The sequence below is a fragment of the Paralichthys olivaceus genome, chromosome 20, assembly GCF_024713975.1.
Source record: "Paralichthys olivaceus isolate ysfri-2021 chromosome 20, ASM2471397v2, whole genome shotgun sequence".
Classification (NCBI taxonomy): domain Eukaryota; kingdom Metazoa; phylum Chordata; class Actinopteri; order Pleuronectiformes; family Paralichthyidae; genus Paralichthys; species Paralichthys olivaceus.
In genome coordinates this window covers 14,327,470-14,468,890 of record NC_091112.1, presented here as the reverse complement: position 1 = coordinate 14,468,890, position 141,421 = coordinate 14,327,470, and the positions used below count along the sequence as shown (strand labels likewise).

The 141,421-nt window shown below is 42.1% G+C and overlaps 11 protein-coding genes across 16 annotated transcripts in view; 5 read left to right on the top strand and 6 right to left on the bottom strand.

Annotated features, from left to right (window-relative positions):
* trit1 (tRNA isopentenyltransferase 1) overlaps nt 1–5,083 on the bottom strand; it is a 33,927-nt gene extending 28,844 nt beyond the window's left edge. The window contains exon 1 of one of the 2 annotated variants that reach the window (XM_069515877.1): nt 4,862–5,083. In XM_069515877.1, the coding sequence (XP_069371978.1) occupies nt 4,862–5,020 (159 nt within the window). In that variant the 5' untranslated portion in view covers nt 5,021–5,083. The remainder of the gene's footprint in view (nt 1–4,861) is intronic. The other variant, XM_020090343.2, reaches the window with a different exon arrangement.
* A 629-nt stretch (nt 5,084–5,712) lies between these two features.
* myclb (MYCL proto-oncogene, bHLH transcription factor b) lies at nt 5,713–12,052 on the bottom strand. Its single transcript, XM_020090846.2, has 3 exons — nt 11,724–12,052; nt 10,437–11,144; nt 5,713–8,885 (listed from the first exon to the last, which is right to left on the bottom strand). The coding sequence occupies exons 2-3, from the start codon at nt 11,077–11,079 to the stop codon at nt 8,092–8,094; spliced, it is 1,437 nt and encodes a 478-aa protein (XP_019946405.1). The 5' UTR covers nt 11,080–11,144; nt 11,724–12,052; the 3' UTR covers nt 5,713–8,091.
* A 21,698-nt stretch (nt 12,053–33,750) lies between these two features.
* mfsd2ab (MFSD2 lysolipid transporter A, lysophospholipid b) lies at nt 33,751–49,900 on the top strand. Its single transcript, XM_020090895.2, has 14 exons — nt 33,751–33,971; nt 37,046–37,171; nt 37,642–37,766; nt 42,040–42,163; nt 43,052–43,130; nt 43,220–43,395; nt 43,501–43,591; nt 44,105–44,223; nt 44,467–44,550; nt 46,591–46,674; nt 46,871–46,983; nt 47,234–47,377; nt 47,747–47,923; nt 48,013–49,900. The coding sequence occupies exons 1-14, from the start codon at nt 33,882–33,884 to the stop codon at nt 48,074–48,076; spliced, it is 1,596 nt and encodes a 531-aa protein (XP_019946454.1). The 5' UTR covers nt 33,751–33,881; the 3' UTR covers nt 48,077–49,900.
* A 29-nt stretch (nt 49,901–49,929) lies between these two features.
* On the top strand, nt 49,930–51,473 carry LOC109631642 (SOSS complex subunit C-like). The gene has a single exon (XM_020090511.2). The coding sequence runs from the start codon at nt 50,991–50,993 to the stop codon at nt 51,300–51,302; it is 312 nt and encodes a 103-aa protein (XP_019946070.1). The 5' UTR covers nt 49,930–50,990; the 3' UTR covers nt 51,303–51,473.
* A 1,117-nt stretch (nt 51,474–52,590) lies between these two features.
* yars1 (tyrosyl-tRNA synthetase 1) lies at nt 52,591–57,681 on the top strand. The gene is made up of 14 exons (XM_020090732.2): nt 52,591–52,759; nt 53,132–53,205; nt 53,401–53,547; nt 53,653–53,828; nt 53,954–54,083; nt 54,278–54,358; nt 54,759–54,851; nt 54,970–55,105; nt 55,190–55,275; nt 55,357–55,492; nt 55,584–55,690; nt 55,799–55,992; nt 56,088–56,229; nt 56,971–57,681. The coding sequence occupies exons 2-14, from the start codon at nt 53,149–53,151 to the stop codon at nt 57,079–57,081; spliced, it is 1,596 nt and encodes a 531-aa protein (XP_019946291.2). The 5' UTR covers nt 52,591–52,759; nt 53,132–53,148; the 3' UTR covers nt 57,082–57,681.
* Nucleotides 57,682–57,789: 108 nt separating this feature from the next.
* On the bottom strand, nt 57,790–91,551 carry nhsl3 (NHS like 3). 4 transcript variants are annotated; one of them, XM_020090726.2, is made up of 9 exons: nt 91,165–91,551; nt 65,597–65,755; nt 65,357–65,400; nt 65,100–65,238; nt 64,204–64,311; nt 63,948–64,114; nt 63,637–63,831; nt 60,032–63,512; nt 57,790–58,980 (listed from the first exon to the last, which is right to left on the bottom strand). In XM_020090726.2, the coding sequence occupies exons 1-9, from the start codon at nt 91,394–91,396 to the stop codon at nt 58,940–58,942; spliced, it is 4,566 nt and encodes a 1,521-aa protein (XP_019946285.2). In that variant the 5' UTR covers nt 91,397–91,551; the 3' UTR covers nt 57,790–58,939. The 4 variants fall into 4 exon arrangements, with proteins under 4 accessions (XP_019946285.2, XP_019946287.2, XP_019946290.2 ...); XM_020090728.2 differs by lacking the exon at nt 91,165–91,551 and adding an exon at nt 82,438–82,718; XM_020090731.2 differs by lacking the exon at nt 91,165–91,551 and adding an exon at nt 67,344–67,505.
* Nucleotides 91,552–104,328: 12,777 nt separating this feature from the next.
* On the top strand, nt 104,329–109,125 carry sync (syncoilin, intermediate filament protein). The gene is made up of 6 exons (XM_020090783.2): nt 104,329–104,481; nt 105,490–107,098; nt 107,187–107,401; nt 108,069–108,276; nt 108,404–108,528; nt 108,835–109,125. The coding sequence occupies exons 2-6, from the start codon at nt 105,551–105,553 to the stop codon at nt 108,881–108,883; spliced, it is 2,145 nt and encodes a 714-aa protein (XP_019946342.2). The 5' UTR covers nt 104,329–104,481; nt 105,490–105,550; the 3' UTR covers nt 108,884–109,125.
* A 275-nt stretch (nt 109,126–109,400) lies between these two features.
* rbbp4 (retinoblastoma binding protein 4) lies at nt 109,401–114,462 on the bottom strand. Its single transcript, XM_020090784.2, has 12 exons — nt 114,239–114,462; nt 113,566–113,716; nt 113,314–113,459; nt 112,777–112,950; nt 111,973–112,088; nt 111,657–111,817; nt 111,427–111,553; nt 111,142–111,219; nt 110,888–110,964; nt 110,498–110,555; nt 110,283–110,393; nt 109,401–110,121 (listed from the first exon to the last, which is right to left on the bottom strand). Exons 1-12 carry the CDS (start codon nt 114,252–114,254, stop codon nt 110,059–110,061), a joined length of 1,278 nt encoding a protein of 425 aa, XP_019946343.1. The 5' UTR covers nt 114,255–114,462; the 3' UTR covers nt 109,401–110,058.
* A 1,552-nt stretch (nt 114,463–116,014) lies between these two features.
* Nucleotides 116,015–125,928, top strand: tert (telomerase reverse transcriptase). 2 transcript variants are annotated; one of them, XM_069516370.1, is made up of 17 exons: nt 116,015–116,348; nt 117,174–118,488; nt 118,573–118,762; nt 118,846–118,999; nt 119,099–119,266; nt 120,138–120,299; nt 120,376–120,477; nt 120,556–120,641; nt 120,730–120,846; nt 120,941–121,012; nt 121,483–121,671; nt 122,389–122,515; nt 123,187–123,248; nt 123,562–123,686; nt 123,793–123,930; nt 125,003–125,165; nt 125,295–125,928. In XM_069516370.1, the coding sequence occupies exons 1-16, from the start codon at nt 116,133–116,135 to the stop codon at nt 125,104–125,106; spliced, it is 3,327 nt and encodes a 1,108-aa protein (XP_069372471.1). In that variant the 5' UTR covers nt 116,015–116,132; the 3' UTR covers nt 125,107–125,165; nt 125,295–125,928. The 2 variants fall into 2 exon arrangements, with proteins under 2 accessions (XP_069372471.1, XP_069372472.1); XM_069516371.1 differs by lacking the exon at nt 120,376–120,477.
* On the bottom strand, nt 124,195–131,894 carry LOC109631776 (sodium-dependent neutral amino acid transporter B(0)AT3-like). Its single transcript, XM_020090737.2, has 12 exons — nt 131,529–131,894; nt 130,659–130,799; nt 130,150–130,287; nt 129,211–129,392; nt 129,019–129,129; nt 128,821–128,933; nt 128,596–128,724; nt 128,361–128,517; nt 127,954–128,158; nt 127,721–127,880; nt 127,462–127,624; nt 124,195–126,303 (listed from the first exon to the last, which is right to left on the bottom strand). The coding sequence occupies exons 1-12, from the start codon at nt 131,668–131,670 to the stop codon at nt 126,085–126,087; spliced, it is 1,860 nt and encodes a 619-aa protein (XP_019946296.1). The 5' UTR covers nt 131,671–131,894; the 3' UTR covers nt 124,195–126,084.
* Nucleotides 131,895–134,032: 2,138 nt separating this feature from the next.
* LOC109647965 (sodium-dependent neutral amino acid transporter B(0)AT1-like) lies at nt 134,033–139,383 on the bottom strand. Its single transcript, XM_069516648.1, has 12 exons — nt 139,054–139,383; nt 137,095–137,235; nt 136,873–137,010; nt 136,605–136,786; nt 136,400–136,510; nt 136,200–136,312; nt 135,982–136,110; nt 135,512–135,668; nt 135,234–135,438; nt 134,960–135,119; nt 134,500–134,662; nt 134,033–134,405 (listed from the first exon to the last, which is right to left on the bottom strand). Exons 1-12 carry the CDS (start codon nt 139,250–139,252, stop codon nt 134,256–134,258), a joined length of 1,848 nt encoding a protein of 615 aa, XP_069372749.1. The 5' UTR covers nt 139,253–139,383; the 3' UTR covers nt 134,033–134,255.
* Nucleotides 139,384–141,421: the final 2,038 nt, after the last annotated feature.

The following is a 141,421-nucleotide window of genomic DNA, read 5'->3' as shown; positions in this document are numbered from 1 at the left end:
TCATAAATCGTATGTGGGAGGCGGCAGCATCACCTCAGTTACAATACAAACAGATACGTCAAAGCCCAGACAGGTCATAGCCACACCAGACAGATAGAGAGACAGAGGGAGGAGGAGACAGAGAGAGAGAGAGAGAGACGAAGAGATATGCACAGAAAGAGAGAGAGGAGGAGGGATGACTGAGAGCGTATTAGAGGGATATAACACATAGCTGCACAGTTTTTGAATGTGGGATGTGTTTAATACGTAGATTGCAGTTGATGCAAGTGTGTGTGTGTGTGTGTGTGTGTGTGTGTGTGTGTGTGTGTGTGTGTGTGTGTGTGTGTGTGTGTGTGTGTGTGTGTGTGTGCGTGTGTGTGTGTGTGTGTGTGTGTGTGGCTGATAATAAGCACAACCTTTAAGCGTCAGAACAGTTAAAGCATGACCATCAAATTTACAACTTAAAAATGAGCTCTTTCCTCCTTGATTCTAATTTAATGGCGCTACAAGGACCAGTGTGACAGCTTCCATACTGTCAGTGCACGTTTCTCACATTCACCAGTAAATGAATAAGCCTTACAAATGTTCTGCCTTCTCAGAACTTGCTGTGCTCATGCTCCCTTTACGACAGCTTCTTCTTTCATACACGCATGAAGCAGAGGTCACTGGCCACCAATACTTCCAATAGTTCCACAAACTAATGCACCCTAATGGTCTATGCTTGTGCATGACCTGTTAAATTGCCCTTTAGGGCCTCTGATGGCCCCTTTAGTAAATTACTCCAAAGACCTGCCAACACACAGGCCCACCCCCTTTTTACACCCTGTACTAAAACAATTTTATTTTGTTAAAAGTTAGCACATTACAAATCTGCTCATGCACAAAAACCATAATCGGCACAACCTTTGCTTAAAGAGTGGAAAATGTTGGGTGATTCAAATCTTTTAGTATTAAATAAATTGCTCTGGTGATTTTGTGTGATTTAGCCGATTAACTCACAATTGAATACTCACTCTGCATTACTGATGAAAGGTCTTGTAATGATCCATACAACGTTATACAAAAGTTTCAGTTTTTCTTTAAAACTCTTACCAATGCGATTCAGAACACCAGAGAGAGCTAAATATCTGATATTTGACTTCTACTTTGTTCATAAATGCAACTGAATCTATATTAAAACAAACATTACAGAATCTTAATACTTACTTAATCCGCACTGTAAGAAACGCATCGTACTGTACCATAAAGTAGCTGCTGTGTATCGTCCTTAGCTAAAGCACACAGAATCACCTGTATGGGCAGTGAGACAGGGAGCTGAACATTTCACTACAGTGATGTACACAAGGCAGCGTATATGAACGATGAACACGGCTTTGAGCACACTGATCTAATGTTTCAGTCTGAGCATGAATCACCACTGAAGTGCACTCACTCTATCCTTACTGTCACAGCTTGTGTCAACCGCCTCTCATTACCAATAATGCCTTGCAAGCGTTGTCGGTGAGCAGCAGCTTAATAAATCACCCTCTCCTGAGGTCACACTTTAACAAATGATATCAGCCCATCAAAAGCTCAGATTCAAATAATCAGTGCAGCAGTAACCTGTGACCTTAATGTGGTACCAAAAAACATATCTCAAGTTGTTACCCTTGACTGTAGGCTTTTAATATTGAATTAATAAATTATATAAATCCTTATACCACTTGGTTTGAAGCCAGAGGAGTTACAGTTATTGCTTATATAGTAAAAACATAAAATTTGCCCCACTGTTTCCATGTCAGCGAATATATATGCAGATACCGATGTGTTTGTAAATCTCATATAAAAACTGTACAAGAAAAAGATCATGAGGAAATGAAATGTAAAAGGGCAGTGAGTGCAGTTAAATTTAGTAAAGGATGTGATGTACTGTACTACTAACCCAGTTCTGGATTCATCTCTTCATCTCATATGGTGCACAGAAACCACCGATTCTGTGTGTAAGACTTTCAATAATTATTCATGTTAGACTTGTGGATACCAAGTGAGATCATTTTACTGTGGGTGACAAATTTAAATTGGACAAAGATGCTCACTTTTTCCCATAATTCAAACTTCTCTGGAGTGAAAGACCCGTGACAGTTTAGCTGGAAGCCTCTGACGGACCCCCTGTTGTTCCTCAGACCCCAGTTTGGAAGCCATGGGGGTTTACACTACTTTGGCAGAGCCTCATTCAATGACAGTACAGCACAGCACTGTGTGTGTGTGTGCCATAGATAGCATGTTCTTTTAATGAGTGAATAATATCCCCTTGCATGTCCAATGAACTGTGGGTTGGGGGCATGGGCCAGGGGCAGGAGGAGAGAGGGGGATCGATGATAACACAATAGGAGTGTTAGGGAGTGTGGGAACCAATTCTCCGCGGGACAATGGACACTTCCCAGTGGCCACAGCGTGCCCATTCACCATCAGCTGCTGGGCTGGCGTAGCGCGGAGCTGAATATGCACCAGCTCAGCACAATGCTGCTTTCTCCCAAACAAGACCAGACTGTTTCCTATCCCAAAGACAACACAGGCCAGCTCTAGCCTATACACAGCCTCGTTCTCACATAAGCAGTCTCTTTCTCACTCACTCTGTGTCTACACGTCTCTGTCGCCATCACACGCACCAACAAGAGGGTAGCAACAGGTCTGCGGGGACAGGCTGGAGCTGCTGTGCTGCAACTAGGCCACTGTTTCTCTCCACCAGAGCTGCTGCTGGTTGAGATATTCTGGGCTGACATGTTATTAGCGTAACCCAGTTTACCCAGTACCAGGTGACTGCTGGAAGAATTGCTCCCCACAGGGACACACACTCTCAAGGACAATTCACACTAAGTGGCAGGAAGGTGGTGCTGAGGCAGGAGAAATAAACCTGCAGTCGGTGAAACCAAACCACTACCGGACACAGATTTGGATCAACTGAAGGGTGTGTTTGTCTATGTGTGTGTGTGTGAGTGCATGTGACATTATGCGGCTCTAAGGTGACCCAGACTCAAACCAGTATCCAACCTTGTCTTTGTGTACGCGCCCTCTGGTTGCTGTGGCAACAGAGCCTGAGAACCACAAGGGAAAGCAGAGCTGAGCAAGAGAAGAGTGAGGTGATGCAAGCATGACAGTTTTAACACACACACACACAGACACAGACACAGACACAGACACACACACACACACACACACACACACACACACACACACACACACACACACACAAACACACACACACTTGCATCAACTGCAATCTACGTATTAAACACATCCCAAAAAGTCATGCTGAGGCCCATTTTATAAAAGTTGTATTTAACATTTGTCAGTATCTACAGGGTTTTTTTCTTAAATAACACTAATGATCATTCAAATCTCTCTGTGCAACATCTGCAGTTCATGTTACACACTTTTATCAAAGTATCACTACACAACTACCACCTGATGCCATTCTGCAGAAACATTTTTTTAATTGCATTTTTGATTGCAAATTAGTCATCTAGTCATCTATAACCATAAATGTTTTAGTGTTATCTTATTTATTTTTCATGCTGTATATTGTATCAGAAATGCTTAGTGTTCTGTTTATAATGTATAAAATCCACACATTTGTCTGAGTAGTATCAACTGTTTTGAACACATTTTTCATGTAAGATTGACAATTAAACGTTGTTTTCAAACAAGAAAAATCGCACCTTAAAGGTTCAGTGTGTAGAATTTAGTGTCATCTAGTGGTGAAGTTGCATGTTGCAGCTGAACACCCCTCACCTCACCCTCCCCTTCCAAACATGAAAGGGAACCTGTGGTAGCCTTCAGTTGACATAAAATCTAAAAAGGTGTTTAGTTTGTCCTTTTCGGGCGACTGTAAAGAACATGGCGTGCTCCGTTGAGAGGACCCACTCCTGATATAAAAATAAAGGATTGAAATACAAAGGACCCATTCCAGGGTAGAGGAAACAACAATTTGTACAATTAAGATGAAAATCACAAGTGAAAACATCACCAGGATTATTTTATGTTACATTTCTATCAATAGAACCCTTTCACCTAAATCTTACACACTGAACCTTTAAGCTTCATATTAATCATACTTATACCTATACACAGATCAGTCACTTTACTGCCAATATATGCTCTTTACACTCTCGCTAGCTTGACTTGTGTTAACTTACATTTGATCAAATACCTCTTCTGCTTGTATTAATATTTTTTTACATAGTTGCTTATTTATTTTTTATATATTTTCCTTTGCAAATCTTTACAACAGACACAATTTGATTAGAGGATGAAACTTTGAATCTAAACTTCTTATGGGATTCATGTTGACAATACAAATCACAGCCTTAAAGCTGATCCATATCATAAGAGATGTGAGTATCAGAGCAGCTGGGACATTTACAAAGACACATGCGAGGGACACTCAGTGGAGGACTCATTAATAGTTGATCTGACTTGTTTAATGTGCACAGACTTCTCTTATGTGTGTATTCTGAGATAAGTCACTGTACTGTTACCTCATGTGACTGCATTGCATCTGAGCTGATCTCAGAAAGTCTGTTGCGTGTAGTTGTTTGGATCATGTGTGCGGTTGATGTTCAGCTGTCACGTCCCTGCAGCCTCCTGTAGGCCGTTTGGACTCATGCCCCATGAGATCAGTGGTGTTAGGTGCTGGATACGACTCGTGCAGTCTGTGTGTGTGATGAACATTTACTCTGGTGTGTTAGTGACGCAGTGATATTTAGACTTCCTGTAATCTGCATTACTGCGACTACAAATCACACGTTGAACTCGCTTTATATCAACCATCGGAGTCATCCAGAGCACGGTGGCTGCCATGTCAAGGTCTCCCTGCGCCTTTCCCTCGTGTCACGGCTCCTACCTGCATGGAGTCGGCGCTGATTATTTCCCCCCGGAGCCGCTTTCCAATCTCCATCGCCAGCTTGGATTTGCCGGTGCCGGTGGCTCCCAAAATCACCACCAAAGCCGGGGCCGTCGCTCTCCGAACAGCGGCCTGCACGCTGCGAGTGGACGCCGCCATGATGCCGCTGCCTTGTGACGTCGCCGCGCATGCGCAGCCGGAGCAGAATCAAGAGGTGGGCTCTGTTACCAGGCAACAGGCAGCCGTTACTGAGGCAACTTGTGGAGGAAGCAAAGGGGCGGGTCATTCGTTTTCAGACGAGATAGATTGTTTTTATCTTCATGATGCACATCACGCTCTGATTGGCTCCTGCTGCTTCACCTTCAGTTTGACTAGATTAAAACCAGTAGAGTTAAAAAAAAATAGAAAATCGGCCAATAAGATGTCAGAACACTTTCCTTGTTGCTGCATTTGTGACCACTTCAGATGGTGGATAACATTTACAATGTGTGCTAACAGGAAAGACTGCAGAGTGAGGAGTTGGTATGGTTTCTATGGAAACTGTCTGAGCTCTGCAGCTGCCAGCAAAGATGCTTGTTGCCATGGCAAAGATGCCAGGATGTGTTACATTGGAGGCTGCTCAGAACAAATGGCGGAGGGGGGAGATGTGCACTCACTCATACAGGTGGATTTTTATGGGAAGCAAATGAGAACAAAACAACGAGACTGGCACTCTGATGTTGGGATTTGAATGTTCTAAATGTATTTAGGAAATAACACATGGATGTGTACCATCTCATTTGATGTAGCGAGATAAGGATTATTATTCTTGTGCGTGTGTGTGAAAAGGGACAAACAGAGACGACAAAGCATTTTAATTTATGATGTCAAACCATGAAATTTATTAATTTTCTGACTTACTCTTCATACATAGAGGCTTATGAGGTACAGAAAAAACAAAGTGCTGAGACAAGGCTCCAAAAATCACCATAACTCCCAAAGTATAGCAAACAATGTCCACTGCTACCAAACGAATAAGATTAAAAAAAAAAAAATACAGGGCAGACCACTGCTGAAGGGTGCACCCTATTGTAAAAAAAATTAATAAATCAGGGCTACTGGTGGTTTGTGCTGAATTAAGTAGCGGTGTTTTTGAAAGAAGAGGAAAGAGTGAAATTTTAATGATGATATCACGAACCAAGTACATGGATCCTTTGAACAAATCTTCTCATCTCTAAGGGTGGTTTCTGAGGTTATGCTATATACACACGCACACATTTAAAGTTTGATTCTCCTCAAGAACAGTCTAGGGGCTTTTCGCAAGAGCTACAGATGACAGGGTTTCCTGAGTACTGACAAGAGCAGGGGAGTACGATGCTACTCGCTGTGATAGAGTCATTTACAGTACTAGCTCCAGAGCTACAGTGTTCTGTTGCATGGCTTATGGGACAATAGGAAGCACCAGGCTTTCAAAAAAGAGCAGAGAAAGCAGTAACATTAAGGTCACTAAAGGCTACATAGAGACAGAAGTTTAATCGGTAGATCCTCTTAAGCAGCCCACCACGCCAGATTTACGAGAGCACTACGGTTACAGTGAGTCCAGGAGCTTTCAGGTGCTCTCCAATCCAGACGGAGAGCCAGAGAAAGCACCTTACTCACCAATTTTCAGCACATAATCCACCAGTAGAGCCCCTGCCAGCTACATAACAAAAAATAGTAATTAGCACACACTGAAACACAACTCGGTAGGAAAATATAGTATAAAACTTTTTGTCAACTCTCGACTTATACAAATAAAGACACCCAGAAGGACAGAAAAAGTATTGAAAACAAGTAGGCATTTTAAAAAAAAGAAAATTGTGTGACAAAGTGGCTAGTGTGATCAATGTTCAGTGAGTGTTTTATTTTGACTCTTTTTTTTTTTCTCATAATCATTTTTTTTAACAAAAATAGAAGCTTTGAGTTATCTTTGAAAAGCCAGCAAGCCTGGCCCTGGTGTCAGTTACACAAGGCCCAAACAAAAACTAGGATGAATAGTAGACAGCTCTGGTTTTGGTTTGGAAGGGACTGTACAGTAAGGGTACTATATACATAACATCCAACAGTATAGTCTAAATACATTGAAAGGCTTCTAAAGGCATCACATCAAATGCAGAAAACAAAAAAGGAAATGTACTGTTGGAACTCAGTGGGCTTCATCTCAAAGCAAAAGTTGGCATCTCTGACATACAGATTAAATTTAAGCTGCTCTCTAAGAGTTTCTTTTGGTTAATTAACTCAAGCGGACATTCACCCTTTGGCTGGTCTCCATCACGCAACAATACGAGTGTGAAATCTACATTTTCACACATTTTTTTGCAGATTGTTGCTTGAAAAATATGATGAATCTCAAAACAATGCCTGCATGGCAACATGTTGTTTTCATTTTCTCCAAATACTGCTACACAACAGGCGGTTACTGTGGGCAAAAGTGCTGCTGGCAAAAAAAAAAACTCAACAAGTGGGGTCAGTGGCAGGCACAGACATCAGGACTTAACCTGAGCTATTTCAGGAGGTGTTGGGCATACCGTGTCCATCCAGTTGTAATGTTACTGTTGCATGGGTCAGTACAGTCCCACTAAAGCCCCCTACATCTCCATTATCAGCAGGAATAAAGATAGAAACGACCTGCCAATGGGGGGGCAGAGGAAAGAAAAAGTATCAGCAGGGAAGAGGTTAGATGCTACAGAGAATGAGGGGAAATTGATGGTAAATGGAAAACAAGATAACAAAGCACACGTTTGAAGGAGAAAGAACATCTAGGGGGCTCTTCAGATTGAGAGAAAGAGGAGACGTGGCAACAACTATCACAGGGAGATGTCAGACCAGACCATGCAGCAGTTAAACAGCACAGATGCAGCAACTAGAAGCTGTTGGGTTCACAGCAGACCTTCCAGTAGCAAGCAAAAGAACATTATCATTAAGGGGGAAAATACCACTTTGACAAATCTACACTGAAATTATTCATCTGCCCATAAGATTCCTCATTAGATCGATCCCTAGCTTGCTGTCCACACCGGCTTGTGGCCTTGTCAATCACTCAGTAGCTAATGTGCAAACCACAAAAATAGAAAACAGAAGACAAAACAAAAACAAATATCCACCCGCACTATTCCAAAAGTGACAAACTCAAAGTGAACATTAGTGTCTTTTCTCCTTCATGTAGTCCCATTGAGTTCTGTGAGTGTAGGTGTGTGGTGACGGCCTGGCACTCAGGAGCGTTTGAGCTGCGCCAGCCTCTGCAGCAGCTGCAGTTGCCTGGCTTTCAGATGCTTCCTCTCCTGAGTCTTCTGTCGCTCGCTGGCGTGCAGCTGCTGCAGGTACTCCGTGGCTCGCGTCAGGATCGCTACCTTGGGCGTCTTGGGGCAGTCCGCCAAGCCTGGGATCTCGTCCCGCAGTGACAGGAAACGCGAGCGCAGGTCGTTCCGTCGCTTGCGCTCGAGGAAGTTGTGCGCTTTGCGCTTGTCTGTGTCCTCGCAGTCGGAGGACTGGGGGCTGGAGAGGTGGGAGAAGAAGTGGGGCTTTGAGGGGGAGCTTTGGGGATGGGAGGAAGAAGAGGAGGGAGAGGAGGAGGGAGGGGATGAAGGCGACATGGAGGAGGTAGGAGAGGAGGCGCAGAAGTTTGGCGACTCGGACCTCAACCCGGCCGAGGTTACATGAGACTTTCTGTCTAAGTTCAGAGGGGTGTGGCCGGGCCGGGGCTGGTGGTAGTGAGGGTTCTGGTGGGGCGGGGTTGCCTGGGTGGAGGCCTCCTGCCGGACCCTCTTGCGAGGAGGTTCTGCTGGCGTGGGGAGACTGTCTGGGGATGGGGCAGCGTAGTTGTGCTGCTGTTGGTGGATGGAGATGTGGAAACGCTTCATGCCAGGGTCAAGGGGGTCAGCCCGCACCGTTATGGTCACGGGTTTACGGGTATTGACCAGTCGACGAGGTTTTCGCTGCTGTTGCTTGTGCTCCACCGTCACCACGTCGATCTCCTCTTCATCCTCATCCTTGTCATCTTCATCATCTGAAAGAGCAAAAGAAAACTATTAGAGAAAATGTTTTACTAGAGGAAAAGAAAACATGTGGTTTAGATATTGGGCATTTAAAGAGCGTGTCCTGCCACTGGATAGTAGCTCTCTCTGGCCCTCTGACTCCTAAACACTTTAACTGCTTCTGTAAAAATGAAAAGCACACTACCTCATGAAACCTGCGTGATCTCACACACACCAAAATACACACTCTCACTAATGCTGTGAGGTCCTCACTGCAGTGGAAAGTCTCTCTATTCATTCATGTGGAGGACGAGTGGCAAGAGATGGAGCAGGTTAAAAAGCACCAAGGTGAAAACTAAAACAAGCTGACTAATATTCACACATTTAATAAACCATTTGCTGCTGTATTTGGTGGAGGTGGGCGTATAAAACATAAGGAAAGATCTTATCGACTTCGTTCCCGCCAGCTGACGAGAGTCTTGGGAGGATTTCAATGCTTTTGTGAAGTCACTTTTTAAAGTAACTGAACCTCCTTCGACTGCTCAGAAAGTGAAATCTCTGCATGAATAGCACAATAAAGAGGGGATAGATAAAGGGGTGTGGAGGGGGGGGTGCCTGTCTATTATTTTCAACAGCATTTATATTACAAAAGATAACATCTCACATTACCACGCATACGGAACAAGTTGCCCTACAGAGGCTCTTTACTGGGGATTAAGCAGAGGTTGATTTCTTATGATTTGCTCATTCTCCTCTTCTTCAGAGCCCACACTATATGCCTTGTTAAATACTGCCTCACGTCAAAGAATTCTGCAGGCCCAGCCGACCTCCTAAACGGCTAATCCCGCTCTATTCACAGTGCCCGGCTGGCTGGGACCAAATCCACCCACTGACACAATTGGCGATGCAGCCTGTTGAGTGGAGGAATGCAGCAACAAGTTCCCTTTGTGACATTCCGAGCACCATTATGCATGGTCCCAGCTCAACATCACATGGCAGCCTACATACTGAAACCAATCATATGGGTTCACAGAGGGGAAAATGGAAACAAGTAGGTCTGGGTGCAGGGGAAATGTAGAGTAAAAAGGGTTGCCTTTCTTTTCCTCTCCTTCCCCCTCCTGGTTACATAAAGAAAGTTCCCAATAATGTGCAACTTTCATAATTGTAATGCTGTCATCTTGGAGGCAGGGGGTGTGGAGAGAATATTGTTCTCATAAGTCAAACTGGAGGAACAGGGAGAGGTAGCAGCTGGTCTGCTGGAGCCCTGCCAGGCAGCAGATGTTTCAATGGGCGTGTCACTCTCTGGGCTGGAAGCATGTGTTGAATGCACCAAGGTAACGCAATGCAGTCATGTGCCATGCCAGCCCTCACTGCCAGAGAGGGGCCAACCACAGCAAAAATGCTGACTGCAGGAGACAGGAATGCCACCACATACCACCAGAACCCCAGTGCAAGAATGCTAAATGTAACAAATCACAGGGACACAGAGGAGGATATAAGAAGGCAGCTCACTCCATCAAACTAGAAGTCACAGAAAAGCTGGACACATGGTTCACACCATGTGTATTTAATCTGTTACTGACCTGATGAGTCGGTGTGAGACTCGGAACCGGAGGACACTTGTTTCTTGCATCCCCCGGTTAACGGGAAAGTGAGCACCGCAGCGGGGTCCACACAGTCCGCCGCCAAGCCGCTGAGGGCTGGCGTGTCGGCGGGGCCACACTGCATCCTCCCCGGGGACGCGACTGCAGACGCGGCTGCGACTTTCGCGGTGGCCGCCACTGCCGCCGCCGTCCCGGGACAGGAGGCGCAGCGCTCCGCCACAACTCTCTCCAGCTGCTGGCCGGCCGAGAAGCCGCTCCACATGCAGTCCTGGATGATGATGGAGCTCAGGTTCCCGAAGGAGTCGTTGGTCGCGGTCAGCTTGAAGGGCAGCTCCTGCTGCTGCTCGTCCTCCTGCCCCAGGACCTGTGAGAACCACTCCAGCTTGTCCCCGAGAGACGGGCACAGCATCCCGACCCGGCTCGACCCTTCGACCGCCCGCACTGGGGACATGGGCGGGGTCGGCACTAGCTCGAATTTCTTCCATATGTCCTCGCTGGGCGCCGTGGACTTGAAGAAATCCTCGTCCGGGTCGTGGTCGTCGTAGAAATAGTGCTGGTAGTGGTCGAGGTGGTCCATGTCCCAGCTTTCATAACGAGGCGCGGCGGAGCTAATGCCCGGCATGGGGTCTGCAGGCTGGCGGCTGGAGGGGGGCGTGGTGGGGGTGAATCACTCCCTGTTCCCTCGGTCTGCGGAGGATAGAGAGCCAACATGAGAACTGAGCACAGTAATCCCCAGAGTGGCACATACAAACAGCTCTGTGCGTAAATACAGCGCAGTTAAAGTTAAACTACTTTGTGTTGCAGCGGAGAAGTTCAAGTTTCGCAACAGTGTTTTATTACATAACAGTGTTTTAGTAGCTTGCTCCACTGTGACACGGGGGGGGGGGGGGGGGGGGGGGTGACTGCTCAGCACAAAGCACAGGGTGATTAAATTAGACGGAAATAGATTAATTGGATGGACAGGTATCCCCAGTCCTGTCTTGTCCGGTGCCAATGAACCTGCTCAGAAAGAAAAGAGGAGTCTGTGTAGAGTAGTGTTTGAGGCTCCTCCTCGGTTCAACTCCGTATCAAGCTCAAAGAAATCAGCTGCGACAGAGGAGGAGAGAGGAGAAAAAGCGCAGGTCGTTTAATTAACTGAAATCTGCGTAAAACCAAATCACTCCAAGCGCATGAACAGTAAAAACTCTCCTCCCGGGCTTGTGCAGTAACATCCTCGCATGGGGGAACTTTCTGCAAAATAAGAGACAATTAAAAAAATAGTTTTACCTGCTGCTGAAAGTGAGAAACCTGCCTGCGCCCTCATAGATCCGCGATTTTTACGCGTCCACAATTACGCAGCGCGCACAACGATTCTTGAAATACGCGAGTTTTTTTTCCTCCGCCTTCCTCTTCAGTGGTGGAATTGAGGTTAATGAGTCTGTTCAGTCGCAGAGGGGCTGCACACACACAGAGACAGGGCTCCTCCTGTGGTCACTTTTCTTTGCAGACTGCTGCACTATGTGATCCAGGAGAAGGAGAGTTGGCTGTTATGCATAAAAGGCGGGTCGTAGTAGTGGAGCCACACCTACTGTTTAAAGGCGCAGCTCACAAAAAAATAGGGATGAGGGAGACGCAGAGGGAGAGTTATGAGAGAGAGGGGGGAGGAGGAGGAGGGGGTTATGTGACACTGATTTCATAAGATGACACTGTTCTGCTTTTGCAATAATTATGCAGACATGATAACAACGTGCATCTCTGTGTGTGTGTGTGTGTGTGTGTGCATGTAGGTGGGGAGGGGGCTTCAACCACACTTATGCAATAGCACCAGCACCTGTGTGTATAATTATCATGCAGCATTACTGATGTGTGAGCGTGTGTGTGTGTGTGTGTGTGTGTGTGTGTGAGTGTTTCTATCTTCAGGACCTTTTCTAGCACAAGCTCTGACCTTGTCAGGACCATTACACCTCATGGCGACTGAAGCTGAATGAGCTAAGATATCATTTCTGAGATCCCGATTAAGGTTAAGATGTGAATAGTGCTTAGGTTATGGTTAGGTATGAACTGGTCATGGTTAAAGTTGGGGACATGGTTTCGGTTAGGCTGTCTGTAATGAATCAGTCTAATAACTCCATAATTCTCTGTCTGTCTGCTGATGGAAAACTTATTGTGAATTATAAGTGCCTCAAGGAAGTGCAGTATGGAATTTGGTGAGATTTGGAAGCAGGATATGTTCATGACATTACAATATGAATAAACAGGCCAACAGCGCTCTGGCACAGTGGCGGCTGAGATTCATCAATATAAGATGTCGATCAACAGCCTCTTCGCGACAATGGCAACGAGAAATACTTCAGCTTCCTCATTCACATAATGGGGACTTGTCTTACTTATAGGGACAAAAAGTAAGTCCCCATAATGTAAATCAAGTAATTCTAATGTGAAGCCATGTTTGAAAGTCAGGTTTAGGTTAAGGCTTGGTTAGGTAAGGTTGAGGTTATAGTACGGGTTAGACAAGTAGTTAAGGTTAGAGTCAATGTAATGTCGTTTGAAGTCATGGAGACATGTTTGTGTGTGTGTGTGTGTGTGTGTGCGCCACAGTCACAGTTATTTAATGTGGACATATGGCTGCAGTATCTGGTGTCTTCAATGCATCTCCCTGTAATCGATATCAAGCTCATGATGTAGAGCCTCCCCCTAAGAGAGTCGCTGGAAGCAGCACTCTGTGTCTGCCATGTGTGTGTCCTCAACAGCTGCACACACAAACATGCATACACGTTCACATGCACAGACACACACCAACAACTGCTGACACTTGTTTTTTTCCTGCCATATGAAACCATCTCTCATGAAACTGTGCGGCTCAAACTTTGCCACACACTCGCTCATGAGGAGGATGATCCCTCCCACAACTGCTCCTCTGAAGTTCCCCCCCTGCAGCTCGACGTTGAAGCAGACACCGTGAAATCCTTGTCTGTCCACTTCATCTTCCCATCAACCTCAGACTTTCCCCTCCTCCCTGTCCTCTTACCCTTAAACCCCATCTTCTGTCACTCATCCTCTATTCTTCTCCTCATTTTTTTTACTCTTGCCTCCCTTTTCTCCTAACACACCCCTTTGCCCCTCCTCTTGTATCCCCAGTCACCCCTGATCAAAAAGATATTGACCCTACATGAAACAGGGAGACTTTAGAGGGTTATAGCCTCCTTTTCCCAGGAGAGAAGCCCACAAAGACACAGAACTGACAGACTGGGGAAACAGAAGCCGCAGTTTCCCCCGTCTGTATCACTTTCTCTCTCTCAGCTCATCCTGTTCCTGATCTCTCTTTCTCTCAGTGCTTTTATCTTATTCCTCTCTCTGTCTCCTGCCTTGTTACATTCTTTGAAATGCTTAATCTGCCTCCCTGCTTTGAATTAATCATCAAAAGTGAATGGGTGCAAGGAGCGGCTCCTTAACATGTACAAAGTCAGATAGAAGATAAAATAAGTAGATTAAGTGAGTTTAAGGACTCCCCACTATTTAAATAATTTATAACGACAAAAATATGCACTTTCCTATTTAACGCCAACATTTCATTGGCATATTAATGCAAACGTGACTCTGGAAAATATTCTTCCTCAGATGCATATGTTGTGGTGAGGCGCAGAGGGAAATATCTCATTTGCAGTAATTCCCCTGTGGATTAGTGAACCTTGTTTGTGTGAAAATAGGAGGGGTAACTTGTGATGTGAGTGGAAGCTCTGTTCTGTCTCTTTCTATTTCTTCTCTCCAAAAACACCCAAGATATACATGGAATAGAGAAACCGTGTCACTCATGAGATACCAATTAAGTGATGTGTGATTCCAGAATAGGGCAGCTGATAATGTTTTAATACAAAGAAGCATAGTTGTGGTGTGCAACAATTAAAGCAACACGGTATCATGTCAGCGTTGCTTAGAGGCAGCTCAGTTTGTCAGTGAAACATTAAAAGATTGTAACAAAAATGTTACAGTAGCAGCCATTGGTGTAAGATACGTTATTGTGGGTTATTTGAATCATTAGATTCAATTAAATGAATCTGTAATGATCCCCAGCGGCCTTTGTGGCAGCAAAGGGCAGGTTTGAATCAATCATACAGAATAATGCTGATAATAAAAATGATCATAATTATTGGAAGATAGTGCAGCAATTATACAGCAGAAAGAAATTAAGACATGCAGATTTACGTGAATAAATCTGTGTGTCCATCTACCATCCGTTATCTTTACCTTTTATCCTTTTCTTGTCGCGAGGGGAGATGGAGCCAATCCCTGCTGACAGAGGATGAGCGCACCCTGGACACATTCACCACTCACACTCTCCTTTACAGCTGCGGACACTTTAGAGTCTCCAATTAATCCAACCCCAATCCTGTATGTCTTTGGACTGTGTAAGGAAGCTGGAGAACCTGGAGAAAACCGACACAGACCCGGTGAGAACTTGCAAAGTCCACACAGACCCTCGGCCAAGCTTGGATTCTAACCGGAAACCTTACTGCTGTGAGATCAGCGCACCACCATGCCACCTTCAATCTGTGTGTTAGATACATGTAGGTGTAGTCGAACATGCAAATGTGCAATGTTATCTCTTACAGTGTCATTCATGTCAATGATGTAACGTGTGTAGAAAGATTTCCCAGAGGAAGACAAAGGAAGGAAAGAAGAACAAGACATGGAGCAGCAGAGTGTGTCACCTCCACCCTCCTTTCTCTTCCTGGGTCACACTTTACATCATTCCGCTCCTGCCCCGCTCCACCCGACTCTGACCTTCGAGACTCATCAATGAATACCTAGTCTGGGACCCACCCACCAACGCGTCAGTGCTGTCTGCTACAGCCACAGGTTCACCTCAACTTAATTTGGCAGGCTGCAATGGAAAAGTGACAGCTGCTACCCACTGGATGGCGTCGACCTCCTGCCGACACACACACACACACACACACACACACACAACCACACACACAAACACGTTGAGTGAGAGGATTGCCTTTCAGTCCAGATGCTCATTACATCAGGCCACTGCACACAGAAGCTGCACACACGTATACACATTTACACACTTCGATTTTCTTTGTTCAGCTCTCCACCTAACTCCATTATAATTTTTTTCTTAAATGGTCAGTTGTAATGGTTTTACTTCCCTCTTGTGGTTTTCTGCAAAGGATATAATTTCAGTTTTCTCTGTCAGAGTTCTGAGATGTTCTTTTTATATTCTTAGATTTCCTTCACTACAGTGCACACAGGTGCTCATGTTGTTACTTTTACTCTCAGCATTGGAAAAAAAAAACGTTTAAAAAAGAACACCAGGAAAGAAAAAACCAGTATCCTTGTGTCTGAGGAACTATTTCTCCCTTCTTCTTTTTCAATACAACTTAACCAGAATTGAAAAACACCAAAAATGAATTTCATCTCTGAAGGCTCAGACAAACTCTGTCTCGACCTCGTGTCAATCAGCCTCTTGTTATAAGTGCAGGGTCGTGACATGGACACATTCATACCTCAGGGTGGTCTTATTGTCATGTCAGGTCAATGTGATTAAAGCACACCCACATGCTGAGTTAAACTCTCAAGACTAAATTTGTTTCCACTACATCTGTAACTTCAGCTGCGAGGGGTCCCTAAAAAATTACAAAAAAACCTACTTTAATGATGTCCCGAAGCAGCATGGCATCATGGGAGTTGTCGTCTTACCCATCATTGCCGATGAAAATCTATCTCAAGTCAATCATGTTCACGGATGATGTCATGTATTAAAGTTTTATTTAGGTTACCCAGCAAAATGCCATAAATAATCGTGAGCAATACAAACAGTGGAGGGATTTAAAAAAAGCTCATTGGCTAACTGGCAGTCTACTTTTTCAACATCATGCTGGAGGATGCAGTCTTTGTGAGCCAAGGCCCAACTGAAATGGAATGGTTTTCAGAGGCCTTCCGTGACCGGCACCACCAACTTGTCTCACCTTCATTGCCGTTGCCAGGCAACAGAGCTGAGGTTGGAAGCGACGTGAAAGTTTTAGTGCCCTTGGTTTTTTTTTAAACATGTAACGTAAGCGCTTCGGTTGAGTCTAAGCCTGATACTTAAGCATCAATAACGGTTGTTGTCGAAGTGCTGTGGTTCCTGGGATAGGTTGTGCCTGGGATGGTTTCCCTGGGAGAGTTCGTTTCTTGGGGAGGAAAGAATGCATTTGTCGACCACATTTGAGAGAGCCTTCGAAATGGGTCAGCCAGGTTGTGCCGCTGTGACATAATTGGACTTCAAATGCAGCCACGGAAACATTCAGCCCCTGAATTGAGATGCACCTGCCGTTTGACTCAGAGGTTATAGCAGAATGATGCAATTTAAAAGGCAAACAAAATCAAACATCTAGTTACCTTGAATAGAATTGGGTATTTTTCTAGGTTTGAACATTTTGTATAATAAGTACACAAGTTAACACAACAAGTCTAGGTATTTTGAGACATCTTAAAGAAGAATTATTTCATATAATATTAATATATATCTTTAATTGTTGCTCTTTTGTTGATATTTCAAATCATAGATACATACTTACAATGTTGGATGTCTTGTAATGTAAGTGGAGAATCAAAGTAGGAAATATAAACCATCACACCACATGGACACACACAGTTTTAACGCCCTATGAATCTATTCCAGTAAATATTTGTTTTCTGTAACCTTTCTGTCGGCGAGTGTCACATTTCCGTAACTATCGAGTGAGCATAAACAACAGCTGTGTGTAATCAAACGAGAAATTGATTTTAATCAGACGGCGGCAGAGCTAATGATCAGCAGTTATAGAAAAAGCAACAAGGGGACAGGAAATCCATTCAGCCTGACGTGAATCAGACGCAATCCCAGCAAGCCTCACATGTAACGAACACACCATCCCCATAATGCACAGGTGAGACAGGTTCCTGCATGGTATTATGTCTGCACGAGCACATGGCAGAGTCCATCCCACATTACACACACACACACACACACACACACACAAGCACTGATTCTCAAGCTGTTGTTACTCAGTTGCTCCTCTTCTCTGTTCAGTGACTTTTACTGCATTCTGGGTAGAAATCAATTCTGGAGGAACTGGCTGTCAGCACAGACTGTACCCTGGAGAGACAGGGGAAGAGGGGGGCTGGTGGTGGGGAAAAAGAGAGAGAGTTTGAGTAAGAAAAAGAGAGGGGTATATACAATGTGTGAGAAAGCGAGGGAACAGCAAGTGTCTGCGGGAGACAGAGAGAAGAAGATGAAGAGGAGGGGGAGCACAAAAGATGCGGTGCAAAATAATGAATTAAAGCAGGGGGAGAAGAATAGAGTTACTACCGGGTAAGAAAGGGAATGGGGTCTTCTACATCAAGAGTGTGAGGGGGACAGAGGGAGGGGAAGAGAAAAAAGGAAGTATGGTGGTGGAGATTTGGGGAGAAAACAGTTCACAGGAATGAACTTGTGATGCAATTACATAACTGATATTTGGCAGGGCTGCGTTATTGAGCATTCTTGAGGCATTGCACACACACACACACACAAACACACACAGGAGTACAGACAATCCTAAATATGCATACAAACAGTACAACAAATACAAGCAAATGGTCGCTGATTTCCACTGATGAATCACCTGCTGTTTGAGATTATGTTGCATAACTGCAGTCTGGGAAATTATTGGTGTGTGTGTGTGTGTGTGTGTGTGTGTGTGTGTGTGTGTGTGTGTGTGTGTGTGTGTGTGTGTGTGTGTGTGTGTGTGTGTGTGTGTGTGTTTGTCTCTATGGATCATAAACGACTGAGCTGATTGTTCTGACTGTGTCTGCAGAAAAATGCACTTCAGCTCAAGTGGTATATATTTTTACCATTGCATCGTAACATGGTCTCCAGCTGGTGATCTTCTAAATCCATGAATAATTAACAAAACATTCAGTCATGTTTTTGTGGTGGAGATGTAGTGAGTAATTAGTACAGCTCCTCTGACAGAGCAAAGTGTCCACAGAGGTAACAGCTCTTATGTCCACATGATGGTCGTTCCACAGTGTCAGAGCCACGACTTCAAACGCAGGATCACCTTTTGTTTTAAATTGTGTGAGTGACCCAGAGATGGGGTAGGGGGAGGGATTTCAAAGGTCGGGGGTGAGCACTGTTTTATGTTTTTTTCTCTTATTCTCTGCAGATATCTTGCAATATGGATGCTCAATAATATTTATATATGTAATTAAAAAAATGTGTGAGTGCTAGAGAACTAAACTAGCAGCAGATCGGAACATAGGCTGTATATAAAGATGGTTGATGCTTCCTCTCACTATTCCACATTCCACATGCTAATTTGATCTTTTGGTAACATTTTAGTTTTGATAAGAGCAGCTTTAAATTGGAGGAGTTGCCTGATTCGAATGCATAAATTAAAAGACAGGTAAAGTTAGGTTAAGGTTTAACCTTCATCACATCAAAAAGAATCACATAGGAGGATGGTGTCCTTAAACCACATGCAAGCATCTCTTGGTAAATTGCATGAATTCACGATGTCCTCTTTGCTGCAGATCAGAACGTACTGTTCAGTAGTGAGTCATCTAGTGGTGAGAACTAAAACCACACCAGACTGGCTGGAGCGCACATCACTTCTCTGAGATCAGTTTACACATTTGACCATTTGAATCACTGATCCACTTTATTCTATGTATATTGTTTATTGTTATTTCATTATATGCTCCGCTATTCATGGCATCAATTGCCCTATTGCCACACACACACACACACACACACACACACACACACACACACACACACAATCAGGGGTGGACCCTGCTTTTACAATTTCTTGGAAAAAAATCTCTTCTCTTGCAGCTTCAGTGCCAAAGTGGATGTGGGGGGGGGGGGGGGGGGGGGGGGGGGGGGGGGGGGTGTAAATGATCAATGATCTGTGCCTGGTAATCGCTGGACCTGAGCTGATCTCATAGCCTGGAGTCCGGAGAGGCAGGGGTGTGCGGTCACCTACAGATGGGTACCCTGACACAGATGGACACACACACACACAGATCACAAGAGGGAGTGTGGCTTTAGCTTGTCAATGGTGAAGACTGATGGATGGAGGCATCTGTGTTGGTTGGAGAGCAGAAGGAGTTAACAGAGAAAGTAAAGATCTTCCACATCCAGCACGAGCAAAACAACATCTGTGTGTTCTTAAAAGCTTCAAAGCACCTCCTGTGTTTTCTTTATTATGTAACAGTTAGGTATTATGGCTTGTGTAAGTTTGAATGAACTCTAATTGCCATAGCGACAGCGTTGAGACCATTAGTTATTTCAGATGAACTTATCCTGACACTGCAGATGAGATGATTTCTATCTAAATAGGCACCAAAGGTTTCTTTTGCAACAGAGGAGAACAAATGGAGATAGAAATGAGGAGGCGAGACCACCTCATTATTATTCCTGATTAAAATCAATTGTCTTTTGCAGAGTTAGGATAATTCCTAGGGTGTGATTTTATGATTCAAACCAAAACAAACAGTCATCCACACAACTGCCCCAGTGGCTAGCAGTATGTCATGGTACACTCTCCATTTTATTCATGTAATAGCTCTGAGATCGTATATTTAGCTTCCAGATACTGGAGACTTGTTTTCAGAATGATGGGTATGACGAAGAGGCCACTAACCCCCCCGTCCCATTTCAGCTGGTCCCTCAAGTGCAGCCAACTGTTCCTGAGGAATGAAGGACGCAACGAGTGGATCCTTATTGGGCCAACTTGTCCTTTAGACAAAGCTAACCAGCTAGCTATGCAAGCGACCAAGTTGCAGTAAATGCAGCAGTTCAAAGTTCAAACTAATGATGCAATGGTAAGAGTGGGACATGCTGGTGACTAAATCCTCTGCGGACTAGCCTGTCTTCATTTAGTTCAACCTTTGCTTTCCAGGGTCTTCCAAAGGACGCAGGACCTGAACTGGGACACAGCTTATATCATGGCCTTTAAAGTAGCGGTGCACCCAGAAAAAAATAGAAATGTTTTATCAGACTGGATGTGAGTGCAATTTCATGAGTTTTCAAGCATGTTTAGTCCCTCGGAAAATGTAGCGGGGGACAAAAATGAAGGGAACAATGGGGAACAATTTTGTGCTTGGGCCCTCAGTATGTAGCAGTTAATAATAACTCTTATGCAAGCAAGACCAAGGTATACAAGTGGGTTATTCTCAGGTAAAGATGACTGCCTCCAGTCAGAAATCCAATCTCTTGCACAGTGGAATAAGAGGAGAATCTAATTTCTTTTTGTGTAATGGGAGGTGATCACAGAGAGTTGTCTCCCAGACTAAATAACAATTGTGTGACTATGATAATGCTCCCAGAGTCAGAGGGAGGACGAGGTAAAAGTGTATATATAGGACAGATTTAGCCTAAAATCCCACTGACAGAGGAAGACCCATAAGAATTGTGGGGGTCCATTGTCCAGCGTTTGACGTGAGGTGTCTTCCAAATGACACATTGTGAGTGTTCCGGGCCCACACACAATCTGCTGCCGAAGACCATATATTCATTGGCTCTCTATGGGTCCTCACCCTCCACCCATGACCAACTCTTCACCTCCCCCCCCTCCACAACCAAGCATAACACCCAGCGATTGTCCCTCACCATCCCTGCTGAGAAAGACACAATGGTTAACTTTAACAATACCTCTTCAACTGTTGCCAAACTGTGGCTTCCAATTGTTTGTGTGAATGTGTGTGTGTCTTCTCCTGATTGTCTGTGAAGCATATGGCCTTCTGACACTGCAGCCAGAAGGTCACTGGCTAAAGGAATTCAAGTCATTCTGGGAATCTTTCTATCTCCCTTTTGCTTAATAGACTTAGTAATAATGCACTCATGCTTGACAATGCTCACACACACACACACACACACACACACACACACACACACACACACACACACACACACACACACACACACACACACACGCCTTACTACCCACATGTTAATTCACTAATTGTTGTTCTTTGGCTATTGCACTTTCTTTATACTGCCACAATTTGTTCATGAAGATATCCTTTTACATGCATCGGTGGACAGTGACTGAATACTTTTCCTCAAACACAAACGTCTGCATTTATTGATTCCTTGGTCACTTGGTGGCAGGAACAGCAGAGCAGGTTGTCAATTATCCGCTGGCTCATCAGTAAAACCAATGTCTTTTGTATTAGACTTAATCATTTCATTCATTTTTAATGTGTATATATTGACTATATTACAAGCCACCTGTGCTTTATAATTCTACTCCACCACATCTCAGAGAAAACAGAGATTTTTACTGCTCTACATTCATTTCTATTAGGCTACATCATACAAGTTACGTTATACAACAGTCTCATGTATTTAAATTTACTGTTTGTGAAACACGAAATATATTATTGTTATAATTATATTTAGGCTATATTATTTAATTTTAAAAACTATTAGGAAAGTCCATATGTGATAATAATACAATAATATGATCTAGTATAAAATATAATATTACTTCTGATTTCGATTGGGAAATAAATCATGGATATTGAAAAATATTTAAGAAACTGATATCTATGTGTGTAATGTGGTGCAGTGTGATGACCGTTGGGGCCTTTTCTTCCTCTGGGGTCTTTTCTTGTGACTTTCAAAATCAATAGACTGAAGTTTTTTTCTTTTGTTTTCCCCACTTTGCTATATATATGTACCAAACGTATGACCCCCTGTATTGTGTGGGATGTATTGCCCTATGAGTTTTGCATACCATTGCACCCTTCACATACACATCCACACAAACACAACCCGCTCACAGACACACAGACTAGGCAGATGTAATCAAGAGCAGATATCAATGAGGAGCATCTTGTTACTTCTTAACTGTGGGGAGGGAAAGATACACACTAACCCCATTGTGAGGCTACTTATACCTTGGGGGAAGGGAGGAGAGATGAATGGGAGGGAGGAAGACAAAAAAAAATGCAAATGGTTCAACAATCAACAGAGAGCCTAGAAGGGAATGTAAAAGATGGCAAAAAAAGATGAAGGAAAGAGCAGACGTTGGGATGAAAGTGGGGGTTAAACATGGTGCTGCTGCTGGTTTTTGGTAAGGAGATATAGGATGGGTGAGGGGGGTGAAGCGATCAGACCCCAGGGAGAGGCTCTGATGGTGGGCTGCGGTCTCTGAAGCCTCTTGCCTTGGGGGCTCTGGGTGGGCTTCCATGTGTCAACCCTGGGTAGTGACAGATGTCTTTCTCTCTGAAGCAGCAATAAGTTTTCACTAATCAGCATGAGGTGCATGATACTGTAACAGAAGAAAAGGAGGAGGAGGTGAGAGGAGTCACAGAGAAGAGAGGGAGGAGGGGGAGTGTAGGGGAAATAGACATTTTGCTGCAAAGGTGTGATGCAAAACTTTTTGCATCACACAACAGCTCTTCTTAATAAGTGTTTGCAAACGTGCTCGTACACGTGCCGCCATTAAATCCATTGCACCGCCCCCCAGCAAGATATAGTGGTCGTGATGAGAATGTTTGGCTGACGTGAATATATGGTGACAAACATAAACTCTGTGTGTGTGTGAGTGTGTGTGTACACCCGACTGTGGTGATGCAGTATCCTCCGGGGATGCTGATCCTCAGGTCGAGCCTGTCAGTCACGGTGATTGATCAGACCTCAGCCCATCCCTCCCTCATTCCAATCCGATCCCTGTCGCCCTCTCCTCCCACTCCGAGCCCCCCGGTGATTAATCACTCAGTCAGTCAGACAGGTAGCGGTGACATCATCCAATACCCTAACCCAACCCACCGAACCCTACCCGCTTAAAGAGATACACTGTGAATCAGAGCTGAGCGTATAGATCACTTGCAGTCCCTGAAGTCATCATGTTTACACTCTCCAACATTCACTGTGTGATACACAGCAGTGTGACAAAGAAGATGAGCTGGACTGGAGGTGACTCAATTGCTTGGTCATGAAAGGAGCTAGTCGCACATAAAGAGTTATATATGTTTATTATCAGTACAGTACCTTCACCAAGGAAATAATGATTTCATTGTCACAAAGCAAAAACTACTGATTTGATTTTCTTGAAACTTGGTGGAGGGGTTAGGAACAACCCAAGGAAGAACCCGGCGCAGATCTGGACAAAAGCAAAACCAAATTTTTGCTTAAAAAGGAGCAACAGGCCACAATCTACCACACACTTCAATGTGTTCACTTCACCCCGTGACTTGACTTCAGCATCAACAGCTTCAGCTCAAGGACGGTGAAGAAGAATTCACTCTTACAGTATGTGACCCTGAGAACTGAGCTGTGTACTAAGGACTATTGATGGATGCTAATATACCCACTGTGCATGAGAACCTGTCACACCGCAGCACTGCATCTATCTATCTATCTATCTAACTATCTATCTATCTATCTATCTATCTATCTATCTATCTATCTATCTATCTATCTATCTATCTATCTATCTATCTAACTATCTATCTATCTATCTGTCTGTCTGTCTGTCTGTGTGTGTGTCTATCTATCTGTCTGTGTGTCTGTCTGTGTGTGTGTCTATCTATCTGTCTATCTGTCTGTGTGTCTGTCTGTCTATCTATCTATCTATCTATCATCCACTCCATTGTCTGTACAAAGTGTTATCTTATGATTTCATATCTTTAGACACTAATTTAATTTGAATGTTATTATTACTGTATCTATCTTGTTATTACTACTGTCTAAGTGTAATGCTTCGTCTGTGTAACCACTAAACACCAGTTTTTCACTCATCTATATTATCACCTTGAATAGCACACAATCATTAACCCTTACTGCCCTCTGCTGGACATAATCTTTCCCTACACACAAGTTTTGAATCATGCACTGTTGTTAAAACTCAGTAGTGGTACTTTATACATTATATACAGTAGCATATAATAGGTTTTGAATAGCAAACAGTATTACCAGTACAAATTGACTCTGCAATTTGGAAGGTGTAAGCATGGTTTACTCTGTGTGTGTGTGTGTGTGTGTGTGTGTGTGTGTGTGTGTGTGTGTGTGTGTGTGCGTGTGTGTGTGTGTGTCTAATGTTAACTCACCTGCACCTTTGGTTCATGAAATCAGCTGCAGTGACCACTTACAATCTGTGCTTTACAATACAAGGCCAGCAAAATAAAACAGACAGATCATAAAATCAAACTCTAAAAGACATAAATAAATTTTCAAATATAAAATTCAATCAAATAGAATTCAAATTCAGGTGAAATCAGGGAAGGCTCTCTGAGAAAACTACGTGTGAGGGATTTAAAAGAGATGACTGACTCAGCTGACCTGACTTCCAGAGCTGTGGGGCCCTCACAACAAACGCGTTGTCCCCTTTAGTGTTTTATCTGGTATTTGGAACAGGCCTCTGCCTGGGGATCTCAATGTACATGGTGGCTCCTAAAATACTAAAAGGTCTGATATACTGTAAAGCTGGTAGAAAAGCCCTGGAGAGCTTTGAATGTAATTAGTAAAATCTTAAAATCAAACAGGGAGCCGGTGTAAAGACGCTAGAAGAGACCTGTGACCTGACAGTCTGCTCTACTGTGTGTTATAATCTTAGAACTTCATCAAGCTCAACTTAAGACTCTTTACATGGTTTTGTTTCACATGCTCTAATCTCCCTCTGTCTTTTAACTATTCTGAGAGAAAGCCTAACAACACATTCACCTTTCTACTTGAGTAAAAGTAAGTAAGTATTTGCTTTTAAATATACTTAAAGTATTAAAAGTACTTGCAGAGTGAACACTGCTCCGTCTTAATCTCCTCTGGATCCATTTCATCTGTTTCTTTTTCACCAGTGATGCTGCTGCTGCAGGGGGCGGGATCTAATGTTGGCTGCCCGCTCTGATTGGATCAGTGGACCAATTCTCTTATTGATAACTTTTTTAAACATTAAAAAAACAACTTTAATTGACATGTAGTGGTGTGAAAGTGCAGATTTAGGTGAAAATGATCTATTGGTTGAAATTGCATAAAAACAATCCCAGTGGTGTTTTCACTTGTTTGTAATCATCTAAAAAAAAGTAAGATAACTTCACCACTAGATGTCACTTAATTCTTCACACTGACCTTTAAGTGAAGTACACATACATGAAAAATGTACTTCAGTACAGTAGAAAAGTATATGTACTGTGTTATATCCCACCACTGCCTCTAGATGACAGCAAAGTTGCAGACATTTATGGTCAAAGAAGAAATTCAAGGGTAACTTCAACTTCTACCCTCTAACAGTAAGTATTCTCAGATATCCAGGTCATGGTATCTTCAGAAGTTGTAAAAGTGAATGAAGGCAACTAGACTTGGCTGTGTTTCTTGTAGACGTTGCACCACTTTTCCAAGAGGCTTCTTCAGTTCTTAATGACTAATGGGAGGGTGCGTTTAACTTGGATCTGTACCTGTGTTGAGAGTGTATGACTAACTATTCTTATCACTAATCGATCTCTCTCTCTTCAGAAACACAGTTTGGGTGGAGATTTAAAGAGGTCATAGGGAGAGGCAGCAGCGAGTGATAACTGGAATATCACTGGAGTGGTAATAAAGATAATGGCTAATGATTTCAGATATTGACTGTGTTCATGGTCGCATTGGAAAGTAACCAAACATAACACACTGCTTAAAACACAAAATATGTCAAGTTCTGGCCTATTTCAAAAAGAAAACATGCAATACTTGTTTTTTGTACTATTATTAATTAGGAATACTGATATGTTGTTCTACACCAAGAGAAATGGCATTAAGCTTACAGATATCTGGTAATTTGCAGAAAATACACTGCAATTAAATGGAAGTCAGATCTCCCATTGCTAGTTGGACTCAGAAGTGAACAGCTGCACACATCTGGAAAAGAAAAATGAATCATTAAGAAGTAAAAAGAAAATTTTCTATGAAATACAGCAACCTCTCGTCAATTACACTGACAAGAACATCCTATCTCACATAAGTGAATGATGCTCTGTATGGTCTCTCTACACACAATCCATTCATATATATATTTCACTAATGCTACATTTATATATCTCTTTTTTGTATTGTCAAATCTTAATTCAATTATAATAATTTATTATTAATAATTAATTTAATAGATAGATAGATAGATAGATAGATAGATATTTGCGATGCGTGTACACACACTCACACATACACACACACACTCACACATACACACACACACTCACACATACACACACACACTCACACATACACACACACACTCACACATACACACTCATGCAGACGTCACAGTTTCCATCCTCAACGTAAATAAACCTCCTGGAAGCATAACCATACACAGTCAGCTGAATGCAGTCTGTTATTGTGACACAGCAGCTGCTCCTGTCCCCACATCACATTATGTCACATGACGGTCAGATTCACTGAATCTTTTGAAAGTTACCATGAACACAGCGTCTGATTAGTAACCAGACACAAGCTATTTATCTACAGGCCGATTAATCTGTTGAACCACAGTGGCCAACACGACATTGATATTCAGAATCTGAACCCAAGAGTCTGAATGACCTTTGGTTTAATCTGAAGCCACCTGCAGGGAAATCATTTCATAGACCCACCTCAGGGACCTCCCATGTGGCACTGAGCCCAGGATCCACTGTTAAAACACGACAGGCAAAACACAACACAGAGAGTGAGGTCAGGGTAGAAAGTAAGTCAGCTACTGTTGTGGTGAATGATACTTTCAAGTCAGTGTTTAAAGATGCTGTGAATGTTTGATTTCATTGTTTATGATGATTATAGTAGCGTAGTGTATAGTGATAATGGACCCGTCTTTCTTTTTTATCATGGTGAAATTCAACATCTCACACCTTTGCAATTAGACTTTAGCTGAGAGCTATTACCTGAGTGTGTGTGGGCAGAGTAATTTGCTCATCATCAGTGTGTGTGTCTCCAAATATTATATATTTACTTACTGGTTCAAATCCTGGTCTGGTCTGGGCCTTTCTGTTTGAGGTTTTTGCATATTTTTAGTCTTTTTTGCAATTATGCATATACAGTATTAATAACTAGCATACAAAAAAGGCAGAGAAAAAATACATAATAACAAAAAAAAAATACAACTGTAGAGATTTTTTGTTTTACAGTTTTAACTTGGAATTTATGCAAGTAGAAAAGTGGTTGTTGAATTTAATCCTCAACCTGACTGAGGCTGGCACAAACCATATATGTTTACTTTTGTATTTGTGTTGCTTTTGGCATCCTTCAGCTTTTATCACTAGAGCAACCGCAGTGTTGTGTGCAGATGAGCTTGTTCTGTCTGTGCATGTCTTCTTTTCGCTCTCACAAGTCTCCTGTTGTCCTTCTTTCTCTGCAGCCGTGCCTGAAAAATCCCCAGAGCCTCTCTGATATCTACATTATCTCATCCAGATACCATCTGCAGGTGCACTGTTGACATTAAAAGTACTACCATACAGATATGGAACCAGTGTGATGTTTTTAATATGACCCTGTAGCACTTTATAACCTGATGTTCTTTTAATGATTCTTTATCTGGCTGTGCAGAGAACATGAGAGGATGTGATCTCCACTCCGATCAAGGCCCCCTGGTGGAGTGGGATAAACTCTTTCTCTGAACCTTTACTGTGTTTAGACAGGTTGCATTTAAAGCTGCAGCAGTTTATGAAATATGTGCAAATTCAAGAGTGAAAAGCCCTTTATATGCCCCTTATTAACCACTGCTATAATTCTCCAATAACTACCAAAACAGGTTATTACTGTGATTACTGTGTATCATAGGATTTCTGGGAACTGAGAAACAGAGCAGGTTGGGCCAGTCAATGTTTGAATTACCTGTTTAGAAGCTCTGTCACTCTTATCCTCCTATCACAACCTCACCTGAGACCTGTATGTGGACAGATGTGCAGACAAACCAGTCAGTCAACCTGACCACCAGTCTGGGTTTGATGTCTCAATACCAAAGAGTTCAGAACACCCTGATAACAGCCAAGTTCAATGTCCTGTCACTCTTAGCCACTCTGTCAAGAAACACAGACTTTGAAACAGTCACTGCAGTGTTTGTGTGTGCGTGTGTGTACAGGCATCATCCTAGGCTGTTGTGTCTGCAGCAGAGAGAAGGTCATGAGATGGTAGCTCTATTCTACAATTTTAAGTCAATCAACACAACAGCAAATACAGTGTGACAACACAATAGCAAGTAGGAACATACAACAAAAAAGGAAAACACAACAGCAAATAAAGAAACATTGACAAATAAAGAAACACAATGGCAATACAGAGATGAATTACATTTGAGAAGCTGTGAACTTTGATTCTGTCAATTAAACCAGGTAGGATGAACACAAAATTTTTCTAACTTTATTTTGCACCAAAGACTTTTTGTGTAGTATTGTAGAACTGTTTGAGGAGGACTCACTAATGACAAGAAATAATTATTGCGGTAGACGCATGCCAGGCAAACAGCCCATCCAGAACAGGCAGGTTTCAAACAGACAACGTACTAGTACTGAAAATGATAGTTGAGCTCAGAGATTAGATGACAGCATCATCACCTGAGCCATTTCACAGCACATTCGTTTCTCACACATGAAACACACTTAACATTGAGAGATAAAATTGTTTCATGCAATCCGAACTCTGCAGGAACGACAACATCCTGATGCGGGTTTATGATATGATGACTCTTTTAGTTCAAACCTGTCCCTGACTTCTCATTCCCCGAAGAAGAATGCAGGAGCTAGAAGTGTCAGATGAGATAACAAACACGCTAAATAAGTTAGGACAATTTGATTATGTAAAAACAGATGTTTCCATCAGTTTGTACATTAAATGTTTAGCTACCTCCATTTTAAGCAAATTAATGCATGTTTCCTTCATTTCGCCAGTAAATTACAAATGCGATCTTGGAGCAGCCTACATGAAGGTCGTACTATACTTATCATTATGATACAGAGCTCATAAAAAACTATATTTTGAGAATTCCTGCATCGGTTTGTGCACAATAAAAGTATGTGGTGGTGTTGCCTCAGCACAATTAGTGTGAATGAGTGGGTGGTGGAAAATTAAATAGAGCAGCTTTTAATGCCAGACACAACATGTTGTCTTTATCCATTTAATTTGTATATCTGCTGTCGCTCTGGAGATTACAGCCACAAGAGTTAAGTTAAGCCCGAACACCCAAGTCAAGGTGAGGCACACAGAAATCATGTGGGTCACAATTCATAGCTTGTAGGTAAATGAGGGTAGGAGTGTGGTATGCATACCTCCACCAAAGCCACTGTATCACCATATTACTTATACGTGTATTGAGATCAGATGCATATATCGGCCATATATGGAGAAAGTCTGCAAACTGCTTACATTTACACCAGTTAGTTTTAGATATTAACACTCTAAATATACCTGCTATGGTGTATTTTCAAATAAATATCTCAGTATTATTGTTGAGAAATGTCCCAAAATGGAAAGAAGAACTGTTAAGAAAAATCAATTGAGTCCGTTCCAAAAGTTGTTCCATACTGCCCCCTTCTATAAAGTTTCAGTAACATTGTTCAAGTAGTTTTCCTGTCATTCTGCTAAGAGGAAGGCAGTGGAAGCATACGCCTCCAGAGTGAGTTATGAGTTATGACCCAGAAAGTTACAAAAGGAAGCCCAGTAAAACAGTTTCCTTTAATTCATGTGAAAATACCCGACCTTCTGGATACAACCTCTTTCCCCTATAACTCCCTGGACACAGTTTTATGTATATGTGTCTTTACATATACCTGTGTGTGTGTGTGTGTGTGTGTGTGTGTGTGTGTGTGTAGGTCCTTCATCCTGACTTTCCATCCCACCTGTAGCTATGTATAACCTCTGCCTGGTTGACGCACAAAGGCTCAACCTTTCAGACAGCTTCAGCATTCATAGCATTGCATCGCTCTCTCGCTCTCTCTCTCACACACACACATGCACACAGTGTTTGGCAACAAATACACACAGTCATAAGGCTTAACTCACATCAAAATGACACACACATAGACACTGTATTCCAAATACAAACACACATACAATAAATGCAGTACATGCACTTGCACATAGTAATGTCATCACAAGCGCCAGTGTGATGTCCTCAAGTAACAACACAGGTGGCATTGAAAGGTTAAAGTGCTCTCACACTAAACACATAAACACACACACACACACACACACACACACACACACACACACACACACACACACACACACATGCCAAACGACTTAGGCCTGCATTTGTTGTGCCCATGCTTGGATCAAGCTTTTCCAGTGTGACTGTGTCCCTGCTTGGCCTCATTTTCCACTGCTGCAGACAAAGCACCACAGAGCAAATCCAAAGACATTATTTCAAAACTGTAAATATCTCTTCCAAGTTAAACACAGGGTCACAGCAGTTCCTGCAGGGAAACATATTTAACCTCTCAGGGCACTTTTCTCTTCAGCCGAGCTGCAACAAATGGGATGGGTAATGTGATCCATGGGAAAGTATCATGTTGGATCAGGGTGAGGTCTCTCAGGATACAGTGTGCAGGCTTTGTCTTGCTGGAATATGTCCCCTTTCCACTCAGAAGGCAGAACAGGTTCTAGTCCATGCTCTTGTCATATCAGGCCTAAACGATTGCACTGCAAAAAAAGTTAGGTTGCACTTAAATGTTGCACTTTGTTGTTTACTTTTTTGAAGCTAATGTACGTTCATGATTCCTGCTATTCTGGGTTTGTATCCACATGGTTAAATGCACTTATTGGAAGTCACATTGGATAAAAGCGTCATCTAAATGATATTAATGTAATGGAATAAAATGCAAAGGCAGTTTTCTTGGTTTAGATTGAAAATGGGACGAAAAATGCATCAGCCAGAAGAACCCCATGTGTATTTCTTTACAAGCAATAAGATGCTTTCTTTCCAAGAAAAGAGGACATTTGGATTTCTAGTGACCACCAAATGTTGAACAAACATCAGTATGATAAACAAATACCTAAGATGACCAAGTACATTTTATTCATTGTATTACTGACTTTTTTGTTTGGTCCCTGTCCCATTTACAAACGTTAAGGAGACAGGATTTTTGATCGAGAGGATTTGGCTTTACCTTTGGGGAGCTGGCGTGTCGTCCATCTATGAGGAGAAATGCTTCATTTAAAAGTAGCATAGTCATAGAACTGTGTGAATATGCAAAGATGTATGCAAACTTTTAGGAGCACAACATTGTCAGTGAGCTGATCAAGTTTTCAAGCAAAAATCTATCTAAGCAAACATTTGCTAACATTAGCCTTTTGCTACTGGTCATGTTGGATCTAGTGAGACTTTGACTGCTAAATGTTTATGTATTATTGACCACACTTGTTATTTTATCGCAAATGCATATAACTTTTTCCACTTGAAGACATTATTTTTTCTTTTACAATTTTAAATTAATCATTCATTCACATTCAATTCAGCTAACATTAGCTCACTTTCTCCACAATGAGCCACCCGTATAATATGACGAGCTCAAGTAAAGCTCTATCAGTTAAATGCCTGGTCTCATGTCATCTTCTTTCTGTTTATAGCTGTTGGAACCAACTTCAAGTGTTCTCTGTCAGTCTTTTAATATTTCACCATATCCTTCCTCTTGTGAAAAATTGGCGGGTCAGACCGACCATATTTTTACTGGCAGTGATATTTCAACATGAACAAAACCTTTTGCAACAAACCACTTACTCTTTGCTCTGAAGGCATTACGATTTGATTTTATTGCCACGAGCACAAAGTCGAGCTGAGCCCACACTGTCACCTGAATTACAACAACACAACTTAAATCAGCCCATGTAATTTGATCTAATCTGATCTGGCATACATTGTTTTGCACATTACTGTGCAATTTTTGAGGTCATGGTTTTCCCACAAGTTTAATAATGCACTCAGGACGATCCCTCTTAGAGGATAGTGTGTGTTTGTGTGTGTGTGTTTGGCGTATACAGACAAATAGGTGTGTAGTTCTGATACAATGTAAGTAAATGTTTGAGTAAGGGTATGTGTCAGGTGTGTGCACTCGCTCTTCTGCAACTTGTCTTGAAGTATGTGTGAAAGTGAAAAGATGGTAGTGTGTGATGAGGCTCAGACACAGGTGGGGATTCAGATAAGCAGTGCTGTGTGCATACTGCATATGTACAGTATACTGGAGGCTTCATGGTATGTGTGCTCAGCTAAAATGGGATCATATAGATGCTCAGCCTCCCGCCAGAGCAAGAGACGCTTTGCAAATACAGACCTGGGTCAGAGAATTTGAGAAACCCTCAGGTACTGAGCGGGGAAACCTCTGGTGGGCCGTGTGAGAAGAGCTGTTTGTTTGACCACACATGAGGAATCTTGTGTGTGTTTTCTTTTAGCAGCCAGGCTATATGTGAGTCCATATTAAAAGAAGTTAAAACTGTTACTTTGAAGCATCGTTATTGATGGTCAGTACAGAGGAAGGGTGTCACTTTGATACAGCAGTGTGCAGGACACTGTGGTTAAAATACAGCAGAGTCACCAGAGACACACACACACACACACACAGTGGCGACAGTGAATTAGATATAATGAAACATGACATACATAAAAACACAACATATAGATACAACTTGTAAAGTTTTTCCTGTATTCTTCACATCATGATATATTGATATCAGTTTGTTATACTTGTAAGTCAACTTAACACTATTACTCTTACTGGTGTTGAAAGTATTTTTTCACATATTTACACATATTTACACACACACACACACACACACACACACACACACACACACACACACACACACACACACACTAAAGTGAAAAAGATTTTTAAAAAACTTCTGGTTTATACACATCAGTTGAAAACTAGCAGTGAAATACACAATGAAGTACAGTAACCTTTGCAAATGTCACCCACCTCTTGCCAAATATCATTTCAATAATTTACAATTCAACTGCCCACTTTTTTTCCCAGTCAAATCATTTTATGATCCACAACTTCCGTGTACAGTGAATAACAAGACACACTGAGTCTATAACGTGCTCACAAAGTAAATATACACATTTTGACTTGTGATCAGTGAACTTGTCCTGTGTGAGCTGCCCTGATAAGACAGGGGGACACAGCAGGGGACACAGCGAGGGACACAGCGAGGGACAGTGTGTGTGTTTACCGACCCTCCTGTGCAACGTGTTACAGACCGTGAGTGTAAACTTCAGGGCAGATGTGACGACGACGACGAGGGCCCGGCTGTGAACCGCCCCCCAGGAGGGCGGGTGCTACATGGTGTGAATGGCACGTTAGAAGGGGGCGGGGCCGTTGTGAAAATTACTACATCCACCCTGAGTGAGTGTTCGCACTCACACGACGACCGCACCGGACGAGACCCCTGCCGCTGAACGCCTTTCTTCACTGCACCTCTTCTTCTTCAGACCCGATCCGATCCGATCTGATCCTTTCCGTGCCATGGCCAAAGGAGAAGGAGGAGAACAATACTCCAACACCAGTTTGTTGAATAAACCGCTCAACTCGGATGGCGTCCAGCTCGCCAAGAAGGTGGGTCCATTCATTTTAACATTCATTTCTTATTCCGGGCTTCTTTTCATTTAAATCAGAACCATCGAGGAGGAGAGGCTGCTGCTTCTTTCCCCTTTCCTCTGTTAAACAGAATAATGCTGTGGACGGAAGGAGCACACCGGTCCAGTGAGATTTTAAAGCAGTGACTCAAAGCGCGCCTTGCTCATTGTCATATTTCGACACAGGAGTGGCCAAATAAATCACCCAATTAATACAAATAAACCTCCCAAAAATAAAAATAAATCACTGTTAAATTCACTATATCAGCTTCTGTGGTCATTCACCAAGAGGCATAATTCAAAAAATCATATTAAACTATATATATATTTTCATTGTTCAGTGAAATTACTTTTCAATCCTATTTTTTTTTTATTATCTACAGACAATAATCATTTATATTTTTTCGATGAACTCATTCACCCAGACACTGAGCTAAATTTAAACCATGAACATGCCACTGCCCCCCCAATAGGTTCATATTGATCGTATGTCTTATCGCGTGCATGTCTGCGTGGCTCACCACAGTGCACAGTGCATATAATATATATGTATTTGTGTGTGTGTGTGTGTATATTTGTATATATATATATAATCACATATTGGAGTTTCTCATCGTGGTAAATCTGTGTCTCATGAAAGTAATGGCATGGAACTAAAAGCTGTGCCTCTATCACACACAGGGCAGGGTGTTGCCTCCACCACGAGATATCTAGGCTACATCCTTTATATCATTTAATGTGGAACACATAATGATGCGTTCACGGGCTTCTATAAAACCTCCCACCGCCTTAGACAAGGGACTGCACTTCTGTCATCTGTTTGCATATGTTAATTATAACAACGTATTAAAGATGAGAAGATTATATTTTATCAGAAATAACGTGACGTGTTTTTTTTACTGTCATACAAAATAAGGAGGATTTAAAAAAAAATGCATCAGCATCTTAATTCATTGATATATTAGTGGATTGTTGGGGAAAAACAGTGATCACGGGTTTTCGCGTGTTTTTATTTCACAAGAGTCAAATTGCATTTTAAACGAGTGTCAAAGGAAATCCCCTATTAATGTGACATTTCGAGTGCAGTTGTGTGAAAATCCTGCGCAGTTCCTGTATTTCCCATGGCCCCGAATGCAGCAGCAAACAGCCACCAAGGCGACGTGTCAGATAATGAGGGATCAGATCAGAGGAGCAGTTCTGAAAAATCTTAGCCATCTAACATCTGTCTTTGTGGACCACTCTCTTAACATGTTGCAGGTGGAATCCAAAATACATTTCTAATATTCTGGGGAAAAATAAAACAGACCCACCCACTCCTCGTGCCACTGACTGGCTGAAGCATGTTAACTGTTTATGGTACAAACATATTATCAGGAGGAGCTGGAGTGGTGGCATTTGAGGTGTCCTGTCAGTTTTACAAAACACTGATGACCACACTCATTGACTATATGGAATGAGAGGAATATTTATTTTTCTGAATACAACATACACATGGCTCCTTATGATCCATACTGCCAAGTGTATAGTTTCAAAGCTGTGTGAGCATGAATATGCTGTCACATTACTGTGACGGTTGCATTAAAAATGAAGCTGCACCCTCACTGCATTGTCTGTTCAAAACCAGGATGAGAAAACATGAATACTCTTGTACATACTAGTGGAACAGGTGTTGGAGAATATCAGCCTGATGTCATTTGGTCACAAGCCTTAGTCAGGCGCAGAGGGTCTTTAGTGACCACTCCTTCCCCGGCTTTACAGCTTTATTACTGAGTTTAAGAGGGAATGTGTAAAAGTCACATGGCGGGTGTAAAGTTTGATCCATGAGACACTGCACTCACCACCACAGAGACTCGACCTAAATCCCCAGATCGACCCAAGTCCTGCAAGGCCAGCAGCCATTGCGTTCCGCCACAACAGTTCCAATAATTGCTCCTGTGTGTTTGAAGATGCTGTTGGTGGCTGCTCATTTCAGCCAAGAGCGTATTTTATCACCTAAACAAATCCATGGCTGGGTGCTTCAACAAGATAAGAGGCTGTTTTATTCCGTTGCAGTCATAGGGACGTTTTGTGTTCTGGTCAGATCCGAGGCGAGACAGTGCCCATTTTCTTGTCCTGAGCTTCATTGACAACAAATACTGATTATGTTCCTGCAGTTCAAGGACATTTTGCACAAACTGAACTTGAAACAGATCTTCTGTTTTGTGTGGGGCTATTAACAGAAGCAGTCAAATTCTTTGACCACTTGAAGAGAGGGCAGACTAGGCAGCGCCAAACACAATCTTTTGATTGGTCAGGGAGGAGGGTGTGTTTTCTCTGTGGGCAACGGTGGTCAGAACACTGGTCAGGCTGGCAGACATCCATTTCAGTGCTAAGTCAGTCCAGGCCGCTGCCAAGGGGCTGTCGATCTGGCGTTTGGTGTGTGTGAGTGGCACCATGGTGTTGTCATGTCCTGGATCTAATCACCAGTAATTTGTGTGGCCATTAAGAGTTGTTTAGAGTCTTGACTGTGGAGGAAATTATTACATGTACAGTGAGGAAAAAAGAGCTCTTGTTAGGAAACCAAGGGTTTCTTGTTTCCCAGTGGCTTCCCCGGACTCCTGCCAAATATGCTGCATGATGGTTAGCTTTCTGCCTCCTGCACTTTCCTGGCTCCTTAAGACTCTTGCTGATTAAAAATTCAGGGCACATTCTTTATGAGGCACTTACAAATGTATTATTGTCTTAATTGGACTAGTGCGACATAATTGGGAGAAAAGTTTGAAGGAACTGCAGGTGGAGGATTAAGTAGTTCAGATAAAAATTGAGAAAGTTGTTTATTTCTAAGCCAGGGGAGTATGTATGGGGCATGCAGAATGAGTATAAGTGGCATAGACTTTGCCAAACCCAGCTGCAAACAACTTTGGATACTTTCTCCTAAAGTAAGCTAATGCATATGCATGGGGTGTTTGTTTGTTGGGCATTGCCTTTACAGTAAAAAGTCAGATTTCACATTTACACAAAATATCCTCATCATTGATTAACTCTGTATTTTCTGTTCTTTCTTTTTCTCCTCAGTATGAGCACAAGGACAAGTTGTCAATCTGCAACAAGTTGAGCTATGCTATCGGTGGCGCACCCTACCAGATCACTGGATGTGCCCTGGGCTTCTTTCTGCAGATTTATCTTCTGGATGTTGCTCAGGTGAGTTGCTCAAGGTTATTTGAAAACTTTCCTTAGTGTTATAATATAGTCCTAAAATAAATGCCCTGCTGTTCTTAAAAGACTTCTGTACTGTGTTTGTAAAGTTTGAAGAGGTGGAAAAGATTTCGCTCTTCTTTCCATAATTATCTCCATGATTGGGCTCTACAGTATAAAAAGGCTTAGAAGGGTTAGTTCTGAAAAATGCAGGGGAGGGGGGCGATGATGAGCGGCTCGCTTTAATAGGCTCTGACACTAATCTGATGGTTAAGGCCAAAATAATGTGTAAGTCAACAGTCTCCCGCAGTTAAGCTTTGTCTGGCCACCAAGACTGTTGATTAAGAGTATATTGGGTGACTCAGCATGGTGCAGATTGTACAGTCAGGAGTACAGCACTCATGCTGCAGGTTGAACAGCAGACAAGGTTAAGTTTACAACAGTTACACTAATCTTTGTGTCCTCCACTTTGACAGCTGGATCCCTTCTATGCCTCCATCATTTTGTTCGGTGGCCGAGCATGGGACGCAGTGACGGACCCCACAGTGGGATTCCTGGTCTCCCGGAGCCCATGGACACGTTTCGGGCGCATGTTGCCCTGGTAGGTTTCCTCAACAGATTTATACAATAACTGCATGTGCATTATTAATGTTTTTTTATTTTTATAGCACTTTCCTCCTCTAGCTGTATTATTCAGGTTTTGTTGCTAAAGCCCACTGGTGTCATTAGAGCTCCCTGAGTTACAAACATGCTTTTTTTAATGAATGTGTGGGGCTGCTCTTATCTTCACTGAGTCAGACCTCAAGTTGGAATTTTTCCAGCAATACACTGACCATGTGACAGTGCTTAGGGGCACGGCTTTGTGGCACTCTGCAGATTCATCTCTCTGGAGGGGTTAATATAGGTCATGCTATGGCAATTACTACTGTAACACTTCCTTGTTGCCCACATGTGTATACAGTATGTTCACTCATGCTCTCTCCCTCCTCTCTTCATTGTGTCACTCACACAAACTCACACACAGCTGCTGTCATACATGCTGGGATTCAAATAATCAACTGAAAAGTGACTCCAGTTAAATGGTCCAGGGAGCGTCTCTAAGGCCAGAAGTCAAAGACTTTTTCTGCGTCTTTTAACAAACAAATACAAGCAGTCCCTGCAGCAAGCGTGGCCTCTGGCATGGCTTTGACAAATATAACTGCTGCCTGCTACTGAGTGTTATTCTTGAAGGAAACAAAGAATCTTCCTGGAGGATTTCCACAGCTGTTTGACATTTTGATGGTTCCAAATGAAATCTCAAGATAGTCTTTGATTCAGACAAAAGAAAATCACGGAACTTTCTGGGAAATCTCATAATACGCAGCAGGGCCCGGACCATAATTGCCTGTGGCTTGGTGTGGCAGTCACGCTGTGGAAGCGGGCAGCCTGTGATGCCTCAGTCTTTTTTCACGAAAAGGTTACTGACCCTTTTCTTTTCAGCCACCATATCCCCTCCCCCCACGTCTCTGCATCTGAGCAACCAAGTAGAGTTCAACATCTAAATATCAGACTGTGCCTTTTTTCCTTCACTATGGTTCATTCGGCACCCAACACTGCCAACCCCCCTGGAACTCTCAGTCCAGGTTCAAGGGGTATATGTCACACGGTTACATAGGTCTGGTGTAGGGTGTCGGCCTGAGCAGCTGGTTAAAGTGGCTGCCAGTCTTGTCAGCACTGTAGATGTTGTATTGCTTCCTTCAGCAGTAGATGGGAACATGCAGTACGTCAAGAGGTGATTGAAAATAGTCACGTGGAAACAAAAGCGACACTTTCACAGGATGAATGAAAGGTTGGAGGGTCTAGGTGTGGCGCTACACCAGCTTATGTGCAATCTCATCTGCTTGATTGAAAATATCATCGTCCTTGTTGCTTAAGAAACCTTGTGTACTCAAATGAGCCATAATGATCCCTGGTGATTCACCTCAGTTTCCTGTGGTAATATTCCCTTGTGGGCGACTACAGTGAGAACACCGGCATAATTAATTTAGATCAAAAAAGAATGATCATTCTGTTTTGGTTAGCACTTCCTGTGACGTGTCGGAAATGTACTAATTTGGAAATGGAATGAAGTTATGGCAGCTATGGAAAATATATTCAAATGACTTTCTCTGATCCTGCTGGAGGATTATAAATTGATGATAAAGGCTTTTGCAACATATGAGCAATTTTGGTGTTTTCAAAATCAAAAGCAATTCTCTGCCGTATATTAACCATTGTATATCTAACTTTTAAAATATCCCTACATGTTAGCAGGAATATTCTGGATTTTTGGTGTGACTGCAAAGCTTTAATGTAATTTAAAAACTACACTATAAAAACTAAGAAAGTGCCACTGTCTTTTCTGAATGCATAATCTAATGTCTAAAATTCTAAATAAGTGTATTGAGCTTTGATGTATACAGTAAATTAAGATCGATCAAGCTCAATTAACTTGACGTCTTGATATCATGTGATGTCTTTACTTTAATTTTCACCCAGCTCTGAGACAGAGCATCTCACCCTTTTGTTGTCAAATGAGGTGTGGTGGTGATGGTGGTGGTGACGATGGTGGGATGGGTGCAGGATAAGATGGAGGAATGACTGGTATGTTGGGTCTCTCCGTAGACTTCATAGGTCTCATCACACCCACTTCGGCTTCTGAGAAGCAAGGGAATGAGTAAAAGGAGCTGGAGTAGCTGCATTTCAGAAATCTGTGTTTAGGAAGAGGGGGAGGGGAGAGCAGTCAAGCTGGCTCCTCATTGGTCCATCCCGAACACACCACAGGCCTCGGCCAATAGCGGCGGCTCAGACAGGCCTGTCAGGATTTTTTAAAGAGTGGCTGTGGAATTCAGTGGGGTTACTCCAGTTCAAGGTGTGGGAGCAGAATGAATCTCACTGTTGCTGCCGGAGCGATCACAAGTGATGAGCTGCAGCGTTCTGCCTCTCACTTTTATAGGCATCTATTGTCAGAGATTTAATGCAGAATAATCCTCATGATGTTTTCACTAGTGTGTTTCATCTAAATTGTATGAATTGTAGTTTTCTTTCCCCCAGAAAAGGCCCTTTATATTCAAATACTTTATATTTATGCCATGTTTTTTACATTAGTCCAGACTGGACAAACTAAACACCTTTTGAGTTTTTATGACAATTTCTTTTTCATGTTTGGAAGGAGAGGGTGAGGTGAGGGGTGTTCAGCTGCAACATGCAATTTTACCACTAGATTTCACAAAAGTGTCTTTCTTCAAAATTCTATTGCCACTTCCACCAATAAAGAACTGACGTCTGTGTTGGCCAACTTACATTTAAAACTGGTAAGTATGTGGGTGTGGGTGTTCCAAATTATTCAATTCATTTTCTCCGAAATGTAGGCTTTTCTCAGATTTCTTAAGTTAGCGTTGAAACCGTGACATCAAGGCATCGGAACCAAATGTTATGCAAATTTCCTCTTTCATTGCATCTGCTCACACACATGCAATCGTAATGGCTGCCGGAAGAGTGAACTCAGGTTTCACAGTCTTGTTAACTCACCCCTCCCGAGTCAGTACGGCTATTTCAGATGACATATGAATATGATTCCAGTTGCGAAGACTGGACAGAACATATATAGCCTCCTGTGTCGCTGCAGACCTGCAAGCCCCGTGCACAATCTTAGCTCAGCCTTGCAAACTGTTTTAAGAACTGCATGTACTGAGGAAGATGGGACTTGCAAGTTTATTTTAAACAGCCGTTCAGTCTTGTCGCAATCATGTTTGAGGATGCCTCTGTGAAAGTAGAGTATGCAAGCAAATGAAAGCAATTTTTTCACAGATAGATTGATTATGAGCAGGATCTAGCATGTTTAATCTGGTATATGTTCAACTCTTGAGGCACAGAGGAATTAAGCAGTGAAAGAGAGCGCAATGCAAAGTGTTGTGTTATCACCGGATAAACATATGCTTTAACTTGCATTCCACTCACAGGACACACCCAAACTCACTGCCAACTAAGTGCACAGTTAATCACATCACATGCATGATAGAGCTCATTGAACGCTGCACCTCCTCATGGCGCCTCTCTTTACAGCTCATGCTGTTCCTCTAAATTTTAAGTCCATTGAGTTGATCAGCTGCGAGTTCTGCTTCTGAGCCCTGGATGGTTGACAGGGCCGTGGCAAGAAGCTGCGTCACTGTATTTATACACGGCAATGTCACGCAATCCGTACAAGGAGCATGATTTCACATCCTGTCAGATAAGGATGAATCACCCAATGGACGTAGTTAAATTCCCCCCCCTGGAATAGATGGAAAAACCAATCGCCTCGATTGGCTTTATCATGTCCGCTCTCCCATTCTTTTTTTTCGGAAAATGACCTCATGGGGAATTTGTGTAAGGAAGCAGGGGAGGTGGAGTACACAATGGCACGGATGTGTTTAAATATGTAAAACATGTTCTTAGTCACATGAGCAGTTGAAACCCTTCTCTTACACTCCCTCAGACTCAGAGAGCATCAATCATGCAACAGAAGCAGTTTGTTTTGCAGCAATCTCCAACTTTATCCTCTCATAACCTTCATATCCAGCCACACTTCTGCTCCAGCTCCAGCCTCCTTCACTTATGTGAACACCAGGGCCGTGATATGTGAGAAAAAGTAAACTGAACGTCCACTCCCCGCTGAGGACAAATTGGCACGTACTGAATGAAGCACGCAATCAAAGGGGCCACAATTTGTTATGCAACACGTGGCCCCTCTCTTCATGTTTGTTTACAGAGTGAAAAGCATGTCACGCTGGAGTAGGATCACGTTTTCATCCACTGATGTTGTTGTTGTTGTCTCCTCTCGTCCCCCCCCATCTCTCCCCTTTGTCCATGTGCAGGATCCTCCTCTCAACCCCACTGGCTGTGCTCTCCTACTTCCTTATTTGGTACGTTCCTCCCTTTGAGAATGGCAAAGTCATCTGGTACCTTTTCTTCTACTGCCTCTTCCAGACCCTTCAAACTGTGAGTAACACAAACACACACACACACACGTACCATATGTCCAGTACAAGGTTATAGAAAATGTTTGCTTTCCTGATAGGATTTTTAATATATACACCTTCAGTGGCTCCCTAAAAAAAGTATTATTCTATTGTTATTATGTAGAACATAACCTTGAACTACCTTAAATAGTGCAGTGCCTGTTCTAAACCTGCCTGTATATAATGGGCTGTTTTCGTGGTTTTCTTTCCGAAACTTTAAAAGTGACCTGTAATTGAGTCAAGACAACAAAAGACCTGCTGTAGGATCCTAAACCCTCTCCACCACCGCTGCACAAAGAGTTGTTTGTCTGTTTTTTCAAAGTTCAGTGAAGCTAGATTCAGTGCGCAGAGCCCCAAAGATGGAGAATCAGTTGTCGTGAGCGCGCCCGTTGCTGAGATCGACAACATCTCTTACGTCGAGAGCAGAGCTTTGGTCACTTGTTTATTAATATTGAATATAACGAACGTTGATATCGTACCACATTATTGCAGATAAGATGAAAGGTTCTTAAATATGTGAGCCACAGCAGATAGATAGAGATTTCTGGAATTATTAGATGGATAGATAGATAAATATAGTGTCATGTTTTTCTCTTTTATTATCACATAATGAAGTGATCTTGCCTGAATACACACAGTTTGCCAGGAAATCCTTTCATTTCACAATAATCGAAAACAAGCATCGACTTACAGCCTGGAGGATGTTGGCTTAGCTAAAGAATGGAAAACAGAAGGGAATCTGCTTCTTATTTATGTCTCTGCACAATTTCCTGATGTGTCGCACATCTACTTCGACTTGTTTTGACCAAAAGTGAACCAAAGGGCTGCGTTCATTTGCTGAATTCTTTTCCTTTTTCTTTGCCTTCAGTGCTTCCATGTGCCATACTCTGCCCTCACCATGTTCATCAGCTCTGAGCAGAAGGAGAGAGACTCTGCCACTGCCTACAGTGAGTATCACAAGAATCTCCTCACAGAAAACATATCAAGTGGTCACCTCATCAGTGACCAAACATCTCTCGTGTTTCTTCCCAACCAGGGATGACGGTGGAGGTCCTGGGAACCGTGCTGGGCACAGCCATCCAGGGTCAGATAGTGGGAATGGCCAATGCTCCCTGCCTCCCTGGACCTGCTGAAATCGCTGCTGCACTGAACAACTCCACTAAGTCTGTTGCACTCAATGACTCGGGGCCTGTCATTTCCCTGGAGCACACGGTAAACAGGCTTATAGCAACTGTTCAAACAGTGTGGACTGAAGATGAGGGCTTTAGTAGAAGTTGTGATACAAATTGTGTTCTCCCTTTCGTTCTTCCTGTGCAGAAAGCGGCCTACATGATTGCCTCTGGTGTCATCTGCGCCATCTATGTCCTCTGCGCTATCGTTCTTTTCTTCGGTGTGAGAGAGAAAAAAGGTAGAGCATTAATCCCTCATTTAAACTGGCTTTATGCTTCAATTTAGATGCCTGTAATTGCTCATTAAAGCCTTAAATCAAAGCTAAAAATGAAGGACCACACCTTTTCTTGCCTTTTAATTTCATATACCAGGTCATTGTATTCAGTCGTGAGCCCTAATCGCATGATTTTTCACAAATAACAGTCCTGAAAGTATGGAGTGACTCAACTTTATTGATTAGATGCAGATGAAGACACTTCATGTGACAGAGCTGCTCCAATACGGATTCACAATTACATCTCATGCTTTGGGCTGACGGGCTGCGTGAAAGCACTCAGGCTCTGGTTAATTTAAAAGCCTCGTGACCAGCGAGGGGACTGATAAGACACATTTGTCCAGTACAAGCTGAGCCTGAGAGGCGGCTGCTCACGTCACATGAACTGTAAACCTGTGCTAAAGGATTGTTAAGAGCTAAATATGACAGTGAAAGCTATTTTTCATCTTTGTTAATTCTTTTTTTCCCTCCTTGCAGATTCTTGTCGTCCCAGGTCAGAGCCCATGTCTTTCTTCCAGGGAATTAGGTTGGTGATGGGGCACGGGCCGTACGCCAAGCTGGTCATGGTCTTCCTCTTCACCTCATTGGGTTTCATGGTGTGTTTAGAGACATACACATTTTTCTTATGAATTTGATATATCTTTTTCAATCATGTCTTTTCGTCTCACTTGACTCTGCATCTGTGGGATGTTTGTTTCCTTTCTATTTATTTTACTGGTTCTTCTGATTTTCAATGTTTTGAGTGTTCAGCTTGTTTACAGTTTACAGGGTGCCTGTGAGGTCAGTCCAATATGTGTGTGTTTCGACATTACATTTTGTTTGTGTGTTTATTCCTACAGCTCTTGGAAGGAAACTTCGCTCTCTTCTGCAGCTCCACCCTTGGCTTCAGAAACGACTTCCAGAATATTTTGCTGGTCATCATGGTGAGTGAACACACACACACACACACACGGTGTCTCCATAAATTCAGACGACTCCACTCTTACTTAATATGTCTTTACCTTAAAATGTAATGATTTACATTATGGGGGGCTTGATTCGCCATGAATTTACTGTGTAAGGGATTTAGGTCCCTCCATGAGTAATACCTGGACCACATACACACACACAGACGCCGGTGGCATTTCCAGACAATTGCTAGTTGCAACGTTACCATAGCGATTACTGCATTCCCCTCCTCATTCTGAAACCTAACAGCCTCCGCGTTTGTGTGGAATACATGAATCCATTAGCTCCAGAGTGCAGACAAAAGCTTTGACTCCCAGGATCATCACATAAATCGTCTTCAGTTACAAAGCCACTCTGGACTTGGGTTAGACAGCGGCGTCTCCTGGCGGCCCATTTCCATGATGTGTGTCCACTCTGCCTGAATGGCAGCCCTTTCCCACAGACAGTAGAAGAGCCACACTGGCTTCTCCTTTAATGACATGTCCTCCAAAGAGAAATTTCACACGCGAAAGCATCAGTCAGCCTTTAGTCCCTGACAGGTTTTATACCCAATTAATCTAAAGATGTGCCGACTGTAGCACGCCCAGCTTGACTGTGCAGGGTGAGAAGGTACAGGTTAGAGAGGCCGAAAAGATTACACATTTTGATCCTTTACTTTATGGAAAGGATTATGGAGCCAAGCTAGTGACCTTTTTTATTTAAGTACAGTTATTAAGTGAAATTACCTTTCAGAGGCTTCACCACGGAGCTTTCAGAGAAGCTGCACCTTTATGAAGTTACTCTTGATCAGCACTAAGAGAATCTAATCCTCACCTTCACTAATATGACAAGACTGGCGGACTAATCTGAGAAGCCGGGCTCTTATTAGTGCAAAGATAAATTCAAACTAACAGGTGTTATACAAGAGGACGGTAAAGGTCAAATCTAATGAAACATTGTGTGAGAGAGAATCAGGAGTTCATCAAATGGTGCCAAACAAAAAGAGCCTTGTGTGTTCACTTTTTGTCAGTGTGAGGCAGTGAGCATGCCACAATTCACATTGTTCCCCGGCCTCGATGCTGCACGACAAATTAGTGCATTTTCAAGAGCTGGACGGTGGTTACACCAGAGGAGAGGCAAAGTATGTCGTGCTGCAGGGTTTCATTTGGAAGGAAAACACTGAGGTTTGCTCTATGAGGCCCAATTATAAGATAAAGGCCAATTAATGGATAATGACGGCATTGATTCATGAGGGAGAGGCTGATGAAGCTCATAATGGTGACTGCACGGAAGTGGCAGACTCGGCTCAAGTGCGCAAATGCAACACAAAAATGAAAAGACAGTCTTGAACTTTCAAATAGAAAGGAAATTAAGTTTTTAATTTTTCCAGAGTTTGCCTTTTACACAGGAAAGACGTGTGGCACTGCTTTTTTATCCTGAGACTCTCACTTGGACATTTGCGTTCTCACATCCAGCCCCTGTATGTGCATGTGTGAAAGCATAAAACAGACTCGTATGACTGTGCAGTGAGACAGAAGAGATGTGTGGGAAGTTTATCTCTCAGCTAAGCATCTCACTTGTGTCCATCGGAAAAGATGGTGGAAAACACAGTTTCACACAGGCCTTGTTATCTCTCCGTTATTCAAACACTGTGGGGATCAGAGGTCATACTGATCTGACCGAGCCCTCTGCCTGCTCCCAGAGAGTCGATAGGATGACCCCTGTGAAGTGTTGCATCACATCGGGCTCAGGTTTTGTTTTTGGAAGAGCCGGAGAAGCCGTATTCTCTTCCGCTGTTGTGTTTGGCAGGTGTAGGGGGGGTCAGAGGTGCTTCAAGGTCTGAAGCTGAAGCATTTTAAGAATTCACCTAATTCCTGTTCATTTACTTGTATTTAACGTGACACACGGCATCATCCAGACTTTTTTCTCCAAAATCATGTTAGTCTCTAATAAACTGCCCAATGTGGAATTTATGTGTGTGTAAAAACAAAATAGCTGGTTAACCTGAATTTGAATGTTTTTCTTCTCCCCCACAGCTTTCCGCTACTCTGGCCATCCCCTTCTGGCAGTGGTTCCTCACTCGCTTTGGGAAAAAGACGGCGGTTTATGTTGGCTCCTTGGTAAGAGCCACAATTCCTTCCAGAAACCACTTCTAAGTCAAATTAAGTCCGTGTGATTGACAGGAATATAGTGTTATCCTAGTTTCTGTAAGAAAACTGCTCAAGAGTCTTAAGAGACTTGTTTTATGGAGTAAACCTGTGAAGGGCAGCTGATCTGCTGTGCTTTCTTGGTCTCATATATTTATCGTCTTTCCAGTCTGTGGTTCCCTTCATGATCCTGGTGGTGTGTCTGAAGAGCAACCTGATCGTCACCTACATCGTCTCCTTCGCTGCTGGGGTCGGAGTGGCCGCAGCCTTCTTGTTGCCCTGGTAAGAACATTGCTGTTGCCTCGTTTTGCTTTAAACATGCAGGACCATCGAGTTTGTATAGCGGCTCACAGACATGCAACCTCCAGACATTTTCTGGAGGGGCTGTAAGTGAGAGCGCAAATGTCTGGCCAGCCCCCTTGTAAAAACTCGATGAGAGAGCTCAGCAGGAATGTGGACACTCTCCAGAGTTCATATCTGAAAACAGCTTATGTGTGAAACCAGTGCTGACTCTTGACTCTGTATCTCTCAGGTCCATGCTGCCCGACGTTGTTGATGATTTCCAAGTGCAGAACCCGAACTCCACCGGCCACGAAGCTCTCTTTTACTCCTTCTATGTCTTCTTCACTAAGTTTGCCTCTGGCGTCTCCCTGGGCATTTCCACTCTCAGTTTAGAGTAAGTACTCACATGATCGAACACACACATAACCTATATTCTAAATGTGTTGTAGGGGCTTTATCCCATAGACAGAAAAAAAGTCAAAATGAGGCTAAGCCAAATCTCCCAGCACCCAAATCCCTCTTCAAAGTGAGGAATTCCTTTAAATGTTCTGTTAAGTACAGTAAATGTGTGTACACGTCTCACACAACTGACTTTACAGCAGTGCCACTTTTTATATCTGTGATTAGATGGGAAACTTACCTTCATTAAAGATCTATGCTCTCCTAAAAATGTATGACAATCTTTTACTATAGAACATGAACACATTGAGTTTCATTGTGATCCTTGTGTTTTCAGTTTCTTGATTCTGTTTCATCTCTTTAGTTTTGCAGGCTACATCAGCAGAGGCTGCTCTCAACCAGAGGAGGTGCACATAACCTTGAAGGTGCTGGTTTCCGCCGCGCCCGTCGCTCTCATCATTGTTGGCCTGTCCATTTTGTACTTTTATCCAATTGATGAGGAGAGAAGACAGGGCAACCGCAAACTGCTCCAGGAACAGAGGTAAGACTGGGCCTAAATCCTCTTTCTCTTTTGCGTTCATGCATCTGAGAAGCAAATGTCCAACTGAAGATGCTCTTGATTTCTTGCAGGGACAACGAGACAGATTCAGACACAGAGACGACAGAGACAACAGAGCTAACCAAAATGGCGTAGGATGACCCGTGGACCAATCGGGTGATCAACTTGGCACTTTGCACTGGACAGGACATGCGGACCTGTCGGCCTTCTCGCATCACACAGACACCACTCTATCCAATCACACTGCTGCTGTTCCACGTCTCCAGAAATGTGTGTTTTTCAAAAGAATCGCTTCGAACCACGCTGCGGACTCTAAGAACAAACACACCTGCCACATCTGGGACATTTTCCTGCCATGAAATTCATTTCCTCTTTGATTCCGGATCTCATAAAGACTTAGGTTTTGTATCACATACAATTTCTGATTACTGGACAAAAACTTAATTTTTTCTGGGATCCTTGTTTTGTCAGAGTTACCATTACTGGTGCTACTCGCTGGAACTGAACATTTACAATCCTCTTACAACCAACAAAAATGGCCTTGAGCGCTGAGCTACAAACACCTTTATAGTTCAGAGACATAACCGTCGAAGGAAACTTGAACAAAGCGAAAACGCCTTAATTTCAGATCTGTTTTGGGTTTGAACATTCAAAACGGAGACTTGTGTCGGTCACTCGCTCCTGAGTCATTAGCTTGACTTGCTGTGTCTTCTGAACGTTTTGTAATTTTGCATTCAGCCAGTTTCCATCTCATTCCCATCACACAGTTTTTTTTTAAAACCTTTTTTTACTTAAATAAGCTGTAATAATGTGATGTTGGAACCAGTGGCCAGACAGTAACAGCTGTGGTCTCATTGTAGTTCATTAAACTAAAACCACTACACAAGTAAATTTTACTTTGCAAACGTAACTGCAATTATTCTCCAGCAATTGAATTATTTACTTTTTATTTATAAGTGAGCTACTGAAGAAAGGAAAAGCTTTTCTCTAAATGCTTTCACTTCCTTAATGTTAAGCCAAACAAAAGGTGACTACAGCCGCTACTACTTTAGTGATATTATTTAAATATTTATTAGTTTGGATGTTACTGTTGATGAATGCATGTTAGCTGCAAAGTCATGCTTCCTGCAGTATTTAAATCTACTTAAAGCCTGTGAGGTTGGTTTTCCAACTGAATTTATAGAAGATGAGGAAGATGAGGAAAAAACATTCACGCCATTGCTACTGTCTTTGCTCCATATGCGTCTGAAAAAGGGAAGCGTATTATTGTGGAAAAAGGATGGGAAGGTGTGGATGTGAACTTGTTGTAGTCTACCTTTTCTTTTTCTTTGAATTTTTCTTTTTTCTTTGTAAATATTGTACATGTTTTACGCAACAACCCGGGATTTTTTGTGATCATCACAATCCCAGTAATTCAGATGAGTTCAATATTTATATTTGTTGATATGAAAATGTGTATAGGCGTTCTCATTTGTTATCCATACTCTCATATTCCACATGTTTCTGACAACTGAGTTGCCCATGTGACGTTGTTAGTCTATCAATTACAATTTTTTTTCTCACCAGTTGATCCTTATATCCTTATTGGTGGATATGGTTTGCGACAACACAGTGCCATGTTCACCCCAAAACCCCATTTAACTGTATATCATGTAAATGTCATCCTGTTTCATTTTTACCATGTTTCATGTCGTTTAAAGCTCCGCCTGTGAACTTCCCTCATGACTCTTGAGGCTGTAGCCAAATGTGTGAGCTTTAATCCTACGGGGACACACAGAAGCCTTGTGTACGTGCCTCCTGTGTATATGTAGATATTGTATGTAAACCTGTAAATATCTTTGATATATGTGGCTGCAAGTGAAATGAACGTTGTACATTGTACTGTCGTAATTTAAGGAAAAGATGTTGAGACTGGAAAAAAGGAGTTAATAAATACTAACTGATGAAGTGTACAATGAAGGAGATGCCGGCATGTCTTTGCTACAAACTGAGGGGGAGATTTTAATTCCTGCACTATTACATTACACAATGTGTCTGACAGTTTTGTACACACCCTGTGTAGGACATCCAAAAATGCCCTTCAGAAATATCTGGAACAGCTAATGTGAGCAGGAGTAAAATTAAAATCACCGGTAGGCAAAAATAACTTAAATGCAGAAAATTAAGGGAAAAAATGCAGATCTAGCACATTTATCAAACACGGTGTGATGTGAAGAAATGATAAATATTCATACGATTCACTGTCAGTAGCTTTTCAGTTGAACTATATACAGTAGTTGGTCCAGTTCGATGCTTATAATGGATGTTATTCATTGTACACTACTGACATCTAGTGATCTGTTTTTTAACTTAAAAAAAACTATTTTGACCATTTGAAAAAATAGCTTGAACATTATATATTTCTGTTATTGTTTAATAGTAATGATTGCATCTATAGAGAAAATCTGGGGGTGTAAATATAAGCACATAACCCATTATACTTAAAAAGCAGCATCAATGGTAGAGGCATAAATAATAGTAAACTATTTTTTATATGTTAAACATGTATATATATATAGTCTGTGTTAAAGACCAACAATTGATTTAACACACAAACACTAAATCATGACTTAACACTATAAGGTTATATGATATTTGTCATATCAGGTGCTGAGTTCAGTATTTGTCATAGTCTGCTAAGGTTCGTGCAACATTATTAAAAACTATTAATGCAAATCTTAAATTATTTTCCTTCATTAATACCATAGACTGTATATACAGATTCATACACGTGCTTAAAGATCCAACAAGACTTGATACAGTGAAGTCTTCTTCTGTAACGTGTGTGCTTTTATTTTGAAGGCAGGATGCTGAAGCGACGCGCCGGAAGTGTTGTGCCGTGTTAGTATCGGTTAGCATCATAGACTGTATGGTTAGCATGTAGCATCCCTTCCTGTCTGTTAGCAACGTTAGCTTCTCTTAATCTGAATAACCGTAAACAAGTGACAGCCACCAGCCTCCTTCATGGACCGGAGTCCCTGCTGACTTTCCCCGCTGCTGAGCTGCGAACATGGCGGCCAATCCTCCGGGACCAGGCTTTCCGAACAAGACCCGTGTGGCCATCCTGGCGGAGCTGGACAAGGAGAAGAAGCGCCTGCTGCAGAGCGGGTCCATGAACAGCCCCGGAGCCAACATCCCGCTGTCGTCCAGACCGAGCCTGAAGGACGCGAGGGACAGCGCCGAGCAGCAGCACATCGCCGCCCAGCAGAAGGCGGCCCTGCAGCACGCTCACGGACACTCGTCCGGCTTCTTCATCACTCAGGACTCCTCGTTCGGGAACCTCATCCTCCCGGTGCTCCCCCGCCTGGATCCCGACTCCTGAGTCTTCAGTGTCCCGACATATACTGACCTAACCCGGGCTTCGTGGACACTGTGGAAAAAAAAACTCACATGCAAATGCTCCCCCGTTGTTCTGTTACTCTTTTATACGATGTGTGTCCTGTGTGTGATTTATGCATTAAAGTAAGTGATTAAAATGAGGCATTTGAACGCATCATCAGTGTTGCTTTATTTGCAGGGGCGCACAAAGGAAATGTGGGGTCCTCAGAGTTACATTACCTGTCTATGTCCTTAACGAAGACTGTTACCGATGGACAGGGTGATCAGTCATTTACTGCTTTAAGGGTGTAATAACACGTGGTGGGTATTAAAGGAGGAGTGTTTAGTCTATTAGAAAGTGTTAATTGCTTTTAAACATGGATTTTTATTATAGTACTGACAGAAAATTATGTATATTTACTGAGTACTTTTTTAAATTGGTGTTTCAATATACATACTCCAATATGGATAGATGGATGGATAGATACTCTATTGATCCCAAAGGAAATAGGATTGATTCAGGATTTTTTCTCATCGTCACGGGAAAAACAGAAAAGATACTTCAGTGATTTTTTTATTCAGATGTATTGATAGAGTTATTGATGGTGTGTAGCAGAAGTAGAAGTTGGCTCCAGGGGATCGGGCAGACGTGGGGGAGATTTTTGCTGATGTGCAGTAATGCAGGGCTGTGACTCCCCTGCAGTGCTTCAGACCTTTGGGAGGAGGCTGCCCACTGGTTGACAATAAACCATCAACAATGATAACAATGAAAGGAAAATAAAGAAGCAATGGAGAAAAAACAAATAATATAAATGAACAATAAAATGGTACATAAAGGAAATTTATTTCAACTCAATTATCCAATTCAGTGGGAAACAATTTCAAAACATTTAAATTTTTGTTTTGGCAGTCTTCAATAATCTCAAGGATTTAAAATATAATTTAAATACATTTGAGGAAAAAAGCCAAATTGGGGGATGATTTCATAATCCTGTTCTTGTGTATGAAAGGTTCATCATTTTTGCTGTTTAAATTATACCACATGTAATATCTTTAGACATAGAAGCTAGGAATGAAAGAATCTTCTGTTGTGTCCATTTATGAATATCTGCCCAGAGTAAATGTACCACACTACATAACAAAAATATCAGTCAATTAGTTGTTAATCAGTATTAATTAAGTAATACTCATTTATAACTTAACTTGACATTACAGACGTTTTGATGGAGACCTCTCACCGGTTGGTGGCGGTAATGGGCAAATGTTTTGTTTTCCAACTGCAAATAAACACCGAAGAAGATTAGACGCTCGTCAACATAGTTCCTCACTCGATTGCTTTTTCCTGAGTCCTGCAGTGAATCGATAGCAGAGCCATACATGTCGCTGATGTAAGATTGGATCACCCGCTGGTCCACCCTGCCGGCTGCTCACACGTCTCGTAGGAAGAAACCAGGTGTTGAAGTAAGTCAGCAGTTCGAACGCTGAGTCTTTGTAGTAAACTGATGCTGCCGTCACACGAGCTGGAAGTGTTGCCTCTGAACAAGCCGCAGTTTTTAACCGCAGCTCGGTGACGTTAGCTGCACATGGTTTGATTGCTAGTTAACCGCTTAGCATTAGCTTTCGCTTTGATTCATCACCGGCGTGACGTTATCCTGAAAGTCCAGCCGACGTCAGGCTGAAGGCGGGGAGACTGCTAACGCCTGCTCGCTGTGCTGTCTTTGATTGGATGTGAAAGTGATTTGAGCTCATGTGACCCAGAGACTAATAACGAAACGAAGCCGCTTCTGTCTGTTCACATCAGTGCTTGACCTGCTGTCCTCACTGTGTTCTCAGCCAGAAGACCGTGCACCATGGCAGATCAGCTGAGTCCAGAGGAGAAGTTCGACCTCATCACAAGGAACCTTCAGGTGAGGAAGACAAGCCATCACACAGTCTCAGACCCTTTTAGACCTGGGTTTAATATCCATCCTGGGAGAGCCGATCAATAGTGATGTCTGTGTGTGTGTCTGTGTGTGTGTCTGTGTGTGTGTCTGTGTGTGTGTCTGTGTGTGTGTCTGTGTGTGTGTCTGTGTGTGTGTCTGTGTGTGTGTTGTGTACTGCAGGAGGTCCTTGGAGAGGAGAAGCTGAAGCAGGTTCTTCAGGAGAGGGAGCTGAAAATTTACTGGGGTACAGCCACCACTGGAAAACCCCATGTCGCTTACTTCGTCCCCATGTCCAAGATCGCAGACTTCCTCAAGGCGGGATGTGAGGTCGATACGCTTCACTGAGCATCTTGTCTGGCATCAAGAAAAAATGTAATCTGTGTTCACATCTTACAGCAGCTCACGCAAACACCTTTGGTTTCTTTTTCTCAGGTCACCATTCTCTTCGCAGACTTGCATGCCTTCCTCGACAACATGAAGGCACCCTGGGAGCTGCTGGAGCTCAGGGTGAAGTACTATGAACAGGTCATCAAGGCCATGTTGGAGAGCATCGGTGTGCCTCTGGATAAACTCAAGTTTGTCAAAGGAACGGACTTCCAGCTCAGCAGGTCAGTTGTGCCGACGCTACTCCCAGACAGTCCTGACATTTGTTTAAATTACATTAGTGAAATAGTCTCAGTAGCTGCAGCCTACACAGACTTATTTTGAAGCTCTTTGTTTTCATGTTTGTCAGAGAGTACACTCTGGATGTGTACCGCCTGTCCTCCATGGTGACAGAGCATGATGCTAAGAAGGCCGGAGCCGAGGTTGTAAAACAGGTTGAGCATCCTCTGCTGAGTGGACTTCTCTACCCAGGACTGCAGGTAACAACACGTTTTAAAAACCCACTGGTAAATTAAACTGCAAGTACTAATGTAATGTCAACACAGTGTTTGTTTATGTTTATGCATCTTCACATCTTGAGCTCAAGTTTTTGCATGAATATACAAACAATTAAACTAAATGTCTGTTGTCATGAGTATTTGCAGCTGTAAATGTGACATGTTTTTCTTTTCAGGCTCTGGATGAGGAGTACCTGAAGGTGGACGCCCAGTTTGGAGGAGTTGACCAGAGGAAGATTTTCACCCTGGCAGAGAAGGTGACCTCTCCCTCCACACTGGCACATTTAGTTTTCCTTCTTTACTCACACTTACTAAAGCCAGACTGACATCGAAACCGATATTGATATTAGGGAGTAAAACTAAAATGCCTGCTGATATATCATCAAATATATATACTTTATATATTTGTAATAATTCTTCAGCAAACACTTTGAAAATAGCAAGCTTCAATTACATTTCTTTTTCACGTTTGACCATAACTTTTTGATAAATAACTATAAAAAAACAAGAAAACTCAAATACAAGTAAATGCTAATCTTAATGTACACTGTAAACATGAATGTGCATCTTTTCTGTATTGTTTATTTTGTAAAATAAAAGTTTTCTTCAGTGCACATCCGAAAGCTCACATCGGATGAATATTCCTTCTGTCTCCAGTACTTGCCGTCTCTCGGTTTTGCTAAACGGGCACATCTGATGAACCCAATGGTTCCAGGACTGACAGGAGCCAAGATGAGCTCTTCAGAAGAAGTAAGACTGCAGAAACAAAATTGTATCTTCACAGGAAAAAGTGATGATCATACTCCTGTGCGCCATTTTCTTAATGCCTGTGACCAGTCATCACTTCTTTATCTCTTTGCGGCGGCAGGAGTCAAAGATTGACCTGCTGGACTCTAAAGAAGACGTGAAGAAGAAGCTGAAGAGGGCGTTCTGTGAGCCCGGCAACATCCAGAATAACGGCGTCCTCTCCTTTGTCAAACACGTCATCTTCCCTCTGCGTGGAGGTAAAAAAACCTCATCCTATAATCTGTTTTCTTAGCTTCTCTTCATCCTCTTGAGTTTATATTTGGGGTCCATGTGTCTTTTAGAGTTCCGTATCAAAAGGGACCCCAAGTGGGGTGGAGAGAAAATCTACACGGTGTTTGAAGAGGTGGAGAAGGAGTTTGCTGAGGAGGTAAATCACAGTCTTACTGGATAATTGAAGAATACTGAAAAATGCTTTGTAAATGATAACTCTGATCTCTGCTCTTCTCAGATGATTCATCCAGGAGACCTGAAGGCCTCTGTGGAAGTTGCGCTAAACCAACTGCTGGAGCCAATCAGAAAGAAGTTTGAGACGCCGGATCTCCGCAAGCTTACAAACTCTGCTTACCCCAACCAATCAAAGACAAGTCAGTGCAATGCTGCTTTCAACCCACATACAGCAGATTGCTGTGTAAGGAGACTTATTGTTATTTATGTGTGTGTGTATTGTGTAATTAGAATCAGGAGGAAAAGGTGCCAAAGGAGGAGCAGGAGGAGGAGACGATGATGAGCTGGCTCCCTCCAGACTGGACATCAGAGTGGGCAAGATCATCAGTGTGGAGAAGGTAGAACAAACAGATTGTAACTTGATGCCTGAGCAGATGATCAGTTTGTGATGAGATCATGCGTCATCATCACAGTCCTCTCACGGGTCTCTTCTCTGTCCGACCTAGCATCCAGACGCTGAATCGCTTTACCTGGAGAAGATCGACGTGGGTGAGGTAGAGCCAAGGACGGTAGTCAGCGGTCTGGTGGCCTATGTTTCACCAGAGGACCTGCAGGACAGAATGGTGCTGCTGCTGTGCAACCTGAAACCCCAGAAGATGCGAGGCATCGAGTCTCAAGCCATGCTGCTGTGTGCCTCCATGTGAGTGATTTTTCTTTATGCACAAAGACAAATTCAGCGTGTCCCTCAGCTTCATCATCCATCATCTTGGCTCTCTCTGTTTTGATGATTTCCAGTGAAGGGGAGCCCAGGAGGGTGGAGCCTCTCGACCCTCCAGAGGGTTCATCGCCAGGGGAACGTGTCTTTGTGGAGGGATATGAGACGGGCAAAGCAGATGACAAACTCAACCCGAAGAAGAAGGTGTGGGAGAAACTACAGGTACGTATAGTAAGATTTCACTTTTACTTAAAGAGGAGCCACTGTTGGGTCTGCGATAGCCAGTCAGGAGTTTTCAAGTTGTCCGTCCGTCCCATTTCTGTGTCACAACATCTCAAGTATGCCTCGAGGGAATTTCCTCGAATTTGGTACAAATATCCACTTGGACTCGGATGAACTGATTCGATTTTGGTGGACAAAGGTCACGATGCCCTCACAAAGCACATGTTTTGCTTTGCGAAGGTGATATCTCTAGACCGCCATTCACGTTTGGAACAAACATTCATTGAGTTTGGATTTCATCTCGGTAGCTTAGAGGTCAAAGGCCAAGGTGACAGTGACCTTGTGTTGCTGTGAATATATATATTAGGACTGCCTGTAGGGAATTTCACTATATCTGACACAATTCACTTGGACTCACTAATGAAATAATAAGATTTCAGTGTTTAAAGGTCAGGGTGACTAAAAAAAAAAAGCCCCTTGAAGTATTTTCTTCAACTTTTGATCCTTTGTCACTTGGACTCTAAGACAAAGTGATTATGTCAAAGGTAAAGGTCAATGTGACCTTTATATGAATCTGGAACAAAAGTATGTAGAAATATATACACAGAAGCTGCCCTGGTTGGTGGAGGCATACAACAGCAGTGTGGTAGTTCTAGTTAAATATGGATTATGTTTGTATTTAGGAACTTTTCTTACATGGAATAATTTCATATTGATTGAATTCTTCTTGTTTTTCCCCAGGTTGACCTGAAGGTGTCAGACGAGTGTGTAGCTCAGTGGAAAGACAATCAGCTGATGACCGCACTCGGGCAGATCACGTGTAAAACACTGAAAGGAGGCAACATCAGTTAAAACACATCACCCAAGCCGCTCCTTGGGTCAAACCTCATCTGGATGTTTTCTTGGAGAAATGATGAGACATTGATGCTTTGACGAAATCTGTTACCATCCTTTGACTTTATCAGAAAAGGATATTTAATTAATTTCAGCATGAGCCACTCATGACAGAAAATATAACTAATCAACCTCTGATTCATCAGTATCGCTTCATTTACTGGGTGTTGCTGGTTTTACTAATGCACTTAAATGTACAAATACAACACATGTTCTGCAAATGGGTGAAACTGGGCCTATTCAGATGGAAGGAATGATTTACTTGAAAGTTGAAGCATCAGATGTTCATCCCTGGAAGTAGCTGATGAGGGATCTCAGGTGTTTTAAAAAGGGACTTTCAGTGCTTCTCATGGGTAAAATTGCAGCGTTATTAATTTGCCTTCAGGGTAAATAAGGTTTTGTGGGTTTCTGACATACATGGGGAAAAAGCTATTTGCCTTGTCCTATAGGATGGTTGCATTGGGTGCAGTGTTACATTAAATCAAACTCTGGACATTAACTGTAAAACTCCAATAATACAACATGTCATATATGAAATAAATGTTGAAATCAGTGGTCTGCAGGATTTAACTATTTATTTTTAGTTCTGTGTGGGATCAGAGAAATGTGTGAAAGAACAGTAACCGTATGTTTGTCTAGTTAAAGAAAAAAGCAGAAAACATACAATACACTTAGATTTTTATTTATAGAAGTATTAACTGTACATAATTCTTTATAATCATCAAAATGTTTATTGTCATGATAATTCACACGTGATTTTGCTGGGGGAAAGCATTTTGTTGTGCAAATCGTAATGTGTTCCATTTTTCAACAAAAAAGGCTTGGGCCAAAGAGTTCGATAGAGAACATTTAATAATAAAAAAAAAAAAACTGACCTCACACTTGGCCTACTCCAGTGTATCAAATCATCTGGGGCCAGTCATCGAATTCATAGCCCTATAAGTAATTTATCAGATGACATAAATTCTTAAATATTTCATATTCGGTAGGAAAAGGTGTCTGACAGTGCTACTAGTGGAAACAACCACATAAATAAATATAATGCTTGTGTTACTGCTTCCAAAAAAGATTTCATAGAACGATTCAAAAGAAAGGGATTTTGTTGAAGCATCTAAGTTAAATGGTTTAAAATCTGTAGCTTCACAAAAATATTTCTGTCCTAACTGAGAAAACATCTCCCTCGTTCTTGTGAGTATGCAGCATCCCTTTTTTTATTTTTTTATTTAAGATCTGTCTACTCAGTGAAAGCCAGGAGAAAAACTGAATATGATCATTTGCTTGTTCTCAGATCTTTAAACAAAGAAGGTGAAAAATGCTAATTAGTCTTGAAGCGGATCTCATTGTCACCTTTAAATCCCATGAAAAATCTGTATTATATTACAACAGGGAAAAAACTGACACTAGTACAGAAATGCTTTCTGTTTCAAACTCTTGAGCTGCAGTGACCACTACCTAATCAAACCTCTAGGAGGCGATCTCACACAAGCCAAATATTTACAGCTCAGCCATTGTACACCATTTCATCCTGAGGGGCCTTGATAAGAGATAAACTATAGCATAGAAAAATACTCCAGAATAAAGCTATCATAAGAAATTGGGAGCAACATAGTTTTTTGCATAAATATAGGAAGGCCATTTAACAGGCTAAGGCTTTTGGAGAATACTTAACACACGACAACACTCGGACGAGTAAAGCTTAACGACTCTCAGTACTGTCAGTCAGTCGTCGCTGTGAGTTGTCCTTTTACTTTCATGAAGTTTTTTTCTTGTTCCTCTGGCATGAGTCCGGACCTCAGTTCATCACCACAGAGCTCTTTCAAAACAGTGTCTCAATTGTGTCTGCCGTCACTCTTGTAGCTGCAGAGAGAAGACAGGAGGGTTAAGACATTACACACTGCCATGACACAGTGATAGGAGCACACATCTTAAATAGTCTGACCCGATCGAGGCTGATTAAAGCACATGCTTGCACATTTTGCTGGAAAAAGATGTATGCAAGGGTAGCAGCATTTGGATTGTGTCCGTGCAGAAAAATGCAAATACAGATCCACCCCCCCGGAGGACCTGTGTTTGCATTTTTCTCTTGTTGGTATGGATGGGAAAATATGGCCTTTAAGGTGATGCTAAAGTGCTTAGCTTTCTCATGGTAATGCTAGACTTTGCATTCTGCTTTTTCCATGTCTAGAGTTGCACATTAGTTATTGATCTAAACCAGCACTGAATCAGCCTTGATGAGTTTACATACTCAGCAGCAGCACACTCAAATACTGTGAGGAAGGCAGTGGCCCTTGTAGGAATGTAAGAATAAAATGATTGGTTGGCAAACCTGTCTGTCACTATCATAATCTGATACTAAGACTGAAGCAGAGATGATAGTCAGAAGTAGAACTACGAGTTTCAGAAAAGTCGTCTTCCAGCAGTCGTTAAGCAGTGCACCTTCATGGGTTTTAAGGGGCGTAGCTTGGATGAGAGGGAGGGGGTGGGATGTATGGATTGCATCTTTTCAAAATGTAGCCTGCTCTTGCAAGTTTTTCCAGGATTATCAACCCTAGTTTTTAATGTTCAATTTGTAGAATTTAGTGACATCTAGAGGTGAAGTTGCATGTTGCAGCTGAATACCCCTCACCTCACCCTCCCCTTCCTAACATGAAAGAGAACCTGTGGAAACCTTCAGTTGTCATAAAAACAAAAAATGTTTGTCCAGATTGGGCTACTATAAAAAAAATGCTCATGATGTAAATATAAAGTATTTAAATATAAAGGTCCTATTCCAACAATTCTTGCAATTTAGATGAAACACACAAGTGGAAACATCACTATTTCCCTTTCACCTAAATCTTACACACTGGACCTTTAAGCAAAGATAATGTCAGAACATCACAGTGATAAATGATGTTATTATTCTTACTTGTTGTCTCAGGAGGTGTTATTCCACTTGTCTGTTGTTCTCCTCTGATTGCGCCATTTCCTTCGACAGTGTACTCTTTCCATCCTGAACAAACGGGATTATGCTGTGAAGGACTGATGATGCCATGCGCTGGTTTCTTTGCGACCGGTGGTGGGACTTTGTCACACTTCACCCCACCATTAGAGAAAGTGGCAGCTCTTGATTGGTCAGACACCTGCATGAGCTCAGCCGCTAAGCTTTGCTTCAGACCTGCCTGAGCTTCAGACGAGGTGGCAGCTGCAGTCTCTATGACGACCTTTTTTGTGCTCCTGGAGAAGATAAAACTGGCTGTAGAGGCTGGGGACATGTTGATGTCACTTCCTTCAGGTGGTTTGACAGACACAGTTCCTGGTTCACTCACACAGCTGTATGTAGGTGATCTCACACCCAGTCTGGATGGAAGACAATCTCTAGATGACATTGCTGCAGTTTTCATTCGTATGGCTTCCTGTAAGCGCATGGAAGGGCTGTTTAAAGTCACAGAGGTTTTTACTGTCTGAGGTGGAGATTTTAGAGACAGAGACTTGCGGATGGGCTTTTGTGGAATATGTCCTGGGATTGAGACTGGGCAACTCTCTTTAACTGGAGCTCCCTGGTTTATTAGTCTGTCCTCAGAGAAGGTGTTCACCTGATCTTCAGTCATGTTGACTGATCTAAGGCGAACCATCTGAAGCAGGGAGGGGGTGACAAGAGGTATATTTGCATCCTCTTTAGGAATGGGTGTACTCTTGTGGCGGGAAAGCAACTCTTTGCTCCTGGTGTCTCGGTTTGCTACACTGGGCTGCCTCCTGAAATTAACTCCATGGGTAATATTCTCTGCTGGTAGAGGGGGTGCTACTGGGACTGTAATTGGAGTTTGGGCACTAACGGGTGGCCCACATGAAGACTGATCCTCAATTTTAAGAGAGTTTCGCCTCTGGAAACTGCTGGAGGGAACTAAAGCAGAGACTGATACAGTGTTATCAGCTCTTTTAATTGGTGGTAAAGGAGGTGCTTCCACTGGTGGAGGTGGGGTACTGTCTGAAACAGATGAAATGTCTGGCACTGGAGGACAAGAAATCTCCTCACCACTGATAGATTTTGAAAGTTGCACGACAACCTCTGGTTTGCTGTCTTCTACTGCTGATTGTGATACAGCAACAGGCAAATCTGAACTTTCTCCCTGTACTGATGTCCCACTTTCACTTGAATCTGTGTCTGTCTTCCCAACTTCCTGTGCAGCCAAGGTAGACTCATTAAGGACATCCAGCTTTTTGACACAACTGTCCATCACATCTGGTGCTTCTGTTACAAATGGTGGTGGTGGAGGAGGAAAATCTACCTCATCTCCTCCTTCAAAGACTGAGTCCCCTTCTAAAGGAGGTGGAGGAGGCGGCCAGCAAGACTCAACAGCTTGGTTCTCCTCTTGTACCTTCTGTAATTCGCCTGGTGGCATAGATACTGATGACGGTGGGGTTTTTCTTGAGGGAGGAGGTGTGGGGGGGTATGGCGGGGGAGGGGTATGTGGTGGTGAGACCTTATTAACTTTGGGGACTTCTACAGAAAGTGTCTGCATTGATGGGACTTCATTATCACTCTTATCAACTACATCCATTACCCCATTCTGTGAGGAAGTTGCAAGTTTCTCAGTAGCCAAATGAACTTCTATCGGCGTACTACTCATTTCCTTTTGTTGTTTCTCTACCAACTGCTCGGTTGACAGTAGTTCCTCTCTTTGCAATATTGTCATGGGTTTCTTCATCACAGGAGGGGGATCTTTCTTTTGAGTTGTCTCCTGATTCTTGGAGCTCTTCACTACAGGGCTATAATTCTGCTCTTGTCTCTGAACATCTGCATTTGCTTCCACTCCCTCTATTTCAGCACCTGGACATTCCTCCTTCTCTTGCTCCTTGTGGACATCTTTGGGATCTGTTGCTAACAATACCTCAGACTTTGCTTCACTGTCTGACAGTTCTAAGACAGGTTTGACTACAGCTGTCTGTTTTTCAACTAAAACTTGCATCTCCTTTCTTGGTTTATTCTGGGTTCCTCCCTGTTTAACTGTGCTGTCTGGTATCTTTATGGGTTTGTGGGTGTCTTTGCTGACACTGGAGTAGGACCCACACAGGAGCTCAAAGGTCTGTTTGTTGTGTACCCATGTCTCTGGAGGAGGAGAGCATGGTGCTTTGACCTTGGGAGGTGGTGGGATGTTCATCAGCTCACTGAATTGTACTCTCAAATTTGATGAATTGTTATTTGGTGTGAGTTCGTTTGAAGTTGCTGTGGGTGAAGTTTCCTGTGGAGGAATATTTTGGCTACTTGCGGAAACATCCAGATGTAGTGGCTCAGATGTACCGGATGAAAGAGAGGTGAGAGAGGAAGAAGGCGAAGCTGCTGAGGATGAGGCCCGGGACATTGATCTCTCTGGTTTGATGGGTTTCTTCTGTTTTTCTGGGGAGGTTGGAGTGATACCTTTAGGGGAAAGCGTTGGAGTTCCACTCTGACTGGAGTACCCACTGGAAGGGGACATAGTACGTTCAAATTTCCCGATTTCTGAGGGAGCTTTCTGTGGGGAGGAGCTCCTGGATTCTGACTGTGGCTCTGGTGGCCCTTCAACCTCTTTGGAGGAGGCCTGTGTGGGGCTCAGAGGACTGGAGGAAAAATCTAGAGGGCTGGACCCAGTAGAGCTTGATACTGTGGTGGGGCTCTTACTGGCACCAGAGACCAATTTTATCTCATCCTTTGCTACAGTGTTTTCTGTTGCAGTTTCCACCTCTCCAGACACTGAGTCATTAAGATCTTCACTTTCCACCAGAAACCTGGAGCTGCTCTTGATCTTGTTACCATGGAGAGAGTTTGTTCTCTGTGGAGGTGCAGGGGGTTGCTTGGTTTTCATTACTGAAAGACTACGAATGAAATTACGCTTGTTCTTTGCATCCTCCCCAGCAGTAACTGATCCTGATACATCAGATTCTGATCCTTGAACTGTCACAAGACTTAAACTTTTGCTATTGGTGCTGCTAATCCCACTAACTGAGCTACACAGACTGACATGGTCTTGATCTCCACCAGAGTGCTGTCCATTACGACACACTCTTTGGCGCGTTCTCCCCTTAGAGGATATAGGGGAGGAGTTTGAAATCATGGTCTTTGAAGACTGTGACTCACTCCAGTTTGATCCTGAAGTCAACGTGAGCATCTGTGTGGAATCGTTGCAGGAATGGTCAGTCTGGAAACCATCACCATCTGATCTTCTTGATAACAAAGGGCTGACTGAAGACTCTCTTGATGCGAGGCTGCTTTTGCTTACAGTGCAAACACTACCACCATGGTGGACACTGCTGCAACGGGCCCGACTGATGCTGCGGTCTATCTCTATGACCTCAATCGAGGCTGGCAAGATCGCATTAGGAATGATTGTAGACAAATACGTGGCCTGAGGAGATATGGACATAACTGGACCCTATAGAAAAAAAAGTTTAAAGTTAAATCTTATAAATAGTCAAGACAGAATCATTCAAGACACTGAACACTGGTTTGAGAGGAATTTAAGAACATATTAACGTACAGCCAGGTTTTGTTCTTACCTGGGGTTCCTGGAGAAAGCTTAACATTGAAGGACAGAAGGAGGAGGAATTGGTCATGTGAGGTACTGCAAGGGACTTGGGTCTCAAAGCGGATGTGGGGTAGAGATGGGAGCCAACGCCCTGGTGGTTGAGGGGATGCTCATCCTGGTACATAGCCTGAAGGTGCTTCCTAAACAGCAATTCATCTCTGGATGCCTGTTAAAAGAGTGGATAATTCACATGTAATTACAAAACAAAAAAAACCAGGTACATTGCATGTTAAAACATATTGCTAAATAAATCAATTATATCTGTCGAGCCCTTTGCTGTACCTCCAACTCCGATAGGTGCACTCTCGCTCCTTCTTTATTTGCTTCCAGATTCGACCCATCAACCGTAGGAATGATAACAACACCTGATTGGCTGTCAGTGACCTGCCCATCGTGACTAGGGAGCTGTACAGAAACAAGTGGCTGGAAGGTGGAACTTCTGTGCAGTGCTGGAAAGATGGTGCGTCACTGTCAATAACATGTTTCCCACAAAGAACACATAATGACTTATTATGCAAGGTTGATGCTAAAAACATACCAAGCTCTTTCTGGACCTGGTTGGGAATACCCATGATGGTGGTCCTCCTGCTTCTCTTCCTGCTCTTATCTAATCTTTTCACTGGATTCAGGGGCTTAAAGGTAGAACCTGAAAAATTAAAAACTTTAACTGAATTTGAGGAAGGTTATTTCATTCTGAACAATAAAGTGTATTTGGCACAGGAGAACAGATTGGTTAAATAACTGGAGCCTTGCACAATAATGCATTGAAACCCAGCTTGTGGTTAACCGATTGTCTGAATGATTTTAAAAAGGATGTTTGAAATGTGATACTAATCACGCTTCTTGCATGCAGCACACAGAATGACATGCTTTGCCTCCCAGCGGAGGGAGATATGCAGAGGCAGCCGCAGTGCTTTCTTCAGATGCTTATAACTTTTGAGTTAATAAAAAAATAAATAAACCTACAGTTGTGTGTGAGCGTGTGTGTGCATATCAGGTTCCTCCTCCTTTGATTTCCCACCATAACTACAGAGGAACCAAAGCAGCTGGGAATGAGATGTGCATGCTATGTAAGTAACTGAAAGTGCTTTTACAAGTACTATGATTAACTAGTATTTGTATGGAAATGAACGAAATAAAGACGTTTCCTGTCTACACACACATATTTGTACTTCTATCTTAGTGAGGACACTCATTGGCATAATGCATAACCCTAACCATTCAAACTAAATGCCTAACCCTAACCTAAACCTATTCTATCCCTAACCCTAAAACCAAGTCCTAACCCCCAAACAGTCCATTAAAGGTGGGTCAGAAAGTGAGGACCAGCCAAAACATCTTCACTTTCCCAAAATGTCCTCACTCTGTAGGTTGTAGGCTCAAAATGGTCCTCACAAAGATAGCTTTACAAGAGCACACAGAGCTGCTGTTTACCTTGGCGGGTGAGCACAGGCCTCGTCGACACAGAAGAGGTTACTGTGGTATCAGTATTCCCGGTAGTGGCTCTTGACTCTGTAGAACTACCTCCGTCCTTGGAGCTGATATCTTGCTCTGGACGGAGGGTGTCTGCGGACTGCAGGGGATACACACACACACACACACACACACACATGCACAGCAGTATTGAGTTAGGTGGCATTCTTGTGTAGGAAGTGCAGGTAAAATGATCCATAGAGGTCTGGCTCACTTACAGAAATGCTTTCATCGTCAGCAAAGTTCCCTCCATTTTTGTGCTCTGTGTAAAACAAACGGACCAGGTGAAGACACAAAATCTGAACACACTCACACACTAACCATCATAGTTAAAAGGTTATGAAAACAAATAAACAGCCATCGCAAAATGTAATCCCTTTGACAGTAATAATTATGACACTAACATATTCCAGTCATGAATGGGAATGTTTCCTAAAGACTCGCTCAATGTGTCTGACCTTCCTGCTGTAATATCTTCAGTCCTTCCTGAGCCTCAGTGTGCAGGTCCTCCAGGTACTGTGGTCTGCTGCCCTCGATGAAAACATTCTCCTGGTGGTGCTGTGAGGTCGTGTAGTGGACAGCCAACCTCTTCTGCTCTTCATTACCTTTTGGGCCAGCTATTGGGATCAAGGAGAAAAGTTGGTTAACTTATTTTAAGGGAATAAAAAAAAGAAGCCATTTCAGTGAATAGGTTACTATCGTTTTGCCTTTTGGACCAATTCATCTGTTAAATCCAAGTCTCTCAACTTCCACTTCCCTACCCTCTTACACCTACACAAATGCAGACACATGCTCAACAAGTGTCCTTGCACCTTGCACAAACTTTCAACAGCTTTACTGTGAATCCTCTCCCACCTGTTGTGAGTGTCAGTCTGTTAATTGCTGCATGTTTGACGCAGGACACTTCAAATCTCCTCAGCTGAGCAGTTTGGAGGGCAGACGTCCCAGCCTGGCCCTCAGCAGTAAACTAGTGCCCGGCTAATCTCCTGCAGTATCGCTCTTCTTTGCTAGTCCCTGGGGGGATTAGATAATCTGGATGGTCTGCATGTAAAGATGGACCCCCTGCTGCAGGATATCCTTGGTGGGAACTAGAGTCCATTTATGCTGGCTTTACTCAATGTAAAACAGCAGCTACACTTAAAAATAAAATGTTAGTACAAGCCAGATTGCTGTTAAGTGTCAAAGCTTGCAGGTCAGACTGATGCTTGGTAAGTGCCAGCATTAGCTCAGTTAAATTAAAATACAATAATGGGTTTTAAAGAAATGCAATTATTTATCCTTTACTGGAATGTTCAAAACTCTATCTAAAGGGTGTCTATGTACTTTCAACAGTCGAGAGGCCATACTCCATACAATGCATCAAGTGTAACATGATGGGTCTCAATGTTGTGAGCACAACCTGGGGAAAACCGTTTGTGTAAAGTGGCTGTTAGCTAATCAAAGTCCAGTGTGCGGTGTCCGCTTACCCGCCTTTGTCACTTTCAACATTGGCTCTGAGGCTGACCTGGTTAGGTAATACTGTGCGAGTGTGGATGTACATACTGTAGAAGTGTGTGTGTGTGTGTGAGGTATCAGACACTCCCACCCCGATCCTCCCAGATTCACACAGGTGAGGTGTCCCAGACACAATGCCCACCCCTGTGTGTGGCTGTGGGAAATCTCAGGTCATTGTGTGTTGAAGAATTCCCCTTGAAGAACTGAAGGGAATTCTAAGGAACATTGTATATACAACCCACATACAAGGTGTACAAGGGTACTAACAGTTGGGATTAATTGGAGAAGAAGCCCTCCTTTAGGTTCCGTCAGACCCCTGCAGGAGGTTTAGGGCTTTGGGTTGATTAAGATGATCGCCAAAAATCACTTAAGCTCATTATCTCATTACAGAAGACCACCAAATTGCACTCAACACTAATTCTTGCATGTAAGTCTGTGTGTGTATACGTTTTTGTGGGACGGACACAACGACCAACACAAGAAATCTGCAAATATCATCGCCTGTTTATAGTATAATAAAAACACACAACCAATGGATCACCTCAGATAGCCTCAACGGCACAAGCCAAGTTTCTACAGTCTTGAAAAAGTCGACAAACTCTATGAACCAACCATGACAGCGAGTATTAATGTCACATTAACCAGTGCTCACTTCTGGCAGCACACTAAAGCTCCAGGCTGACAGATTCCTCCACGTGAGTCAGCACTCACCCTTCTTCTTGAAGACAGACAGCAGAGAGTGGATGCTCTTCCTCAAGTAGACCACCATGCCTACACTAGTGCCATAGCAGGTGTAAAGTATAAAGATTGTGTTCAATAAAAGCAGAATCCTACAGTCCTCCTTTATGTTTCGCAGTGAAGATCCTGATGCTCTGAACGTCCAAGGACAGAAAAAATATAAAGAAATAAAAACAGAAAGTCTGACTGAGGATGATCAGGAACGAGAAGCTCTCCTCTCCCTCCGCTCAGTGTCTGGATGACTTCGGAAGGACATGTGCACAATAAGATCTGCTTCCAGCCAAAGCAGCCTGTCCCAGCTGCCTTATCCCTGAGTCTGATACCCTCCCCCCTCTGTTGTCCCTCCCCGTCTCTCTCTCTATTTTGCTCTGTCACTCACGCTGGCTCACCCCTTTGCAATTCCCTCTTTTTTGTTAACGGAAGAAAACCCCTCACGAGCAGAACGGCTGTCAAAAGTTTGGCTTTCAGGAGGCATCCACCCCCACGTCTCTCAACATAAACAAACACGTGTGAGTGTGTGTGTGTGTGTGTGTGTGTGTGTGTGTGCTTATATTATATATATATATCTGCTTATATTTATAGGTCTAAATACATTTTAGAGCCATTTAAGATGGTAGTTTGGGAAAAATAAATTAGAGGAGTTTTCCCCATTGTATTATCCTTTTTATGGAAGTCTGAGCTATATTGATATTCTGGGAACCACTTCTTAAAGGATTAACATTCTGTTTGCTTTGGGTCAGCAGGACATCATATGAGTCAATATGGAAGACACACTGTATATCTTGGTGTAAAAAATGACCTGATAGTTACTGGAAGTGCTTATTTCATTTGGATGAAAGATTCTTTACCTCTGCCAAGGAGGTTATGTTTTCTTTGTTCGTTAGTAGTATTATGCAAAAGCTATTGGATGGATTACAACAAAACTTGGTGGAAGGATGCGATACGGGTCAGGGAAGAAGGCAAAACATTATGGTGTGGATCTGGATCAAGAGGTGAATAATGTGTGAATCTTGATGACAATGTTTTGACATATTTAGGGAACTGATATCTCTGAATGAGCTTGATTTAGTAGTTTGGCCTTTGTGAAGGTATGCGCTCCCTTGAGTGCCATTCTAGTACAAAATGCGTAGATGTAAATGTTTTTCATAACTACGTCGTCAATACGATGAAAGTCCACTTCCTGATGTATTTGAGGCTTATAAAGTTCTATTTGTCATTGTCTCTCCCCTAATTAAAGCCTTCAGCAGCGTGCATCCGTGACGCTCTGTCTCTTCATGTGAGTGCCACAGGGGCTGCGTTTGACAGCAGAGGTTGCGTCCTCACAGTGAAAAAGCTAAAACAACCAATCCAGTGCACTGTTTTTTCTCACCCTCTTCTGCATCGCATGTATCACTTTCTCCAGGGATCTTCCTCACCCCTGTGTCTCTGCCAATCTCCCCCCCTTCACATCTCTCCCTTCCTCTGCCTTTCTCTTCCTGTCTGCTCCTTAGCCTTACAGCCACATAGGTCTAGTTTGAGTTATAAATAGCTGACATAGCCTCACTTTATCATCTCTAATGGTGTATGTGTGTGTGTGTGTGTGTGTGTGTGGAAGAGTTCAATGTCCCTTCTAATGTTTCCTGACAAATTGCAGAGGGTATGAAATACAACAAGGGTGTGGAGAAAAAAAGTGAAAACGTTGAATTCTATGCCAAACATACAAACTGGTGTTGCGTCCCAGGATTATTTCCCTGGAGCCGCACCATCAGCACTTTGATCCACTTGCGCTATGAATGGGTGATTATTCCCAATAAAGTGGCAGCAGGGGGCTACAGCTGGCCCGCATACACCCGGACCAGCTGGAGGGCAGCAACACAATTACTCTTACTCACACTGCACCAACACGGGACTCCTGGCACTTGAAAACTGAAGCGGGATTAATAAACACTTCTTCAGTGAAGAAATCTCCACCCCAGTGTCCAGAGGTCAGACTGACCGGCCCAGGGTGCTGGCGGTGGTTCAGCCTCACGGTTAGCCGGCACTGAGCTCAGCTGAGGCCTTCAGAAGAGAGGCTTTAGATACTGGAGCCCTGCCAGAGGCTTAATGCTGCCAGTAGCTTAACCTGTCCATCTCTTCACCTTACACTCCCTTGCTCCTGACGTTTGTTTTCCCTCTATGAGCACTCCTCCTCTCCGTCCGCCAGTCTTACTATATTCTGAAACCATATTTTTACTTCACGGCAAAACTTAAAGTATCCTCTGGATGACGTCACTCAGGCTACTCACATCTATCATCTCCTAATCCATTTTAATTTCTGTGAGACGGTGGACCAATGTGGGACATGTGGGAGCTTATGTGCATGAGAAAAAACGTTTTGTTTCGTGGTGATGTGGCTATTAAGATCCAAACACTCCCTTTCTTCAAAACCAAATCTGTGCACACCCACTCCCCGCAAAGCAGACCTTTACTAAGTGCCAATTTTGGGGGGCTCTGGGCTGGCATCTGTACCCCCCCTGTTGTTAACCAAGACCCCTCATATCAATATTCATTAGATGGCCTAAAGAGACACCATCTGTCTTGGGGGAGAGGGCAGAGGGGAGAGAGGGGTTTCAAATGCCTTTGAGTCAGTGAGCACAACAAACCATTCCACCGCATAAGCAAAATAACACATTGCATGAGAACAGAGGAAAGTAACATAAGATAACATCATGCTAATGTAGATTCCTTAAACTCACACTGTAACCACCACAGTTTCTGTGTGACGCTAAAGATAATATCAAAATTCACCTAAAACGACAATACAACAATTGTTACCAGGTCAAACTGTTGAAGAACAGGCTGTAAAGATATACGGCTCATTAGTAAGAGCCACAGTTCAAATAAATAATAATGGTAATGATTTAATGTGCCGTTCTCTTTCACTGATTTCCTGGATTCTTTTGTGTAACCACATTTAAATTGTATGTGGTACAATAAAAGCAACAATTTGCATCTGTATTCTATTATTTTCATGCCAGATTATTAAGTCTTTTCTCTATTTTTCTCTCTTACGAGGCAGAACACAAAACTTTCCTTTCATACCACACTCCCTTAAAGTTGGCTCATAAGAGACACATTAAAAAAGAGAATAGTGAAAGTCAGTGTAGGAGAGGTGGATACAATATTATTACTTTTAGTCTAATGGGGGGGGGGTCAACTACAGTCCTCATTATGTAACTCAGTGGAATCTTATGTTAGAGCTTCTTAAGCCTCCTAGATGCCCACTTCTTTCAAACTTCACAGAGCTTCTCTTCGGCTACATGCACACTAATACATCTTCGATTTAAAATGCATCACATCTGCAAAGTTTATACCCGGTGTCAGGACCACTACAGAATTTTCCAGTCCCTAAAATGGAGAACTTTAGAAAACGATGCTGGTCTCATTTTGGGTTAAAAACTCTGAGGCTACAGTATGGACATACAGAAACAGAGGCTTTCTGAATTATGAAAACAAAGCATTGCTGACATTTACTTTCAGGAAAAACAGTCCCAGAAAAGAAACCCCGGCTTTTAAATCTTACTAGTGCTGTTCCTTGTTTTTACTATTTTCTCCAACCAAAAACAGCAGTCCGTTCATGCCCAGTGTACTTGAACAGTGATATTTTCTGATGTGGTAGTGTGGGGGTACATTATTTCAGGATGGACAGTTTTGAAGACACAAATTAAAGACATCCCAGCTCCTCTGTTAGTAGATGGAACATGGACCAAACTAGAAAGTCAGAGTACATTTCTGGTTTTAGGTAGTTTGCATCCGTTTGTTAAAGTGCCAATTTTTCTGGTACATTTAGTTTTAATTAGTTATTTGATGCTATAAAAAGAGGTAACATCATGATTGACATCAAGACTGACTCCCGATTGGCCGTATCAGCGGAACCTCGCCAACAAGGCTCCATCCCACAATCACTACTGCACAGACTCTGGCTCCGGCTTATTATCCGGTTATTTGTTCTACCTTTGGAAACCTCCTCCACAGCTACAGATGACATTATACAGCTGTTTTTCATGAGTCAAATGAGTTGTGTGTAACCCACCACACCTATTTTAAAATCTGGTCAGAAATGACTTCATATAACAGTCTGATCATTTAATAAAAGGCAAATTTATCAGTTTTACTTGAGCAGACAAAGACAGAACTCATCTCTCTGAGGAGAGTTCTCATACTGATCCAGATTAACACTGTCATTCCTCATTCACACCCATATTAACCTCTTACTCTGCCATAGTGCTGCAAATATTCTGACTGGCTCACCTACAAGTATGAGGCTGCAAAATCTGATGAGGATGTTTACTGAAGGTACATAGGTTCAGCTCGCTATGATGTCAGCCACAGAGCAGCCTAATGTAAAAGATGACTCCCAGTGGACTGACCAAGCCTCAACCCCGACTCTAATAAACACACACACACACACTTAGTGGAAAATGTAATACTGTGACCACATGATGAGTATTAGCTCATCTCATGTCCTCAACTCACCCTCTCACTTACTGTACAGGAGAGGAAAGAGGTAAACAGAGAGAGAAAGACAAAGAGAGAGAGCAGCTCTGCCTTTGTCACAACCTCACTGACGCAGAGGCCACTTGACCATGAGCAGTTACAGGATTTCCACATTTTCTGGCCGGCTGAACTTGAAAACAGTCACCATGTGTATACATTAGTGGGTGGGTGTTTCAATGGGTACATGGGGTCATTAGAAACAAACGGTGGGGGCACATGGGGAGGCAGGGACAAGCAAATGAAGCAAAGAAAAATATCAGAAAGAACTTCTAATAATTTGTAGACGACAAAGGAGCTGTGAGACTATGGCTGTGTCTAAACCAGAGTCCTGCACAGGGTTGAGTACCCTGATAAGTTGTGCTACAACTCATCCACCACAATAGGAGGATGAGGAGACCATCATCCATTTAATGTGAGTGACATGTGTATTTAATCACAGATGAGGGGTGATATCAGGAGACATACAGTGGTGTCTTTGTCTGCTGACCACTGATGATTTGCTGCAGTTTCTTTCTCTCCCAGTCGCTCTTTCCATCCCTGTAGACAAAGGTAATGAAACTGCCAGAGCACAGGAAGAGAGGGTTAAAATGTGACCAGCAATAAACCTCCAATCACAAACACGCACGCACACGCACGCACACGCACGCACACACACGCAGGTACTATTATTCAGCTCATTGCTGCTCCCCTGATTTGTATTCTATGACCGCTGTGGTGGACTTGACTTATGAGCCTCTCTACATTGGAAGGTGTAGTATTAACCAGGTGGTGCAGGATGCAGGCTAACCTCCATGTACACATCCAGTGGAATATTTCACATAACCTGTATCATGTTATGATAGTATCTCTGGCCTGCTCAGAGAGAAATATAGGAAAAAGAGAGAAGGCTCATAACTCACTGTATTTATCTGATGAGAGCTTATGGTAGTGGAAAGCGCCGAAAAACAAAACACAGAAAATGTAAAACTTGTAACACAGAATCCAACTGTTACGACCTGGCTCAGTAGGGACAGAGAGGTAACATCAAACCAGATGATTCTGGTAAATGAAGTGTGCTCGTTCAAATCAAATTAACACAGATAACAAAAAGAGGACTCTTAACATGAGCTGCACAAACCTAAACAACAGGTAATCCTCATAACAAAACAACCAGTTCAAATCAAAAGACACAAGTTCTCAAACACAATTCTTGTCAGACTCTCACACAACAGCAAACAGTATCTCTCAATAACAAACATGGTCTCAATAAAGCTAGATTGCCGAGCTGTTCACACACAATTTATAGCTGCCTCGACTGACACAGCTGGACCGAATTTATACTATTTCCAGCCTTAAGTGCTTCCTGGTGATTGGAGGTTTGGGTTTGATGCCGCTCCAATCAGCATCTGTGTCTTCACCACCAGCCAGGCAGGAGGAGGAGCATCTGCCAGGCTTCCACCATACACAGAGAGACACACAATACACACTAACATGGACAGGGGACGGCTATGGCCGTAACACCAACATTGTGGAGGAAGGTGACTGAAGAGGTGCTAAGGAAATAAGAAAATGTGGAGGGGGTGGTGTTAAATCACAGAGTGAAGTAACTGCACTACTACTAATTACAGGTTATGTGGTGCATTCGTGTAAATGAGTGCTCAGCTCGCAGGTCTGAATAAATACAGGTATCAAAGTGATGCGGAACATCAGACAACTGATCCTATTACAGAATTAGAAGTGGCACGGTTGTAAGTGCTGTTTAAAACATCAATGAATTCATCCATTCATTACGTATACCTATTAATGGAGGGGTGGAGGGGGCTGGAGCCATTCCCAGCTGATATTCAGTGAGCGGTGGGGTACACCCTGGACAGGCCTATGCATTCAGCATAATCTAAACTGGTGATGGTTCAAATTTTTTGAGATTATATGGTTCAGACGTATAACTGATTTAAGACATGCACTTAGTTGTGGACATTTTCCAGAACGTTTCCTGCCAGCCCCAGAATAAAATGTCTGGAAAATGTCCATGTGAGAGCAGGAGATTATCAGTGAGCAAGTTGGTGTGTTGATGACGTTTCTGGCCTTCAACTGATGCAAAACTGCAAGAAGACGAGATTCAAGATGTTTTGGTGATAACGTCTGACACTGGGAACTGCAGAAAATGTCCAGACCTAACCTACCTTAGTTAACCTAACCTAACCTAACCTAATTTAACCTAGCCTAACCTAATCCTGGCATCTCATTTCTTCATCAGAGATAAATCTTGCATGTGCTGTAGTTCTTGGTCCTAACCTGGAGCAGGTTATAAACCTGAGTTTACACTCTGCGATAACACACAAACACAGAGCTAAATTTAGCTGCTGCGGCACTGCGATTAAAAATAGCATCAGTCACTCTTTTTGTAATTATCCATCTCTCATGCTGTCTCTCTTCTTCTCTCTCACACCATGATAAGGGGATTGTGGGTATTTTTCCTGGAGGAAGATGAGCCATTTTTGATGCTTGTTGTTCCAATTTAAAAGCTTTTTGGGAGCCAAGCTGAGGGCTCTGTAAACACTTGCACAGATATGGATGGCTCACAGGGAAGACACAGTTGACTCCCTGTCCAGCGCATCCATATACAGACTCAAAACAAGATAATAAGATTATTTGTTGCCAACTGGTGTGTGGGAGTGAGCATACGAGTCCCCTGGGTGACCCTGGGAAATAAGAGTGTATGGGGAGATACAAGGGCTTCCAGATGAAAGAGTGTAAAGCAGACTGACAGAAAAAAAGAAACTGTCTCCTCTCATTTAGATTGTGTTTCTAATGCAGAGTCACTTGTAGTTGAACAAACACAATACATGAATTTATGCAACACACAATGGTTTGTGAAAGTGTTTTTGTGCAACAGGAAGAGTCCACATGCAGGCAACATCTGAAAATAGAAAGTTCTGCAGGTTATATGAGACCCTGTCTCCCTAATGGTGAATGGTCTCATTTAGTATGATTGATGAGTTAATGAGAGACCTGCAGTTCCTGCACAGGCTCATCTCCAAGCAAGACAGGACAGGCCTGATGCCCTCAAGTCTGATTCCTCTGTTAGACTGGTTGGGGTGGGGTGGCTGTTGCTGAGGGGTAGAGCAGTCGTCCTCCAACTAGAAGGCCGGCCGCTCAAATGCCAGCCCTTGCTGAAGTGTCCTTGGGCAAGATGCTGAACCCTGAATGGCCCCTCATAGATGCTGAATGCATTAATTGGAGGTCGCTTCAGATTAAAAAGTGTCAGCTAAATGACATGTAATGAACTGAAGCTTTTCAAACCCACAGGACACTTTCAGCAAAAGATGCATGAACTTATAATAAGTTCTTGCTGTATATGGTCTCAATTCAAGTTTTTCAGTGTGGTGTATTATATTTGTATATACTTAATTGGAATTTGGGGATATTTTCTTTGTCACCTTCACACCAAATTTGAGAAGACTAACAGCTGATCCAGCCACACTCTGGTCTGGCCACAGCCTATCAGAATGTATGTGTATTGTATATGTATATTCACTTTCCTTGTGAGCAGCATGTCATCTTATCCTCATACATAGATTGTATAGATCACCACATTGGTCTTCTCTGTGAGACAATCATCCCTTGTTCTTGTCTATACGTAGACTCATTCCACTCTAATGGATTAATCACATATGATTCAGCCACTTACTGCTGACACTGTGGACTGGATATAGAAGCTGTTAAACGGTGGAAAATATAATGGAGCGGCCAGGATGAAGTGCTCGCTCTGTCACCATGGAAATGTTGATGCTTTTCATCATCATTGTCTTCGAATATGCTGATGAGAAGGGAGGAGCAGAGTTCAGATGAAAAACAACATGTCTGCTGAGTGCTGAGCAGTGAGGTGCAAGTGAGGAGACAAAGTGACAACTGTAAGTTCGTTTGACCGTGTGTCATCCAAATCACGCCAGACACATTAGGCCTGAACAGAAGTAGTCTGTTTTTCAATACAAAGTACTCATGTAACACACGCACACACACACACACACACACACACACACACACACATACACAAGCAGTGACAGTGTTAACATTTGTGGGGATATAAGTGCTACAATGTGTGTAAGTGAGTTAAAGTGATTGAGTGTGCGTGTTTCGTGCATGTTCTTGTCCTGCCCACACAAAACAACAACTCATTTTGGCAATTGTGTGCCTTCATTAGTGTCGCACTCTTCCTCGCCTCTCTTCCTCAGTGAAATCCCATTATGCGCGGCCAGTGAACTAAACCCTAAGCCTCTCTTTGGTAAACAAGTCTAAACCATTTTGACGGAATCGGTCTGAAAACACTTGTAAATCCGCGTGAAAAGACGACAGCGTGTTTGAGTAAACTCGCAGCCAAATGTTGAAGACCAAAAAAAAGAGGCTGAGTCTGGCTCCTGCTCGGCACCATCTGCTTGGCACAGACACACGGCTCGCCAGTGTAGCCTCTTTGCCTACATGAGTCCAACGACTCCTGAAATCATTAAGATGGAAAGTTGATGAGTTTAATGATGGATGTGGCTGGCAAAAATCCCAAAAGCATTATACTGATTGATTGTACTGTATGTATATGATTCATTTGCCATGTGCTTCTACTTACTTTTCATCTATAGGTAAATGCTGGTGAAGTGATTCTACAGTATTATATAAGGGAGGTTCTGTATGGGCCCACAAAAAGAGTTTGAGTTTGCAAAATGATGACCAGAGTATTTGTAAGAAAAAGATTTAGGTCAGAAATGACTTGGATTACTATTTAACAATTTGAGTGTCAAAACAAGAGGCTGTACAGATTAAAGATGACAGAGTTATCGACCCTTACTGACCTTTCCTTGAGTCCAAAGTTTCTATTTATTTATTATTTAGGAGGTCAGGAGTTACTTCAGGGGAGATCAACATGTGTGACAGCTACACTGATACACACCTCATTCTACATCAAAAGCTACAGCTAATACACCTGAAAGAATTCCAGCTTTTATTATGGGATTCAAGTGAGGATTTTACTTCTGATTAAATGCTGCTGATGTATTAAACGTTGATAAAAGTGATATTTTTAGGGGAAAACATCTTAAATTAATAATTTAACTTAAGTAATAGTTCATAAATACATCAAGTATTTTTACTCAGGCACTGGTGAATGTTTTGTAAACACCGATTTTATGTTAAGTTCATCCAAACATTGGTTTCACTCCTGGCTCTCTAATCCGAACCAGGAACTACATCAGAAAGTGATTATAGCAGCCTATCAAACCAGATTTATTTTTATCCGTGCCAGAATAAAAGCCCTTTTGATGGAGGGATAACTCAATTTCAGTGAAGTTTAATCTGAGATTTGATATCCCTTTCTTGTCCATCAGCAGGAAGGACATGCTTAGCTGAGACTGTCACAAGCTTCAAATTACAGATTGGACACAGTGATGTGGGGAAAAGAAGGCTGGCTTGAGCAATAAAAGATGAGTTTGTCCTTATTTTGAAAATGATAACCATTAAATCCAAGCCATGTCTACAATTGAAATATTCACCTTTGAATAGCACGGTCATATAGAGGTCTCTCTCTCTCTCTCTCTCTGTATGTGCTGTTTAATGCTCTGATTTGGTGCTTTAATTCAATTTTGCTGGTGATGCAGGAAGCCACTGGACTGAGCCCCATTACAGAGCAGTCCAAACACTGAGCCCTTTTATACTGGAGAGAGACGGTGAGATCACTCCGCTACGCTAAAGCTGCAGGAGATTTGAGCAGCGACATCGCTTGTACACATGGTCACGTCCACTGTACATGAAATGATTGTTGGTCAAACACAAAGTCCAGTGACACAACTTTAACACAACAAAAGAGTAAATTACTTTCCCCTTTACATGATATAAATTCATTCCAAAATGAAAGCTTACACTTAAAGCTATACGCTGGTCTAAAACTGACATTGTAAATGATGTACAGTGGCTTTATCAGAACTTGAGAATTGAGTCATTTGATCCACTGCTTATAGAAAATTGTTTGCTAATGCAGCTTTAATTAATCTGAGGGTTATGCTGAAAAAATAATATAATGAGGTGTTAACTGGATTACTGCCTCAGGTAGTAAGTGTATAATTTAAAAAAATGAATAATGAGCTCAGCCCTGATCTTAACAACATGCTGATAAAGAGGATTTCCTTCCCAGTGGCAGCCTCAGGTAACTTTGGGTCAGGTCATAAAACTGCAAACTAACAAATACTACACTTTGTTTTTCCAAGCGTGAGACCTGCTAATGGGCTTTGGAGTGATCCTAACTTGAAAGTGTTTTAGAGATGCCAACTATGACTAAAACATTTCCGATGCTACATTTAGGACAAGAGCATGCAAACGAACCACAATTGCATGCTGCCAAAATTACCCTTTCATTTAAAGAGGAAGAAAACTAAAGTTCCCACTGCTGAAGGGCATGAGAGGACAGGACAGAGGCAGGAGGTAATGATCTTCCCTTCATCTTCAAAGAACACTTTCTGTGCGACAGTCGGTGCAACGGGCCAGAACATGATGTTATGGGTGAAAAATTGACGACAACAGTTAAAACAGGCAGGGTGCACTGCCCTTTGGGTCCTGAGAAACCTAAGGTCACAGGAAGGAGGAAAGGCGTGATGAATGATAGGACTCTTCACTGGCTTTAAACAGACCAGAGTCTCAGTACTTAGCCGCCAGCACAGAGAAAGGAGAAATTAGAAAGGGAAATGTATAAATGCAGAGGTTGGTTAAGGAAACACTCACTCATTCCTCCTTATGTTACGTGTCTTGTGGTAGGAAAGAGAGTGGAAAGGAAAGGAAAAGAATGGAGGATATATGCAGTACATGTACTGTTGAGATGTATGTTTGTGCAGGTTGTACTTGCTTCCATGAAAAGCAGAGGAGAGCACTGAGCTGCACAGAGAGCAACAGGAACAGAACATGAGATCAGGGATGGAAGACGGGGCGAGGCATAGGAGGGTTAGATAGCAGAGAGGAAAAATCATCCCCCTTTATCCAGTTGTGTGTTGCCTAAGCTCTCTGCGGGGAGTCCATGACTTTGACAGTTGCACACGCTAAATGGGATCTTCAAACGAAAGACCAAGAAGAGAGCGTCTTAGCCCCGCTTACAGAAATCAAAAGGCTTAGGCGAGCCGTACCCGGCAGCAGAATAATGAAATACGGAACATCACACCCTGCACAAGAGAGTCGTAATGAAAATGGAGGTGGAAATCCGTTGGCAGCCTTGTTCTTGAATTATACGGAGCCCCGCACAACCTGCTCGTGTCTTTTCTCTTCTCTTTCTATTGTATTCTCTCAAATAAACTCACCTTCCTCCCATCATCCCTTTCTAATTCCGTCATCAGTTTTCATTTTTCCTCACCCACAGAATCATTCACAGCCCATAAAGCCGCAATTTCTAGCCCATTTTTTTCGCAGTAGGTGTAAATCTCTCTGTGTCCCAATGCAAATGTCTTCCCTTCAGAATGCTGGAAGATAAATTACAAGCCAACGATCCAAGGTCAAAGAGATAAAGGTGGGGACACAGAGTGGAGTTCAGAGGAATGAGATGAAGGGAGGAAAGAAATGATTTCAACAATATGTGAACTAATAATTATAATTCATAGTAATATTGGTTCATTAGTGGGATCATTCTGATTTGATGGCTTCTTTCAATGCAGAGACAAACTGGGCCAGACAGTCCAGTGATGGAAGCCATGAGGCAGAGCGGACAGTTATAAGAAGGTAATATGAAACATCTGGACGCCCATCAGCTGCGATTCATGATTTTATGAAACTTCAAAAGAGCCCAGAAATGAAAGGATGTCAGCATAGGGAGAGCCTGTGTGTGTGTGTGTGTGTGTGCGTCACTGAGCACCTGTGGATGCAGTAAAGTGAGTTCATACTGAGCTAATCTCCGCTGTAGCCACTCGGTGCTCACATCACCAGATGAATAGGCGTCTTTGTGACATCCGAGCTCAGCTGGCAGCAGCTCAGCCAAACAGCATATTGTGTCTTTTAGCAGTTTCTGTGAGATGCATCCAACACTTATTGATTCTTGAGTTGTTAGTGTAATTAGGTCAGGTCAAAAAAAGGCCAAATTAAAAAATCTTAAAGCGTCAAAGTCAGATTTTAAGTAGCAAATAAAAAAATCTATCCAGAATGTCGTTCTGAGCAGCTACAGCTGGAGTGATTTCTTGATTCATCTTTGAGTCAACTGAAGGAAAATGATTTAGCAGCTATTTTTTAACTTCAATACAACATATCACACTTGGACGCTAACATCCTCTTGTAAAATAAGTCGCTCACTGACTAAGCAAAAGCCAGTGGGAGGCGTGAGACAATAAACAAAACACTCCCGTGGACGACCTTGAAAAACACAGTGATGCAGCTCATGTGTGACGTCCAGTCGTTTCTCTGTGTGTGAAGTGTTGGAGTCCTCAACATGAAGAACCCTCAGGTGTTGTGAAGGACACAAGGCAGGGGGTCTGGTTTGGTGTGGCCAAAACCACAGCGGTAACACATGGGAAGTATAGTTAAAACCTATTCACTGAGTTCATGCTTCATCCTGCTGCAGCACAGAGAGCATGTACGATGTGCTTGTTGTCTCTAATCCATTAACCTTGATTTACTAGGATATAAATAAAGCCAGAATGGAGTCAGCTTACATCAGAATGGCAACAACCTGAACATGTGTTTAAAGGTGTACAACATATTCCACTCCTCTCTAACTCCATCTGGCTTTCTTTTGGGATATTGTGACAGTCATCTTAAAAAAAAGCCTCATTGAGCCACATTTGGTGATGCTCTGGAAAGTTGTGTGTTGTGTGCAGGCGCCCATGCGTACGGAAATTGTCTGGAATGTTGGAATGCATTCACACCCCAGGTTTCTGAATAAACTCCCCAATGAATGAGTCGGTGAATACGAGAGAACAGAAGACGACGGCTGCACGCACCCACACCCACATCGACCACCCTGAGAGAGAATTGGATCAAGATGTGTTTGTATGCTCACACAATCATTATCTACTATGAGCACTGACCAGCTTTTCTCTACATAAACACACACACACACCAACACAAACAATGTCATCTAACTTCCCAGTCTTTGTTTTTTTTTACTGATAAACCGTAACACTACACTATTATACAGCCTTTAAGATTCGGTAGGGTCAGCTGTTTCCATAGTAACCAGCAGTATCAAGGACTTATTTCAGTCAAATGGAAATCTTGCATGAATTGAACTCAACCTGATTGTTATTGCTGATTAGTTCCAGCTCATGTCAGTCATATTTCATCCTGTCTACTGACTGTAAGCAGATAAATGCCTTTGGTAATATTCTAATGCACCAAATCTGACTAATGGCCATGCGGCCATCTGAAGAGGAAACACAGATGTTTGCTTCCTTCCCCTGTCCAAAGACATGCAGATTGGGTTTAATTTAACTTCTCTGTACATGCAGATGGATGTTTGTCTGTGGTGTGTACCCTGCCTCTTGCCCCAGGCCCCCCTGAAACCTTCAAAGGATAAGTATAGATAAGAGATGGGTGGATGTTAATTAGTAATCCAAGTGTCTTTGACAAAGCAGCAGTAAAAAATGTATTTGAATCATATGTAGTTTCAGTAAAAAAAAGAAATGATAAGCGCACAAAGTCGACTTGGATGAACGATAACAAAGGGAAGATCAAAGTAATCCTGGGTACGGGCGGAAAGAATTTAACAGAAAACAACAGTTCAAAAAAGAAATATCAACAGCCGCATCGAGAGACAAATCTCAGTAGCAGAGCGTTATCTGACAATCTGTCCGTGTCATTATGAGCTGGCGTTAAACCTGTTATTCAGGTGCTTTTTGCTGCTTCGGGGACTGTTAACAGAGACAATGATCAGCGTGGGAGCGCGCTCTGTTTTCCCCTGCAGGTACAGTGGTCAGGCAATAACAAGTCAGGGAATCATAAAATAATAACCGCACTCAGAGCAACAGAGACACACACACTGTATCCCTGGGGTGGAGGGAGGTTTGGGGGTGAAAACAGGCAAATTCAGAAAATGTCCTAATTTAAAATCATCCGTTTCCCTTCTCATCTGTCAGCAGGAGAAAGAAATAATTAGAACGAAAAAACGAGAGAAAAGTCTGTCTTACACACACACACACACACACACACACACACACACACACACACACACACACACACAAACACAAACACACATGCACACACACGCACACACAAACACCCTCTTCTGCACAGTTGTGCAATACACAGGAAACCTTTAAGCTGACTAAGGTAAAGTCAGCATGGGGATATTGTCTTTCTGCATCTAAAAAGCTTACTGTAGGAACTCACTCACATGCACATGAGCGGGCACACACACACACACACACGCACGCACAAGCACACAGCCGACTACATAGCTAAAATATCTCACATTTAAAACAAGTCAAGTAAAGATGTTTTACTTGTTCTTTGAACCATTTTCAATCTTGTACATACTCTCTGTCTCTCGAGTACAGGACTTTAAATGAGCATTTTTGACATGATCTATGAATCCCATGTGCACATCCTGAGCTCCTCTTACCTGTTTTCAGTTTCTCTTGATGTCCAAACAGCCAGAAGCCTTTTGCTTTTTCCTGGATGGGGTTCAGGAATGGGGGTGCAGAGAAGTTTTTCTCCGTCTCTGCCTTCTTCTTCTTCTTCTTTTGGATGCTGTTCCCCATCCTGGGGCAGTCCTAAAGCCCCTGCGGCTCTGTCATCTTGTCGTCCTTTAACATTACATCTATATTCCTTCTCTTCAGACCTGCCCACAGTCCATCGGTCTCCAGTATGAAAACTCTCCCTGAGTCAGAGTCAATAATGCGCTTCTGGATCCCTGTGGTCAAATCATTTCTGCTCATTCACTCCTGCTGACACACATAAACAACTTGGTATCGTCTCGGCGTTCTAAAGACCCACTGACACCATTACTATAAAGCAAATACACTCCAGCTTTAACACTATCACACACACACACACACACACACACACAGACAGATCCAGAACAAAAAAATGCAACACAAACTCTGTAGGCGGTCCTGTTCTCCGAGCTGACACACTTGTACATCCAGCTGCTGCAACGGCAGCATCCAGCACTGACAAGCTCACTATACCAAGTATGTGCATGCATGTATGTGTGTAACTGTGTGCCCCTCCCACTCTCTTCCTCTGTGATTATTGTGCTCCAAGGCTGAGCATTCACACAGCGCACTCACTCTTGAAGACAGGCACAATTTCTTGTGCAGACCAACACACATGAACACATGTTCATCATCACAGTTCATCACATGTTTCACACGTTTGTCTTTTATTGAGCAGTGATCAGTCGTCTTTTTTGCAAACCTTTGTAAGTACAGCTGAAAGATCCTGTCAACACAATGTGGTGATGGAGAAAACACAGATTCCCCCGTCACACACACACACACACACACACACACACACACACACACACACACACACACACACACACACACACACACACACAGTGATAGCTGCTGACGAAAGGAGAACAGTATAATCAGTGGTGTTTATGCACAGGAATGAGTAACAAGAAGCAGATATAAACACTGAGATACAGGCAAGAGTGGATTCTAAGAACAGTGAGGGGATACTCAATAATTCAGCTGAACTTCACAGGTGCAGCCCCTCTTTTGAAAGTATGAAAAAGCAGGGTATATGCCAGTCGACTGGTTAGACACAGAGCAAAGCTTGTTTTGAGATGTAAACGTTCCAGCTGCTTCATTGAAATACAGATGTTGAGCCAGAGGGTGGAGTTACAGAAACAGAAGTGATGGGGGGGGGGGGGGGGGGGGGGGGGGATTCCAGAGAGGCAACATTACTTAGATTAAAGTTAAATAGAGCCCAAATGTGGGACAATGGCAGTAAAAGAGCAAACAACCTCTGAATCGTCATCTTCCTTAAGTCCGTCTCCCTAACCTCTCTAAATGATCTAAATGATCATAATCAACAGTGATGAACCTGAACACCATGATGACCGTGCAGGATAGGTCCCACACATATCGGGACCATCACTCAGTGTCGGTGACACCACTCACAGAGCTTGTGGATCGATAGCAGCCATCCACAAGGAGGTGAGAGAGAGAGAGAGAGCGAGTGAGCAAGGGAGACATATGGAAGAGGAGAAATGATATGAACACCATCAGCATCATATCACGTGAAGCTAAGATTCCATATTGGCAGAGAATGAGAGAAGGAAGGGAGAGCGATGATGAAAAGCAGGAAAATGAAACCACACTCTCCTCTTCATGGTCCCCCAGAGCACATTTCCTCCCGCCCCTCCATCCCCTATACCCCTCTGATGTGTGGAGAAAGGCAGAAAGAAAAAAAAAGCCTCCAATAAAAAGCAGATTTACGGACTGAAGGGGTGGGCAGTGAGGAAGGGGAGAGCTCCTAGGCTGCTGGGTGAAGAATTTATAATCCCTCGTATTTTTTTTCTCAAAGAGAAATCAATTCGGTGTCTTAAGAGCAGGAGGAGTTCCCGGGACTTTCCACAGTATGACTATGAATTCTTACAGTGACAGTGTGTTTAGAAAGGTATGTTCGCGAGACAAAGATGTGAGAGCGTGATACCACTCAAGCTTCTCTCTGTAAAGAGTAAAATGATCTGCACATAAAATGCCCAGAGAGATGTTGCCTCCTAATGCAGCCTCAACAGAACCACACCCATTACATTTGCTGGAGTACTCTGAGCTCACTATCTCATCTGTCATAGAGCTGTGCACTTAGTGTGCGAGTGTCTGTGTGTGTGTCGAGTGCGCTGTACCCTGCCTTCACCTACGAGCTGCGACGCGACGTGTCAAACGTGCCCTAGATACATTTAAATATGAGTGTGATCAAAGTGTGTGTCATTGTCGAGAGAATTGAGGATTTGAGAGCTGCAGGAGTCTCACTGGAGAGTGGAAAGAGTGTGTGTATAAGTGTGCGTCAGTGCGCACATGCATACATTTGAGGACATTAGCGTGGCGGAATGCCAGCATCAGGGAATAGTAGTCAGGGAAATTGGTTGTTGGGGGTGACCATTACCAGGGTCTCAAGACATGATTAGAGAATATATCTTTCTAAATGTTTCTGTGTGTACATTTATTGGTTTGTGTGAGTGTGTGTGTGTGTGTTTGTGTGTGTTTCTAAAGAGGTCTGAGAATAGGTCTGTTATAGATTGACCTGTATGACCTTGATCAGGTCCGTTAGCCTCGGTACACGTCTTCACAGTTCACAACCACTCCCATCTTGTGGCAACATTCTGCTATCACAATAAAAAAAAAACGACCTAAGAGCACTCAGAGCCATGCCCAGTCAATAACACACTGCAGAGCCGCTGTCTTGTAAAAGCTTCGGTTTCAGCTCAGTCTAACCTGCACCATCCACAGGCAAGAAATGATGACGTTTGTTTACGGTTACTGCTGTTTTCAAAAAAAGAGTTTCCCAGCAAGGTTTCTGCTGATATTTGGAAAAGTATGAAGTTCACTCTAAATGTCACTGTCTTTCCCCATGAGTTAAAAATAAAAGGAGGAATAGACTGTGTCAGACTAAAGGCTAAAGGCTATTTTAAATTTGAATCATGTTTATTATTATTATCATTAGTAGTAGTAGTAGTATTAAAAGTAGTAGAAATATCTACCAAAGATCAGTATAGTTGTACCACATTTTAATAATTCATTATTAAATGGTTTATACAGGTATTAAACTAATTTAGACTCACTTAAAAAAACAGCACTTTAGTGGAAATAACTGCCCCTTATTACAATTATTAGTTAACTAGATCCAAAGAAATCTAATAGTCAACTATTTTTATGATCAATTCATGGTTTCAGTAATTCTTTTTAAAATGGCAGCCAGGATTTTATTTATTTTATTTGTCATATTTAATTACAAATGAAAGGTTTTTGGCTGCTGACTGTACAAAACAAGACAAATGAAGATGTTGTCTTTGACTCCAGGAGCCTGGTATAAGCATTTAAAATATATATATATATAAATTCACTGAGTGTCTGCAGTCTGCTGAATACACTATAAGTGTACACAGTTCACAGTTTGTGAGGCCACGAGAGGTTCATCCAGATGATCAGTCATAATGTAGAATTGCATCAGAACCAAACACTACATTAAGAGACATTGATCAACGTCCCAAGTTGTTTAACCGAGCTCAAGTTATCAGAGCTTATATGGCTCCAAGTGTCACTTAACTCGAGACTGACTAAATTCCGGAGTTGCTTTGTCATCGTCTGGTCTATTCTTCTCTTCAAGGGGAAAAAACGTCAGAGAAGGGGAACACACAGCTGGATCAGGTAAACAGCGTTCAACAGGTGTATCTATTACAGCACGTTACATAACAGCAGCCACACACACGTACACACACACACACACACACAGTCCTGAGGGTAAATCAGTTGTATATTGCTGTGTACACAGACTCCCACTCCCTCAGTCCCACACTGATGTCTTCCAGCTGCATCCTCGCCACATCAAACAAACCCCATGTCCGATAAAACAACCCATTATCTCTTATTCCATAAACAATACCTTTGCAAAAAATATCTGGATCTTCATCACAAGTTGTATAATTTGCATACGTTTAAAGGGTATGTGGGCATGATACTGTAAAAGAACATATTCAAATTATGTTAAAAACTCTGTGTAATAGGATATGAATAATAAACTGTTAGCTACAACAGATGACATAACATATTATCATAAAGGATGATCTCACACCCTCATGTAACAGTGATTTTCCAGTGGAATCTACCATGATAAATTGATTTATATAGCACTTTTCCAGTCTTATCAACCACTCAAAGCATTTTACAGTGCAAGTTGATTTCGCCCATGCAGGGACACATTCATACAGAGCTTCTATATGCAGCATTTTACTATCAGACACAATTAATCCATTGTCAGGGGCAGTCTGGGGTTCAGTATCTTGCCCTAGGACACTTTGGAATGGAGGTTGGGGGAGGCGGGGATCGAACCACCGTCTGTCTGGTTCGAATTAGTGGTCTACCTCTCTCTATCAAAAATGTTTTTGGCGTGTGTCTATGAGTCGTATTATCATGATGGTGAAATTAAATTATATTAACACATGGGTGGTGACTTCAGTTCTTATTACACTTTCCTGTTCTTCATGTGTTATCTCCATCTTTACTCTCTCACTCTGCTGCAGCACATCCCTGCATGCTACTCTGCTGTAAGACTATTAATGTTTCACTCCAACTTCACAGTCAGACCCCATTGTTGCCTCGCAGTGCTGCTACCACAGCAACATGCTCTTTACAATGCCGTTGTCTGGGTGACGTTTACCTCACTGGCTTGGCTTTAGGTCTGCGGTGATGGATGAGGGTTCGGAGGTATCGGCTTACCCAGGTAAAATTACCTCGCTCATCAAAGTGTGTGTGTGTGAGAGAGAGAGAGTGGTGAATGACGTTCGCAGGGGACATCGTGTGGTTGCATTAAACTTTCACACTCCACCCTCTCTGTGACATGCCTTGCTTTGCCCTCCACTCACTACCTATATTGCAGTAAAGTACCCCTTAGTTGTGGCCTGTAATAGAGCTCAGGCTTTATACAATGTTCTGTGTGTAATGAGATGTTTGCTCTTCAATTACTTTGCTTGGTCTGTAATCTGCATTACAGTTTGTGAATTCACACACCCTGACTATGTTTTGTGATGTGGCACACACACACACACACACACGCACACACACACACACAGAAAATCAAGCAAAGAATGGGATTCGTTACAAGCATTTACAAGGCCTGCATTTGTGATGAAGTTAAAAGTATTCTCTATACAAACGTACAATGACTACACACATGAAAACAATGACTACACACACAGACACACTTGTGAAATCCTGGGGATTGTGCAAAATGACCTCAGCGCTCAAACAGCCGGCCAAAGATGCACTGTGCTGGACAAAGCAGGTAGTTGCAGCAGTTCTATGCACGTTTGTGTGTGTGTGTGTGTGTGTGTGTGTGTGTGTGGAGGTGATGTAATGAGTGTTGGCGCCGCCCTAAGCCCAGCAATATGACGTTGACACACACACACAAACAGAGATACCCTCTGATACAGGGTAGCACTCGCTCACACACCCTCACACACAGCACTACAGACGTCCACTCACACACAACCATAAACACACTGATTACACGATAATAGGCTGTGAAGACAAACACACCCACACTAGTGCTGAACAGAGGATGTTAAGCAATCTGAGAAGAAAATCAAAAACAGTAATATGAGGTAATGGATAGGCAAGGATTGCAAAAACCTGAAACAGAGAAAGAAAGATCTGTGTGTGTGTGTGTGTGTGTGTGTTATGTGGGTGCACGCTCTCAAGTCTCTCTAATTAAAAAAACCATTGAGAGACTGTTCCCAAAGAGTCCTCTCAAGGCTGAATGGGGCTTTGTGATTCGTTGTAATCTCTCGTCTTCATCGCATAACTCTAGGCCCAATCTGGCATCCAGGCTGCCACGCTCGCACATGCACTGAGACCTTGACACACACACACACACACACACACTCTAATATACAGCTCACAGGAATTCAGCATATCAAAGAGTGTTATTACTGTTTTTTTACAGAAGAGGATTCTTTGTAAAATATAGCTGACTGATGGATTACAGAGGAGCTGATCTGAGCCCATCATGCAGGAACGACACTCAAGGTAAAACCACCAACAAAGACATTACAGTAAAAGTAACATGTAAGTAAACCATTTGGGGTCAACACAAAGACGTGTACTCTTGATGTCAAGTTTATTTTAAGAGTAGAAACAAAAAGGTGCAGTGGTATAAGAAGCGGCACGTGACAACAAACCATATTTTGCTTTCAAAATGAATAAATGTCAAAGTAATCATGTATTTAAACCTAAGTTGGACTATAATCAAATCACAAGCCAAAAACACAGTACACTCATGTATACCAGCAGTTAAACAAGCTGATGTATGAGGATTTGTATGAATACATATACTGTATAGGTGTCTGGAGTGTGTGTCTGTACACACACTAATCATTTGTCTTGTCAGGTTGGTAAAGTCACCCAGCGGGTTCAGGAAGAATGGACTGTAGCAGCGACACAACAATAAAGGTGCAATGTTCCAATTATTTAGTGGTGGGAAAAAACAGGCTTCCCTCACTTTCTCTACAGGAGACAAAGACAATCTGATTTGTTCCCACACAGGTGAGAGAGAAAACACCAGCTGCAGACTTTTTAAGGACCAAATCACTCAGTCATACAACGATTGCGTCTGTTGTAAGAGTAAGAGGAGACTCCTCAGGATACAGAGCTCCTGTAGACAGCAAGTTAACTTTGACATGGTCCACTCAGTGCTCAACGGCTACATTTTAGACTTTCATGAGTATGAATTGAGATAAAAGGAGAGAGGTTGTCCTGTCTACCTGCCATGGTACCTATCATTAATCCATCCATCCATCCATCCATCACTCCATCCATCCATTATCCAGCCATCCATCCCTCCAGATATGCTGAAGCTATTTAAATCTAACCAGGCAATTGTATTTCACAGGATAGTGTTTATGGTAGTCTGGAGGCCTTTTCTGTTATTTCTCTTATTCCTTGAGGGTGAAGGAGAGGCTGGAACCAATACCAGCTGACATTGTGCGAGAGCCGGGGTACACCCTGGAAATGTTGTCAGGGTATCTCAGTGTTTTCTCAATAATCAAACTCTTAACTGATATAATCCCATGTGCTGTTACATTTGGGCCCACCAATTTCCATTAATCATCAACTGACAAACTAGCATAATACACTTGCCAGATATCAAACATGAAATCTAAAATCTAAAAAACTCATACTTTTACTATGTCAAGGTCAATTTTGAAGCTCTATCACCGAGCTGAGCTGGGTTTTATATGTGACTGTGGTCCTCCTCTGTCTTAAAATGGGAAAATCATGGTTCCCACACATTCTTACCAACAGCCTTTGACCACATCTTCTTCTGGGGAATTATTAGCTCCACTACTCGTCAATCTTTGGTTTCAATTGGATTCACTGTTTGTTTCCCATCTACTGTTTATAGTTCTCCATAGACATTACAAAACCACAACGTAAGGGATAATGGAAGTGGCCTTTTGGCGAAATGGCCACGAAAACCACAAAGGAAATCAACCCAAAAAAGACTGTGAATCTGGATTGCCAAGAGTTGCTGGATAGTTACTACAGTAACACACACACACTCACACACATACAATGACAGAGGAGAAAGGGATGGCTTTAGAGGTGGAACAAAAACAGGAAATGGGGTCTGTGGGTAATCTCTGTGCTGCCGACCAAGCAAACGCATCAGTTGACAGAAAAAGGGGATTAGACCCCTGTAGCGGTCGATGTGTCTCTATCTGCATGTCACTGTTTCCAGGTTGTAAACGAACAGAGCGATGTCCTGATGATAACCAAATCTTTCTTAACTTTCCCATCTTAATCCAAAAGTCATCACATTTCTCTGGATCATCACATGATCCCGACAGACAAAACAAGACAGAATTACACATCAGAGACGCCAAACAAGCAGACTATGGCTCCAAAGCTAACTCCAGCCAACCTGATGAGTAATATCCATCCTGACAACACTGGTGTGTTGCTTATTTAAGACAGAAACAGAAACTCTCAAAGACAATGATTTTCTGTTGATTTTTTTTTCACAACAAGATGTGAACACATGCAAATATCTTTGGTTGAGCTGTTGGGCTAAATGTACAACAAATCTGCATAAGAACATCCAATAGACACATGTAAATATCTTTAGTTAAGCTGTTGTGCTAAATCTATAACAAATCTGCATTAGAACATCCAATAGACACAAGGCAACATTAGAGACTTTGCAAATTTTAGCCCATTTTCTTCTCTCTTGTGCTCAGTTTTTGTGTCCAAGGGAAATATTTGATCCTTTAGCTGCTAAATGCTTCTCTATGCCCAATGTCTGGTTCTGGATCAGCTGTATACAGTGTTTTTATTTGCCTGTTGTGGTTAAACCTCTAGATGATGATAAAAAAAAACACCAGAGAATTGAAGGTCCATTGTTGTTAATACGTGCAGTACTAATGATTAATTATGCAAAAAGATTTTGTTAGATTTGGAGTTGATTTTTTTTTGTTCATAAATACAATCAAGAACAGTAAGTCCTTTTAAATATAAACTCTAATTAATACCCTCAACTTTTAACAAACCTTAAATGGTCAAATATCCTAAAGACGATTTTGTATTATTTGTGGTTGTCAAAAAAGACGTGATGCTCTCACCTTTTGCAGGGTCTTGATTCTGAAGTCCCAGTTTGGTGTCTGTCACACCAGTACCAGTTCGACTCAGTCCATTGCTGAGACCCTTCTTCCTCCGACTCCCCTTTAACCAGCTGAAGGCCTGCCCCAGGGAGCTTCCAGGCTTCCTCTTACCACGCTGAGATCTCGCCTCCCTTGCTAAGATCTCAGTGACGTCCCTGGGCACCAGGTCGCCTGTTGACCTCCTCCGGGACATCCTGGAGGTTGGTCTTGGGAGCTAAAGCCTGGTCCCTCCACTTAAATCAATTTGAGTCTTCTTTCAGAAACAGGGTATGAATCTGGAATCTCCCCTTCCCCTTGAAGGGTTTGATCAACCCCACTTGTCCCTCTTCTGCCTCGCTCAGTGTCTCTGCTGATGCTGTCTGTCACCACCTGGGACAACAATGAGATCAGCAAGACAGTGTGAGATGAAAAAATAGAAGAAAGGGTGAAAATGAAAACCAGAAGGACAGAATGACATTAGAAAGTAAGAACAAGATGTGAAAAATTGCAGATAGATGATAATAATAATTACAATTTTTAGAGCGCTTTTTAAGGGACCCAGGGACACTTTACATGTTTAAGGATATACATGTATTTAAGGTGAGACAGGGGACAAGGACAGATTGTATCTGATCAAATCACGTCACATGCTTGAATAGGGAGAATAAGTCAAACTCACACAGGATTATCAAGAAATAACAAGGTAAAATAAATGTCAGTATAAACAGAACATTACCCAGCCTGAGTGTTAACAATGTTACAAAACCAAGAGCATTCCCACATTGTCCAACTAAAGTTTTCCCTTCACTTGTCCGCCCCCGCTCTCTGTCTTCCTATTCTCTCATTTTTGTGTTTGGAGAGGAGAAGCCCCAGGGTGGAGAGCTGGACCTCTGCAGAGTCTATGCATATGTTTGTGTGTGTGTGTGTGTGTATGTGTGTGCTTGCATGTGTGACATGTGGTTCACATCAGCAGAAAAGTGTGTACGAATGAGTTAAAGAATAGAAACAAGCCTCATTCAATAAAACTAGCGAAATGCAAAGTTTAACTTTTTTTAAAGACATAATTACAAAGAACACAGATGAACATTTCTCTACAAGTTGACCAAAGGAGCCACATGTGTGCTGTGAAATGTTCAGACATGCATACCACTTACTTAGCGAACGTGCTGTCCTCTTCTCTGCTGCTCCCCTCTTTTCTCTGAGCCTGAGAACAGCCTTGTGGAGCATGTGTGTATGTGTGTGTGTATGAGTGTTTGGCAGAGTGAATGAAGCTCCATGCTCTCTGCGCAGTCAGTCCCTCCCTCTGTATGAGAGACAGCCTTTCGTCCCACCTCTCACAGTGCTGCTAGCAGTTAGGTATTCCATTCCAGGGCTGGCTGTGCTTCTCCTTACGTTCCAAACAGCTGGGATTTAGTAGTTCCTTTTGTCTTTTCTTCTAGCCTCCTTTCCGGGGATCAGGTGTAGTCATCTCAGCCTCCCTCAGGAGGGGAACCCCTGGGTCTCGAATCATCTGAGCAGCTGGGGAAGAAAAATACACACCTTGAATCAGAGTTTCCATATTATAACACGATAAAAGACAGCAGGCCTGGCGTTATCCTTTTGCAGTTTTCAGGTGATAAGAACAAATATCCCTGAGAAACTACTGTAAAGTCCAATGTTAGTAGGTGGTCTGGCAAAGGTGAAGAGGTTCAGCTTTTTCCTGCAGACAAAAGGGAGTGGCTCTTTCCTGTCACTGTGTGGCCAGGTGGAAACTTGAAACCCCTTGTTAGTAATGACACACACACACAATCAGACTGACAGGTACGACGAGTCACATGAGGCCAGTTATCCTCAGGTCTCAGTTGCACTCACTGTCAACATAGAAGCTCTGCAAATCCGTGAAGTCGAGTTTTACAAATTTGATTGTGATGGGTGCAAGACAAGCTACCATTACTGTATATATATATATGTGTGTGTAGGTGGGTGAGGGGGGGTTAGACACATCAGAAAAGGGGGGGCTGTATATGTGTGTGCATGTGTGTCATAGGACTAGCTAATCTGGTCTAAATATGGAGGGGAGAGGAGGGGGAGGAGTTAAAGCCTTGAGGGCGCAGACTCAGACACGCCTACAATACTGAGCGTCAATTAGCAACGACCACCTACATTCGACATGTACTTTCATTCTACGCTGATGGAACAGCACAGCATTTAGTAACGTTGCAATAATGAACAAACTGTCAATAATGTGTTTATCCATTCGTATAAGAACAATGTGCTCTAGTTATAGCTTCTGTAACTACAATAAAAGCTTCAAAAAGCACCTGGTTCAACAATACTGTGAACAGTTGCCAAGGGAAACAATCCCTTCCTACACTCGTACACGTCATATTTCCAGCCAGTCCAGACTTTTACTCACATTTACTCAGCCGCATAACATTTCACATTCAAATCTGTTTCCTAAATATGCCTGATTTTTTCAAACAAAATCCATGAAGTATTCCCAGGGGGGGAAAAAAACATTCCTGGATTTCCCCCTTTGTCAAGGTCCACCCCAAAAGTTTACTGATTCTTTCTTCTTGGACCACGTCCCATCCTTCCACCAAGTTTTGTGGAAATCTGTTAAGGGTTTTCTGTTATAGCTGCAGCCACCATTTACAACCCCTAAAAATCACATGTAACGTCTTAGTTATGTATGTGATACATTATATAACTCTATAATAGCACTGTATTAACAAGGTCTGCATCACCTGCAGTCTTCTACATTTAGCTCGGGACTTGAGACAGACTCATTACCTGTCTGCTGGGATTCCTGGGATAATTCAGGCACAGGACCTCAGGATATCACTGTCAGTCAGAGGAGGAAAAAGAAACTAGGTGGTTCTCATGCTGCCACTTTAATGGCCTTCATCCTTCAGGGGCATCAAATGCTGTCAGTATCTCAACAGAAAGGAGAGTCATAAGCATCATCTCAAGAGTGAACTCACCCATGTGGAGAGAATTTACTTAATACACTAATATGTGTCGAATTAGATTCAAGTGCCAGATTGCTTTTATCACTCGAGGATTTAAATGTTAACGTGTGTGTGTATGCGGGTGTGTGTGTGAGGTGGGGGAATCCATACTGTAAGTGTGCTGGGAGGGGTTGGAATGAGTCATGGCTTGGTTCACTCATGCCGAACACATTGAAATGTTTTACGCGTTTCCATGGCGATACAATAGAAAACAGCCACCCACAGTATGTCTGAGAGGGAGCTGTAGCGTGTCTGTGTTAACGTGTGTGTTTCTGCTTCTGAATACCTTTGGGGACAAATTTCAGTCTGGAGACCAGTTAATTGTGGACGACTTGTGCGATTGGGGAAAAATATTTATCACCAATTGGTAATATATGTAGTTTATGGTCTGGTGTGTGTGTGTGCGTGTAGTAAGTTTAAAAAATCATTAACCACCAGAACCCTGTGAGCCTACTGGGGAATGTATCACCAGTCCTCCCCTGCTCCGTTTTCCTCTGTTTTTCTCTTTCTTCATCTACTGGCTATGTTTACGTGCACACCCTTAATCCTTTTCCAGGGAGAGAATTACACAGAATTTCTCTTTTTTGAAGATGGCCATGAAAAAAATGTAGTTGTAGAATAAGAAACAGTATAAGTCAAGTTGTTCCCATACTAAGTTCTATATCATTTGTGGAGTAACACAGACAATCTGGGATTATGTTTATTTATGGATCCATGATTATAGAGGTATGCAGAATCTTGCTATGCATAAATAATAAATGTTGCAGAATACATAAAAATAACCACTGTCCAAAACAAGCTCAAACAGACTGAACTCCAAAACATAACAAGCACAGTAAGTAAGACCTGCGAACAACCAAAGAATTCTCCCATGTGATTGGTTAAACTAGAAACAGAAACCAAAAGGGTTCAGGCCCAAACATCTTAACCCTCATGTCTGCATATTCACATGAAGAATCTGTTTATAGAGATTATAACAATTCAGCTTGTGGGGATCATGAATGTGTGCACCAAAATGCATTACAATCGTGTATTTTTCAAGACATGTAATTCTCAACAACTAATGTCAACCAGCTGTTGGAGCTATAAGTTTTTAACACATCAGATTTTCTAGTATCATATTATCAATTAGTAATTTACAACCTATGCATTATAATGTGATTCACACACTGTCTGATTTCCATTTTGTTGCGCCCGCACTGTTTAAGGGATTTTTGTCATATTATAATATCTGCACCATTGTTTATAGTTGGCATAAGCTGCGGACTGCAGCAGCTGCTGATAAGAACTTTGCTCAAGGACTTTGGAGGCTTTGAGACTGTCCACTCAGACAATGCATGAACACATAAAGAAACAGACAAAAAATGAATAAATGTAACAACAGCAACACAAACTTTCTGTCACTGACCTCTGTGTGCGTGTATGTGTGTGTGTGTGTGTGTGTGTGTGTGTGTGTGTGTGTTTGCGAGATGTGACTGAAAGGAGGTTGCAGGCAGGAAGTCCATACTGCCGGGTGGGATAAGCCCAGCTCTCTCGGACCAGCATTATCATTCCCGACCGGCCTTTGTCCGGCAACAGACACATTCTTTTTGCACCAACTACTTCTCTCTTACAATTTTTCAAACAGCACACAACAATGAAACGACATCAAAATGTATTCTGTTCAATCACCTATTTAACATCTGCGCATATTTACTCCCTTGAAACGTATTTCTACGAACCAAGCAGTAATCGAAAGCACTGAAACAAGTTCACAGTCCACTATTTATAACATCAACCATAAGAGAACATAGGAAGTGTGTAGCAGGAGGTGAGAGAGAAAGAGAAATGAGGCCAAAGGAAAATGCATGACATATAATAATAGTTTTGAAGAGAAGAGGGAGAGGCTCCAGGTTGATGCTCAGCTGTGAAACACACAGAAGGGAATCCTCTGCACAACAGAGACAGCTTTGTCTCAGCAGCCTATGACTAGAATAGATGTAAGAGTCACTGTGGGCTGTGAGTTCTGGTTGAAAAAGAGGGTACGGAAAGAGGAATGAAGAAAAATATGAAGAAAAAGTAGTTCAAAGCAGTGAAAAGGGTGCAAAGAGACAGAAGGAAGAGGTAGATTCAATCCTCTGACACCTATTGAACTCCAGGTTTCACTGTCCAGGCATGTTGTTGCCCTTCCTCCTGGTTGAACCACTCACAGCCCCACATCTTTCTCACCTGCCTCAAATGGCCACACAAAAAGTCTTGATTATAAAGTTGTAAGAGTGGTCAGAGGGTGTCTGTTTCATTGCGTATATGACAGAAAGGGAGGAAGTAGAAGAAATGTTGTTATGATGTCATGTCTCTGGTGAGTTGGTTCAGTTAGATGAGGAGGTGAGGAAAGCGGAGATATGCGTGCAAACTGCAGAAAATGGAACTATTGGAGTTGGTTATTGCCTGTTTATGGCGCCTCTAGGGAACAATTTTGTTTAAGAGCCAGATAACAAAGACTATGAGGCTAAAGGAAGGTCATTTTCTAAATAGCTGTGGGTTCAACCTAAAAAAAAACACTGCAGTGTTTTGGAAAGTAGCTGTCCCTCTTAAAGCAACACTATGAAATGTTTTTCTACCTTTAAATAGCAGTTTCGAAAGGAGTTTGATGGTACAAGGACTTCGAACAGGGAGAATGGTGCTGCCTTCATTCCCACTCCTCACCATTAATGCCTGTTTTTGCTCTATAGAGCTTTGGTGAACAGGTAGAATCTACTGCAAGGTCCTTAGAGGTCCAGTGTGTAAGATTTAGGTGAAAGGGATCTATTGGCAGAAATTGAATAAAAAATAATCCTAGTGGTGCTTTCACAAGTGTGTTTCATCTAAATTGTACAAATTGTTGTTTTCTTTACCCTATGGGTCCTTTATATCTAAATACTTTATATTCACAGAAGGAGCGGGTCCTCTCTACGGAGGCCGCCATGTTTTTTAACTATATGTCACTAAATTCTACACACCAAACCTTTAATTGATGCTTAACTTGGCTTGAATGGCAAGAATCAGGCCAAGCAAGTTCACAGCAAGTGTAGATCAGTTAAATAGACCTAGAAGTGATCAAAAACCAGTGATATCTCTTATATAAGTTTGGTGTATTTGTTATAGCTGCAGCTCTTCTGGTTCAGAAAGCTGGTGATCATAAGGAATATCCACCGCTCAGTTGTGTTTCAGTTCAGTCAGAGGTCCAGTCAACACATTGATGGGTTTTGTTTTTCTCTACATTATCGCACGGATATGGAGCCATATAGAATTAATCACCACATGTGGCTGAAGAGTGTGCTGCCTCCTCCGTGTTAGTGAATGGCACATGGACCATCTAAAAAGTTAAATTGCACGTCAAATAAATTTTTTTCAGTGATGGTTTCAGTCATTTTAGGTCATTCTTATCACACTGATGTATGTCCAAGAGTTCATTTTTCTGGTAAGATTGGTTTGAATAAGTTATTTGATGCTATCAAAATGAGGGAATGTCATGGATGACAGCCAATAATTCTCAAGATTGGTTGAGGAAGTGTAACAGCAGGACCTCGCCACCACTGCAAGATGGCAGTGATTCTATCATAGATATTTTGGCTTCATTTCTGGATACTGGGAGGAAGTGGAGATATGTCGTCCAGTCTATGAGGTAAAGTTACAGAGTGTTGTTTTGAAGACAGAGGTGTAATTCATTTTCTTGAAATACAGTGTTTTGTCATGTCAGGCGCACACATGACGCAACATACCCAGTATCCACACAGCATGTGGTATTCATCGTCATACTGTAAACTATGTTGACTTCATGTCCTCTTCTTGATGGTGATATGATAACTGCTACTTTGAAGTTGTTAAAAACACATCTGTATCAGCTGTGGTGCTTTGAACTTAGAAGCTGTAATAGGGAAGCTTAACCCCGCATGATCAGTGTCTCGCTGTCTGATACAATCTGAAGAGGAGAAGGAGATTGGTGGGATCCTCATGTGTGTGTAACCCTGTCACAGATCAGCTTCGTGAGCCTTAAGCTGTTTATTCAATTTTATTGGTCAATTAGTGTTTATCTTTGCCGGGACAAGTTGAGGCCGGTCTGTTGATGGTTCTTCCTTCAACCTTTCCTGAGCATTAACATAAACAGACATACATTAAAAAAAAAAGGGGGGGGGGTAAAATGTTTCAAATGGCCCATGGCCAACTACACTATTTGTGTTTTTACTGAGAGATAAATAATAAAACACAGTCAGAGCAAACACACAAAGCCCTGCGTGGCTGATGTTAAGGGTGAAAATGTCTTCACTGTGGACACTCGAGCATTTCTTAGAATCCAGGAGTGGTCAGAGCCAAAATACACTGCACGCTGCGTACAGAGCCATCTGGCTATAGCCATGCATACACAACATAGACACACACAGGAAGATACACAAGCTCACACTATTCACTCAGGCAGAAATATTTAAGCTTTGATTCGAGACATTTTTTAATAATAGAAACCTTTTTTGATTTGCATTATCTTGAACTGAAGTCTGCAATTGCTTTATTGCCTTTTTAGAATTTTAGCCTATTTTTCATTAAATATCAATAACTTAAACCAAGGTCCATACCTCTCTTTTTCTATCCCGTAAAATTCATCACATAAATCTTTTTCATGTCTTGTGTAAAATATTTGTTTCAATTGATAAACTTTGCATGTATCCTTCTCATTTCAATTTAGTCTGTAATGTATTTATTAAAACTATTATAACTATTCAATAGTACTCAGAATGACTCCACACATAATATTAGTCAACAAAAACAATGATTTCTAATGTAGTATAAAGTTGCTTTAAGTTCTATTTACATCTGCAATACTTTCTGCCCCCTCTGTGGACATTACTGAAACATCCTGTTATGCAACATGGGGGTCTTTCAGGTAAAAAAAGCACAACGATCATGTTGTGATTGGGCTGCACTGCTCCTTTAAAAACATGACATGAAATATTTTTACAGCAGGAATTCCTGAGCGGGTGTGGTTGCTGCTGGGTTGTTTGGGACTGGACAAAAACAGACCACAGCTTTCCATCTATCCAACTATTCCTCTCTTTCTTTCTCTGTCTTTCTTTGTCTCTCCCTCGCTCCATTTGCAGAGGAACTCTCTGTCTGTTTTCATCCTCTCCGGGGGGTCGTTTAAATGAGGCGCTGACGTCACAGTCGGGAGACCTGAGGTGACCTCTGTCGAATCTTTGCTAAAATACCAGGATTGGTACTCGCACATGCATCGTCTAATTAAGAGAGCTGAATACAGAGTGGTGATTCTCTCAGTCTAAACCATTTCTCAACACAACAGGGATTAGGAGCATATTTCTGCAGCCGGGTCTAAAGATTTTTGGAGTGTGCAAAAACGTGTTTGTTAACTTTTAAAAAGTCATAAAACTTGATTGATTGTAAGTGGCCTTCACAATATTTACTGTAGTTCATCAAACAGACATCAATACCTCAACATTAGCTGTCCTAAAAAAGCAGCTCCTTTAATGGATGCAGACAGACTCACATGGACTCATGTACACATGCAGAACACACACCAGCCAATGACTCAGCAGTCACAGCATTTAACTCACAATCTGAGCCTCATATGTTTGGATTTAGATACAAGCTACAAGTGAACAGTCTGTACTGAAAGTCATCCTTATGATAAAGTATGAAAAGTTAAAGGGTAACCAAGGTGATTATAGTTCATCATCAGGGAAAGACAGATCTGTGTTCATAACAATCTCAACAGTTTTCAGAATATTTCACTTCAAATAAAAGGCGTGTGCCTCATGATGGTGCTAGAGAAAGGTCACTGCAACACTACAGGCATTAGTCTTTATCTGTCAGGGCCATGAATGTCTAATAATCCATCCAATAGTCAGCCCGCAAAGTTTTCCTAAAACAAGTGAGGAATACTGAATCAATACAACTGAATCTAAACAATACTAATATGGGTCTGCATACATACCTTTCAGTAGGGAATTATGCCCATCACATGAAAGTCCCTGTTGAGAGGAATACTATAAGCCTACAGCAAATGTTACATACAAGCTTTTACACACAATTTTGCATGCATAAATAGAAACCAGTTCAAAAAATAAACGACACAATAGTCCTAAGAGCCCTATGCATTATGTTTTTGGTTACAGATTCACACATCAGTGTAAGTGTCTCTTAATAAACTGTAGATGAGACCCATGACTGCAGAATCAAACGTATGAACCTCACTAGCTGAACATGTGAGCTCTTCTCATCAACAAATCAGCTCTTCTCATCCGGAAAACCCCTTCATGGGAACTGGTCGTGACTGTGCTGCAGCATGAAGGTGATAACACTGAACGATGAAAGATTTTCAGTAGAGGTTGACACAACATGAACGAAGCAACACTTTCAAATGAGGGCGATTTTCAAAACTTGTTCCCTGTGTCTTTTTAATGGTGAGTGTGTCTGTCATCTTTAAATGGAGGAAACAGACTTAATCCAGAACAGTGAAAAAACACATTGAAGGAGGACATGGAGCCTCCGCTACTTCATTATATTAAGTGATCCCTTAAGACAGGGAAAAGCCAAGTGGTACAAACACTGGGTGGCTGATGACAGTGAGAAGATGGCGCTAGACAATTATGTGGCAGAGGCACTCTGTTTGAGTAAACACCAGGTAAGGTCACTGTCATTAAAACACACTTAGCCACAGTGAGACAATCCTGTATGATGCATGGTGTGACAGACAGAGGGGAACAACAAAGTGACAATTTGGAAAAGTGGGCTTGTTATAAGAAGGTCAGTTGAAATCCACTGACCATCAGAGAAAAATGTGTCTCGGGACACTGAATCAGAAACATTCTGCTCCATCACAATAAGTAGTTGTCAAGGTGTCCTTGTGCAAGACATTTTATCTCTTATCTCGGTAGGAGACTGGTTGTACTGGGAGGCACCAGGGTGGAAGTGAGATTATGAAGGAAGACTGTGTTTGAAAATGGCATCCATGCTCTTCTTATTTACTATAACAAAAAATATTTACTGCTGCCTTAACTGTACCCACAGTTAATCTATGATTTCAGAGCCAGTATTCTTAAGAGTGTCTGCATCATGAACTTTACATGAGAACATGTTGATGTTAAAACTGTACCTGAGAATAAACAGACATGTATAGAATTATTCTGTCAGGTAATGAATAAATACTGATAAGCTTTTCCTAACCACGGATTGTTTCCAGAACTTGTTCTACAGGATGCAGAGCACATGACTGGAATGTTTACGTTTCTTTTTGCGAAAGTGCTTCCCTAAATATTTGATTGCTTTAGTACATACATTTCCCATATACAAATCTAATGCACTTATAACAAACATTGTTTGTTCCTTTTGAGTTCAGACAAAAACAACTGCAATTATTTTTCTGTGTATATGACCGGTGGGTGATATTTCAGAGGATGATTATTTTTAACCTCAAAAACAAAACCGAAACCGTGACAACTTCTGAGCAGCCAGTGTAAATAAGGATAGCTTGTTTGGAGTTAGGTGTGTTCAATGTAATGACCTATGATTGAAATGTCTTAACCTATTTTCTTAACCATTATTTCACAATCACTATTAAATTCAAATCTTAATGTGATAAAACCAGTAAAATTGAGTCAAAACCTGAGTACAAGCAAAATGAAACCTTGCATAAAGTGCTGACAGCTATTGATCTTGAAGAACTTTAAAGTGATCTCAAATTTTTGAAAATGCATTCTGCATAGTGATCTGCATTTTTGGACTTCTTATCCTGGGAAGAGAAACAGGAGAAACAGGTGGAAGAGGAGGACACACTGACAGGATGTTCTGGGGAGTTTGGAACTGCCGGTTGGAACAGACTTTAATAGACTAGTCCAAATGAATGTCCAGCATATGGTCTATCTCAGTGGGACATTGAGTCCCGAACCACAATGCCCCCTTAAATATTTGGTTTCCCCCCCACCCACATACACTAAAGATCTCTCCATTCGCTATGAAGGAAATAACAGAAAGAAATGATGATATTTAGGCAGGGAAGTGAGGGAGTGGGATCCTGTGTGTGTGTGCATCAGCTCAACAGTGTTAAACTGTTGAGACTGTTGATCCCTGGACATGACGTCATGTAAATTATTGTCTCTCTCCTAAAGCCTAGACTTGCCAAAACACAGTCACAGTGGTCAACAACGGTGAATTAGATAAACATTACATCTTTTCTCGAGCACAAGGGACGTAATCTTTGTCATGGAAACAATGAATCATGATCTCAGAGGAATGACACACACATTACACAGGGTGTTAGCTAAAATGCTAAAAATAAAAGCATATTTGGTGCAAAAAAGGGTCATGGGAATACAGTAAAGTGGGATTTGTCGTAAATTAAACATTTACCATAGGAAGCCAACTAAACATTATTCCATTATTTCATATCTGTCTATTGCTTTGCAAATGTAAACAAATTAGTCATACAGACAAACAGAGAAAAGACTGCAGAGTTGTCCACAGCATTGCGGCTCACATACAACAATGTTTAAGTGACACACCTTAACCCCCTCGTTCACTTCCAATCTGTATGAATGAGGGGGCAAATAAAACATTTACTTCTTTTGGTGATAAAACACTCCACTTCCTCCCAGTACAATGAAAATATCCTTGATAGGAACTATCAGAGTTTGTGAGTTTGGAGCCAGAATCAATGAAATTGAATATACATCAGTTCGAAAAGAAATATCTAAAATAACTGGAAACCATCTTTGAGTTTGATTTTGAGTTTGGTCCATATTTCAACTACTAACAATGAGGAGGTGGAGTTTATGACCCGATCTGCAGCCAGCCACCAGGGAGTGACTGAGATCCTTTGGCTTCCCGTTTGGGGAGCTATAATGTCCATCTTTATGTTAAGTCTATTAGAGGAATACTACAGGCCTACAGCAAATGCATAAATACAGTTTAGAAAAACAAAACAGCCTGGTCAAAACATAATAACACAAACGATCCTATAGGTCTCAGATCCTCGCTGATCAAGTCTTTGGTGAAAGATTTACAGAGTAATGTTCTGTTTCTTCAAATGTTCACTCTGTAGATGATATCCACAACTGTGAGAAAATAACATGACGGACAAACACAGAGAAAAGACTGTAGAGTTATCCACAGCATGGTATAATGTCTAGAATCCATTTAGGAATTACATTGAGACTGTAGTGCCATCTAGTGGTGCATGTTACAAAGTATCTTATGGGTTTAGGAACATTCAAAACAAAAGTGAAAATGACAGGATCGACATAAGAAAAAAGGCAAAAAACTAATAATGAAGCAAAATGATAGTTTTAGAGTACAAATAGAAATCTCATTGAAATTTCCCTACACCCATTTCACCACTTCTATCATCTGACACATGTTTTCATGTCTCCTACAGCTCTGTCTCATCTTCTATCACCCTCGCCTCAGACTACAGAGGAGCACCACCTGTCCACTGGTTCATTGTTGGGGTCAGAAGTTTACATGAAAACCAATCCTCCCATGGGAAGTGACCAGAAAAGTGCAGGCAGCTATTTAAAGACCTCTCGATAATGAGGAGGCACGGGTGGAATCCTGGAGCCATGGTGTCTTTCATCATACACACACAAACACACACTGTGAACCCCTGACACCCCTCCACCTCTCACCAGCCATAGTTGCCACTAGGTGCAACTCCATCTGTTCATCTGGCAACACAGAAGTTGTCAGAGAGGCTGTCTGTGTGCTAAAATTTCTACTGATGCAAAAGACGGAGCTTTTCCTCAAACAAAAGACATATTCAGTGAGTGCATAATTTCATTTTTACTTTAGAATGCAAATTCATAATACAAAATAAGTGCATTATTCCACACTAGATACATGAAAAATAATATGTATATCAAAGCATTGGCTCAAGAAAAAGTTCTGACACTAAAAACACGTAATGTCTTAACAAATTACTTATACACTAAATATGGCTGCCAGGTGTTTGGCATAATTCTTAGACGTCCATTTTGGCAAATCCCATCTCTCTCTCTCTCTCTCCTCTCTCTCTCTCTCTCTCTCTCGGGTTGAAACAGCCTGCCCAGTGTTTATTAATAAACCTAAACAGATTTGAGGTAGTCATGGTCACACATAGCAGCACACTGACAGAGAGAAAAGAGGGTGGGTCAACTGTCGTTACCCCCCCCCCTCCTCTCTCAGTTCATCTGCTCACACCGCTCCCGCTCATTCTTTGCTTTGTCGTATGAACCACCAGTCCTATCCACACAAACTCATCCTGAGGATACAGAACAAGGACAGAGGAAACAGAGGCATATTCTGAAAAGTAAGTTCAGTAGTAATTGATGGTTTCATATGATGGTTTGTGCAAATGATCATTTTTGAGAGAAAAATGTAATTTCTTGACAGTAAGCAATCCTCTACCTCTAAGCAACAAATGAAAGGAAATAAAGGGAATGCTGTTGTTACATCAAATTAATGTCTTTTTGAATTTTGTTGTGACTGAAGAAGAAAAGTGTGTGTTCAGACTGGTCAGCAAATACAGGCCAGTGCTGTATTTGGATTGTAGAGGTCTAAAGGAATGTGCCTTGCACCCATGCCTGTCCTGCAGTGAGACAGCTGGTCTCTCAAGGGATTTGATCAGCTGTTCACAGCAAAGTCCAGCCCGTAGGCACTGCGGACACATGACAAAATAAATAGAGGGATTTGTGGGTGCTGTAGATTTTAGTTTTTTTGCTTTATCTGACCTACTTATTTTGGAAAAGCTTGTGACCACGAGATAGCAACTATCAAATGAAAAGTCACACATGTCATTCATGCCCTTTCTATCTTACAAATCTGTTGGATGACACTATTGGGTCAATTTGATCAATTCACTCTCTGGGAGTCTCTATTCCGTCTTGGCAAACACCTCCGAGGATGAAATTACTGCTAGATTATTCACCAGGGGAGAGTGCAGAAGCCCATCTATCAGTACAGTGACATGTTGTGATAATCTCCTCTCTAATGTAAGCTGTGTAATGCCACTTGTTGGCGCTCTAGACATGAACTGTTTGTACGTGTTTACATTAGCAGCGATGCAGTGCTCATGTGAATAGGTTTGTTTGAGGTGTGTGCCAGGCAGTAAATTGGTGACCAGGGCATCGAGTCTACGAGGACAGCAGGTGGTAGCATACTTTCTAATAAACCGTGCCCGAGCTCGCTTCTACATGCCCACATCGCTAATGACACCAGCATAGCTAACACATATCCTATGTCAACATAGCCCTAGTATCTATAACATGCAGCACGACTGCCAACAACTAGAGTTACATATTAATTTGCTTTTGTCAAGGGATGAGACCGTACTGAGGGAGACTATCTACAAAAGAGGCTGCAAGAATTAGGTTCAACCAATGGAGGATATGGACGACAGCATTTCATCCACTGGGTTCGAGCCTCTCTTCATCAAAGAAGAGGCTGGGGAGCCAGACAGAACCCTCGTAGTTCAAAGAGAGCGCAGCACGCCACAATCTGAACTCACCTTCACAGAAACACAACTGAATCAAACTGCTTTAATCAAGCCATACCTACAAGAGATGGACGACTTACTAAAGAGCTGCGAGGACCTTACAGGAATCCCTTTCGGCTCGCGCTTCTCAGAAAGTTACACAGAAACAAGCCTGAGCGAATCAACTCACAGCCAGAGCAAAGAGGAGGTTACAATGGAGAGCTACAGAGAGACAAGTGTATCTCCTCATGCCTATCTTTCCACAAGCTACATGGACACACACATGGATGGGGCTGGAGCAGATGAGCAGCCAGCGCAAGAGCAGTTGCAAGGCATGGGCACCACCATCAGCAAGCAAGAAGTGTCTCCGCAGCCAGAAATGCCTGTAACCTTAGCGGGCAGCAAACTGAGCAACGCTATGGTGCAGTATGAGGGCCACCTGCTGGGAATGTTGTCCATGCTGGAAAGCTGTATGGAGGAGGCCGGAATGGACTTTGAGCCACAAGACTGGGAGACAGATGCAAGTCAAGAATATGTGCACATCAGTAAGAATCCTAATCTTAATAGAGGGACAACACTGGTGCCCATTCAGCAGACGATGCCAGTGAAGCTGGAGACCCAGTCGACGCAGTTAGAGTCCTTGGCTGTTAAACACACAGGAGGAGATTCAATGTCCGAGGACAGTAGTAATGGAATGACAGTGGGTTCAACAACCAATGGAAGCCAGCAGAATCACTTACTTTGCTGTGACAACATGCAAAGGCTGGAAGGGTCAGGAGTAATGGATCAGGGGTTTCTTGATCCACACCTCAGTTTTTTAAGGTCATCAGACCTATCAGATTGTAACGAAAATTATCCAATGGACTGTGAAGGGACAAAGACACAATGCATGTCTCAGGAAAGCACAGAAAGACAGGTAGACATATCTGAGACTGAAATCGATGACACTGAAATGCCAGCTGAAGAGAGACAAGAGCTCAAAACGGACACTGTTTTTCTGAAAACTGGTATGTTTGAATTAGGGGAGTTGGGGTCTCATATGGAGGAGTGCATACAGGAAGTACAGCGCTTAGAGGAGAGGAGAAAGCAGCTGTTGGCGGAGGTGCTGGAGTTGAGAGGGAATAAAAACAGAGAGGAAGAGGCAGAGGGGAGAAATGATGAGGAAGAAGGGACAGAAGAGCAAATAGACAGCAAAGTGGCAGTGCTGATGGATATACTGAAGAGTGAGGAAGAGGGAAGGAGAGAGGAAAGAAAGAAAGAGATACAGAGCCTCAGGGAGGAGAGAGCAGAAGAGGAGAGGAGGATGTGGAAGGTCAACCTGGAGAGACAGGAGCTGCAGGAGGAGCTCAGGAAGCTGAAAATGCGGCTCTTCGCCATGGTCAGGGACTGTACCCACAGTCAGGCTTCTCTGAACAACCAGCGCCGTGAGGTGGAGCTGCTAAAGAGAGAGGAGGTAAGAAAGTCATTAAGAAGAGTCAAGAAGAGTCTACATGTATATTGCATTCCCTTGTATTCAAAACCTCTTATTTGCCATGCTGCAGGAGAAGCTGCAGGTGCTGGTGCTCCAGCTGACAGAGGAAAGCTGCCACCTCAGGTCGGGCCATCAACAGCAGCTCTTGCATCTCCAAACACAGATTCAAGCCCAGACCTCCAGTCAGAACTCCAACACCCAGCAGGAGCTGACCGAGTGCAGGAGGCAGTCCTGTGGGGACATCCAGCAGTATCTGCAGGGTGGACTAAGAGCCCTGGAGCACAGGTGCTGTCACCTTCTAGTACAGGATTTCATGCTTAAACACATTTAGCATTTAGAGTCTGATTATGCTAATCTTTCACAGCAGTGGTTCAAGTTCCAATTCACCAGAACAATCAGGCTGGTGGACGTTTCTCTGTGCTGTTGTCTTCCACACTATTATTCTCAACCCGATTAAATTGTAGTTTCTCACTTGAAGAGAAAATTCCCCAGACCCAGACAAGAACATGTCTGACTTGACTCTGCAACTCACTTAATAACATCCATTCCACAGCAGATATTATCGCTGGTATATATAATTGAATGTAATAACAATCACCACCATCTAAAATATGTGATTTCATTTGATTATATAATTGTTTCTCCACAACTGTCTGGCGACCCCCAGAAATAATCTCACAACACCCAGGTTGAAAATCACTGTTTTATAGCAAACGACACATTGTTGTTTTAACCATAATCACTAAATCCACTCCTGTATTCTACTCCTGTATTCTACTCCTGTATTCTACTCCTGTATTCTACTCCTGATGTGGCAAGAGTTTATGAGTACAAAACATGCAAACAGATTTTGCCTGTGTTGTTTTTCATTTGGCTTTCTGCAGTCGACTACTATGCTGCTCATAGTTTTTGGGTAGAAACTTATTGTACATTCGATGGTTGCCTTTACCAGGTATGAACCCATTTTGCTGGCATTGCTGAAGAGGAGAGAGGCCACAGCTGGAGCGCTGGTGAAGGCCAAAGAGCAGGGCCAGGAACTGAGGGCGCAGCTGAGACCCCTGAGGGATGAGATCCAAAAGTTGAAGCTCCAGAGGTCTTGTTTGGAGGAGAAACTTAAACTAATCCACATACATCGCAGAGAGGATGCAGGCCGGTACAAGGTGAGCAAAAATGGGGACGATGGAAAGAAAGAGAGACGAAAATGGGGAGCGGATAAACTTTCCCTCAAGTTCATAAAAGGCAAAAATGTTTGATTATCAAAGCACTTAAGTTTTATGACTCTTACAGGAGACAGTGTGCTGTCTGGAGGAGAGCAGCTGGGAACTGAAGACTGAGTTAAAGATTCAGAAGAAGAAAACCAAAGACATAGAGGAGTTGAGAGACAGACTCACAAAACAACTGCTGCTTTACAGGTGAGACTTGTTTCTCTACTCTGTATTATGTACTGAGTTTAAAAATCCCAAAGTGAAGTTCAGGGAACAACTCTAAAACATTCTTCTTTGCTAAACAGAGGTTTAAATAACTTGACTGTGCAATGCTGATTTTTCTATAGGCAACCACATATATATTCAGTTTATATTGTGTTTTCATTGTTGTTTCATATGTGTTTACTTATTTCTTTAACTTGGGGTCTATTCTTTCTTTCCCCTTTGCTACTGTGACACAGTCCCCACAGTGGGACTAATACTCATCTCATTTTATTTTCTCTTCTCTTCCAGGGCTGCCATTGAGGACCATAATGAGTGTGACCATGAACAGGAAACATGATTTTTAAATAAAGAGCAAACCTGTGTGCAGTTCTGTGATTTAATAACAAACAAATATTTTTTTTTATCTGCAACATAGTGATTGCAAAGTTACTGCTAATGCACTTTACACATATTGAGACATGCACTTGTTAAAAAACAAAACAACAATGAAAAAGTTTTTTAGAACAGTCTGTAAAGATGAACTAGACTGCTGCTTGTAGAAAGGTTTCTTATTATAAATAAAGGCTTCTCGTAAAGTCAGTGTGGCTGATGAATTAATGTGTCTCGGGCAGAGAGGGCTTTGTGTACTTATAAGGGCAACATGTCTGGAGAACTTAAACAGTGGGACAGTAATAGTGAGCTCAGGAGAAAAGAGAGCACCAAGACGTCACATCAAACACATTGAAAAAGGTCTGAGCAAAGTGTGACTCGACATAACCAAGAATCATTTAGGGATTGTTTGAAAATACTTCTAAGCTGAGCAAGACACTGATACTATTATGAGACATGTTGACAATACATGAAGTGAACCCAAATACTGGTGAAAGACAGTTTATTAGAGGATGCACTAACAATTTAATTGTACAACTGCAAAATCTTTTACATACAAAACAAAAATTTATTTCACAATGACAAAAATGAAAATGTATTTATTCTATGGTTACGATGAGGGGATGTGGGGAAAACAAGTAGACAATTCAAAGACAGGTTCACTTCAAAATTTGAAATTACAATTTGGTGGCGACTGAACTGAAACATTATGTCACAAAGGTGGACTGCATTTTCCATAAAATGACATTTTCTACAACACGTCCAACATGCGTGGATGGGGCTGTTTGCAACAGCAGGTTGTCAGTGTGTTGTAGAAAAGCACATTTACTTTTGAAAAAGTATTGGCTAAAACATTTCAGCATACAAGGAAAAGCCAATTTGATTACAAAAATATACCTTGTTTATGCAATGTGAAAAACATGGCTGAGATTCCTCAGGTAATAAATTACTGAGTAAAAAGAGTTCTTCACTTTGAATAATCCAAACAAGACCAGGACTGTACGTGATGCCTCTCTTTCCCATATTTACAGTGATGTAGGACACTTTAGTGTGTCACACCAGTAAGAAGTAGAGCAGGAGGGAGGAAGTAGCTGCAGGGAACGTCTGAAGTGGCAGTTTGGGATGAAGTTGAAAGCAGAAGTGTTAGGCTGTGGCTTCAGGTTCTGTTGCCCCTTCAGGATCTTCATCGTTGTAGATGTTCTCAGCCTACAGCGGGAATACAGGACAATGAGAAAAAGATGGACTGAGGGTATTGAAATGATCCTGCAAATTTAGGATTTTTTCAAATAAATGTCTAAAAAGTCGTGTTGCCTGTCTGTCTGTCTTTAGCTAACATGTTTTAGTAAAATGTAGACTCAGGTTCTTACCATTTGCCAAACTTGCATAATGTTGTCTTCAGACACAGAGCAGATGACCCAGGGCTCATTGGGGTTCCAGGAGAAGTCAGAAATCTTGGCTGTGTGGCCTCCGTGGATGAACTATCAGACAGGTGAAAAGCCACTGTTCTAGTTATTCTGTTTCAAGACAATGTGAGCAATTAAAGTGAACAATTCCAAACAGCAGCAGGCTTCAATAAACTCACCAGTAGCTCAGGTGGGCCATCTTCTGCATCTTCTGGGGACTGCTCCTCTCCGATTTTACTACACAAAAAAACAAGAGACAGATAAATTTGGTGCTAAACCATGCAGCTGTGACTGCCATGATGCCTACGTCCACTAGGAGTTTTATAGAAGTGGAAGGTAGCCCGTCTTCCATCATTTCCAATTGCTACAATGAAATTAAAACATCTCATCTTTAAACTGTATCTACATCTCTTTAGTCTGATTACTTAGCTGCGGAAAACCCATAACTGTTTTTGTTTAAAAGGCCTTTGAACACATAACAATGCTCAAATGTGAGGGGGATCATTTCCTGCAGCCACGATAGAGCCAAATGGATTAAGAAGATTAAGCATAGATCTTAAGTTCTTTACCTGAGATCCCAGACATTGAGTCGACGGTCTGTTCCACTGGATGCCAATATGGTCTCATTATGAGGTGACCACTGAACCTAGAACAGCCAGTGAACTCAAATTAGGTAAAAATGAACAACAACTCATTGTCAGGAACAAATCAAGTGTTGATGCTTTCTATTTATTAACTTACACACTAAGGATTCTTCACATCTTGAATACAAGATATGCTATTGTTCCTTCAAGAAAATGTCATAGTATGATAAACATTTTACCTGGAAGATCTCATCCTTGTGTGACTCAAAGGAATGCAGCTTCAATTTGAGGTTTCTCAGGTCCCAAAGAGCCACAGTCTGTAAGTGAAAGAAAGAGGAAGACATTACACAAACCTGCAACAGCTCCTCCATGTCTGTGATAACACTGTAGTTTCAAAACATCAACAATATTGTCATTGAATTAATTTTGTAAAACAAGTATAACATGCATATGGTATGATAGAATTCAACCCAATACTTAAAATAAACTTAAGACAGTTAAGATGAGGTGGAGTGTTGCATTACCTTGTCTGCAGAACCAGTGGCAAGGATGAACTCGCTGTAAGGGTTAAATGACAAACAGTTGACCTCTGCGATGTGGGCATCGACAGCATGGCTGGGTTTGGAGGTGTTGTTTGAACGTGTGTCCCAACTAAGACGAAAAGAGGCAGGGTGATTGGTCATTAATTTGGATTATTTGACAGACAACTGAAAGTTCCAATGAGTTAGATTTGACTTATTATCAAGCTTCTTACATCATGAGCTTCTGGTCATCTGCTACAGATCCAAAGAGGGACTCATGAAGCAAGTGCCAAGAGACATCTTCCACCACAGCTGTGTGACCGGTGAATATCGTCTTCGCATCGACTATCTTCCCCTCCTTTGGAACAGCACTGATGTCCCACATACAGATCGTCTAAAGGTTAAGGAAAGACGAGAGGTTTGAAACACATTAATATTTCAGATACCACGTTTGAACACTTAATATTCAGAATCAGTGACTCAATAAAACCTAAAGTATAGGTAGCTACTCGACGATAGTTGTCAACAATGAAACTGATGCCCTCTTACATGATCATCTGATGCACTAAGTAGACAGCCAGACAGATTTGAATTCCAGGAGAGACCATAGCCCTCTTTCTGATGACCTCTCAGACGCAGATCAGGGCGACACTCTCCAGAGGGATCTGTGGACAACAGAATAAGTGTATTAATGACTTTGATTACAAATACAACATAAACAAAAAAATATACACAGTGAGATAACAAAATATTTTTTAGTAAGTCAAAGGTTTCAAAACAGGTTCCACCCTTAAGCCTAGTTTATGCTTCTGCGTCACGTCTACGCCGTACCTACGCCATAGGTCGTTGAGCATTCAAAGTTCTGCGTCGAGGGAACGCGTTGCTCTGCAATTCACCGCCATGCCGCTAGGGGGTGTAGCGGTGTGTTTGTGTGGTTATAGCCGAATCCTCGCTTTTTCTTCCGTAAAGTAAACAACAGTTAAACAATGGCGACCGAGGTGGAGCAGCTGTATTTGTTGTTGGAGCTCATCAATATTGAAGAACAAATGCTTATATTGCAAATGTTGAAGCGCAAGCTACAAAGAAAACGTTTGCGGAGCTGGTTTTTACGACGAGGGAGAAAGACCGGAAAAGCAACCGCCGGAACTTACGTTCTGAGCGGACCAATCACAGCGCTTACGGTCCGCGTCGACGTCCGCGTAGTTAGGATTTTTTGGAGGCGCACGTCAGGCTACGGCGTAGGGGTCTGCGTCGACGCCGTAGCTACGCCGTAGCTACGCCGTAGCTACGGCGTCGACGTGACGCAGAAGCATAAACTAGGCTTTAGCAGTGTCTTGTGTATGATCTTTGTACCTGGCTTGGAGGGATGCTTGGTGTAGTCAAACACAAGCACATCTGAGGTGGGGGTCTTAGTGGCGATGATGCAGGGATTCTGTGGCATATAACGGGCACGATTCACCTCTCCTTCGTGATTGATCTTGATTTCTATCTCGATCTTGCCACTCACTGAGCCGAAACCTCCAAACTCTGTAGGGTAACAGAAAAAAATATGTAAACATGGATATGTCAAGCCAGCAAGTATTAAAAAGTACAATTTAACTACTAACACCATAATATTTGCAGTGGTTTCTCATTCTTAAAACACCAAAAGAAGTCTAATAAGAAATGTGACTGAACCCGACCTAAGTGACAGATCAAGAAATGTCTGCTCCCTGATTCACATTAAAACAACTATAACCCCCATTTTTTTCATTACATGGCTTCTAATCATTGCACAATGTAACTATAACCCTCATGGTGTATAAAACACACCTTTAATAGAAAAATAATGACAACTCAGCCTGCCTAAATGTGCATTTATTTGGCATGTGACTTGTGCAGACTTCCTACCTCCTTTTTCACTATCATACTGTGAGGCGTCGAACTGGGCATCATCGTTGGGCAGCTGGACACTGGCAATGACCAGGTGATTCTGCTCATCGGATGTGTGGGTGCCCAGCACCAGTCGGTGCACACTGTAATCCTTCCCCTCCGGCCTGAAAAGGAAGAAACAGGGTCATTAACGTCAGCACCACTTATATAAATAGCAGAATACTCATGCGCCAGTATTGATATTGGGATAGTGTGGAAACGTGTGTATACCTGGAGACATCAGGCAGCCACTGAGCAGTGAGGCTGGGCCACTCCAAAGCGTGGGTCATAACCAGGTCATAGAGGAAGGGGGTGTTCTTCTTCCAGATCTTGTACTCTTCGTTGATCACCCTCTCCTCCACTGCATCATCATATGCACCAGCTGCAGCAGACAGACAGTGACCAATCAGTGGTCGCTCCTCAACAAGTTCAGTTTGCATGGAGCTAATTAAAGGAGTTGTGTCTATAGCTGTCACTGAGCGTTAGTTTAACACAGAGGTCGTGTTTTCAGTGTATTCCAGCGACAGTCAAGACTCTCACAGTTAATGCAATGACGAAAGACACCAGCAGTTTCAAGATGAAGAACCCGAACTGGCTCGTTTTCAGTGAGCAGGCGTGTGGACGCACTGTTGTGAGCATGCTATACGGTTAGCATACCTCTTCAAACTTACAATATAATGGCGCTTCACCTCCACTATAATTAGTAGATAACGGCAACTTGTCGATTGGTTGACAAATGAGAGCAAGAATAACAAGAACAGCAAAGCTAATCCTGCGAGTGAGCAATGGTTCGCTCGGGGGCTACGGCAGCTAAATGCTACCTAAGCTAGCCGGCTAATTAGCTCAGTAAAAGTCACATAATCGGGTTATTTGTTGCGGTCAATAACAAGAACCTGTATTTTACCTTCCTTGTCCGCCATCGTAGGTATCTTAAGTGGCAGAAAAACCACAGCGACTCGAGGTTGATCGATGCGCGGAGACAAAGAGCCTTCTCTCACGTCCTCCCGTGGTGCGTCAGTCGATCCCCACTCCGCTCCGAGCGCAGACCGAGCGAGGCTAAGCTAAGCTAACGGCTAGCACAGGGCTCGGAGGGACGTGGGCTCATTCGCGCGCTCAGTACAAGCGAGAGCGGCGTCCTTCCACCAATCAGAGAGCAGCGGCCGAGGCGGCCGACAGGGGGCAGCAGAGGCCGCGCGATGGCCACAAGGCTGGACGCCAAAAACAAGATGAAAAAATGTTGTGATCAGTTTGATGTCGATAATTATCATGATACATAAACATGATCATTTCCTTCAGATTAAAACATGTTTGTCTTCTGGTTGAAGGTTGTGGTTTTAAACTCTTCTCTATGGACAGAGGGCTGCATCTTAAAGGTCCAGTGTGTAAGATTTAGGTGAAAGGGATCTATTGGCAGAAAGTTAATGTAGAATAATCCTCATGATGTTTCCACTAGTTCGTTTCATCTAAATTGTATGAATTGTAGTTTTCTACCCTCTCTACGGAGGCCACCATGTTTTTTACATTAGTCCAGACTGGACAAACTCAACACCTTTTGAGTTTTTATGACAATTAAAGGCTACCACATTTTATTTTTCATGTCTGGAAGGAGAGGGTGAGGTGAGGGGTGTTCAGCTGCAACATGCAATTTCACCACCAGATATCACAAAATTCTACACACTGTACCTTTAAAACACTTTAAAATCCTGAGGGAGATACATTACGTGTTATACCTCCTCACTGTGCTTGATAATATATAAACAATATATTGATATGTTTGACTTTTGTTATATTTCTATTCATAAAATTATATTGCACTATTTATTGATGTTGTTTTATTGACCAGTCCTAATTTTCTGTATTGTTTTTTTCATTAATGCACATATACTGTAGTCTGTGTCTTGAATCGCTGTGAAAAAACATAATAAGCATGTTATCCTTATTTTGTTATTTAAAAAAAGCAGTACTACTATAATAGTATTACTTATATATAACCTTTAAAAAATGACATCCTGTTGTTACATTTAATCTGTGACCTCTAATTTTTGCACAATACTGCTTCTGTGTGATACCGATTAAGATAAGATGAGATAAGCCAATCCTTTATTGGTCCCACAATTGGGAACATTTGAAAAAAAATAGGCTTCAGTAAGTAACATGCAATACTCAAGTGTAAGTATAATAATACTTAAGTGTAAGGAATATAACAAATATGAATGGAATAAAAACTAATATATACAGTGTAAAAACAAGAACAAATATGTTCAGTGAATGGATTGCACATGAATCATTGTATTTCGCAGACAGAATGAATACTGCACAGTTAAGAGAGTTGAACCAGAGTGCAGTCCATTATGGGTGCATGCAGTTCTATGGGAGCAGAGCTGGTTGTACAGTCTTACTGCTGCAGGGAGGAAGGACCTGATCCTTCTCCCTCAGACACTGATGATAAAACTCGATCTGGGGAAATAAATGTAAAATACAAATGTTTATTTGTCTTCACATGTCCTTCAAGAATCACATGAGTTTTTGATCATGCATGAAAACGTGTGTGCAACTACTTTTCATAGAGGGACAACAGGCCTGGACCTGTTCACCATTGGTCGTCTGTGATTTCGCTGCTGCAGTATCAAGCTCTCTGATTGGACGACTGCTTAAAAACGGCTTCCTCATTGGCTGAAACTGACGCTCGTCATTGAAAGGACACACGCCGCTCCCCGTCAACATTCCCACTACGGACAGATGATTTCACAGACCAGCCTGTCCTGAGTGGAAGGGACAGGCGGGGCGAGAAAGTCAGCATGTCGTCCACTGACATGTCCGCGGTGCTTGACATCCTGCGCTCTCTCTACCAGCACACCCGGACTCTGGAGGAGTTTGCGGACAGCCTCGTGTTCAGAGAGGGCCACATGGCGGTGCTGGTGGAGCACACTGACAATGCTCGCTTCAAGTCTTTCGTCCGGACTGTTTATGTCTGTTCTGACAAGGAGCTGAAGCAAATACCGAGCTGCAGCCAGGTACGTGTGTCCTCCTAGATGTGTTGCCGAAGGTTGCTGTCACTGATTCACATTAAAGTCCTCGGCAGAGCTTGAAAGGAGGGTGAGGGTAAGATAAAACTTTATTGAGCCACACTCCAGAGAAAATTAGTTGTTAAAGCAGCAGGCAGGTCACCATGAAATATACAAGGCAATAGAATAATAATAATAAAAATGGAATTAAGATCTGAGTATGTACATTATATTCACCTTTCACTGCAGTGATATGTATAGAAATTTTATGAGGTGAAGTGCAGTGGCACAGGAGTTTGTACGTGAGAAAAACTTTTTATATGTAAACACAAATGTGCAAACTAGTTATTCTTTATTAGAAATGGTGCAAATAGTTGAACTAGAGTGACAAGAGCTGTGCAGTACTTTATTTTTCAATATAGATGGAGAATCATTTCTTGTCACAAACATGTCCAGCTCGGAAGCTTGAGCAAAAGTCTGAATGCATCTACCTGGAGCTTTTCTGGTTTTGCATGACTTTAGCTGCACCTGCAAAATGAAATAGGCTCTAAACAAACAATTGTAACATCTTCTGTACCCATGTTAACCAGTTTACCACTGATACTGCACATCATTTTCATCATCACATAAATCGTTCCTAATGAGTAATATTTTAGCTCCCATACATCACGATGACACTCTTTAGAGTAAAATGTGATTATGATTTAATATGAACAGTCTGTAAACAACAGATCAGAGTTATAGGAGTGCTGTTTCATATTTTTTTTAATGCCAAGACTCAAATGTGAAACGCATACTTCTTGTCAATGTGGTGTATTTTTCTAATTTCCACAGATCTGCTCTCTGCCTGAACTGTTGGCCTTCGTTCTCAATAGTGTGAAAAGAAAATGGAAACGAAACGTCTTGGCACACGGCTACAATTTTCGCTCTGTTGCTCAGGAGGAGCGGGATGCAGACCACTTTAAATTTCAAGGAGATATAACTCAAAGTGCCGCTTACATCCATGGCAGTGACTTGTGGAAAAAGGTCTCAGTACGTCTCGGCACGGACATCACACGGTACCTGTTGGAGAGCTGCTCTGTGTTCGTGGCAGTCCCCCCTTCGTGTGTTTTCCAGGTGAGTGGCACTCCTGTGTATGACAGGGTCTCCATGGCTACTGCCATCCCCAGATTTTATCTCCAGCCTCGTCACAGGGCACATAACGGTACCCAGCTTGGAAAGTATCAAGGGTGGGTGACCTTGAAAAAGAGACACAAAGTTGAGAAGCAAACAGTCAGCAAGATGAGGAACAGAGCAGATGTAAAAGTGAAGAGGGGGAAAAGAAAGAGAGAGACTGATCAGAAGGATGACAAGGCGCTTATGACATGTTCAGGAAAGAGAAGACGAATAGGACAGCAAGAGCCCACACAAGACATCCATCAGGTGTGTAGTGAGACAGTGGAGGAAGAGCAGCCCATGTCTGTGGAACATACATCATCTGGGAAGCCTTTGGAAGATGGCGGTACTGGTTCTAAACAGCCTGTTGACGTTCCCACAACGATCACTCCCTTGGAGGGAGGACCCAGTTGGAGATCAGGGGTTTTTCCCCCATTACCTCCCTCGCAGTGTTTTATTCGCACGCTGGGAATCCTGTATGGGGGAAGGGGAATGCATAGCTTTCTTCTCAACAGGAAAAAGAAGAGTGGTGTCGGATCCAAGAGGCTACAGGGAAAAGATCTGGTGAGAATAGTCTTCTTTGAAGGACTCGCTTATCTAAAGGGGCTTGAGAGGAATCCAAAAAAACTCCCCCGGCGCTTTTTCAACATGGTCCCCCTGTTCAGGCAGCTGCTGTGTCAACACAGGAGATGTCCGTACAGCAGAATTCTGCAGAGGATGTGTCCACTGCTGGAGGAGAGAAAGGCAGGACAGGAAGAGCTGATCTCCCTTTTGCCTCAACGCTGTGCACCTCATAGGGTGTACTTGTTTGTCAGGGAGTGTCTCTCCGCTGTGATCCCACATGAGCTGTGGGGCTCCGACCACAACCGACTTCATTTCTTTGCAAGGGTCAGGGGCTTCCTGCGCAGCGGCAAGTTTGAGAGGCTCTCTGTGGCTGAACTGCTGTGGAAGATGAAGGTGAATGACTGTAATTGGTTGAAGATCAGTAAGACAGGTACGATTGTCACTGGAGAAATGTTGTTGTTTTGTTTTCTATTGGTACAAGTATTTTTGATGCCACGGCCAGTGTAATCTGCAGGTAGGGTCCCGCCCAGTGAGCTCTCTTTCCGGACACGGATCCTGGGTCAGTTCTTGGCTTGGGCTCTGGATGGCTTTGTTGTAAGCCTCGTCCGAGCCTCCTTCTATGTCACTGAGAGCGTGGGACAGAAGAACGCCCTCAGGTTCTATAGACAGGAAGTCTGGGCCAAACTGCAGGATCTGGCCTTCAGGTACACGCTCAAACCAACACACATCTGCAAATTGTTTATACAGTCATGGGGTACAAGCTCACAAACCTTTGTTGTGATTTTAGAGGTCACCTTTCCAAGGGCCAGATGGAAGAGTTGACGCCAACACAGATCGCCTCCCTCCCCAAAGCTACGGTCCTCTCCCGCCTTCGCTTCATCCCCAAGACTGACGGCATGAGGCCGATCACGCGAGTCATAGGAGCTGATGCCAAAACTAGGGTATATTTTTACAATGGAATATCCCCCAAAAAATATATATATATTCATGTGTTCTAAGTGTGTGTAGCATTTTTGGGACATTTTCTGTTTTTCTTGCAGCTTTACCAAAGTCGTGTCCGGGACTTGCTAGATATGCTGCGGGCCTGTGTGCGCTGCACTCCCTCTCTCCTGGGCTCCACAGTGTGGGGGATGACGGACATTCACAAGGTTTTGCACTCTCTGGCTGTGGTGCAGAAGGACAAGCCCCAACCCCTCTACTTCGTTAAGGTGAACGTGAGACCATTGCTGTGCTTCACTTGATATTTTGAGTTTGCAAGTGCATTCACGTATAGCATATAGCTCTATTATAGCTCTAATATAGCTCTAGTATAGCTCTATGAGTGCAAAACAATCAACATGGAGCATCTTAACTTCAAACAAGCAGAAATGGCAGATGAGAAAGGGGAATACAGGCTTGTTGTTGATGGTGAGGCATGAATCAGGGTGCAGACACAAGAAAAAAGGTCTTTAAGTGAACAAAGTAGCGGGCAGGTTTTTTGGCGGACATCAGTTGTGGTTCAAATATTGTTGATGATGTATTGTTAGTGATTTCTGATGAGCACACAAATGTTCCTGTTTGATTTGAGGAAACACAACCATGTCAAAATGATTATTGTTTTACTATGTCAGTGAGTATACAGGCTTGACAGTGTACCACATGTTTATACGAACTGAAGTGTCCATTTTGAGATGGAGCATGTTTAAATTTGCAAGAGCAGCCTCTACAGTCTCAGGTGTTTTTAACAGGACCATGGCACATTCAATTCTGTACGGGTCTGAGTTGCTAACCTTCGATAGCTTAAACCTCATGTACAGAAAACAGATCAGTCGCTCAGGCAACAAACACACAAGCTTCACCTCACCCGTACAAAAAAGGAATCAGATGATCTCTCATATCAAGTCTGTGTTCGACTAATGGAAAACACCTGAACCCACACCACGTGTGTGCTAAAATGCTGTCAGCAATTAGTGATCTAGTGTAGTTTGGTAATACACAGTTCTCATGGGAGATGGAACCCTTCCACCCTCTCTTTATTGTTATTTCGTCACTCTACAAAATGTCTCCTTTAATTTATTTAGTCCTTTCTCTGTGATTCAGGTGGATGTGAGTGGAGCCTATGAGAGTCTGCCTCATGAAAAACTCATTGAGGTGGTTGGCGAGGTGCTCTCACCTGACCACGATGAACTGTTCACCACCCGCCGCTACGCCAAGATCTGGGTCGATTCCCACGAAGGCCTGAAAAAGTCCTTTATTAGACAGGTAAGATTATATCCGCACACATGATCATGTATGTTTTGTATGTACACATGTAATTCGGCCACTTGTGCCAATATAGACAGACTTCCTGGAGGACAACATAGGATCCACCAACATGAAAGGGTTTGTGATGTCACTGCAGAAAAAAGGGAAAGTCCATCATGCCATTCTGGTGGAGCAGGTGAGCAGGTTTCCATAAAGGGTCTCTGACACTTTTTTTTTTTTTACTTTACTTTACTTTCTTACTTTTTCTTTCCAGCTTTTCACCTCAGATCTTCACAGCAGAGAAGTGTCACAGTTTTTCACCCAAATGTTAACTGGCAGTGTTGTTCAGTTTGGCAAAAAGTAAGCGTTATCTTAAGCCATGCGTCACTTTCATTCATTTCCAATGTGAGCAGGACAGTTATCGGATTCTTGGCGCTATGTTTTACAGAACGTACCGTCAGTGCAGAGGAATTCCTCAGGGATCGGTTGTGTCCAGTCTGCTCTGCTGTCTCTGCTACGGTCACATGGAGAATGCCCTGTTCAAAGATGTTTCTAAAAGCAAAGGGTACAACAGACCTCTCTGTATCATCCTGTGTAGATGCAGTCACACGCGTGCAGCAGCAGAGAGCAGTCTTTCTTTACACCTGCGTTTCTTGCAGGTGTCTGATGAGACTGGTGGATGACTTCCTTCTCATCACCCCAGACTTGCATGAAGCACAAACCTTCCTCAAGTATGACACATTCCAGCATTGACAGATAGATGTTACTTTCCTCATGCACTTCTTAAATATAATGAATTTTTGGGAACTTTTAGAAAATCTACTTTTTATCTCAACTTTAACCACTTTATCATAGTAATAATCTTGATTTATGCAGCACCTTTCATTCATAAAATGCAGCTCAAAGTGCTGTACAATTAAATCAAAGAAATATTTTTAATTTTGGAAAAATAACAGATTGTTTTTGTGCACAACGTTTAATGATGCTCAAAGACACTACAGGATGATAGGAAATATAAGATACACATAATATAATTAAATGGATAGCATAAACATACCGTACATAAGATATGAAAAATAGAGACTTTTCAAGTGGAACACATATCCAGGAAAATGCTTGAAAGCCGAAGCAGATTTAACAACATGATGCATACGTTTTTTATTTGAGCACTTAATAATTGCATTTGCACGTGTGTGTGTAGGATCCTGCTGGCTGGTGTACCACAGTATGGCTTAGTGGTCAACCCACAGAAGGTGGTGCTCAACTTTCAAGCATCAGGAAGCATTGATTCTTGTCCCGACATCCGTGTGCTGCCCCCTCACTGCCTCTTCCCCTGGTGTGGACTGCTGCTGGACACGCGCTCTCTGGACGTCCACAAAGATTACTCAAGGTGAAAACGTCAGTCAGAGTTATATTGCTGAATCCTTTCCTGCATTTTGCTTCTCGGATGGAAAGTTATTGGGCTCTGTCAATGTTTATGGTTTCTCGTAAGCTGCATCACTCATCCGTGCACTTTGAATCAGCTTGTAAACATTCTAATGTGGCTGACGCAGTGAGATCTGATCAGCATCATGCAGGTTTATAGCCAGCCACACACCATGCTTCATGGATCTAATACATTTTAATACATCTACTTTAATGTATGTAGACTGTGGGATCATAACACCTGCTATTTCATAAGAATAAAACGTCATCAGCCTATCTGTGCTGCATTGTGGGTAAACATTGAGACTAGAACAGTTGTATTTATGTTTGAGGAACAAAATCAAAGAGGAGGTGGAGAATGTGGACCCACTCAGGGTTGGAAAAACATGATATTTAATCAGGACATCATTTCACACTGCATTCCTATTGGAATGACATACAGTAGGTCATAGCAGCACTCACATTGTGAGATGATGATCCTAAATTTCTGACATTCTTAGAATTTTGTCATCTTTGAGCCTAACTCACAGTGCGACATAGACCCACATTTTTCGAGCAAAGTTGACATTGTAGAAACAATCACCAGTATGGTATGGATGATTCATATTCTTAAGTAACACACAGGACCTGCATCACCATGCCCAACATTTCTTGTTTACTTCTTACTCTCCATCTCTCACAGTTATGCAGGCCTTTCTTTACGCTACAGCCTGACTTTGGGCTCCTTCCACTCAGCCGGACAGCAAATGAAAAGGAAACTGACGTCCATCCTCAGACTCAAATGTCACGCCCTGTTCGTGGACCTGAAGGTCGGTAAAATAAAAACAAATTTGTTTTCATGTAGATTTAAGGTAAAAAGGATCAGATTCATATTTTATTTTTTTATTTGAAAACATGTTTTTGCAAAATTATCTAAAATTCACTGCAAAAGAAATCTAATCCAAAGACTCAGACCCTTAATTCAATACAAATTAATATATCTAAGTCGTCTCTTTTGAAGGACGTAAAGGTATAAATGTGAACCTGCACTTCCTCTTGGGCTTTATCAACATGTTATGGAAACATTATCTAAGGTTACCAGTGGGAAGTTTCCCCTCAAACAGCAACAAAGCGGTAAATAACTGCTGTAAACTTGTCAAGTTACACAATAAATGAGTTTATTCTGCCATGATTTTAATTTCAACGCATAACAAATAAAAAATTATAGTACGCATCAGAATAAATAAATGCTGTGTATGTGACAAACAGTGAAAAAGGCCAGAGAATAGAAAATATGACTGATTAATGTTGCTTAATTTATATTTCATGTGCAAATGTTAAAGACAGCTCAAGCATACCTCACAAAAAAGATTGCATTTTATTTAGCTGCATCGATAAAGTGGAAGTCGCACATATATCTCTCTCTGTCTATCCTTCTAGTTGAGTTTCTGTATGTGTACGTTTGTGCTAAATATAATGACAGGTTTGTTTTCCTTCTCAGACCAATTCTCTTGAGGCAGTCTACAAGAACATCTATAAGCTGGTGCTGCTTCATGCATGCAGGTAAAGATGCTGACCTAATTTCTGTATCTTAAAATATATTAACTCTATAACATATGGCTCCTATAATCTGATAATGTGTTTTAATTAATCAGTTTGATTAGGTGATATTGTTTTGTTTCAACTGTTCAGTGAAGCATTGAAATGTGTTCGGTTAGTAAACAGTGACATATTATCAGTCAATTCCTGCACTGAGCTGTGTCATTGCACCTCCATTTACCTCAGTATGTAAAAGCTAAATAAGAACAATCTGTCTCTATTTTCTCTTCCTTCTTTTTGTGTTTTTTTTGTGTTAATGTTTTGTTTTCCTCTTAAGGTTCCATGTCTGTTCCCGGAGTTTGCCCTTTGGCCAGACTGTTGATAAGAACCCTGTATACTTCCTGAAAATGATATGGGACATGGCTAAGTATACCAATCATCTCATCAGGCACAGCAACAAAGGCAACATTTCCTGCACTTTACTTTTTTATCTCGGAAAATAAATATAAGCAATCTGAAGTCACACATTTTAATCATTTTCTTTCCTCCTTGCTTCTCATTTATCCAGGTCTGGTTTTAGGCAGTAAGGCTCAGACGGGCGTTGTGCAGTATGAAGCAGTGGAGTTGATTTTCTGTCTTTCCTTCCTGTTGGTGCTGTCCCAGCATCGGCCTCTGTATAAGGATCTGCTCCCATGCCTGCACAAACGTATGTAACCTCAAGAAACCCACTCGTGCAGAAACAACATCAGACAGACTCTGTCATGATTAGCACTGCTAAAAAAGTGTATGCAGCATGTTTGATGTAAACAACGGTACAGCACCGTGTGCAACACAAACAAATTTATTTATATAGTACAGCACAGATCTTAGAAAAAGCGAAATTAAAAAACAGAACAGAACTAATTATTAAAAAAAAGATAATTAGATAATTAGATTAGATCAAAATATTATATAAAAATATTTTTAAAAAAAAGTTTGTTATGGGTGCATCTAATGATATTCCATCAATTATAGTTTTTTCCCTTTCATCATTTAGAGACTGAGATGAAATTCAGATTAGATATTGGCTGTAAACTTCAGACAACAAAACCCCACATTTCACTTTGTGCAAAAAAAGTTGAAGCAACAAGCAGCTTCAGTCTAATGATCAACAGATAGTAGTGGTAAGAGTTGTCGTGTCATAACTTCTGTTAACTAGAATAAAAAACATCCATTAATTTCTGTAAATGTGTTATGTAATGTGATGTTAAGTTCCTGCTGTGTAGTAGTTACCGGTGTTGAATCAACTGCACAGAAAAGATCAGACAATGTACATGTGAGAAATTCACAAACTGAACTCCAGGCGTGGTGCTTCTGCAGAATGCTTTAGGTCTCTGGACTACTCTCAGTGGTGTATGGATGTAACGTGGTGTAAAAAGTGGTCAGTAAATTGGGAGAGGTCTATGTTGTTGTAGGACTGAGCCACTATTGCACTGCCAGGCATGTTTGTTTTTTTAGACAGAACGTTTCAAAATCTTCATTTAAAAACTGCTGGTTTTGCACCTACAGGAGAAGAAAGCCCTGATTTTCCTTAAGAAGGGCCACTCCGTTTGAATGTTGACTTTGTGAGAGATGCACCAAACCCAACAAAACTAAAAATGTGATCTTACATGAACTCTAAGTCAGTTTATTGCCACCTTAACTCGATTTTACAGGAGTTGGAAAAGGTTCAAGCGAAAGAATGTCCCTGTTCTCTATTAAAGAGAAATAAAAAACACATCCGTATCTTCTGCTGGCAGGGAAGCGCAGTCTGGAGCGGCGCCTGGGGGACATGAGGTTGGCCAGAGTCCGACAGGCCACTAACCCCAGGACTCCAGTTGACTTCCTGTCCATCCAGATGTAGAGTACAAGCTCGCCCGAGTTACAGCTCCCAGAAACTAAGAAACCCTCAGCAGCTCAAAGGTATCTAGCAGCTCTGACATTTTTAATGCTGTGAGTTTTGTCTATTCTCCAAAATCCTCAGATTTTGATGTAATACAAACTTCTTCCTTTTTTTATTTTTTTCATTTACTTTGCTTGTCTCATCCTCAGGTTTCAAGAGACTGAGATGAGCTGTGTTGAAATCAGTCATTTGGATTTATCTGACCTGTCATTGTGCCAAAACAATAATGATATATCTGTGACCATGGCTGACAACAGAGAGAGAAAAAAGCTCTTAGTAATGTTATATCAAACAATTAAATGATAAAGTAAAGTAATAAACACACCCAACAAAACAATAACAAGCTCCTCAACAATAAAGATGGATAATTCATATTTCTCCAGCTACCATAGCGGTCCTTGTCTCGACTCTGAGCAGTTTCTCTCTCTGGACTTTGATTTACACTTTGCGGTAATTTTCCACGAACAACACATGATGTGACTTTGCAAACTAATTAATAAGAAAATCAAGTAAGTAAGTAAAATATTTTTTGCACAATATGATGTAGAAGCAGCTCTTTACGCTGCACTAATCTCTCAGAAACATCTCATGCAGAAGTGTTTGTGTTCAAATGTAAGATTTTGTAAATGAGGAATCAAAGGCGGTTGTGTGTGTTTCAGTTTGATGTGTTCCACTGAATGTTATTTACATCAAGTTCATTTACTGTGTAATGTGCATGATGTGAATAACAAAGTAAAGAATTTGAATGTTCAATAAATCCAGTTTTGCTTTTGAGTTAACAAATGCAAGTTGTCATATGTCAGGTTATAAAATCCTGCTAATTTAAACAGAAGTTAATAGACAAAGTTTAAAATGTCAGATTATATGCCAGGTGATTTTAGAGGCAAGATCCAGAAGTGATCATCAGGAAGTCAGTAGTTTTGTTGCTCGAAACGTGTCCTAAGCTTGCTGTTTCCTCTGTTCTTGCGTTTCCACCTCAAAGCCCTCGTTGCAGTAGGGGTTTAGTTCGGCTCGAGCGGAAGACCTCTTGTGCAGATAGCGGATCAGTTTGTAGACAAACACCACAGGAATGGACAGCACAGGGACCGTACTGAGGAGGATGATTATGGCAAAGACCCAGTCTGGGTATGGCTTCACTTCAGTTGCAGGGAACAGTTCCTAAAGACGCAGACAAACAAATATAAAACGTGATGAATGTCATCATTATTTCATTGTAGACTTAAGTTTAAAAGTCTCTTTCAAGCTACAGAGCGAGCTGAAAAGATTGATACCACAATCTGCCCTAAATACGAAGCCGTATAGCAATTATCTCAGTTTAGCTTAAAGTCCCTGTGTTTAACCTGGTTCATTTCTAGAATGAAACTTTTGTTTGTGTACAACAGTACAACAGCTGTTTCCCTGGGCTTCCACTGATGTTTTATTTTCGTTTTTCAACCGCTGCCAAGGAGGTTATGTTAATTGTTGGTTTGTTTGTCAGCAGGATGAAGCAAAAACTACTGAAAGAATTCCCACAGAACTTGGTCAAAGGATGGGATTTGGGCCAAGAAAGAATACGTAAAATTTTGACGTGGATCCAGAGAAAAGGGTCGAATCCTGGTTTTCATGCAGACGCGTGTGCCTTCCCTACTGAGTGCCATTCAGATCTTTGGGGGATAGGAAACGTAGCTTTAGCTCATCATGTTACTGTGGCAAACATGTTTGCAGCAGAGTGCACATCCACATTAGGAGGCATGTTCCTGAACTGCAGGTGAACATAATGCTGCCTTCATGTTCTCTGGATGGTCCATGCCGAGAAGTCGTTCTTCAGACTCCCGTGTGTTCACATGCTGTTACAGGTTCAGTGTGTAGAATGAAGTGATATCTACAGGTGACGTTTCATGTTGCAGCTGAATACCTTTACCTCACCCACCCCTTCCAATCATGAAAGAGAACCTGTGGTGAACTTCAGAACTGGTTGAAACACACCAGTGAAAAGATCACTAGGATTTTTTTAAATAATCAGTTTCCCTAAATCTTACACACTGAACCTTTTAAGTCATGGAAACAACATGAACACCACTAAATGAGTGGTATTTTGGTATTGATAGCTTTTTCTCATTTGTTATAACTGTTAATAAATAACTTTTCCAACCTATATGACTCACTGATTAGGCTGACCTAGTTACGTAATGGTCAAAAAAAATTTCCACTAGCAAGTCATCAATGTTCCTGTCCTGTAGCTTGTTGCTGAAGTCTACTGTGAACAAAACAAGTTAAAACACGTAACGTCATTCTGTGAGATCTGACACTAAGTGTAATATCTATATTCCTTCTTACATAATCTGGGTTCCATGCAAAATAGGTGGGATGTTTCTGTGCCTGGATGACCACATAGGCAATCAGCACACCCTTTAGCATTAAAGGACTGATCACCATCCAGCAGGCCTTCCAAAAGATGTTGGGCTTCTTCCCAGTCATGAACTGGATGTCTTCACTGAAACTATCGAGAGGACACAGGAGACAGGGGGAAACTGGGATTAGAATTGAATAAAGTTAAAGAGGTATATTGAAAAGGATGAGGAAGTAAGGGGATTACGTTTTCATTCCACGGACATAAATGACTCCAATTAACTCGAAGTATGCAATGATGAGCAGAGGTACGGAGCCCACGTAGTTGTTAAAGACCTCCACCCAGTAGTTCCCGGAGCCCAGTGTGAAGATGAGAGCCGTCAGGAAGGCTACCAAGCATGTGATGGCTGAGAGAAAAAAATAATGTCAGAATAAATTCAGAGACGTCGCAACTTGTCATTTTTGCAGATTTGCACGGACCTGTTACAAGTTCATTTGGGATCCACTTTGGCACCAGATTGAGGTCATGGATGGGCGTGAGGACTCCCTCGATGTTGCCAAACATGGAGGAGAGGCCCAAGCTGAAGAGCATGATGAAGAACAATATGGCCCATATCTGCGAGCCTGGCATCTCTACCACTGCCTCGGTGAACACAATAAAAGCCAGGCCGGTACCTGAGGCGCTCTGTGGGAGGAAGAGGAAGGAGAAAAGAATGTAATGGGGAAGCCTGAAGGGACTGTGCGTGTTTGACCAGCACATGATGTACTGTGCGCTGAGAGAACCGGGAGGCGAGAGTGGAACACAGCCAGGATTTCAGGAAGGAGGAGGATTCAAAAAATGAAACACAGACAAAAAGAATGCTTATTTATTTTGAACATTTCAATACCTCGTCAAGGAATGTTTGCAGGTCACAGTGCCTCAGTTGCAATTTGGCCAACTCATCTGGAGATGTTTGATTTAGATACTCAAACCAGTGCCCGTAGTTCTCCACTGTTATGTTCTGGTCAGAAAACTCAAAGTGGTCCGTCAGAGTCAAGATGTTTCTGCAGAGGTAAAAACATCTTCCTCATTGGTATTAGAAAGTTAAGAAGCTTTAAAATCATATTGATGTGCATACGTACTCTTGTAGACAGTTGTTAAAGCCAGTGTTGGCTTTGAATCCCAGGATGGCGAAGATGGATATAGAGGCATACAGAGATGTTGCGCTATTTATTATCCCAACGATAAGAGCATCCCTCTCGCAGTTGTTTCTAATAGACAGGGTTAGTTAGAAGTAATATTACTTTTTGAAGTCTTGCAGAATCCTTCCAATTTTATCGAGCTAATTGAGGAGAATTAGTTCTTACTTCTGTTCGTTGTAGCTGGAGAATGCTATGAGACCTCCAAAGGCCACAGAAAGGGAGAAGAAGATCTGGGTTGCAGCGTCCAGCCACACCTGGGGGTTCTTCAGGACCTCCCACTGGAGTGAGCATAAAAATGAGACATTGGGTCAGTGTGTTTTCTCTGATGGGAGAAGCAAATTTTCCATCAGTGTCCGCACTCACATCAGGAGTGAAGAGGTACACCAGTCCATCACTAGCTCCCGGCAGAGTGAGGGCACGAATCAGGAAAATGGTCAGCACCAGGTAAGGGAAGGTGGCTGTCACATACACAGCCTATTTAAACAAAAAAAAGATTACTAGATATGATACAGTGATAAAATCTGAATTTGAAATTTTCCTCACAGGTGAACTAACCTTTCCCATGGACTTGATGCCTTTGATGAAACAGATGTAGACAATGCACCAGGCGCTGGCCAGACAGATCACCATCCACCACTGCAAGGAGCCACTAGTCTCGATGTCAGGCGTGACATTCAGGGTCTCGCGGTACCAGAAGTAATTTGACGGAGTGCTCTTCTCACACTCTACATTGTAACCTAAAGGACACATGCCACAGGTAAGACAAACTAGCACTTACAGAGTCTGAAGGAGTTAAAGTTATTTGTGTTTATTTTGGTTTAAAAATGCATTCAGTCTCGTATTTAAAGATGGATGACATGCTGGCTTCCCAAATGTGAAGCCAAAGTTTCTTGTTAGTCCCCTGGTGGCTGGCTGCAGTATAGGCAACAGTGACAGCTGACACTGACATTGTTACTGTGCAGATTCTGGCATTTGACTTCATCTCTGAACAATTAGAAGAAGTGGAGATGCGTTGTCCATCTTTATTTGCATTCTGTGCTTGTGGCAAATCTAAGTTTGTATACGTAAATGTTCATTGTTCAAATTTATTTAGCATTTGAGTTATGTTTTCCCTTATGATTCAATTTAAAATGTGTAAAATATGTAAAACCCTGTCGTACAATAACTGAAAAACAAAACCATAAAGAAATTATTTTTTTACTCTTGGCAAAACTTGGCATGAAAGCAAAACAGTCACATTTTATTTCATGTTGTGGTGTCATTGGTCTGTGCCATAAAACAATCCAGTGTCCTGTTTACTTTGACCTGAAATGCCCCATTGAGCCTCACAGTTAACTATTGCTCTTTGTGGAAGTTTTCCGAAAGCTCATTAGATTTTACTCATATCAAGCTGCTTTAAGAAATTATTTTTTCTGTTACTGTCAAAGTGGAAGTGTTGACAGTAACAGATCCTGAGGGGATCTAGGGGGAATGACAGGTGGGCTTCCTCCTTACCTGTGCGATTGTCATTTAGTGGACACTGGCTCCACGGCAGCGGGTTTTGGAAGGAGTGAAAGAAATACCAGAGAACCCAGGCCAGGATAGTGTTGTAGAAAATACCCACCAGGAATGAAACCAACATAGAGGCAACACCTACATGTAGAAAATCATGTTGTCAGGAAAAACACAAAACTCTGAACAGCATTTTACATCCCCCAAGCTAAGATTTTCATACTATATTTAAATGTAAAAGTAAAAATAGACAAAAAAAATTCACAGTCAACTTTTGTTCTCACACAGGAGTTGCACCACGCCTGTGCTCAGTCCTTTCATCTCTATATATACTACTTCACCTGTTTTCCTAAAGCCTTTCTGTGAGAAGGCAGTGTTTATTAAGCACCTGACAGAGGCAGACATTTATATCAGGATATATACTATCGATAGTGATTAATTGGAACTGGTGACATTTTCTGTTAAAGAAATATGCCCTGAAATGATTGAACATACATATGAAAGGCACGTACCAAGCCCACCCAGCATTGGTGAGATAGAGTTCCAGACCCCGATACTGCCCTTGCGGAGCCTCTGTCCTATGGCCAGCTCCAGGTAGAGCAGGGGGAGGCCCACGAACACCAGAGCTATTAGGTAGGGGATGAGGAATGCACCTGAAGACATGAAGTGAACATTAACCTCAGCCGAGTCAACAAAACTCATTAAGAAATTAAAAAAGCATCAAATCATTTAAATGAACAGAGTGACACCTGCTAAATGAGGACACTGCAATAAGCTCCAGAAATGGAAGTATATTATAGAAACTGTAATCACTAGTTTCCAAGTTGCTGAAAACATGACTGGACCTGAGTCAGGCAATAATAAATACTTATAAAAAAACAAAACAAACTACCCTTCACTCTACATGCACTAAATAATCTTAAGAAGAAATGTAGGTAACTGATTGATCATTAAGATGAGGTCAAATAGTTGCTTTGCAAATTTTGAAACTCTGCCTGTGGGAGTCTCGGTATCTCAACCTGCAATGTTGATAAACTCAGGATCGGCTGTTTAAACAACCTGACCCCGACCCGGGCACTTTAGGATTCTCTGGCTTTGGGGCTCAAGATACCACTGACAGCTATGAGGAAGTAAATACTGGTATTTATTCCACTGAGTGGGAATGAGCCCTCAAACAGAGAAAAGGCTCAACATTGTGCGTGCATAGGGACAATGACTGACCTGACAAACTAATGTATTGCCTTTGCTCTTGGGACATTTTAACTGTGGTCAACATCAAAGCATCTCATGACTTGATGACATTAAGGTATAAAATCTTTAACATTTGATATAATTGATTTAATGTGAAGTGTGGAAAAGTAAATGTAAAGGTAGCATCTCACCTCCTCCATATATTTGGCATAGGTAAGGAAAACGCCAAACATTTCCAAGTCCCACTGCAAAGCCGATACATGTCAACAGGTACTGCACCTTGTTGTCCCATTTGGGTCTCTCATCTTCCTCGGAGTCCTTTGTTTTACCCATACTCAGCTGGTTGAAAGCTTTTGTTTCAACAATTAAACAGTTTTTAATTAAAACAACTCTATCAGTTTAAGGACCCACGTCCTTATCTAGGCTCACTGGGTGTCAGAACAGATCTAGAGTGGTTCAGTCTAAGTGATGTCCAGTGCTCACCTCTCGTCCTCCTCTGACTCCCTGCAGGGGGCTTTCCTCCTGCGTCCAATCAGATCGAGCTTTGAGTCACGGATACATTTCTTATTGGATTTTTATGTTGACGAAGTGGTTCATCCTCCCAGTTTGTTACAATGGATATGGGCTGAACCTAAAATTAATGGATAACTTAGTAAATTAACTGTTGGAATGAAGTCAATAAAAAAGACATCATGAAAGTGATCCATGTGATGTTTTCACTGTGAGTTTCATCTAGATTGTACAAGTTGTTTTCTCTACCCTAGAATGGCCCCTTTTATTTAAATATGCAATATTTACATCAGGAGCGGGTCCTCTCTGTGGAGGCTGCCAGGGTTTTTTTTACAGTAGTCCAAACTGGACAAACTAAACACCTTTTGGGTTTTTGTGACAACTGCAGGTTTCCACAGGTTCTTTTTCATGTTTGGAAGGGGAGGGTGAGGTGAGGGGTCCTGCGACATGCAACTTCACCACTATATGTCACTCAATTCTAAACACTGAACTTAATTTAAGGCAACATGATTACTAAATAGAAGAAAAAAATTGAGAATTTTTATTTCTTCTCACCAAAGATAAATTAGAAGTAGAATTACATTAGTGCAGCAGCATTTCAAGGGTATATCAACCTGACTCCCAACCCTCCAGCAAAAACATGATACCAAAACGATCAATCCAATCTTCAAATGATTCTTACTACTGCTATCACTTATTTTTATCATAATTATTGACAACGTGCAAAGGTGCCTACATATATTTAACAGTAGTATAAGTAGTAGTATAATTTAGAATATAGGACAAGATGCGGAATATCCCCTGTAAGTTTGAAGGTCTTCTGCACAATTTAATCACCAAACTACCAGTAGATGTTAGCAGGCGTTAGTGGCTACCAGAGGATGTTAGGGACCTAACTTCAGTTGCGCACCTTAGCGTCATCAAGTGTTTTGGCCTTGTTATCAACGATACAGGCCGAACGTGAGGGTACGCTGTAGGCTAAATCTCTGACCTCAGCATATTTTAACAAATTGCAGGTTTAGTTACATCGTTCATCTGCAGATTCGTCAGTCAATGATAAAACAACTAATAATAATAATGATATAATAATAATAATAATGATATTATGTGATAATCGAGGAGTTATGCAGAGTTGAAAAAAAATAGTTTTTTGTTGTTGTTTTTACTTTTATTCCCCTAAATAATTCCTCAAATGTAAATATCCACTGATTGTGAAAGAAGTGATAAATCTCTCTTTGTTTTTTTTCATTAACACATTAAATTAGTAATGCTCCAGATGCAGCAATATGTAAAACAATTGCATGAATCCTTATTAGTCGAATTGGCTTCCCGACGATCGCCTTGCTTTTGTCTTCCCAACAGGATTGTTAAATCTATCCACACTAAAAGTTACATAGCAATAAAAAGGTCTGCATTTGCAAATACCATTCATATTTAGAGGACCAATTTATGAGTGTTTGAAATTTGATGCCGACCCAAAATCAAGTGCATTTAAATTAGGTTGCATAAGGGAACTAGTGGGCCTTGGCAGAGATCTCTGAGTGCCCCTCTAGTGTTGGTTGTGTGTTTGCATGTGTTGCTACAGTCCAAAGACAGACAGCTTTTCTCATATGCTTATGCAAAGGGGTTGTGTTTTCTTAGACCTGTCATAGTCTCCCAGGCTGCAGCTCTTCCTGTGTGAGCAGAAGCATAAAAAGTGATTGTGCTTCCTACATGAAGAAGAATCTTTAACTTTTTACCAACTTTTACCAACTGCTGGAACATGTGGAAAACTTTACTCCTACATGGGAGTAAAGTAAACACCTGCGTTATCTGTAAATCTCTTCCTTTTGAACTGATACAGTTATGTTGCTGCCACCTGCTGGTGTGAACATGTTCCTGCAAAGCATCAATATTGTGTTTGTGTGCTTGCACGCATGTCAGTCTATATTTATGAGGGACAATTTTGGTTCAGTACCATCATTGTGAGGACATTTTGACTGATCCTCACAAATTCAAGGGGCTGTTTGTGGGTTAAGACTTTACTTTGGGGTTAGAATTAGTCAAGGGTTAGGCATTTAGTTGTGATGGTTAAGGTTATGGGTAAGAGGCTAGTAAATTTATTATGTCAATGAGTGTCACACCTATAGAGAGATGTACAAGTGTGTGGCGAGTGCGATAAGAAATATAAACATTTTTGTTTTTTAAATACATTTATTATACACAATAATCATAAACAAGCAAAAATGACTAAATGAAATAAAAAACAATATTACAACAAATTGTGTAGAAAGTTTGAGATGCTGACATATTGCACAGATGTTATTCACATATAAAGTTAACTTATGAAAGAAACAACTAATTAAATAACAATGCATTTTGTTCTATTCTAAAACATGATGTCTGCTGTAAGACAATGCTGCTCATTTTCAGGAAGCAGTGCTTTTCCTGCAGCGACTAAACACCAGCTTACATAATGCATACACGGGCACCATCAGACTGGGGACTCCTGCCAAGACAAATATGGCTGCATTGATCCATGGAGGGTAGGGCACTGATGCCAGAGTTGGAAACTCCTTCTGTAAAACACAAATAACCTGATTAGTAATATATATAGAAAGGAAAAAGAGGATGATGATAAAATCAAAAGATGTTGTGAGTTTGTGCGCGTACAGAACTTGGGTCCCAGACCAAATAGGTGAGTTCATCTTGAGCTTCGATCACCAGGTAGAAAACTAAGATCACTAGGATGATTAGAGGACTGATGAACCTCCATGACACCTGCCAGAAGATGGAGGGCTTGTATCCAATCATGAACTCCAAGTCCTCATTGAACCTGCCACACGACAGGGTTTAGATTATATTACATTAGGAAAAAAAGGAAGTCCTCACATTCCTCTAAGAGATTAACAGGGGTGACGTGGCCAAGATAACAGAACAGGTTACAAAACATTTATCACAGACTTATGGTAAAATAGATATAAACCACCCTAATAAGCAGTTGCTTCTGTCTTTCACACGTTTGTGGAACCAGTAGGTAGATATTTCATTCATTTTAAGAACGAGTGTGGCTGGTAACGTGGACATTTTGCAGTAGGCTGTGCAATATAATAAAATAGAGGATGTGACCAACCTGTCTATGCCATAGATGTGAACGACAGCGATCAACTCAATCAATCCAATAGTCAGAAGAGGAACTGATCCAGCAAAATTGTCGAAGAGCGTTACCCAGTAAAACCCAGAATTCTGTGCAAACAGGAGCGAGATGACGAATCCGACAACACATGTTGTTCCTGAAACACACACATGCATAAAGAAAGGCAAGCATGTGTTAAAACGGAGTGCAGAGAATCTGTTCATCTGCGGTTTCACGTGTAGACTGTTTTTTTAAGAAAAACTCAGAATACCAGTTACGGCTTCTTGGGGCCATTTTTGAGGAAGCATTTTCAGGTCTCTCAAGGGGACCACCACTCCTTCAATGTTGCCAAACAGGGTTGATATTCCCAGGCAGAGAAGCATAATGAAAAAGAGGACAGACCAGATTGGGGAACCAGGCATCTTGGTGATGGCCTCTGTAAACACAATGAAGGCCAGACCTGTTCCCTCCACTCCCTGGACAAACACACATCAGTCACAAAGCAAACAAGAGCAAACGACAACTGAGGAACCTGATGAGAAATGTTACCTCACTGAGAAGCTTCTGCATGTCACACGTTTTGATGTCCAGTCCAAGGACAATGTCAGGATTGGAGCTGTTGAGGTGATTGTACGCAGCCTCGTAGTTGCTTGTAGTGATGTTGTCCTCAGGAAGATTAAATGCATTTAATAGTTTCATGATGTTTCTGAAAAAAAGTACATCACTGATTTGTAACCTTGCATTCCTAGAGTCAATATGACATGTGTGATTATTAATGAGCAATGTCAATGTATTGTCTTTTTATCCTATATTATATCCCAACATATATCTTATACTGCATTATACTAATTATGTATTTTTAGGCCTCTAGGTCGAATGGTTCGGGTTATAGGTTGATCGCTTGGTCAAGGCATTATGACCTTGATCTCCTGACAAGTGGTTAGGATTAGGAATCATGGTCGAGTGGTTAGGTTGAGGGCCCCACATTTTGTGACGACTCACCGATACAATGTACTCACTCACTGATACACTTTTCATATTTCTCAGTGGCCCTGAACCCGATGATGGTGTAGGTGACCGTGGCAGCGTAGATTGAGGTGGCACCAGTTATGACTGTCAGGATCACAGCATCTTGCATGCAGTTGTTGCTTGAAGAAAGAAAATAAGCAAAAGATTCAGGACACATATTTCACACAAAGGCTGCCACCTGTTTCAACTGCTTCTAAATGTGTCTTACTGAATAGGGTTGTAGCTTGAGAAGGAGATGAGGCCTCCCCACGCTATACTGAAGGCATAAAAGACCTGGGCACCTGCATCCAGCCATGTCGTCGGGTTCATCAGCTCATCAACCTGCAGGAGGGAGGCACATGTTACCGCCTGTCTTTATCTAATGAGGTAAATAACTAGCTTTTTTTCTGAGCGTGAGTTGATGCATACGTCTGGTGTGAAGAGGAACGCTATTCCGCTCAGTGCTCCTTTGAGAGTCAGCCCTCTGATCAGGAAGATAGCCAGCACTATGTACGGCAGGATGGCAGTGACATACACTGCCTGAGGTCATGACAAGATATAAAAAAGGTAAATATAAAATAATATTAATAGTGGTGATTCATTCAATCGTAGAGTTTATCAAGGTTCAACAAACCTTGCCTGACGTGCCGATCCCCCGTATGTAGCAGATACAGATGAACGTCCAGGCGGTGAACAGGCAGACTACAATGGGCCAGTGGAGTCCTCCTGAGTCAGCTATAGAGGTTGTAGTGTTCAGAGTCACTCGGTAAAAGTAGTAATCCACAGTGGAGCTCTCTTGACACTCGGGTACAAATGCTGTGGAGGCAAGAAACAGGCCTCTGCAAATATTTGTCGAGTTTGGGGTTATTGTCGTGCTTGAGTATGTGTGTGTTCCCGAATACCTGTGCTGTTGTCATTGAGAGGACACTGGGTCCAAGGCAGTGGGCTTTGAAAGGAATTGAAGAGATACCATATGATCCAGGCTATTAAGGTGTTGTAGTACAGTCCAACCAAGAAGGACACCAGCATGGAGGCTATACCTGCAGGACAACATCATTAACTGTCATATAACATTCACCAGGAAGCCAGAGAACCACTTTAGCTCCAGAGCTTGGTTTACTTACCAATACCAGTCAGATAAGGGTTGATGGCCCTCCACACTCCCACACTGCCTTTCCTCAGACGCTGGCCAATGGCAAACTCCAGCAGCAGGAGCGGCATTCCCTCCAGCACCAGCAGAATGAGGTATGGTATCAGGAAGGCACCTGGAAAATGAATTCCATTAGTGGTGGGTGAGCTGTAGTACCTCTTTTAATCAGAGTTTGTGTTCAATTCCCAGCTCCTCCATTCTGTGTGCCGAAGTGTCGTTGATATATTATCTGTTGTTTTGGCAGAAAATGTTCAGGCTAATGTTATAAAAGTTTAAAATTTGATTTCACCTCTTTCTTACTTGACTGTGACTCCTCTCACTACCTCCTTACTTTGATAATCATGTCTGTTCTCAAGTTTTACATAATACTGTGACACTTTTGACGCACAGATGTACCTGTGCATTAGTCCAACTGACCCCGGGCAGCTGAGTTCTTTTAGGTATCATGGGAGCACAACAAAATAAACATTGCCATCTGCTGGTTCCCAAGTGGAACATATAAAGCCTTTTGTAAGAAATCTTGGCCTTTATCATGACAGTAATTTTGTTTTGTAGTCAGACGCCACGAAACTTATACAGTTATGTTTTTACCATGTTGGATATATTTCAAAAATATGTCCTATTTTAACTTTTAAAAACACTGAGCCCATCCTAAATGACTTCATCTCATTATATTTGGATTATTCCAACAGCAGTTTTACCTGCCTGAACCAAATATCTATTGAGCAACTCCAAACTGTACAAAGTTCAGCTGAGCCTTCAGCTTGGCCTTTTTACATTGGCTCCTTTTATGTTGTAGTATTGATTTTACGGATTGCACTTTCGGTTCTTCAAGGCCTCTCTCCACATTATATATCAGATCTTATAGTGCCTTATGCACCTACATACCTTGAGATCCTCAGGCAGACGTGTGCTGTCTGTCTGCCCTGTCAACTGGGTTTCTGGGACAGAGTCTTTATAGTCAGGGGGCCTTAAGGCTCTGGAACAATCTGCCTGAGAAAATCAGGTCGGCTCGGTAACTCACTAGTCCCTTCTTAAGAGATTTATCAGATTTTACATGAGTTTTATTTGTATCTATATTTATACATTTTTATATTATTATGAAGATATTTTTTATATCTTGCCTTACAACCTATATCTTATGTTAACAGTCTTAAAAAGTAGGTCTTAAATAGGCAAACAGCTTGGTTATTGATTAAAAGGTTTAGTCCTGTCTGTAAAACATTCCCACAGAATGTGAACAGCTAATAATAATAGTGACCCTTGTGATAGTCCCACCCACTCTTCCTACCTATCTTTCACCTACTCTGTTTTTGTAGTTTGTGTGCGGAGTTGGGTTGTTTGTTATCTGAGACCTCTGTGCAGAGGTGACTGTCCTACTGCCTCTGTGAGTCTCTCCCCTCTCTCTCATTGCTGGACTCCATCCTCCCCAACCTGCCTCCTTTATTTGTTTGGTTCACTGATATTCCAGAAGAATTATTTTAGAATTCCCCCTCAACAAATTTTTGCTCTCTTCTGCTGTGTGCTTATCTGTACACACTTAAGTTAAAATTGTACATATTTTTACCCCAGTGTTTTTTCATTGTATAACCCCTTTTCCTCGTGTGAATAGTTTTGGGTAGTTTTTCCTCACTCATGTTGAGGGTGAAGGTTGGAGGGTTTCATATTTCACACCTTGGTGAGCCTATGAGGCAAATTGTAATTTCTGAACATGGGCTATACAGACAAAAACTGTTTGATTGGTTGAACACATCATTGATTCGCTTCATGATATTCTGACATGGGTACTAGGAAACTAAAATTCACTCATGATTCTTTTTTTAACCACATATCAATAACGTTGTACTTGTAAATTCAGTCCCTCCAGTGAAAGACCACGCTGATACTTAGTCACATCATTTAACATCCTCTAACCACTCTCATCTTCACCTACCTCCTCCATGACTTTGACACAAGTAGGGAAATCTCCACACGTTGCCGATCCCAATGCAGAAGCCCACGCAGGTCAGGATGTACTGGGCTTTGTTGTCCCACTTTGGCCTGTCACTGATGTCTTCCTCCTCCATTCTCTCCAGATCCTTATAGTTGGGGATCCGCAGATCCAGTCCTGGGTTAGGAAGCGTCAGTCTCATGGCGACCACTGCTCAGGATGTGAGGTGTGAACACTAGCGTTCTTGGAAGTCAAAGTGACGGCTTGGAGCGTGCACTTAGCAGGCTTGAGGCATGTTTATGATCTTTAACTTTATCTGGTGCAGTTCAGATTAGTTAGTGCACAGTCAGTACTTCTATTTTATATCACCACACTTGCTGAGTTGTTGGCTCGAAGAATTTTACGAACGTGTGGGCAGGACTTTTAAATAAAGAGAGCTCACCAAACCAAATTTAACTGTACAGTGGACGGTCTCACTCGCTGAGTGGAGTTTCTCCTGGAGTTTCAGTTGAAACCTCTAGATACCTGTGAACCTGCCATGTCACTGTATTTATGAACTCATTCAAAATAAATGGGACGATGGATATTACAAAATGAGGAAAAGTGTATATACAGTTACTACTCAAAACTGACACTCAACAATGTTTCCAGTTGTCCTTTGCTAATAATTGATATGTGAATAATAATCTAATAACAGTTTTCACTTTTACATCTGTTAACATAGAGATGTACACACTTTGTTGTTTGATGGTATCGATTTTAGTAATAGGCTGTACTATGTAAATGATGATGATGTAATTAACAAGGCCGCATCACGAAGCAGGCAAATGCCCAGAGCCCCAGATATCCAGGCTTCCCCAAGAAGTTCCAGGCTTTTTGGGTCACGGTCGCACGGGAGTTAATGCAGGTCTACCTCAGGTCAAAGTTCAACAAAGTCGAAGCCCATGCTGCTGACTCAACTCGCCACAGGAAGCGAATGTTTTATTCGCCTCACTCACTCACACAGATTCAAAAAGCGGACACAAAGGTTCACCACTGCTATGTTTGCATATATTTGTAACCGTCCCCTCACTGTGCAAAATTAGGTTGTGCTTATTTATTTTATTTGGGATTCAGGGCTTAAACACAATATCAGCGGGTCTAAGGCCCTAAGGTGGGTCCTGTTTTTATGGGCCCTCTACGAAAATCTGGTTTTAGGTCTTGTTTCAGGCTTCATGCTTGTATGTTGAATAGTCTCACTTTGATGGATCCAATGCTTAGTCATTCAGTTCAAACCGTGACTGTAACTCCAGTATTTTTCCATCCTGTTGTAAACATAGACCAACCCATCTTGTAGCTACTTTTATGGCAGAGGTTCACATCTCCTCCTTGGACTGAGCTGAAGCTCGTCCCAGGGACGAGACCCTGTACTCAGTAATAATTCAATCGGTAACTTATAAGATGCTTATGGGGCACTTTATTTCAAAGTCCCCTTATCATATAACCTCATTCATTCCTCATGTGTATCTACATATTAGTGCCAGTATCAAGTTATTTATTGTTGTATTAAGATAATCAAAGTGTTTTATAATACAGTTATATAATGTTGCTTGTTTTTTCATGTTAGACGTCCCACACATTTTATAACATTTAAGAAGATATTCTAAAACAAAAACAACACTTTTTAATTGATTTTTCATAATTTAAGAAAACTACACGAAGACTCCCACACTATAGATAACATCACAGTCCCCTTCTGTTGAAATCACCCCAGACTACATATATAATGATGATATAATAGTTCATGAACCCCTTGCTATAGCTAACACACTTTCCTGTTCAGTCTGCAGGGGAGATCCACCCAACCTGCCTCACCTGATAAAGATGCTTCAATGGGATTCAGCCGCTATACATCAGCACATGGCCACGTAAGTCAATCATAGAAACTTCTAGCTGCTCTTATTGTTATTTTGTGAATCATTAAAGGATGGTTTGGCACGAAATGAACAAGAGGCAAAGTTCAATTTGGCTGGAACCACTTCAGTAAAAGTGATTTGACTGTCATCATTTTCTTGCATACTGATGGATCCATATCAGCTTTCATATTTTATCATAATGGTAAATTATTTAAGCAGATAAAGTCAAATACTAAAATATCACTCAGTGGAATACATTCCTCTGCCCAGGCCCAAAAGTCCCCTAATGAAAACATTTAAATTCACTAGATTCAGGTTTTTATTTGAATCTGCACCAAATTGCACACACACAAACATATCAATCCCTTCAACATGCCAGATTTATTAAATTTTTTAAATCAAGATCCAGGAATTAGTGTTTGACAAATCAAGAAAATTTCAAAAATGCTGTATTTTGAAATGCTAGTGGGTGAAGA

What these genes read in the sequence shown, in the direction of transcription:
- myclb (XM_020090846.2), bottom strand. Translation starts at nt 11,079, where the DNA reads ATGCCGGGCATTAGCTCCGCCGCGCCTCGTTATGAAAGCTGGGACATG. An exon ending in GTCTCACACCGACTCATCAG is followed by an intron (nt 8,886 to 10,436) that starts GTCAGTAACAGA and finishes TTGCTCTTTCAG; the next exon opens with ATGATGAAGATGACAAGGAT.
- mfsd2ab (XM_020090895.2), top strand. Translation starts at nt 33,882, where the DNA reads ATGGCCAAAGGAGAAGGAGGAGAACAATACTCCAACACCAGTTTGTTG. An exon ending in AGACTCTGCCACTGCCTACA is followed by an intron (nt 43,131 to 43,219) that starts GTGAGTATCACA and finishes CTTCCCAACCAG; the next exon opens with GGATGACGGTGGAGGTCCTG. An exon ending in ATTTCCACTCTCAGTTTAGA is followed by an intron (nt 47,378 to 47,746) that starts GTAAGTACTCAC and finishes TCATCTCTTTAG; the next exon opens with TTTTGCAGGCTACATCAGCA.
- LOC109631642 (XM_020090511.2), top strand. Translation starts at nt 50,991, where the DNA reads ATGGCGGCCAATCCTCCGGGACCAGGCTTTCCGAACAAGACCCGTGTG.
- yars1 (XM_020090732.2), top strand. Translation starts at nt 53,149, where the DNA reads ATGGCAGATCAGCTGAGTCCAGAGGAGAAGTTCGACCTCATCACAAGG. An exon ending in TCCTCAAGGCGGGATGTGAG is followed by an intron (nt 53,548 to 53,652) that starts GTCGATACGCTT and finishes TCTTTTTCTCAG; the next exon opens with GTCACCATTCTCTTCGCAGA. An exon ending in AGGTGTGGGAGAAACTACAG is followed by an intron (nt 56,230 to 56,970) that starts GTACGTATAGTA and finishes GTTTTTCCCCAG; the next exon opens with GTTGACCTGAAGGTGTCAGA.
- nhsl3 (XM_020090726.2), bottom strand. Translation starts at nt 91,396, where the DNA reads ATGTCCCGGAGGAGGTCAACAGGCGACCTGGTGCCCAGGGACGTCACT. An exon ending in CCAGGTCCAGAAAGAGCTTG is followed by an intron (nt 64,115 to 64,203) that starts GTATGTTTTTAG and finishes CCATCTTTCCAG; the next exon opens with CACTGCACAGAAGTTCCACC. An exon ending in TGCACCTATCGGAGTTGGAG is followed by an intron (nt 63,832 to 63,947) that starts GTACAGCAAAGG and finishes CTCTTTTAACAG; the next exon opens with GCATCCAGAGATGAATTGCT.
- sync (XM_020090783.2), top strand. Translation starts at nt 105,551, where the DNA reads ATGGAGGATATGGACGACAGCATTTCATCCACTGGGTTCGAGCCTCTC. An exon ending in AGGATGCAGGCCGGTACAAG is followed by an intron (nt 108,277 to 108,403) that starts GTGAGCAAAAAT and finishes TGACTCTTACAG; the next exon opens with GAGACAGTGTGCTGTCTGGA. An exon ending in AAACAACTGCTGCTTTACAG is followed by an intron (nt 108,529 to 108,834) that starts GTGAGACTTGTT and finishes CTTCTCTTCCAG; the next exon opens with GGCTGCCATTGAGGACCATA.
- rbbp4 (XM_020090784.2), bottom strand. An exon ending in GTATGATAGTGAAAAAGGAG is followed by an intron (nt 112,951 to 113,313) that starts GTAGGAAGTCTG and finishes GTTACCCTACAG; the next exon opens with AGTTTGGAGGTTTCGGCTCA. An exon ending in CCACTGGTTCTGCAGACAAG is followed by an intron (nt 111,220 to 111,426) that starts GTAATGCAACAC and finishes TTTCACTTACAG; the next exon opens with ACTGTGGCTCTTTGGGACCT.
- tert (XM_069516370.1), top strand. Translation starts at nt 116,133, where the DNA reads ATGTCGTCCACTGACATGTCCGCGGTGCTTGACATCCTGCGCTCTCTC. An exon ending in AAAAGTCCTTTATTAGACAG is followed by an intron (nt 120,300 to 120,375) that starts GTAAGATTATAT and finishes GTGCCAATATAG; the next exon opens with ACAGACTTCCTGGAGGACAA. An exon ending in GTGCTGCTTCATGCATGCAG is followed by an intron (nt 123,249 to 123,561) that starts GTAAAGATGCTG and finishes TTTCCTCTTAAG; the next exon opens with GTTCCATGTCTGTTCCCGGA.
- LOC109631776 (XM_020090737.2), bottom strand. Translation starts at nt 131,670, where the DNA reads ATGGGTAAAACAAAGGACTCCGAGGAAGATGAGAGACCCAAATGGGAC. An exon ending in CCCAAATGAACTTGTAACAG is followed by an intron (nt 127,881 to 127,953) that starts GTCCGTGCAAAT and finishes TTTTTCTCTCAG; the next exon opens with CCATCACATGCTTGGTAGCC. An exon ending in TATGTCCGTGGAATGAAAAC is followed by an intron (nt 127,625 to 127,720) that starts GTAATCCCCTTA and finishes TCCTCTCGATAG; the next exon opens with TTTCAGTGAAGACATCCAGT.
- LOC109647965 (XM_069516648.1), bottom strand. Translation starts at nt 139,252, where the DNA reads ATGAGACTGACGCTTCCTAACCCAGGACTGGATCTGCGGATCCCCAAC. An exon ending in TCTCAATGACAACAGCACAG is followed by an intron (nt 136,787 to 136,872) that starts GTATTCGGGAAC and finishes TTGCCTCCACAG; the next exon opens with CATTTGTACCCGAGTGTCAA. An exon ending in GCCCCAAGAAGCCGTAACTG is followed by an intron (nt 135,120 to 135,233) that starts GTATTCTGAGTT and finishes TGTGTGTTTCAG; the next exon opens with GAACAACATGTGTTGTCGGA.